General features: G+C 41.3%; 4 protein-coding genes across 16 annotated transcripts; 2 read left to right on the forward strand and 2 right to left on the reverse strand.

Annotated features, from left to right (window-relative positions):
- The first annotated feature begins 18557 nt into the window (after nucleotides 1-18557).
- PRDX4 (peroxiredoxin 4) lies at nucleotides 18558-28157 on the forward strand. Of its 3 annotated transcripts, XM_052673780.1 has the most exons (8): nucleotides 18558-18990; nucleotides 21004-21121; nucleotides 21886-22002; nucleotides 22572-22694; nucleotides 23686-23816; nucleotides 25298-25332; nucleotides 26377-26423; nucleotides 28033-28157. In XM_052673780.1, the coding sequence occupies exons 1-8, from the start codon at nucleotides 18768-18770 to the stop codon at nucleotides 28034-28036; spliced, it is 798 nt and encodes a 265-aa protein (XP_052529740.1). In that variant the 5' UTR covers nucleotides 18558-18767; the 3' UTR covers nucleotides 28037-28157. The 3 variants fall into 3 exon arrangements, with proteins under 3 accessions (XP_052529740.1, XP_052529739.1, XP_052529738.1); XM_052673779.1 differs by lacking the exon at nucleotides 26377-26423; XM_052673778.1 differs by lacking the exons at nucleotides 26377-26423; nucleotides 28033-28157 and having other exon boundaries at nucleotides 18741-18990; nucleotides 25298-26353.
- Nucleotides 28158-31899: 3742 nt separating this feature from the next.
- Nucleotides 31900-51539, reverse strand: ACOT9 (acyl-CoA thioesterase 9). 8 transcript variants are annotated; one of them, XM_052673768.1, is made up of 17 exons: nucleotides 51399-51539; nucleotides 49957-50048; nucleotides 48712-48738; nucleotides 47150-47215; nucleotides 45698-45743; nucleotides 42279-42449; nucleotides 42148-42185; nucleotides 40892-40975; nucleotides 40215-40318; nucleotides 39541-39614; nucleotides 37847-37914; nucleotides 36957-37068; nucleotides 35802-35892; nucleotides 35191-35276; nucleotides 34714-34801; nucleotides 34382-34532; nucleotides 31900-34142 (listed from the first exon to the last, which is right to left on the reverse strand). In XM_052673768.1, exons 1-17 carry the CDS (start codon nucleotides 51410-51412, stop codon nucleotides 34084-34086), a joined length of 1371 nt encoding a protein of 456 aa, XP_052529728.1. In that variant the 5' UTR covers nucleotides 51413-51539; the 3' UTR covers nucleotides 31900-34083. The 8 variants fall into 8 exon arrangements, with proteins under 8 accessions (XP_052529728.1, XP_052529729.1, XP_052529730.1 ...); XM_052673769.1 differs by lacking the exon at nucleotides 48712-48738; XM_052673770.1 differs by lacking the exon at nucleotides 47150-47215.
- Nucleotides 51540-55174: 3635 nt separating this feature from the next.
- On the forward strand, nucleotides 55175-58034 carry SAT1 (spermidine/spermine N1-acetyltransferase 1). Its single transcript, XM_052673781.1, has 6 exons — nucleotides 55175-55443; nucleotides 55602-55653; nucleotides 55737-55820; nucleotides 56968-57069; nucleotides 57180-57220; nucleotides 57541-58034. Exons 1-6 carry the CDS (start codon nucleotides 55378-55380, stop codon nucleotides 57709-57711), a joined length of 516 nt encoding a protein of 171 aa, XP_052529741.1. The 5' UTR covers nucleotides 55175-55377; the 3' UTR covers nucleotides 57712-58034.
- Nucleotides 58035-70299: 12265 nt separating this feature from the next.
- Nucleotides 70300-100180, reverse strand: APOO (apolipoprotein O). Of its 4 annotated transcripts, none has more exons than XM_052674104.1 (9): nucleotides 100057-100179; nucleotides 96053-96163; nucleotides 93658-93777; nucleotides 90257-90311; nucleotides 89200-89295; nucleotides 87347-87438; nucleotides 81194-81301; nucleotides 73382-73477; nucleotides 70300-70612 (listed from the first exon to the last, which is right to left on the reverse strand). In XM_052674104.1, exons 1-8 carry the CDS (start codon nucleotides 100063-100065, stop codon nucleotides 73409-73411), a joined length of 660 nt encoding a protein of 219 aa, XP_052530064.1. In that variant the 5' UTR covers nucleotides 100066-100179; the 3' UTR covers nucleotides 70300-70612; nucleotides 73382-73408. The 4 variants fall into 4 exon arrangements, with proteins under 4 accessions (XP_052530064.1, XP_052530063.1, XP_052530062.1 ...); XM_052674103.1 differs by having other exon boundaries at nucleotides 70300-70632; nucleotides 100057-100178; XM_052674102.1 differs by lacking the exons at nucleotides 70300-70612; nucleotides 73382-73477; nucleotides 100057-100179 and adding exons at nucleotides 74646-74902; nucleotides 97884-97906.
- Nucleotides 100181-108192: the final 8012 nt, after the last annotated feature.

Here is a 108192-nt window from a genome sequence, read left to right on the forward strand (position 1 = left end):
AAGTCAGCAGAGTAAGGATGAGTTTGACTGAAAAACACATCAATCAATAAAGCAACAATCATAATTTTAAATCACTCAGGGAAAAAAAGTATGTTTATCTGTGGCTGCTTTAAAGACTGGAAAACTAATTCAGCCAACTTTCAGAGGTATAGAAATGACCTTTTGCCAGAGCCACCATAACAAATGTTTAATTACTTTCTAACTTGTTGCAAGAGCATCCCACGTGGCAAGTAAGTGTAAAGTCGCATCAGACAGGCCAAAGGGGGTTCTTAATACCACCAGTTCCAGTCCCCTATTATAGCTACACTGATATGGATAAAAAAGAAAACAGAGAAGGATGCATAGGCTAACTCAAATCTGTGATAAGGTGTGCTGCTGTATTTTGGATCAATTGCAAGTGACAGGTCAGTTTTACCAAACAAGATTGGAGTTACAGCTGTTAAATCTCATAAAAGCATGGGTTATTATTGCCAGATCAATATATATGATAAATAACAGTGTATCCCACATAGACCATGTATCTTAAATCAACCCTGTCAAACTATGTCTGTTGAAGAAAAGTTAAAAATGTCATTGAAATTTTTCAAGCCATTTGTACTTCACAGTGAATCCGTTCAACCTGAATAGAAGTAAAGAAAAAGCAGATACTTTCAGAGAAATTATGCTTATCTAGCAAGAGCATTCCTGCTTCCCCAGCACTGAGGACATTTTTAAAGCATCTAACTAGCAGTGTCACTCAGGTATTCCTTCCCACGGAATTGGGTCCTTAATTGAAGAGTACATCGAGCATAAAACACAGCAGTGAATCACAACAGTCTTATACCTCATGTCTCCTTCTTATCTCCCTAGACACCTCCACTTTTGCTTTCAATAACTAGTTTCCAAACTTTTCTGACAAATGAGTTACCATCCATCCACCCATGGCAGAAAAGAAGCCACAAGCAATTTTTTGGTGCTGAGAAAGGCTCACCCATTGCTACTGAGTGACTGGGGGCAGGCACAACATATGGCCCGAGGTGTGGGAGAGCTGGCCTCAGCACCGTGACCATATCATAGAAGCATAGAATGGGTTGGATTGGAAGGCACTTTAAAGATCATCATGCTCCAACCCCCTGCTGTGGGCAGGGCTGCCACTTACTAGATCAGGCTGCCTAGGGTCCCATCCAACCTGGTCTCATGTCCCCCATTACAGCACAGATCCTCTCAAAAAATGGCTGATAGCTCCAGTTAACGTACTGTAACCATTAACAATTTGGTTATTCCTCAAAAAATGGTGATTTTTATTTAACTATTTGAAAGAAGCACTTCCTATTTACCACCTTCCCTCTGAATCTCCAAGTTTACCCAAACATTTCACTTCATGCCTATCTTACCCTGTGTGGCTGCTTTCTCCACCTTCATTTCCTTCTCCACTTGTTCTCTCTATTACCAGTAAGCTTCTGTTTAATATTGTTTCCAAATTACAGTTTTAGATTAGTTCATCTAAACATACTCTATAAAAAAAAAAAGTAAATGGCATTAAGCATATTAGAAATTTGTGCTAAGCATAAGCTGAAATGAAATACATATCTAAAAGCTTCTGCAGCTCTTTACCATGTTATACTGATATTAGCCCCATTAGCTAGCTAATTTCTTAAAGTATGAGCCCTCTTTTCTTTGTATTTTCTCAGACACAAAATTCTTTTTGTTTTATTAGCCATCTATTTTTAATTTTTTTTTCCTGGAGAATGTCTCTTCCCAATAGAATCACACAATCATCAAATGTTTAGGTTGGAAAGGGCCTTTAAGATCATCTATTTCCAACCCCCCTGCTATCGGCAGGGACACCTCCTTCTAGACCAGGTTGCTCAAAGCCCCATCCAGCCTGGCCTTGAATGCTTCCAGGGAGGGGGCAGTCATAACCTCATTGGGCAACCTGTTCCAGTGTCTCACCACCCTCACAGTAAAGAATTTCTTCCTAATATCTAGTCTAAATATACCCTCTTTCAGTTTAAAACCATTTCCCCTTGTCCTGTTGCTACGTGCGCTGATAGATATTCTGAAAACACCAGCAATCATTTCTGATCTATTATAGGTAAATCAGCAGTATTAAATTATCTCCAAAGCACTTCTGTGGATGGTGCAAAATGTATGTAAACTATTACAGCCAGTTACTGACAGAATTATCTACCTTCTGGTGCCATTACACTGAGCAGACTAATATACATAATTACAGTGATTATGCAGAGTACAGTAAAAACAAAACCAAAATGATACGCTGCTTCACGCTGGCACTCTTTCAATCAAATTCATTTTCACATTTAAAGTATTTCAAAGATGGACAACATTATTAAAACACTATTATGAGTACAACTGCACATTAAATTTGTGTTTTCTGTCTTCACTACATTGTAGGTTGCTGCTTTGATGTCTTCTCGATGGGACATTAAACCATGTGTATGTCCAAAAACCTGCAAGTCTCTCTCTGCTTTTCTATCAACCATGTCACTGAAAGTTAAACATTCCAGTATAGGTAATCATCTCCCTGCTTTACATGGCACAAAGAGTTGGTCGGAATTATCAGATAAAAAGTCTTAGCATCGTGTCCAAAACACTGGTCCAAAAATGACATCTACAGGTACGTGGTTATTTAAGAGAAGATGAGAAGCATGGGGAAGACCTTGACAACAGGTCTCAGTGGCTCCTTCAGCCATGGAGTTCCCCAGTCCCAAAGGACTGCTTGAGAAGAAAACCACAGATTGTCTCCAGACATTCCTTTAACCAGCTTCAGTTCTTATTTTAAGAATGAAAGCTAAAAAGCAAACATCTAAGGAAACAGGGCTATGCAACAATGCTCTCTTTTTGCCTTCTTGCCATTTAGTTCAGCCTATTGGCCAGTTTTTTTTTAATACAACAGACAGGAAATCTCAAAGACTACGTACTTCCAGAAAATATGGTGTGGGTAGAAGACCTCCTTGATGCTGTCTGTGAGGGAAAGATTAGCAGGCAAATTCCCACCTCTTTAGGAGCCAGACTGCAACCAAAAGAGAAAGCAAGAAGTAATGAATATCTCAAGTACGTGAAAAGCTTCACACAGCTGCAGATGATACAAACAAAAAACTCAAGTTATAGGAATCCAAACTCCCTTTTTAATCTGTTTTTGACACTTGGTCTCATCATTTGGGGTAATTCTACATTTTTAGTGTCATTGCCTAAAATTAGAAAGGGATCGGGTATGTCTGTGTGTGGGGGCAACTGTGCACATCTCTGAGCTCACAGAAGTTTGATATAGGAGAGAAACAAACCTCAAATAAAACAAACAAACAAACAAAAAAATTACTCATGCATATCAACTGCCCTGAGCCTGGGAAACTGCTGTCTGTAACTGCTGATAATTGATGGTCACTGATGGAGCTCTGGCTGATGGGTGAGTCACGTTGAAGATGGCATTATATGGGCAGGGCAACTGCTTACAGGAAAGGAGAGAAAATGTTTGATTTCCACAAAACAGCTTAAACCTAAGATGAAAGCTTTATAATCAGAACTGAGGCTGTGGTTCACATATTAGATAAATATTCTGCTTCTTTGTGGAGATGTTATCCAGCTGACCAGAGCAGCTTTGACTCTTTGATAATATTCTCTTTTTATGGTTTAGAGTCAAATAGCAGCCAGTTCCTCACAGTTCCTCCCCAAATTTGCTAGCCTCAGTACTTGCACTACTACCACGTTCTGGCAACAAAATGGTCTTCAGCGGTCTTCACCTCGAAGCAACAGCAACTGCTTACAGACAACAGCCTAAAAGAGTTTTTCAAATATCTTTTTTTAATCTTAAATTGATTTTAATCTCAATTTCTAGAGAAGAAGAAAAAAAAAGATTAAAAGGTTTTAAGTAGGGAGTGTGATGTTTTTATTTAACTTTTTTTTTTAACCATAGCACTTTCAAATATCTGTCCTTTTCAAAAGAAAAACTTCCCCTATAAGTACTTGGTAAAGAAAATGTATTACATAGAACATTTTCAGCTTCTGTCTTGTCATTATGATATTTAATTTCTGCATCCAGTTTATTTTATGGGAGCGTTATGTCCATTTTACTTCATTCCATGATGTTGCTAGTATGAATTAATGTTATGCTTCGATCAAACCACCTCCCTGATACGCTTGCTTATTCTTTTGGCCATGCTGCCAGAGTTCAGTGGAGCACAACACTGAAACTGCTGAGACAGCACATCCAAACCTGCACAATACCAATGAGAGATCAGTTCTACTTCAAAAAAAATCATACGGCCACAACAGTACTAGAGGTAAAAGCCTGGCTTCTAAGCAGGTATATCCAGGTTAGGTGAAATATGGTGCTCACACTACTGTGACTGCTCCCTGTCTGCAGCAGATGTGATGGATGATCACTACCAGCTCAGGTATTTCTGCACATTGAACAGGGTAAATATTGCCCATGAGAGGAAAAAAAAAAAGAAAAAAGGCAATGGGATTGGATGGAAATTACCTATATACTGACCCCTGTAGGTACTTCAGTCCAATATAGAAGCTCTCAGAGAATGAAGGTCTCTCTCACAACCTATGTAGGCACCTGCATTTTTAGCCATAGTGTTCCTCTGGTGCCCAAAATTCAGCCCTTGAGCATATCCAGGCAATGCTGGGCAGATCAGGACCTGTCTCAGTCACAGGATCCCACCAGGATACACAAACCCCAGCAGTCATCCAGCAGCAGTCCCAGAACCGCTTCAAAGTACAACAGACCACACAGGGTAGGGACGTAGGCAAAGAAGAGTATGCCCAGGGAAAAGGATATGGCTGCAGAAGTTTGGGATGAATGGTCCCAGCGCGTTTGGGGAACAGCCCTCTCATTCATGCGTGCCTCACGAGCACCAGCACTCCATAAGGGAAGCTGCCATTCTCCTCTAGGTCTAGCATACGTCTGCTTGAGCTACACCCCCCCCCCCCGCCCCGTGCCAAGGAAGCAGGTGACAGAGACACTATCAATGGACAATCACTGAATTTCACATTATCCAAGAAGGAATTTTCTTAATGAGTGCTAATTAAGAGTGCTAATCTTTTCTTGCCTTTTTTGGAACATCTTAAAAGATACAGAAAGCTAGCATCAGTATTTACAATTCTGTCACAAATTAAGATTACACTGAGTGCAGCCACTAATGGCCAAAAGGCAATCTTTCATAGTTTTCATGGGTGGCAGCAGGATAAATGTAGAATTACAGCCAGTCCCCAGGAGGATGGCTGTCTGCAAGCTTTTAGTTTTCAGAAAAAGAGGCAAAAAGCTAAGGATTTCAAGAAGCCCAGGTTGACTCAGTAGAGATTCTTTTTGGAGTCATCTTAAACTATCTCTACTGGACATAAGGGCTCTGTTCTTTGCTCCTTTCCTCATTAAAAGGTCCTAACCAAAATGTACAAATGTATTCATGATTCACAAAATTGCAGATTGGTTGAGGCTGGAAGCCATCTGGTCCAACCCCCTGCTCAGAGCAGTCAACAAGCAGGTTGCTCAGAGCTGCTACATCCAGTTGCGTTTTGAAAATCTTAACATTTCCAAGGAGGGAGATTCCACAATCTCTCTGGGCAACCTGTGCCAGTGCTTGGTCACTCTCACAAAGAAGAAGGGGAAAAAAAGCTTTCCAGACAGAGTACTGGTTCATGTGACTGTTCCTCCTCAGAGGCAGAGATCTGCATTTTCCTTTGCTAAATTTCTTGAGGCACCCATCAGAATACTTCCCCAACTGGTTGAGGTCCCTCTGAGCAGCAGCACAACTAGCCAGTACGTCAACCACTCCCCTCAATTTTGTACTATCAACAAATTTGTTACGCTCAGATGTGGCTACCCCCTTCCTGAAGTAACTCCAGTTTTATTAGCCAATCACCTGGAAGCACCAAGAACATCTCTCTCTGCATGGACTTTATTCATGTATTTAGTGATCTTCTGGCAGGAAGGCACGAGTTTTTTCCTATAGAGCTCAACATTAAATGACGCAATGCTTCTATAAAAACCTTTATCTGTAGTTAAATAAAAGATCTTTCTCCCTAAAACTTCACATCTCTTACTGACCAAAATGGTTGCTACCAGTGCTGCTGCTATTGCTACTATAAAATTTCAATTTTCTTATATGGCTTTAAGAGCAGCTTTTATGGATTCTTCACCAGTAGACTATTACTGACTCACTTCCGACTGTGTCATAGGTTTTTTTGTTAAATTGTTATTAATCACACCTATTACTTGAAGATTTAGGCCTTCACTTGAGAGGTCCATACACAGAGTAAGGAAGCACACAGTACTGGAGGGGTACATTGCTACCTACTTCTTCCAAGACACCAAAATCAACATCACCACTACAGCCACCCTACTTTGCATCAAGTAGTGCTTTCCCTTTAACATCTGAAAACTATTCCTTATTTAACAATGGCAGACAATTAAATAATCAGAGATGCATCTGTCTATGGAGACCACTCAGTCCCAGACACAAGTGAGAGAATGTTTTTTTCCTCTCTAATTAGCACGGAGGCTGATTTCCTCTTTAACTCTTCATCTTACCACCCATTTGAATTTCTCAGAGCGTTCAGTTCACTTTGACTCTAAGAAAAGCAGTGTTTAAAATGCTTCTACCTCTGCTGATGTCCGGATTAGCACTCCTCCTTTAGCAAAGCATTCCACAGAATGGCTCTGATTAGCAGGACTTGGCACCCTGTGTGCAAATCAATCCAGGCAATTTCAGGGTCACTTTTAGCAAAGGAAAGCCTGCCTGTTAAGACCAGATAAGAATGAGGTCATTGATTTATTTTTTCCTCATTATCTGGCAAGGTTTCAGTTGAAGCCTAAACCCATTATCTTGGAAATACAAACATGAGTTGGTCCCTTGAAGCAAGTTAATTTAGTTTGAAAACAGTTAGGGAGTTACCCTCTGAATTCAATTAGCTAATAACTCCTGGTGGGTATGGGTCATAGTAGCAGATCAAGGCATCGTGCTGGTTCAAGCTGAATGCAATTGCAGGTGATATCAAAGAGGTGTTTCCCTTTCCTGCTGAACCACAGCTGCAGCTTCCCGCCACTGTCTCCAAAATCTCCATCAATAAGAGAGAGAAATTCAAGTTAAGGGGGGAATGCCTTGGGGATAAGGACAGGGGCAGCACCTTGGAGTCACAGAAACTTCCCTTTGTGCAGGAAGGAAATCAGTGGGGGAAAGCTCGTTCCTTGCAGCCAGGCTAAACAGGGCCCCTCCACTCCCTCTTGGTGATCAGACTGCATGGATGTTAATACCCAAAGCCCTCCAAGCTCCAAGTCTGCAGCGCAGTGTGGGATCCATTTTCTATTCCCAGGCAGTGAGCAATGCCTGTTTTTCCTACGTTTCTAAAGAAGTGACACTTATGCATCATTCATGGACCAGCATCCCAGGGGCTGATTCAGGTTGGGCTGGGAAAATATCTCCGGATTAACAGCCAGATTAGAAAACAACAGCCTGAGAGAAGCACTGGGCAGTTCAGACTGGAGCACGCTTGCTGCTACTGCTGTAATGAAGGGGAAGCCAGCAGCACACGGTGATGTCTCCCTCGAGGGAATGTGGGACTACAGCAAGCTATGTGCAGCTGCCTCCTACAGACACTACAGACATTATTCCTCATGTTGCATGAAAGCCCTTTTCTTCCCAGTATTACCTCAGGATGTTAGTGGGATTATAATTCTTGTGTTTTTCCAAACTGCCTTCTACCTTAATTTGATTTTGAGCACCTGATTAAATTTAGCCTCACTAAAGAAACAGACGTTCAATTTAATTCCAGCTCGACATTATACTTGCACCAAAAATGCAGTGCTCACGGTTGCACTTTTAGTTAAAGAGCAATTTTGTCACTGCTTGGAAGTGGTACTCCCTAACCAGGGACGATATATTTGCTCCCTTCTGCATGCCTGCTGCTCTACACAAGCTCAGAAAGCAGCCACTGCAATGCAATGTGCAGTGCAGAAAGGGAAGCCAGGCCTCCAGAGAACTACCATGTGCCAGGTTACAGGACAAGGCCAGGCATCACGCGTGCTCAGTATATTGTGTGCGCCCTTCCCAAGTGACTCCTTCCATCCCACAAGATGCTCCATGGGACCATGCACAAGGTGCAGCATCAGTGTTCATCCTGTGTCATCCTGCAGGGAAGTGAGTTCAATACCCAAAGCACAGGGCTCTTTGGTTCATCATAACAGCCTTCAGAGCCCTCCCATTTTCACGTGGCTGGAATAGGACTTTCTCCTTTGAGATTCTGAGAGGATATTCAAACTACATCTAAATTATGTCAATGAAGAGAAAGCCTCAGGAGCTTGTGAGTTTCTGGTGTATTTCACATGCCTTTCTCCGAGGCTGACTCCTCATAAAAACATTATACAGAATAATTACATCAGATCAGATCAAAGTCCATTTGGTCCAGTATTCTGCTGCTGACAAGAACCAGTAGCAGATACTAATGGAAATAATTTTTAAAAGGAGCCATCGTGCAGACTTTTTTTCTCCTTTACACCCAACATCCAGCAGCCTGCCACCCTGGGGACTCCTGCAGTAGGGTCATCAACTCTGTGATCATTTTTCTCACTACTTTGTGTGATTAGTTTTGAGCCCATTAAAGCCCCTGACTCCCACAGGATGCTATGGGGCTGATTCTAGTGTAATCATAGAATCATCAAGGTTGGAAAAGACCTCCAAGATCAACCCAACCATCCACCAAGCATCAATATAGAGCACTAACCACATCCCTCAGTGCCACACCTCCACATTTCTTGAATACTTCTAGGTAACTCCACCACCTCCCCGGGGCAGCCTGTTCTAATCTCTCACCTCTGTTTCTGAAAAGAAGTATTTCCTAATATCCAACCTGAACCTCCCTGGCACAACTTGAGGCCATTCCCTCACATCTTATTGCTGTTACCTGGGAGAATAGGCCAACCCCCACCTCACCACAACCTCCTTTCAGGCAGTTTTAGAGAGAAGCAAGTTCTCTCCTGAGCCTCCTCTTCTCCGTACTGTACAATCCCAGTTCCTTCAGCCATTCCCCATAAGATTTGTGCTCCAAACCTTTCACTGTGAGGAAAAAGCTGTTTGCTGCTGTTTGCTTAAACTGCAACCTGTCAGTTCCACATGATGTCCTACATTCTTGTTTTCTGAGAAACACAGTCATTTGCTGTATATGTCCTCCATGCCTCTTGTGCCTTTCTACCTCCTCTTTTGCACTCTGAGGAGTCCATTTAATCAGTCTCAATTCAGAAGCCATTCCATTGCAAGCAAATACTTGTCAGGTTCCTCTGCTTCTTTCCAGCTCAACTACTTTTTCTCAGACAGGAAGATCAGAAGTGCTCATGGTAATCAAGAGGTAACTGCACAACAAAATAATTATTTTGTTTACTGTGTCTTCCCTAGTAATTTCTGACAATCTGTTTGCTGTTTTGAACATTGCTCTGCCAGAGCCAACATTTCTTAGAACTACTCACAGCCACTCTGAACTCCATTTCTGGAGAGGAAATGGGTAACTTAAAGCTCATCTTCAGCAATATACAGTTGGATTGATTTCATCCCATGTGTGCTATTTTGCACGTTGCACATTAGCTCTGAATGGAGGTTGCCATTTTACTGCACTGCCACTTGGTATGAGATTCTTCCACATTTTGAAAGGCAGATTTTTGTTTTTTCTACCCTGAATAATTTAGTTTAACAACCATCTAGCTCTTTGATGTTCAGCACACTTTCCAGGCCAGACATCACAGAAGCCAGCACAGACCCTTGAGGGATTCAGGATGTTACCTCATCCTCCCATAGCACTCCATTCACAGAACCATAGGGCTCTTGGATTTGGAGAGGACTTTAAAGACCATCAAGTTCCAACCCCATGCCGTGGGCAGGGCTGCTCCCCACCAGCTCAGGCTGCCCAGGGCCCCATCCAACCTGGCCTTGAGCGCCTCCAAGGATGGGGCACCACAGCTTCTCTGGGCAGCTGTGTCAGTGCCTCACCACCTCTGAGTAAACAGCAACCACCCACACTGCTTAGAACTGCAGCTTTTCTCTCACTCCCCACGACAACACTTTTCCAACCTCTCCAGAGAAGTGGCCTACAGATGCTGGTGGGTGTTTCCCACAGCTGCTGGGTTCTGGGCATTGTTTCCACCCTGCCCATGCCCTCCACACCACTTGCAGAACAGCAGATATTAAATAAGTGAATGCCCATGACAGAGTTCTTCTAACAGCATCCATTTGGCTGTAGATATGGTAGTCATTCCAAATTAGTCTGGTTACTCAAAATATGACTTAACTACATGAACATATTTAGGTTCTTTCTAATGTTGCTTATTTTTGTGTTAACAGACTTATTTTTGTCATCATGCTTTGTAGACTTTTCCCTCAATGCCTTGAAATACAAAAATGTAACAAGAAAACTCACCTTTTCAGGTTATGACACAATTCCTTAGAGCTTTGTAAATGTAATACATAAAAAATCCACCAAGATCGTAGGCACTGATTTGCATGTATGAAGCGCTACCTGTAAAAGAAATCAATCAGAAAATTCATTACCAAATGTGAGAAATGGCCCAGAACCTGCAGTGCTAGCTGCAGCTGCAGCGTTCTGTACACAGAATTTTATAACTGGTATAAAGAGGAAAATTGTTTCCAGAAGGTACCAGACAGATAAGACAGTAAAGATGAAGTCTTCCAGACAAGAAGTCAGCAAACAGACCACACAGTGATGCCCAAAAAGGCATCAGAATAATTCAGATTACAAACATCCCAGTTAACTCTGAGCAAGTAAATATGTATCCACTCACATGAAGTAAGACTGAGGATTAAAAGTATTTCTGTCTCTGAAAGCAGATATTATGAAGCATGTTAATATTAATGGGGCATCCTCTATTGAAGAGGCAAAAAAAAAAAAAACAAGTTCATTTGAGTTTTCTCACCAACACATCTGAGTGTGTGCATGCATATAAGGAGCTCACAGAACACTGTGGAAGTACATGCAGCAATCTTTGCACTGCCCAGCACACACATGCTTTTAAAACTGCAATAGGAAACAGGTGAGGTGGTACTACTTTTCCCTTGTAAAACATTCAGACATTTCATTTCAGAAGGAATGATCTTTGGATGGGCCAGATGGGGCCATTTGTGTCACTGTGCTACAGTAAGTACCATTAGTCAATAACCAATATCATCCACTGTAAAGTGTAGTATACAAAAACCTCCTTCCACAGCACTCAAGCAGACAGGATAACACGTATAAGGGATGTTTCAGTGCTTAGCTCTCATAAAGAAAGGAAAATCCAGCAGCATTAGATCCCAGACCCAACCATATTAGGACAATCACTGCACAGAAGCACAGTGTGAATGCTGGCTTCTGGCTAATTAAAACCTAACAGCCACAGCAATGTTTCCAGCTCAGTGTGTGTCACTATTTTTTTTCATTAATGTTCATTTCAAGTAATATATTAGCAGTGTTTGTGCCTCCTGAGTCTGCTGATTGTAAGTCCTGATACACGGAGCTGATCCAGCTTCCTTGCATCCTTCTAAGCTAAGCTCTGCACCACAGACCAAGCCTGACTTGTGGTAAAAAGAAGGGACTCTTCAGTCCATCACTGTCACTATCTCAAACCTCCTGACTTTTTAGCGTTTGGATTTGGCAATGCTGCATCAAAGCTGGAGGGATGTGACTCATCATGGCTTCTTCTAGGTAGCTTTTTGCAGCTGAGGAGGATTTTTATATAGGAAATTTGTCGTTGTGACAGGACAGAAATATACCTGCAAAATTCTAGGAAACTGATTGCCTGACAGGTCTGGGGCTTTTCTGTGACATTTCAGTCCAGCTATTTCCTCTGCTGTTGCACTGAGAAGTGCATTGCTGCTTCTCGGCAGCAAGAAAACCTCACATTGCTTTTCTTGTGAGAGTAACAACGACAGCAGGCTTCAAACCAGAGACTTTGGGGCTAAAAGCAGAAATCTTCATAGCTTTTGAAAAGCAGACATCCTCCGTGGCTGCAGACAGAGCAGATCTGCATTTTTTTGAGAGGTGCAGACGGATTTAGCACACTTACTGAGCGGACTATGCATCCCTTCTCCCAGAGCCTTCTGTTGGCTTCTTATTCACAACTTATCCAAAAATCACAGCATTAAAAAAGGACTGGCAACCCTGTTAGGTAAGGTGGGGAGAAGGCCATGCACTGTGCTGCTGGAGACAGTCCTTTCCCATCACCTCCTCCCTGTTCACTGCCTTGCATCTCTCCCAGTATTATCGGAAGTGCCAGGAGATGAGAAACGTGGATGCCCTGAAGCACAAAGCAAAGTGGGACTGCAATGAGCTACTGATCCTTAACAAATAACTTGGTAAGTCCAAACAGCTGTTACCTATGGTGACCTATTCCGATACACCCAGCTGATCTGCATGCCAGCAGGTAACTTGCATGGCACGCTGCTGCTGCCTGCAGAGGAAGGGAGAATAAAACCCATGGCATGGCAAAACTGTTCACCACTGTTGGCTCCAGTAAATAAACTGGCCTTGCAGTGGCACTAAAGTGGAACTGGAAATAAAGTGAAATCACCAGAGATAACCTGGGGCATTTTTCACAGAGCAATTCTGAGTTATGCCCTGCTAACCATCTATGTGTTCCATTCTTCTCATAATGCTGCTACAGACTCACCAGGACTAAAAGTGTTGAATCAGCCCTCTGTCAAATGGCAGAAAATGTTGCAAATGACCTTGAAGACTGCTTCCTTACAGGAAGATCAGGAGATATGGAACCTGACTTTTCAGAGGTCTGTTTTCTTTTTGTAAGTGTTGCTTGCTTCACTTCCATTAAAAATACCATCTGGCAGAAATCTTATCTCAGAAATCAACACTCAGCTTTAAGAGAGGAACTCTGCCCCAAAAACCATTCTGTGTTATCAACATTTTTAGCTGGGAATTTCAACTCACTCAGCCAACTTTTAAGGAGTATTTCAAAGCATACACCTGCAAAGCACTTCCATTTAACAGAGAGCTGTGTAGTATAGATCAACACATTATTTCATCTATCCCACCAATACCTACCATCTCAACCGCATGACCCAATCCACTTTTTGACTGCGTTAACACTCTAGATTCCACACTGAAGAAAGTTGTGGTAGTATTTTGAGTTTTACTCTTCTAATTTCAGCACTTAGATTGCGTACTATACTTTACCATAGGCTTTGAAAAAGAGAGTAGCAGATACAACAAAATCAGCTGCATACAACATAGCAAAGATTAGGCTTTTCTAAACATTTTCCTCTATTTTTTTATTCTGCAATGGTGAGATCATAGAATATGGCCATATAAATAGTCTGCACACAAGTTGTATACTTTAAATGTAGTGTCCTGAACACATGTAGTATCTTGAAATATCTGCACTTTCACTTAAGAGATCGCCAACAAAGTGTGAATAATCCTCTTCTGAAGAAGAAGTAAGAAAGAAATAATAAATAGAACTCTTAGATGGTCTTTTTTTTTTTTTTTTTTTTTTTTCTTTTCCATTAAACTATGGGAAAACAACAGCACTCTTCAAGGTTTAGATGTGGAGGTCAAATACTGGCTCTCACACAGAGGCATGGCTTCTCAAGGTCCCATGGAAGCTGATAGTCCAAAGCAGAGAAGGAGCTTTGACTCAACAAGGTATTATGTTAGGATGTGATGAAATTACTGTACAGTTCACCACTGATGCAGCTTATATACTACATTAAACTGTGCGAACACACGAGGAGATACAAGATCTTGAGATCCCTACAGTATATTATATCATTTCCAATAATAAAGAAATTTTCTTTAGCAAGAAAATATCTAACTTCTAACATTTGACAGGACAAGAGGTAATGGCCTTAAATTGCACCAGGGGAGGTTCAGGTTGGATACGAGGAAATACTTCTTCTCAAAGAGTGGTAAGGCAGTGGCACAGGTTGCCCTGGGAGGCGGTGGAGTCACCAGCCCTGGAGTGTTCAAGTAATAGGCAGATGTGGCACTGAGGGACATGAGTAGTGGGCATGGTGTGGATGGACTGATGGTGGGGCTAGATGATCTTAGTGGTCTTTTCCAACCTCAGCAATTCTATGATTTTGTGATTACACTAAGAATTTTCAGCTGGATCTCTGAAATGTACGCAAGATTGGAACTGGAACAGATGAGAATATTAACATTAGAATGGTAATAGAATACCATTAGAATTTACAGTAATTGTAAATGGAGTGAAAACACCTTAGACTCCCAGTTTTTTCCTCTCAGAGATGTTATAACATCTGTAGATTTCATATTCTAGAAAGAATAAAAAAAGATTTGAGGACTTACAAGCAATTGCAGAATGCCCAACTTCCTCTGTTTTCATTGGAAGAACAACATTTTACTGCCACCTAGTGAGCAATGTAAAACAGACCAACACATTAAGGGGTGTGTTTCTGGTCAAACACAGTTTTTCACTTTCATGTGTCCACATAAATCAGAAAGGCAAAATTAGATATTGAACAACTAGGAAGTTAACAACACAAAAAGGCTTTGTTTTTCAACCAGGAGAGAGGAGGAGCAGGCAGGCTCCCAGCAGGAGAGGAGCTGGAAATTATTTAAGACCAAATTACCACAGAATCACAGAACTGTAGGGGTTGGAAGGGACATCTAGAGATCATCAAGTCCAGCCCCCCTGCCAAAGCACTATCCCTGTCTCATGGAAATGTCACATCCTCTTCTCTGCATGCCTTGATGGGTTTCATGTCGTGGGCTTGATTGCCGGCCTGAGGAGGCAGAACCGAGGTCAGGACCCCAAAAGGGCAGATGAACCACTGCAAAGGACACCGACAGGGATCACTGAACTTGACATAGCTGTGCTTATCACTCTGTGGCGACGCGATAACCTCCCTTCTGCAGGCTCAGTGCAGGTAGTTGGGCCGGCCTTGCTCACAGGCTCCCAGCTGTGCTGGTCTTGGGTTAGGTCTTGATGTCTGCATTGCTATTGAGGTGAGGTGCAAATATAGTTCATGATGATGATAGTAGATGATGAACATCTAACAGCTACTGTTCAGTGCTGATATTCTCTGTCCTCACTGTCCAAACATGGCACTAATTCTCAGAGAAACGGGGGGCACTTTAATACTTGCTTTTTAACACAACGAGAATTGAAATACAGAGTGAACATATTTGTACACACCTGCAAGGTGACAGCCAAAGCAGAACTGACAGGGCCCTGCAAGGACAACATTATCTGTTAGGTCAAGGAGACAGTTTTGCAGGACTTGTTTGTATTCACCACTTTGTAGATCCTGTCAGCCCTTACACAGGTAAAAGAGAGCTTTGACCGGATGGCACTTTACCAACATGTATTCCCTTGACTAAAAATATCGAGTGCTCTTTTTTGTCATGCCCGGTCAAACACATTAATAACATGCTTAGTGCTGTATCTATCACACAAGCCCCTCAGGGTTCCTGACACTGATGCTGCAAGGAAATAGAGCTGGCTGCAGTACACTCACAAGGAGGAGAAAGGGAAATAAATTAAGCACAGCTTTCCTTGGCAGCTGTGTTTGCAGAGGAAAAACACCAGTTCATCCCCAAACACCAATGCATTCCCCAAAGGTAGGCTACAGGAATAAGTATAGCTTTTATGCCACTCCACCACCTAGCGACGGACTTTAGAAAGCTGCTGTTTGCATTTAACCAGCCCTATTGCTTCAGCAGTGCCACTCACAGCTGCAGTTAGGAGTCAGAATGACCTTGTCAGCAGACACACAGCTGGTCCCACCAGCCTTGCCTTATCAGGAGCCAACAAGGAAAACATTTCTCTAATTGGTGATTTTAACAGTGATCACTTACAAAACAGTTATTTTCCACCGTCCTTTCTCCAGCAAAGTTTTCTACACTATAAATTTTTGGCAAGCAAGACAAAGTATTTATTAAAATGTCCATGTAAGCTATGACAAGGACAAAACCAACTGCTAGTTTCACCTGCACGATGTTGAACATCTGGTGCATCTGTTCATGGAAGTGGTGATTGGCATCTCACTGCAGTATGCTCTGCTATATTTTCCATTATATATTTTCTTTCTTTTCTTTTCTAGCAAGATGAGGTGTTTTGTTTTTTTTTTTTTAAACAACAAATGAGCAGACAGAACGTGTACAACCATTTTTAGGCTACTTGTAGCAGTGACACCTTGACAGAAACAAGCAGTTGCCCAAAGAGGGCGGTGGAATGGGCTGCCCAGTGAAGCTGTGGATGCCCCATCCCTGGAAGCATTCAAAGCCAGGTTGAATGGGGCCTTGGGCAGCCTGAACTAGGCTAGGGGGTTGGAATTAGATGGGTTTTAAGGACCCTTCCATCCCCAGCCATTCTTTGATTCTATAACTCAAACTGAATCGTAACAGGGCTCAATTGCAGCACAGCTTGTAGTAACATAGCCTTTCACGCATCTGATAAAAGGAAGGATTTATAAGCAAGCTTTCACTTCACACATGGTAAACCCTACCTACTTCAGAAGAGCTGTACAAATGGATGATATTCAGTAGAGTGATCAATGTAACACAGTATTTCCACTGTTTTATATTAACAGTATAACTAATTTCAGCAATTCAAACACAAAAATCAATCTTTGGGCCCATCACTGGACAAAGAGAGAAGGGTGCCAGTGTTATCGTAGAATCACAGAATGGTTGAAAAGGACCACAATGATCATCCAGTTTCAACCCCCCTGCTATGTGCCAGGGTCACCAATCACCAGACCAGGCTGCCAGAGCCACATCCAGCCTGGCCTTGAATGCCTCCAGGGATGGGGCATCCACAGCCTCCTTGGGCAACCTGTTCCAGTGTGTCACCACTCTCAATTCAGTGTTCTCCATTTGAACACTGAATGATATATATTTGGATTTCATCATGGATTTAATCTACAAAATTTTTCCTGTTTTAATGACATCCAGAAATCATCATAGTACAAGAACCAGACAGTCTTTCTTTCTGATATTTTGAACTCTGGAAACATCTACAAATACATAATTACGCATGACTCTCAAATTAGTGTTAATATAATATCCTGCAGATCAAACCCGCTGTCCTTCATCATTTTCTTCATTCACAAGTCGTTCAATTCCTTTTTATTTTCGAGCATTATTTTTACTGGTTTTCTCTCTCATTCATTGGTATTTGGGAAGTTTTATTGACTGTGGGATGTTAACACTAAGCAAAGTGTATACCCTTCAACCTCTCCATTTTTTTCCACCTTACTTAATGACTATTCTTCCAATGACCACTCTTTCTTATGGTTCAGAATACCAGCAAAACGAGAAGAGTAGCACAATTAAAATAACTTTCTGAGCATGCGTGGAGGCCATAGCTGTCCTTCCTTACAAGCAGGGAGATTTAGGAAGACGTGGTGTTAAATTCAGTACTACTAGAGCTGGATCATATAAGACAGTACTCTATCAATCACCACATTTTAGCAACATTAACCATAAGGTGCACCTGAACTCAAGATGGATGGGAGTACAAAGACTCATTAAGTGCTTTTTATCACTGGGGCCAGAGTGCCTAACACTTTGCATGAGCAAATGGGTTTTGTCCATATTCCCTTTAATGACTCGTTCTTGATAGAGGAGGAAAGTGAAACTTAAATAGCAGCATTAAACTGAAGATCAGATTTTATCCTGCTTCCAACATTTTAGGAGATATCATCAGATGCTGACACCACCAACTCACTGCGAAAAAACAGTGTGAGGGAACATCAAACCTATCCACCAAACCTATGCACCATTCTGGAGGTGTGTCTATCATAGGTAGAGATGGGATGTGATGCAGATGTTCCCCTGCAAGATCCTGAACTACCAATTTCTCCAGGGGATGGCATCCATGGTGCTCCGAGAGCAAAAGGTTACTGATGTCCCCATTTTGGAGGAGGCATAGCTTCAGCTCTCTCACACCTTCATTTCCAAGGGCCCCAGTTACAATCTAACTGACCCACTTGACATAGCACACTGAAGGCTCAGCATAGCCCAGGGCAGCCAGACACTGTGCTGCTGTGACCTACTGCTTGTCATGGAGCCGTAGAACACCCCAAGTTGGAAGAGACCCACAAGGATCACTGAGTCCAGCTCCTGGTTCCACACAGTACCGCCCAAAATCCAAACCCTATGCCTGAGAGTGCTGTCCAAATGCTCCCTGGACTCCAGCAGCTTGGTGCTGTGCTCACTGCACTGGGCAGCCTGGAATTATAGACCTATAGGATCATAGGGGTTAGCAGGGACCTCTGAGGATCCCCAAGTCCACCCCCAGCTAAAGCAGGCTCCCTACAGTTGGTCACAGCGCTCATCCATTAATCTGCCATGAACTGCTGCACACGTGGTACCTACTCAGGAATCTGAACCAAAAACCAGCATGTTGTTCTAAACTGACTACATCTATTAGTGCAGAACACAAAAGCTCCAAGCCAGTACAGACTGGTAAAACCGCACACGATGAAATGCCCACATTGCCACAGATGAGAACCATCAGATGGGAAACGTGACACAGCGGTACAGCTCCCTTCAGCAATCACGCACCGCACGCACGCTCTCCTTCCACAAATACCACTCCTCTTTCCGTCCAGGGAAGCACAAGACGTCCCGCTCTCCCCGGGGCTCAAGCAGCCGCCACTTCGGGCCGGAGCCGCTCCCCCTGGCGGCGCGGCGCCGTGAGGCCATGCCGGAGCCCTGCCCGCGCCGCAGGGCGGCCAAGCTCCTCCCAGCCACCGCCCCTCCGCGCCGCGCGGCGGGGACGTGCACTCACTCGGCGGGCCATGGAGGCGGCTCGGCGGGGGCCGCGGGCGGGGGTCGGGAGCCGCGCGTTGCTTCTGGCCTTGCTGCTGCACGGGGCGATGGGGGCGGAGGCGGAGGAGCCTCGGCCGCCGCGACAGCGCGGGGACGAGCAGTGCCACTACTACGCGGGGGGACAGGTCTACCCCGGGGAGGCGGCCAGAGTGCCCGTCACCGACCACTCGCTGCACCTCAGCCAGGCCAAGAGTAGGTGCGGGGCGGACGGGCGGAGAGGAGATGCTCCGGGTGCGGGGTGCGGAGCTGGGGGCGGATGGGGACGGGGGTTGGGGCGGCGGCGGCGCGGCCACGTCAGGACGAGCGCTCGGCGCGGGGCGGGACGGGACGGGACTGGAGGGGGAATCTTTTGTGCTCTCGTTTGCGTTAGAAATACCGAAAAGCCGCCTCGCTCGCTCGCTTTGCCCGTGTCGCTCCACGTCAACCCTGCCGCAGCGAAGCGGGCGGTGATTGGAGTGCCCGCAGTCGGTGCGGGGTTTGGTTGGCCACCTGACTCCGTGCTTCTGCCCGTCATTCCGCGGCCGCGAGCTCTCGGAGCGGCACGTGGGCTGGGAGAGCCTCCTTTGGTGGAGCAGAGAGCGCAGAGATCCATTGGAAACGATCTTTGCTGGGAGAGCTCGCGCTGTGCGGTCGTTCCCCTGCGGCTTCCATTTTAAACGTTCCTCGGCAGATGCAATGAGAATGGACAGCCAGTCCAGATGCGCGAGGATTGTTTGTGCTTTTCTCCCTTTGTAATGCAACTCTGCAGAGTCTCAAGACAAGTATTTCGAAAGGAAAAATAAAAACGCCTGAGTTTAAAAGCAGGCCAAAATACAGCCTATTTATTTTATATTCCATCTCCCCTCCTAATCGGAAAGCTGGCTGGAGGCAGTGCTTTCCTACAAAGAGAGGTGAATAGGATTGCTGTTTTTGTGGAGAGTGGCATTTGGAAGGCTTTGGGACAGCTCTGAGTAACTCGGGCATTAATCTCAGCTTTCTCTTGAGAACAGTCCCATACCTACATTAAAAAAGCATTAGAAGTTCTGAGCTTAGATCTGATCAGAAATAATTCTACACAAGACGTAAGAGGAAGAGCATTTCTTAAAAGTAGACTGAAATCATCAGTTGTGGCTGCTGATTCTCTCTGCTTGCATTACTGAATCCCTGTAGCTTACACAAGGTGAAACTGACAGAGGCCATTCTCACTTACAGGCCCTGTGTCTGGGGCAATCCCTGCTACATCTCCTCACCAGTTGAATTCTGTAGCTGTGGGTCATTCTATGAAAACAAGCTTAACAGCACAGTCATCATCTGGATAGTAATTAAGATTCTATTTATTTTTCTCAACAGCATAATAATCTCCTGGGGCAGTGTGTCAACATCCTGGACATCACAGGTGTATTGACATCAGCTGGTTCTACCTTTTATATCTGACATGCTCTACCCTTTGTCTCAGAATTCACATTGTTACAAAAATGGTATCCGTCAGAATAATTTTTAATATGTTTAAATTCAAGGCTCATCCTTTTCAATAGGAATAGTAAATACATTTCATGTGTTCAAAAAAGCGTAACTGTCTTCAAGTTACAGTTTGCATAGGAGCTGTAATTGGGCTAATACATACCCCATTTTTAGGCATTTGCTTCTGAACATGCTGTAGTATGTATTTTCACATGAATTTGAATTGCAAATGGTTTTTCATGCTTCAAGGGTGAATTTGAACCATCTTAAGCTTCTTTTTCCTAACAATTATTCAAAATAGATAGTGTGATTTCCTGAAATCTAAAACAGTTTCTCCTTCAGTCTAACAGATGTTCTCTTATGAACTGATAGTAGGCTTGTAGTTTGTTAACTATGAAGAGATAATGCTTGTGCAGCCTTGATTACCAGTGATTTGAGAAGCTGATGCATAAGCACAAATTGATTGCATTAGGGGAGGTTGGACTCTATGACCTTTTGATGTCCCTTGCAAAGCCCTGCAGTTCTGTGATTCTGTCATCAGCTGCTTTCCATGCATACTAAAATGCAGATTCCTTCACTGTTCTGTTACCTCTGCTGCTTTGACCCTTGCAAACTAGTAAGAAAGGTTGATTTTGTGACTGTGTGCAGTAGGTTGTTTTTCAAGCAAAAGGACAGCAGTTGTCCTTGTACACGAGCTAATGAGCAGCTTGCTTTGAACACGTGCTTTGTACTCTGACTTTAATTTGAATGTCCTTCATATTTCAGTCTCGAAGCCAGCGCCTTACTGGGAAGGAACAGCAGTCATTAATGGAGAGTTTAAAGAGCTGAAACTAACAGATTATGAAGGAAAATATCTTGTCTTCTTCTTCTATCCTCTTGACTTGTAAGTATGACATGAGTAGACAAAGCAACATTGAGATCTCCTACACAAAACATCTAATTCCTTCATTTTTCTCTTTTATTTCTGTTTTGTTTTATTTGGGAAGGGTTTGAGGTAGAAAAAGAGAGCAGTAGGAGAAAATACTCTCTTTGCCATCATATTATATTATCATTGTGCACTGATAAAACTAAAGCACGATGCTTGTTGTACTAGGTGTGTCTGCTGATTTGTGTTTTAATTTAAAAGATTAATCGTCAGTCTCTTGTACCCAGTAGAGCAACCTCAGCATTCTGTATTATGCTGTACATCACTGCTGCAAACAGAGGGCAGCATCCCATTTGTATTTTCCAGAGTATATGTAGGACACTGAGGGATAGTGTTTTCCATTGAACAAGAAGTTACCAGTATGATCTTGTGAAAAACTTGGCATATTGTGCTTAAATGCAACCAGTTAATATTCAGAAAGTCTGTAAAAACAGTTCTATCTAGACTGCAAACTAACCGTGGGTTTATAACTATCAGTAATAAAGCATTTGGAACCAAGCTAGGATCAGACTGTGAAACTTGCAGGCAGCATTTTGCTAAATACTTAAAGAAGTAGGAAAAAATTATGTGGAAGCTGAAATAATTTCTGATATAGCCACTACTTTCCATTATTTGATGTAAAAATGTAAGTGCTTTGACGAGGCTGCTTATTGGTATGTTAAACAGAGAACTTACTGAACATATCATGAAAATATGACTTTATTTTGTTTAAAATTACCTAGCACATTTGTATGTCCAACCGAAATAATCGCCTTCAGTGACAGAATTGAGGAATTCAGAGCCATAAATACCGAAGTAGTAGCATGTTCCGTGGACTCCAAGTTCACTCACTTAGCATGGTACGTATCTTATCCTTGTCTTTTGCTTATAGTTATTTGTGGGTCCATCTGAGCTGAGGAACCATGTCCCCAGATTTATAGATTGTGTAGGTATATCATAATGTGTAACAGCATGATGTTATTGATACAAATGTTAGAATTGCTTTTCAGTGATAAAACGTGTTAACTCTCTTGTGTGAAGGTATCTTAATCTTTGAAGCTTGTTGATGTGCATTGTTTGAAATGTGCCCTATCCCAGTCCAAAATTCTTCAAATACTAAAAATGAGATACAGATGCTAAAATGAATAAAAATGAGGTACGCTCTCCCAGTTGTAGGTATGTTAGTATAAAACAAATATGACTGATAAGAAAGAGGTCACTGTTAATCGATGTGGCCAAACACTGCAGAAGAGCTACTGTACACGTCGCTGGAACCAGAGACAGCATTCACTTTCCTGGTGTGCAAAACGAAAAAATGTCACTTGCACTGAATTCTTCTGTCAGTACTATAATGGCTTTTGGCTTCTAGTTTTGTGTAAAGAACAGAAATCATTATGAATAATGCATTTGTATCTAATTACTTTCAAAGGATTAATACTCCTCGAAAACAAGGAGGACTCGGACCAATGAAGATTCCACTTCTTTCAGATTTAACACACCAGATTTCCAAGGACTATGGTGTATATCTGGAAGATCAAGGACACACACTTAGGTATTCCACTTGGTTACTGTTCATTTTGTCTTGATGAACTACTGCTTGCTAATTCATATCTAAAAGATACACTGACATTTCTCTTTTATGCTATCCATTGAGCTCTATAGATTAATATTGAAGTGGCTCATATTTTTTTGTACAAAATAGCACATCTCATCTAACACTACTAGCACTCTGAGCTCTTCTTTATGGCTTGTTAGCAATCCTGCAGTATGTGCATACAAAAGGTCTTACCTTCTCATGTAAACAGTTTAAATATTCTAACAACACATCTTGTTGCTTATTTATCCTTTAAAAAAGTAACATATGCTAAGGAACTTTTATATGAAGCCTTCCTTTACTGCTTGAAAGCATATGAGTACTTAGCAGTCTGAGCGAGGTCATAGTAATCCCCCATAGATGTTGGTGTACTCCTTTGACAAACTACTCAAAACCAAAATGTTTCACTGTTGCAGAGCAAGAGCATTTTTTGCCTAACAATTCATACCCAGGGCTGAAATAAGAACATACAAAAACAAGCTGTAATGAGTCAGAACAGAGAGCATGGTTGATAACCCTGCATTACAGCCAGCAGATGCGAGGGCAAGGCAAGCACATGGTGAGAATTCCTCTGAATTGTTATTACTCAGGGACTTCCAAGTTCAGCTGGAGTCAAGAATACTGCTAACTAACAGCCCCAAGAGGCAGGTCTTTTGTAAACCTCTGGGATCCACCTGACACCATAGCATCTGCATCATCTGCTGGTTGGGCTTGCCATCGTTTACTTGTATGTTTTGCATAGAAGTGTATTTTCCTTGTTTTTTAACTTGCCCTCATCCCATAGCCCAGGTAGACCAGTGGGTTAGTAGTATCCTAAGGAAATAGGTATCATGTAGTGCCTGCAGAGACAAAATTTCTCCCCATCCAGCAGACATAAGATAGGATGTGAACACAGTGAGGCAATTAGTTTTGTTTCATTTAAAAAAAAAAAAGAACTTGTTTGTTACAGAGGCCTTTTCATAATTGACGATAAGAGAATCCTTCGACAGATCACCATGAACGACCTTCCTGTGGGGAGATCAGTGGACGAAACGCTGCGTTTGGTACAAGCATTCCAGTACACAGACAAACATGGAGAAGGTGCTCTCTTAAATATTTTCATGTTGAAGATTGTTTTACTTAGACCAGAAGTTGTATTTATAGATTTTTTTTTTTTTAAGTACTCAGTAGCATTAGAGATTAGCCTTATCAAGTGAATGGAGTGGTTTGATGGTTCTGATACAATAATCTCTGGCTGGACACAGCTCTGAGCACCTCATGTAGCTGTAGGTGTCCCTGTTCATGGCAGGGGAGTTGGACTACGTGAGCTTCCAACTCAAAACGATTCTGATTCTAAGGCATTCCCCGGTCTGAATAGAGGCATTATCTACCTGTCAAAAGGACAAAGCAGTGTAAAATACAGTGTCCTGAAGAATCAGGGCAAGTATTTCAGTATGCTTTGATATCCTGAAAGAATGAAGATGCAGGTAGTCCTTGTCCTCTGTCATTTGTGGATGATGTGTGACAAATAACTGTCAAGAAACACAATTATGCTGTGAAAGTTATGCTGCCATTGCCGTATTCTTTATAAGCACTATGTGATAATTTTCCACTGACAAGTAATGTTTCACTGGCTTGTTATAACTTTGTCTCAAGTATGGCTATATTTCCTCGCTGCAATTCATGCATACGATGAACTTGTCATGTTGTTGTTTTTTAAATATTCAAGTTAATGTGTCTGTTTAAATATGTTTATTTAACTGCTAATGTATGTGTTCAGCACTTTAACTTCCATTTCAACTCAGGTGTGGGTTTGGTGTTTTTTAGTATTTAAATGTACCTTTATCCAAAGGTACAAATCATCATTATGTTTTGGTATACAGAATTCATAAAGCTAAATGCTGGCACTTAGGATATTTGTATCCGAGTGAGGAAGTTGTCTCCCTTTCTTAGTTACAAAGTCTCCCTAGTGCTTCTACTGAATCTGATGCACAGAATAGGAGGAAAAGTTCTTTGCAATTCCTGAATTGCATTGGATGTATTTAATCTGACAGAGCACTTAAAGCAGTGTAGTAAGGCATAATGACAGTGGCTGAAGCATGACAACAGATGAGTTTCAATTTGGAACATAAACTGTTCAGATGGCCACAGAGCTTTTAGTCACGTTGCATGTTAACTATGTGCTGTCATCCCATTGCTCCATTTTAAAGAAAGGTAGATAGGTATGTAGTCACCTGAACTTTATCATGAAACTTCTGTGTTTAAACAGAACGGGTGTTCATTTTCAGATGCTGTGCATTGCCTAAAACAGCACTAGAATTAAACCAAGCTGCAGGCATCCATCCAGAGAGGGACAGTTTTCAGTTAACAGAAGTGCTATGTGGTACCAATTATGAACTGTGTTACTGACAGCATCCCATTTATAAAGAAGACTGCATATCAGTTGTTTGTAGATCCTTGTTTCTGACACTTCAGTGGTGTTCTGCTTCAAGTTCGGGAAGAGAACATGAAGGAAATTCAGAAAAGGAAGCATGTGTGAAAATACTTGTACAAACTTTGTCTTTCTTTTCTTTTTCCTCCAGTTTGCCCTGCTGGTTGGAAACCTGGCAGTGAAACAGTAAGTCACTGTTCATATTTAAATGCATATCCTATTAGGAAACACCAAGATAATTTCCTCTAAAGTCAAATCCAGAATCTTTGCAACTCTGAAGAAGATGATAGGAATCAGTTCACATTATTGTAGTTAAAGCTTGAGTGGAAGTTGAAAGGTTAAGATTAAGTTGATTCTGTCCTGTCTTCTCAGTTATATGGCCATGTAAATTCTTGGTTCTGTGGATCCTAGGCACTGCCATGAAAAAGGATGCGAGTTCACAATCTGCTTTAGAATCTGGTAGAGCCAGTGTGCCACTATCACATCTCCAGCAGAGAGCACTGCTTTGTTACACAAAAGCTCTTGTGCATTTGTTGATACTCACCCACGTGTTAACATAAGCAGAAGAGCTGGGGTTCAGATGAACACCCATTGAACTTGTTTGTGTTCTCTGGGCTTGGATCAAGCTTCAGCAGGATAATGAAGCTTTTACTAGAGGACTGAGCTGCTTAGGTCACATGAGATCACTGTGGTTAATTTGAGAATGTGGCTTTCTTTTCAACCATTTGGTGATGACCGAGCACTGTTGCTTAAGAGCTGTCTCAACTGAAGGCGGGTCCCAGTAGCCTGTAAATACGGAGAGTAGTGAGCATTTTTAACTGATAATAAAAACAGAGGAATGTTTCTTTACTGCATGTGAAAATCTTCATTGATGACTGCAGTCTATGAGTCACCTCTTTGCAGCTAGCAGAGGACAGTCTCAGTGGGTGCAGCTGGATTTTAAAATTGTAAGGTGAAGGAGGGCTGGCTGGTCTAACAGAAAGACACGTTCTGGCACTGCAGAGTTCTGCCTGCCCTAGCCACAGGTTACCTAAATAATACAACATTAACATATTTTCTAAAGCCTATCAAAATGCTGAGAATAGGTCCAGTAGTACTATTTTAAAGCTGCCACATAAGCAGTTGTCTTTCTCCTCTCTGCAAAATATGCAGATAATTTAAATAGCAGGGTAGCTCAGATACTTTCTCGAAGATGTAGCCTTGCCTTGTAAATGTGTTTGATTTAATTAGATCAAACCAGAGGAAACCATGAGAGTGTGGTGGCCAAGGGAAGAACTGTAAGTAAATTCTAAGGCACTTGATTATAGAAACTAATTTATTAAAATATCTTGCTTCTGGGGTAAGGAGCATAAAGGTATCTGCTTTCAACTGCCAAAGTGCTTCCATTGGTAGGCTGCACTCTCTCTTCCCCAATTAATTAACTAGTTTTGCTACTCCCATTAAGTATATTTAGTGATGAACAGTAATCTATTATCAGGTCAAATGATAAATTACTCTCCAGCGGTTATTGTGGGTTGGCTTTGCATCCTGATGAGATGCATCTGCAGGTCCTAAAGGAACTGGATGATAAAGTTGCTAAGCCACTATGCATCATATTTGAGATGTTGGGGCAGTCCAGTGAAAGTACCTGCTGTCTGAAAAAGAGGAAACATATCTCCCATCTTTAAGAAGGGAAAAGGAAGACAGGGAAGTACAGAGCAGTCAGTCTCTCCCCTCTATGGCCAGCAAGATCATGAAGCAGATCTTCCTGGAAGCTGTGATAAGATGCATGGAAAACAAGGAGGTGATTAGTGACAGTCAGCATGGCTTCACTAAGAGCAAACAATGCCTGAAAAATTTGGCTTCCTGTGGTGAGATTACAGTATTGCTGGATAAGGGAAGAGAAGCTGATGTCATCTACCTGAGCTCATGCAGAGCATTTGATACTGTCTCACACAACGTCCTTGTCTCTGAAATTGAGATAAATGGGTTTGATGGATAAGGAACTGCCCGGATGGTCACACTTGTAGAGTTGCAGTCAGTGGCTCAATGGATATGGGACTGAGTGCACCCTCTGCAAGTTGCTGATGACACCAACCTGCATGGTGCAGTCATGATACTGGAGGGGAGGGCTGCCAGCCAGAGGGACCTTGATAGGTTTGAGAGCTGGGCACGTGTGAACCTCACGCAGTTCAGCAAGGCCACGTGCAAGGTTCTGCATGTGGGCCATTCCAAGCACAGATACAGTCTGGACAGAGAATGGATTAAGAGCAGCCCTGAGGAGAAGGATTTGGGGCTTATTGGTTGATGAAAAACATGAACTGGCACTGTGCATTTGTAGCCCAGAAAGGCAACATATCCTGGGCTGTATCAACAGCAAGTCCAGAGGAGGTCACAAGGATGATCAGAAGGCTGGAGCACGTCTCCTAGAGAGATTGGGTTGAGGGAGCTAGGCTTGTTCAGCCTGGAGAAGAGAAAGCTCCAGGGAAACCTCATTGTGGCCTTCCAGTACAAAAGAAGGCTTAGAGGAAAGCTGGAGAGGCTTCTTACAACAGGATGTAGTGACAGGACAAGGGGGAATGGTTTTAAACTCAAAGAGGGGAGATTTAGATTAGACATTAAGAAGAAATTTACTCAGAGGGTGGTGAGGCACTGGAAGAGGGTGCCCAGAAATGTCCCATCCCTTGGAGGCACTCATGACCAGGGTGCGTGGGGTTTTGGACAACCTGATCTAGTGGAAAATGTCCTTATCCAAACCACAGGTCTCTGATCTGAGTAATCTTTAAGGTCCCTTTCAATCAACCATTCTATGATATTTTGAAGTATTGTACTGTTCTGGATTCACAAGTTTTTGCATTTGCATAGTTTTGTTTTTAGACTAACATTTTCATTTTCTTTCTTGTGCAGATAATTCCAGATCCAGCTGGAAAACTGAAGTATTTTGATAAACTAAACTGAGGCTGACTTCCATTTAATTACTTAGGTCACGTTCAACTTGATTTTTGCCAATAAAATTTCGTTAATTTTCTTAACTTTCATGAGTGTGACTGATATATATCTGCAGCAGACAACTAAAGCTCTGGTAGCTGAAATACCTGTTAGAGGTATAAATACTATATTGTCAGAGCATGCTTGTGAAATACATGTTTACCCTGTAAGTTTTGTTTAGGTCCTTGGTTTTCCTAAAACACATTCTTCTTAGCACCTTGGGCGTAGATTCACAAGTTTTGCTACTGCTAGATAGCTTAATTTCTGCAAATACCATTTGCTCAGTCATGCTGTTAGTACTACAGAACAGGCATTTGGTTGTGGTATAACCATAGTCAGGTGGAAAGGGCAGCTAACCCTGAAGCCAGAAATACAGTTGATGAATTAAATTTCCAGTTTTCCAAATCTAGAAGATATTTTTCATTAAGCTCCTATGCACATAGCCTAAGCTTCATTACTCAGTGCAACTGCATGAAATAAAATAGCACTATTCTAGTTCATCAGTTTCAGGAGCTGAACCAGGATTTTTTCTTCCATGCTTGCATTTGTAGCTGATAGACTGATAAGATCAGTTCCATTACAGATGATTTGCATTTTCCCAGGTCTTACACTGGTACTGAGGTCCATACTGGTTAGTGTTGCGCTCTGCCCCTCTCATTAGCCATAGCTCCTAGCTGTAAGGGAGTGACCTCAAAGTGAGTGTTGATGTGCCCAGTGGCCTTCAGAAACTCCTGTGGGTCACGTACACGTTACTTCTTTCAAGGGGAAAAAAAAAACTAATGACTTTATAAGACACACTTAATCCTTTTGTGCATTGGAGACCCCTTCCATAAGCATGTCTTTTATTGCTTGTTCCTATCTCACCCTCATTTTAATGTAGCATTCTAGTGTTTGTGCAGCTGGATAAAGATCACCTGAGAGCAGAAGACAACCTACACCAAGATCATCCTTGCAGAGAAGGCTTCCCCCCAGCTCTAGTCCAGCAACGCTGCATTGCTAGCCTTGGGCCCATGCTCCTAAGACTTCAGTTCCTCTTCCCCTACCAGACTATGCAATACCTGTCCCTGTGCACACATGTCACTAACTAAGGTTCTGCAGAACTAGCTCAGCAGCTTTGTTTTCAGCATGAAGTTACCTGGCTTTGTAAACTTTGGTGAGTACTGCCCAGCTGTGTCACTGCAGACAGGGAGCACATGCAGCTGCTGGACCTTAGCTTCAGCTCTGACAGAAGTAATAGAAAAGTGCATGCTTCACTCAGGCAGAGGGACACTGAGCACCACGGCCGCATCCTCAGGGGGCCTGGGGAAAGGAGGAGCTTGTGGCAGAGGCACAGCTGTATGAAGAAAACTGCCAAGCTGCTGACATGTTGCTGCAGCCCCTGCCATCTCCAAGACTGGAGGGTGGCATTTAAAGAGCAGTTTTCTCATGTAACTGTGTTGTTAGTCAGCCATTTGATTTTACTCAGGTTTTTGCCTAAAGCCTTCAACAAGCCTGAGGCACCTAAAATATTAACGACTTCTTCCAGGCCATTGCATCATGACTAATGCGGGTGCAGTTATTCATGGCTGGTCATAAGCAGCCAAAGGCATAAAACAAGCTTCAGCTACATGCCTGCCTGTAGCAGCTGTGCCCTGCTCTCCAGCAACACCTGCCTGCCTCCAGCCAGGTTACTGTCACTTAGTGCTAGCAGCAAGAGCCTCTGTTACACTAAACCAGCTAATGAGATGTTACAAAACAGCAGTAAGCTATCACCCGTGTTTTGAATGCGTGCCCACCTACACCCTCCTTGCTGAGCCAGGTAAGTAGCAAGTCAGAGAACAAAACCACAGGCTCTATCGCTGTAGCAGATCAGTGACAGCATCAAACAAAAAGCAGACATGGAAAGCTGGACAAAGCCCAAGCTGAGAAAACAGGATCAAGAATGTTTACTGAAAAAAAATAAATAAAAACCAGCTCTGCCACAGGTTGTCCAGAGAGGTGGTGGATGCCCCATTCCTGGAGATACTCAAGGTCAGGATGGACAGGGATCTGAGCACCTTGATCAAGCTGTAGGTGTCCCTGTTCATTGCAGGGCAGAGTTGGACCAGATGGCATTCCAAGGGTCCCTTCCAACACAAATGATTCTATCAAATAGTCCTTAAGCAAAGGCCTGACTCTCCATATTACATTACAGGCTTGAAATGCTATTTCCATGGAAAGAGGATGGGGTTCTACAGAGAGATCTGGGTATGCTGGCAGGGAAGCTGAGGAAAGACAAGCCTGAGTGAAAAAACAGACATACTGGTATTTGAGGGGGAGAGGTGATAGCTGGCAGAAAGAAAGAGAGAAGTTCCAGGAACAAGAGGGACAAAAAGGAGGAAAGATAGTTCCATGAATGAAAGAATACTGGAAACTTGAGGAAGAAAAACACTGACGTCTCTCATTCTGGGATTGTTAGTAGGATTTGCAGAGATTTAAAATGAAAGGTAAGCTGAGAGTCTTGCTTATTGCTGCCTACTAAAGCCACTACTCTTCTAATGAATCTATTGAGAACTTTATTTCAGAGCACTCTGAGCCACCATATGCCATTTAATGGCATCACTTGATTTCTGTATCACCCTTCATCATACAATAGCATGAGAAACAACTCAGAGCACTCCAGGCAACGGTTCCCCTATCTCCAGGGTAACATCAAGGAAGCAGTGACGGAAAACAGAATATAAACTAACAGCATGTGGACAGAGTGATAAAGCTCTTGAAAGCGTACAGCTCTACTCTGCGCTGACATTTGCTGGAAGGATCATGTTCTTCATGTTACATACATGCCTGCTAAATGCAGTAAAATAGCAATGAATCAGTCGTGTAACTAAGGATGATGCCATGATAGCTGCTACTTGAGAGTCTGGGGTGACTGATTAACACTTAGCGTGATACAGCCAGCATGTGGAGGTTTGGAGATCTTCCAGCAGAACCACCAAGAAAAGTAACTAGAGTTTGCATACATCAGTGTCAATGTGGTCCACAGTTGGCAAAGGCAGAGCAGAGGCAGTTGCAATTAAACATCTGAAGTTCATTCTGACTCATTCATGCTAAGGAAGTGCTGAGGCAGTAGGGAAACCCACTTGCCTCTACTACGTGCAAGGCTGGTTCCTGCCCTTAGCTAGGGGTGCCCTTGGTCCTCTTAGCATACCTGGGAACATGTCATGCCCAGATGCAGGGCCAAGACCTCCATTCTCTTCTTTTCCTTTTAGCTGGTGAAGCAGTACTGTCATGCACACCAACTTTAAAATGCACTCGAGGAGGACCAGTAAGCCAATCTGTCACCAAAGGCTGAACATACAGCAAAAGCAATCAGACATGCAGTAATTTTAGAGGCAGTTTCTGAACTAAAGCCCTCACTTACTGGTCAGTGCTTTAAGAGCTGCAGCAGGTTTACATTGTGACTTAGCTGCCACAGTATCACAAATATTTGAAGAGCTGCTCCCAGAAGCTGTTAGGGGAAGGTTGTTTTTTAAACACAGAAAAATAGAGGCACTGAAAACAAAGTGCTTTTTGGGCACTCAGCCAATTGCAGAGTTCTCCTTTTACAGCAGCATTAACTGAGGAGGGTGTGGGGGAGGCCATCCAACTCTCACAGCCCCCTCCTTCTTGCTGTACCCCATGGCACAACAGCACTGAATCATCTACTTCCTGCTACAGAGCTCCAGCCAGATATGTTAGCTATTAATACAAAGATTTTCAATTAATAACTCTAGACAAGTCCAGTAAGGGGTTGCTCATTAGGCTCCAATACAAACTTAGCATTAATTACTATGGTAAAACGTTTTTATTCTCAATGCAAGATCTAAAAATAAATGATTTTCATCTCATATGCACAGGTACACAGAGACATGCACAAATAATGTTCCTTGAACCAAGATTCATTTACCTATTTTCAAAGAGGGTGACAGTGTGGAGTTACTGTCACAGACTAAAAACATGTGAGAACAAATTATATTTCTATATAGTAAAAGATGCATTCTACATGGTTTACATATGTATCTATAAACACACAAGTTCTGCATAGCTGTAAATACATCTTTATAACTACTATGATTGCAGTAAATGGTTAAGTTATCATGAACTATTACACCCACATCCTTTTAAGTATCTTCAGTCATGGATTCCTTTTCTTTCCTGTGCCCAGAGGTGCGATGTCATGCTTTGCTTCAGACTCTGCCATCTCCTTTTCTTCTCTCCCACTCCCCTCTCAGAAGCTGAATTTAGAAATGATGATAACTTCATGTTTAAATAAAACAGAAAGGACAGAGGAACAATTTGGTGCCCTCCAATGTAGGACCCCTGGGTCAATGATAAAAGCTTGCAGATAGTCAGAAGCATCTGGTTCTGAAACATCTCTCTCCATTTCCTGCATTCCTGCTTATTTCTGAATACCCAGCAGTGACATATGCAGTGTGGAAGAAAGAAGCTGGGATGGAATTTCAGTTCTCTACTTGTGTAGTCAGTCAAGTATATTCAGTTTCCAAAGAGTTTTAGAAACAAGGAAAACAGAAAATGTAATACATACCCACAGTGACATTAACCGTTAAAGAAAATAACTGATATATGAATCAGCAACCAAAGAGAGAAATTTAAGGAGCCAGGAACCAGGAGCTTGCTATCTCTGCAGTGCATTAATCCCATTCGGTCAGATGATAGCCCTGGTTCCACCAATGGAAAGCTGCCTAGCCTATAAATACAGGCAATAAATTCTTAGAAAGAAAAGGCAGATGTGTAACATCGTCTCATTGCAGAAAAAGCAATCAGCTTTAAGAGCCATTAACTTTACACTATCCTTCTGGGATCAAGGAAAGCTGCTCCTAAACACGCATCTTCAAATCTTTCTTACTCTGAAATAAAAATCACAACCCACTGATTTAGTTTGTCAACTTGTATCATCCACCTGTGTTGTCACATCACTTTCTCCCATCTGCTCAGCACAGATCCTCTGGACATATAATTCTTGCATCAATCAAACACACCCATTCCCATTTTTGAGGGGGAGAATACAGCCCAAATTGGGTGGCAAATTCCATCTAAGGTTAAATACCAGCACGAGACCAATAGCCAACAAGTAAATGCAAGTGGAAAAGAACCTTTAAAGAACTTCTCTACCTCCAAGCCCTAAGAATCCAAAACATTCTGCTCTACAACACCATTTCCCAGCCTTACCCAATCTCACCAATCAGAACTGTGCAGGCAGTAAGAAATCGTTCATCCAAGAACTTGCATGCAGTTACAGCAAAGGAAAAAAAAAAGTTTTTCAAAGAGGCTGACAGGACCAGCTGTATAAAACTAGAGTATCAGAACAGACCTTCCAGCCACCTCATCACAGAAGAACTCTTCCCATGAGGACAGGAAACCATCCAAACCAGAAGCTGCAACAGTCTTGTAAAATCCCAACTGATTGAAAACACCTGCTTGGACACTGTGCGCACACTTAGAACTTCTGAGCTTCTGCTGCTGCCCAGATGCCTGTGTCCTTCCTCAAAAAACAATACCTTAAACCTAATTTACTTGCAAATACAAGTCAAATGGCTTCAGCTGTGTGTATCTACTGATGGCAGATATTTTTCTGAAAGAACTTCCATCCCCTCTCAGAAAAACACAAAGGGGAGCTACCGAGGGAAAGAAGGCAGATGGGGACAAGACAACAGGGGGGGTAATGAGATCTTTCAAAGCAGACAAGAGAAGCCATCTATCTAAAGTTTTTCAGTCTTATTTCCTAACAGAACTGATGTGCCAAAGTAGATTGTAACAAATCCTAAGAGCAGAGAATAAAACAAAATCCAGTTATGTGCAAATATATAAATAGCACTGAAAAGGGAGCACTGAAAAGGGAGTTGCTTTGCTTGCTTTTGATACTGCAAGCACATGTCTCCAGAGATGGCTCACAAAGTTCCTTCCAAGCCATTATGCTGCTTACACAGCTGACACAGCATTCAGTGCCTCTCAGATTTCTTTCATGATTGCAGCAAAGTGTCGCTTCCCATCTAAGTACAACATGGACTCTGAAACAAGGTGAAGAAGAGAGAATGACATGAGAAACTTAGTATTGATATTGGGCAACTACGCAGAAAGACAAGCTTAAGAGGCAATTCTTATTGTCATCAAAGCATAAAATAACCGTCCTTTGTCAAAAAATTGTTATATTATTCAAATGCCAATCATTCATCTAGTAAGATGATCAGTGTTACAACAGAAAGTCTTTTCCACAGTTGTTGTGACAATGCATTATTTGGATACTTGCCTCCATATGTTTTGGGGACAACACGTGGGACCTCATTCTCTGACATAAATGTGAAATGGAAGATGTTGGTTGTGTGGTGCTCTCTGGTATTTGCATCATAAACCTCACTGTGGACTCGAACCTGGATGTAGTTTTTCTCTGTGTAGCAGACCTAAACATTTCAGACAGGAGTTACAGTTCATAGTATATCACTGACACCAAAAAACTGTAGCAGACTTCATTTTACTACAGAAAATCATACTCTCTTGTAACGTGCTGTTTGTTATCAGTGTCTAACAGTGCTAACAAGAGGCATAAGTTTTTCTGCTCTTCAAAGAGAAATCAGCTCCTACCTGTCCAGAAAGCAGTAACATGGATCCAACCTCAACTGGCCTCTGAAACATGATATCATCAACAGAGACAATAAAAGGTCTGGAACACCTGAGCAAGAAAAAGGGAAAATTTTCTCTTTAACAGCTGGTATGCTTGCAGAAATCAAAACTATTTCTTTGACAGCATTTTCATAAATGGACACTAGAAAATAAGGTTTTTATTTAACGTGTTAAAGAATTATGCTATCACCGAGGATAGAAGTAAGTGGACAAAAGCTCTTGAACGCATAAAAATACACGTCCTTTAAGGATATAACACTGCATTATTGTTGTATCTTATGACTTACACTTCCTAGACAATCTTCATACCAATCTTCATACCATTTGTCTCAGGTTATGCCCAGCCCACAGCAGAAGGTTTGAAATGAGTGGGTTTTAAGGTCCCTTCCAACCTAAGCCATTCTATGATCTTATAAATACTGCAAGTCTGTAAATCACCCATAGCTGCAAGCAGTTGCCCATCCCAGTTCAAATGCCTTTCTCATTAGGAAGCCCCCAAAGATCCTGTTGAAGATGTTCCGCTCCTGCACACAGGAAAAAAAAAAAAGAAGAAAAAAGAAAAATCAAACTGCTATATCACATCTGTTTTCCTCAAAGTGCTGCACTGAAGTCTGCATCTCAATTCTACTCTGAGTTTCTGAACCCATGAGGAGCACTACTGAAGTACATACACAGAACTCCAAATGTCCTAGGCAACTCTACTCATCTGATAACATAAGGCAAAAACCTCAAGACTGTCATCAGTTGGAAGTCCAACTCAAGTAATTTGCAAATGATTTTTCTTTAGACAAAATGAGCAGTTTGGTAGGAAAAAAAGGCAATGAAAAATCTTCTATTTTGCAGTGGTAATCCATATAGATATTTTCTATTGTATTCTAAATTATGGATTTTCTTTCCTATTAGTAGAAAAATGGCAGAAGAAACTAAAATCTAAATACACTGCAAGGACTACAGAACCTAAACAAAATAATGGATTGAGTAGTCTTAAAAGATCAATCATAATTCAGTAAGTAAATATTTTTGTAATTTATTCGCATTTTTCAAAATACCTGAGGATGGCAAATCTGTAGGCCCTTTAGCTTTGCATCTTCCATCCACACTGAATTGGGTGGCAATATACGACTCCGAAAACTTACTGTCCTATGGATGAGACAATAAACTTTATAACCTACATAACAGAATGCAGAAAGTCAGAAATGCACAACAAACAAATGCACACACACACACAAAAAAAAAACCTACAACCACCCAGAAATGTTGTCACTGAAAGCAGCTCCAACTGATCCTGAAGCCTTATCTAAAATGACATTCTTGATTTGTTACAGCATCATAAAGCCTATAGTTCTCATCTTGCAGAAATGCCTGCTCATGTCCAAGCCCATGTGAACCATCAATCTCAAGAAGAGAAAGGTACATGAAAGATATTAACAAAGCATACACTTATCCACAAAAGCTCTACGTTGCTCATTAAGTCACACCATGAATTAAAAGTACATAAGCCCAAAGAGAAATTCAACATCAAGCATGCAGAAAGTTGGAGCTGTTCAAATCCAGGCAGAATGTGTACAAGGCCCAGCTGTTCATTTTAACGGAAGGTATGTCTCACCTGGTAAACAGCTTTAAAAGTAACAATTACATAATGCTAGAAAGTTAAAGAAATTATCCACAAATACAACAGTGCACTGGTCTTATTGCACATTTTTCTACAACCACATGCACTGGAAAATTTCACAGAAATCTCACTCCAAAAATGTTGGCAGGCATTAAACCTTAAATGCATCATGAGGTTACCTGATTTAAATATGTTCAATTCCTGCCCTGAAAGAAGTTTTTCTATCAACACAGAAAACTCCTGCATTGTGCAAGCCACACAGCTGTAAAACCATCCAATTCCCTTATTTGGATAAACATCATTAACCTCTTTCCTTGAGATTATTCATAACAGCTTGCTCAAAATTTCTGTGTGCTAACACTTCCGTCAGCTTGGCACAGCTGACACTCCTGGATGATGAAGGACTCTTTCAAGAAGCGTACATTGGATATGAAAGTTTGTGCCTGCATTTCCAAGTAAAATGCCCGAGAGTTTAAATGGTGAAATGGGAAAGCAAAATGTATGACTTCATACCAGAATACCCATAAACAGACCACTCAAAACACTTTTCTTTCTCAAGACTTCCTTTCCCCTCCTCCCTTCCCTTCCTTACTTTGTGTCCAGTGTATTAAGGAATAGGTCATGAATGACATTCCTTTCTTCTGCAGTGGGAGCCATTTTCAGTAAGGAAGCAGTGCTGAAATCAATCCTCTTCAACTTGTTCACTAAGCAGAAAATACATCAGTATATTAGAATTCAAAGGAGAAAGAAAACAAAACACATTATTTGGCTCTGAAGATTTTAATCTGGAATCAAATGACTTCCCTCTTTTTTTATTCCTCCATTAAATTAAAAGCTAGAGGTTCACATTACTAGACTCAAAACAGAAATTTGGCTTTTAGAACTGACTGCAACTAAGAAAAAATAAAGACCTGTTGAATAATATCTGCTGCTCTTAGAGGGAATTTATGTACTCGTCCTGAAGAACAGAAAGACATATCAAGCAAGAAACACTACAGAAAAAAAAACAACCTTCTTCAGGTTTTGTCAATGGTACACAAATGCAAATTTGTGATAAAAAAAAGTGAAGATGCAGCTGCACTACTTCTACCCTCCATTTTCTCAGTGTCTTTCCTAAAGGTTCATGGGCACCCAGACAGGAAAGGAGCTGCTCCAGCACACCCACCATGGGGACAAACAACCAACCACAAAGGCCACATTCCTCTCAGTACTGACATCAAGGTAGCAGCCTGGAAATAGAAATATGGGGTGCAGAGCACAACAGGAGCATCCTTGTCCATCAGCTTAGCTAAAGAGCTTCCAAAAATGAGACAGCAGTCTTTGAAACTCCCCGCAATATTGACACAAGAGACACGACAAAAAAGATTAGTTTTAAACAAATTAGGACCATTTGTAAGAAGCAGAACTTCTGCAGCTTACTTCTTTCCAGCTACTAAATTGGACTTGAGGCAAATTTGCATTCTGGTAAGAAATATGACTTACATTCTCCTTGCTTGAAGATTTCTTCTTCCTCAGGGCTCTCAGGAACAAGTGGATTAACAAAGGCTGACCTGTGGACAGAGGCTTATTTGTAAGTTACAGACTATAAAAGAATTTGTCCCACAAAAACATTTTAAACGTTCCATTTATGTTTATAAACATGCTGTGAGATTAAAAGATGCACTGCAGATTATATCACAGAAATAAATTCTATTATTTCATAATGGCAGCTGCCCATGGAATATCACATTCACCTCAATCCTGAAGAGGCAGTGAAGTGAGCCAACCACAATCAAGCATAATTAAGAATGCAGTGATGTTTCTTAAGGAGCTAAAACCATACCACAGATTACATGGAAGATCATTAAAGTATTTGCTGAGTTTCTCAACAGTTTTCTGTAGAAGTTGATCTAGCAGAGTTTAAAACAAGTGCAAAAACTTCAACAGTAACATTCCTCTTGGAATAGAAACAACACAGTGTTGTAGGTAGCAAAATTTCTTATAATCTACACATTCCCATGACAGCCTTATCAACAGCCAAAAGCTGTTTACATGTGCACTGCTTATCAAAAAAGATGATGTGAGGCTGCCTTGAGTCCTAATTCCTATGTCTGTTTAACTGCACAAGTAAATGCATTCTAACGTAGTTGTAAAAAGCTTAATTATTCCTTTTCACAAGGCAAGGCAAAAGCTTATTTTCAAGATCCATTCATTCTTATAATTTCCACAGATTATTTTTTTATATTTTAAACATATATATATATATATGTGAACAAATGCTCAAAATAATATAATGTTTAGACACACAAACACTCATATAAACACATACATTTGTTGTAATGTTGGACCGTTGGGACACACCAGCTCCTGCTCTATGGCACAGCTCATTCTATCTCTTTCCAGCTCAGGACCCCTCTCCATTAGTTCTCTTGCCAAAGCCCCAAGAGGCTGAGATGCAAGTTTGCACTTTCTAAACACAGTTGGCTTGTGGCCAGCTGGCCTGAAAAACAGCCACTGAAGTCTGTATGAAGACTTAAGCTACGTGCATAAGTCCATGCACATTTCTCCTTAGTTATCCTCAACCCATTTCTAAAGCAGGTGCCCAGTGGGAGGACCAGAGGCATAAACAGGAGTACAGGAGGTTCCTGCTTAACACCAGGCAGCACTTCTGTGCTGTGCAGCTGATGGAGCACTGGCACAGGCTGCCCAGAGGCTGTGGGGTCTCCTCCCTGGAGATACTCAAAAGCTGCCTGGATGTGGGCCTGGCACCCTGCTGTGGGTGTCCCTGCTGGGGCACGGGTTGGGTCAGTTGGACCCAGAGGGCCTTGTCAGCCTCAGCCATTCTGTGAACCACTGAGACTCAATCTTTCAGTTTTTTAGGCAAGAAAGCAGTTAATTCTATTACTGTGTAACATGTGCGTTTCAGTTTTTGTGAGGACAGTCATTCAAACAGAGGAAAATCTGATACAAAAAAGGGACAGACCACATGGCTAACAGCTATTTCTAGTGTCACCTGACTCCTGAATTCAATGCTCTGAAGCTTGCCCTAGCAAAGCAGCACTTGCCAAAAGAATATATCAACCATACAATTCATTTGCATTTCACTCTGCACAGCTTCGCACATACACAACTGCCATGTTTCACACTTTCACCATAGTAGCAGTCTGTTAAGACTGTTTCCTTGTCCTATAAATTACCGTTTGTTTTCTGGATCCCTGGCCACCATGACAAAGGTTGCATCTAACACAGGGCTGTAATCACCATCGTGTAGCTGAGAGAGACAGCAAACAAGAATATCTTAAACTCTCAAAATACAAAAGGTTTTCAGCAAGTTATTCAGCTGACATCACCAATGCAATTGCACTTAACTTTCAGTTTGTCATCTAAAACCTCTCACAAAAAGCTAAGCAGAAAAGAACACAAAACTCCAGCTTCAGGAATTCTGCAACAAGAACATGAAGCAGAGAAATGCTAATTATCTACTATTTGCATCTAAAGTAAAAAATAAATAAAACAGAATAAAATCAACATGGGCACTGTAAAATGACTTGCCTTTTATTCCGAGAAATGCCAAAACAACAATTTGTTATCAGTGCCAAACTGGCAGCACTCTCAGCACCGGGATGCAGTGTGTAACATTATCTTCCACATTAGAGCCACCCATTTTGTCTCTATGAGTATACCATTCTCAAAGTTAATTACAAAATGCTGCTTAAGACAAATTAAAGTACTGAAGAGTACCTTGCCGCACCTAGACCAATGGAAATCATCTTGGTCATTTTAGAAAGCGTAACTTAGACTGCTAATGTAATCACCCAGAACTCACTCTGCAGCAACTTGTAACTGTCACAGCAGAGGCACAGGAACTAACCTGCAACATGTGCATCTTCACTTCCATTGAGGTCTTCCCAACCCAAGAAACATTGCCTGTAAATTTGATGTCACAGTCCGGATATATGACTTTCTTGCACAAATCTACAAGACAAACATTGGACAATGCTGGGGACAACTCACTCATAGCTCATATTAGAAAGTCTTTTCTAGGATGTGTGTTTCTGTGTCACGTGAGCAGCAATACACATGAAGTCAGAAAAGATAGGGCTGCAAAGGACAATACTGCAGTTTCTGTTTTACCTGTTTTTACTAAAACCAAAAGAGGAAACAGGCATGCATCTGTCAGACGGATGGCCGACCCACAGAGGGGTTCAGCAAAACGTGACAGGAGTGAGGCCCAGCTGCACCAGAACAAACACTGTTTAATAACAAAGCTAAGAAATGCACATGCTAATACGAAACCAAACACAGAAGCGCAGGAGATGTTAAAGTTGTGTTTATAAAGGTAGGGAAATATGACATTCTGAAAAGCATCCTCTTCTGTTCCTCCCTTCAAGAAAACCCTGAGCATTCCAGAATTCAAAGCCAAACCATTATAAGGTGAATTCAACAGGAGAGGGAGGAAGGTATCCTCAGTAACAACCATGGCAACACAGTAGCTGCTGAGCAAGATAAACAGATGGAAACATTTCTACTGATCAAATTGCCACTTACTGATTTTATCTACCAGGGCTGTAACTATGGATAAGGGAGATCTCGGCTGCATTTCCTGCTTGGTGTGAGTATAGCAAATAAGAACTGTGAAGAGACCAAAATGGAGTCAGATCTTAGTTTTCTTAGGTTTTTTTTTTGTTTTGTTTGTTTTTGTTTTCAAACAAGAACTTTAGCAAAAGAGATCAAAACCATCTTTGTGAAGCATAAGAGGCACCTACAAAACCCAAACTGAAGTATCATATTACAGGAGTGCGCAATGTCCACATTTTCATGTACATAATTCATGGGATTGCTATTTTAAAAAAAAAAAGCAGTAATTTAGCAGCTGTGTCAGTTATATGCATATTTAGTTACTATAAAGAGAAATTTAAATTAACCTATTACTCCAGTCCTTCCATTCCCACCTCATCTGTTCCCTTATCCCTGCAGCTGTCTGCCACAGATCTTTCATAACCTTCTCACTGCCTACTTTGATTTCATGCAGGTTGTTCAGGGATACTATCTGAGGACTTGTTTTCAAATACTGATTCTTCTGAAGAGGTGCCAGATTAGATAAGCTATGCCTCACAGGCATGAAGTCACGGTTGGAGGTATTTATCACACTGTAATACCTGCTACCAAATGACTATTTAACTCAATTAGCTTTGCTCAGAAGAGTATATGCAAGTAAACAGACTCAGAGTAACAATGTGGCAAAGGTATTTTTCTTAGTATTCAAGTGATTTTCATTCAGTACAGTTTTCAAAATTATCTCTCTGTATTTAATGAGATAAAAGATCTCTGTCCGGGAGGTTTTCAGGAAATGCAAGGTTTTCTTTCCCTAAAATTCCCTAATTCAAAAGAACTTTTATGCCTATCAGTCATGGCACCAATTCAGTTAATAAGAGTCTGAATGGGATTTATCAGAATCCCATTGCCAAAGACAAAATCTTATAAGTTGATCAGAATTAGCTGCCCAGAGAGGTGGCGGAGTCTCCTTCTCTGCAGATGGTCCAATGCCCTTATGCCTTCATGTGCTTAGGGAGCCTGCTTTAGCAGGGGGTTGGGCTGGGTGATCTCCAGAGGTCCCTTCCAAACCCTATGATTCTGGGATTTCCATCTCTTTCAGCATTGCTATCTTGTTCTCTTCGCCCTAGAGAAGGACGTCATATCGATGTGATCCTCCCTCTGTGGACACACCGTATTATAACAAGCAGTACTCAAACCTACTCTCTTTGCATTATTACCATATTCTTTTCACAGGCTCATATACACACCTCCTAAACTGTCAAGATCTTCAAGTATTCTTCCAAACCTGTAAGACACATTGTTGTATAATTACATAAACGAATCGATACTACATCAAAGTTAACACTTTATTGTAGGCGTAATATACTTGCTCTGTTACCTTACACTGTTGTGTACATTCAGATACTTCTCTCGTATTTCAGGTTGACTTCCTAGAGGCAGAAGAACTTCCAAGTAGCTATCTTTCATTCTTCTAGGAGGGAGATCTTCCTGTCGTTTTGCCAGTAAAGTATGAAGAGCTTTTCTTTCTTGCATTGCTTGCACATGATCCCTGGCAAGGAAAGATACACTCTTTGGATTATGACAACAGTATACTTGACAGCTGAAACCCCAGCTAACAGATCTCACATAACCAAAAGAAAAATAAAAAATAATTGAGCATTCTAAGGCAAAACAAGTGTGTCTTGAAAAGAAAGAGAAAGGCACATTAATTGATTTACAAAGCAAGACTACTGAAGGAAAGGATTAAGTAGTATTGTCTATCAGTGGCAAACGCACACTTTACAATACAGAGATGAACAAAACAAATCCAATTCTGAGCGCTACAAAATTGATTCTCCTTGAGAACAACTTAGTTTAAAAAAGAAAAACATAACTTACATACAATTGAACTGTAATGTTTTGTGCCTATTCATGTCTTCCATAGCTACTGTACTACAGCTCTTCCTACCCCGTCAGTTTTAAAGGACTGTCAACTTAGAATCTCACCCAAGAAGTAAAGCAGATGTACTGGTTAGTACTAAGAACTAAGAGAACTAATTTGCTAAGAATTGCTGTCATCTACAGATGATTTCTTCCCTCTCAGCATCAATTCATGCAGCATACACTTATCTAGCACACAAAAAAATAGAGAATTAATCCAGGTATTTCCCTTTCTATTCAGTTATCTTACAGCTAAACTGGAAAGTTGTGAAAAGAAATAATACAAGAAAGGGAGCAATAATTCAGTTACTTTTCCATCCCCACCATGTCCAGAGGAGCTGCAAGTCTCACAAAGCAGTGCAGCCAACTTGCTGTCATTTCCTTCCAATCTTCCAGGCTTGTTCCTTGCACAACCATCTGTGATGCAACAACCTTGCCCATCATATTCTCTTACCTGTTCATCCAAAACATCCTCACCTTAACAGTGCAGCCTAACTGAATAAAGCAAGTAGATCACAACGTCCTTTGAATCAACAATAAAGCACTAGAAAACTCAGGGTTAAGCACACGATATTTCAGGAGTAAAGCAAGATGTGTATGCACAACTATTAACTCATTTCACAGTGCAAGAGAAGGCATAAAACACTAACCAAACTCAATTGTAAATGTGTAGTGGATACGTGCCATTCATTCAGTAGTGCATGAGGCACTGCTGTGGTTTGAGTGCCATTCCGTTTCACAAAGTCAATTAAATATATATATATATATTTAAAAAATAAAATGGAAGAACCTTTTCGCCAAATAGAAAGTTTGTCTTAAGTTTTTGCTTTGGACTGATTTTGAATACTAGTCATACCGTGAGATAATGACTTCTTCGGCTTGGGTTTTTACGTTTGAGGAGAGGAAGAAAGCAGTAATACTGTGTAATCAAAAACAGTAGAAGTTTAGTAAAAAAATGTCTTTTTTCTTTTTAGCGTTTAAAAAAAATGAAATGTTTTACCTCATTTGAGCAACATGATTACCACAGACTTCAAAAAAAGAGAGAAGATAACAACCCACTCTAAAATACTATTTTCTAAGTTACGCCACTGTGCAGAAATGGAATATACCAGTTGACCAAGAAAAGGTGCAGTGTCCAAGATGATGCACCTTTACATTTGCTTTAAAGAAAAAAAAAATACTTGTATTCAAGGCCTTTTAGTGAAACCTTTAAGAGAAATTAATCAGAAGCAATCAAAAATTTGCCTGCAAGCACATGAAAAACAACAACATTTCAACTACATTCTGTTTTCACCAGTGCCTTCCAGGCTCCTTTGAGTCAGCAGCAGAACTCTTCTGGACTTCAGCTTCAGAATGTACTCTTCATTATACAGAAATATCGAGCTCAAGGCAATACTATTTTTCAACTGATAATACTTCTATATACAACAATAATATTTAATTTAAGTAGTAGCTAATAACTGCCTGAAACATTCTGCAAAATGACATTATTTGTTTCTGAAATGGCTACGATTTTACATTAGACCTCATTACAGTTCATGTAGTCATCCCATTAATCTGGCATTAGCCTGTATTGCAGACCAATTTTACAGGCCTTCTTACACACAAACCTTCCCACACAGTAAGCCTAAGTCATTCTCCAGCACTCCTAACTATGGGCTCCAATGCCTTGCTTCTGCATGACAATTGAAGTGTACAATGCCCTGCAAACCACTTATGTTGTATTTTATACAGCACAAGAAATATGCCTATATAAGAAAAACACTGCTTTGGTGATCCCGGCTTCAGCCAGCTCTCCTTCCAGACTGGGTGTCAGTAGGGGGAAAAGAAATGATAGAGAACTAGATTTTTCCAGAGCCTTGTAAGGCTTTGATCCTTAGGCAGTACTTCATATCGCACATTTCCTCCTTAGCTATTCTGGGCTGAGGGAAAGACTTCTATAAACTTCTCAACCCATTAACAGGTGACCTACCACAAATTTCAAGCCCCATCATGCTTGATTATCAGTCCTACCAACTAAAAACCAGCCTCACAGATTCAGGTATTTTCTTCAGTGTGCCTATAATACTGTTCAGATGAACCTAGTTAGAGAGCCAGGATATATCAGTTACTCCACCGAGGCAAGCCTCTCCACATTTCCTTATCAGTGCACTAAGTGTGAAATGAGCTTAGCAAATATAGTCATAAGAAAATCAATGATCAAGAAAATAAACATGGAACCAACCAATCAGCAACAAATTTTCTCCTGATTGCCACACTGATTTATTCAGAACTCTTCAGAGTTATGGGATTATAGTAAACTCTGGCTTATCCAAGAGAGTAGAGAGGGAGGCAGGTAGCCTGGATAAAGGCAAAATTTGAGATGACGCAAATTAAATGTTAAGTTACAGCAGAGTGAGAAAATGCCTGAGATACTCCCAAATGGAGAGCACAGGCCCCAGGGTTACACTCTTATGGCTGCATGGATGCAGCCAGGCCGTTCACGCGTGGCCTGCTTCAAGCAGAACCAACTCTGTTGCCTAGAAATCCCGTACAGCATAAATTCAACATGGGGATAATCCACCAAGAGATAAGAGAAAATTGCAACATAACGTTTCTAGTATAGCTTTGAAGCTTTTAAACTTCCACCAGATTCCAAGTTAACAGGAGAATCTTGTAAGCGTCAAGCTCATGTATTTTGTTCCCTTGATGCAGAAGATCTGCCAGAGAAATCCAAGAAGTTTGTGATTCACACAGTAACAATTTGAAACTTTGTTTGCATTACTTTTTAGTTTCAATCTTGTTTTCTTCCCATTACTTAGTGATTATTGTTGATTTCTAATACCACAACTTTGTGCTCCCTCAGGGTTTAAGAAATAAGTTTAATATACACTGTACCTCCAGTTGGTAGATGCTCCCACTATATCCCTCAATCTGCTTCTCACTGAAACAAAACAAACACAAAAAAATCAAAGCAAACCAAGCTTGGTTCTGCACGTAATAAATGTGAGGTTGCTTAGTGCTGAAAAGCACAATCCTCATCCCAGAATAAGAAAATTAAGTAAATTCATGCAAGTAATAGCCTGAAAAAAAGAAAGTTTGGCCAAATCCACCGATGCTGTTAGTAGGTGTATCACAGTAATGGGTTGAGTAACATGATTCTGTAGCTTATTTTGTACAGCCAACAAAGAATGCATCTTGAGTGTCTGTTAATGCAATCGAGTGCCTGCAGTGCTAATTAACAGCTGAATGAAAGAAAGAGCAGATCAAGACCAGATCACTGAATTCTGATGTGAAAATATTTTAGCCTAAACACAAACAGAAAACAAAGATAACACAGATCAGAAAGTCATTAAAGGACCATAAAAAGAATTGTGCAGCTGGGAGACACAGAGTGAAAAAAGATCATTTTTAGCTAGATCTAGCCATGAAGGGCAGGCAATGCCTGCACACCGGCTGTTACCAGGAAGACTCTATATTAAATTTCTAGCAGCCTTAAAGAACAGCACTGAAGAGAGCTCTGTAAAACTGCTTACCACATTGTCTACACTATCTGTGTTAATATTACCTCTGCCTAGGACTTTCCTAAATTTCAAGAATAACCCACTTAGAGAGTTATTCTACTCTTTCATTAGATAGGACTATGAAGTGAGCTAGGGTCTCATCACACCTATGACAATTCTCCATCACTGTTAGGCAGGTGAATGTATGCTTCTTGGAAACATCTAAAACAAGTAGCAAAAATTCCCAAATTCAGAAAAAAAAAAAAAAGAAAGAAAGAAAGAAAGAAAAATCTGAGAATTGGAAAGCACAGATGCTTACAGAAGAGGGTTTAAATACTATGACAAAATAGTTGCTGACACATCAGGGAGGGGCTACCAAAAAAAGAAAAAAAAACATTCCCAAGGAAACAGAAAGTAGGCTGCTAATGACTCATGAGCTGATTATTTTTATGAGACACCATCAGACCTTGCACACTACAAACTGAATGCCTGGGGGTTGGACTAGATGATCTCCAGAAGTTCCTTCCAATCCCTACACTTCTGTGAGTATTCACACAGATCAGCCAGCTGACCACCAAACTCTGGAGCAAAGCCTGATTCCCTACAAATTTAAATCACAGAGCCCTCCATTCGTTCCTTACCTGCAGCACCCTCAGCTCTCTCTGGACACCCCCCAGTCAAGCACCAGCATGAGCTGTGGTCAGCCCAGAGCTATGCCAGCCTGACAGCCAGCTGCCATACATACAGAGGCCAGGTACTTGCCAACTGCCATCAGGTCACTGGCCAACCTGCAACACTAGCTCTAGGACCCTTGTCATCCCTGATTCAACAGGCAATTTCCACAAACCTTCTGGACACACGGTTCGAGATTTGTGCTCATCTATTTTTTGCTGGCACCAAGCAACAAAGAGTTCTGGAAGGGAAGAAGAAGGGGACAAGAAGACAGACAAATAAAACAGATCACTTAGGCTTCATTTATTTGGGAAACCAAGCTAAACATGTTTTGAAATAAGCTCTACTACTAATTCCAACAACAAAATATCAATTAAAAAAAAAATGATTGGAAATTGATGAGTTGATTTTTTTTTTTCTTTTTTTTTTTTTAAGAGGCAGAAAGTTCTGACTCCTTTTTCTCAAGAAGCAGCAGGTTTGCTTACATAATAAGTACTACTTTCCTGTTACTCACGCCCCACCTGTGAAGCTGCCATAGCATGCACTGATTAATACAATGTTAGCAGAAACGCTGTTTTAGCTTCTAGAACACAAAACCTCCAATTTCCAATAGCGCGTGGGCTGTGCGGGGATGGAAAGGGAATAAACAGCACTTTCTCTGTCTTGGTTTAAACTAGGTTCATCTTCCTTGTCAGCTTTAGAGAGGTAAAAAGCTCTGAAATATCATGGGTCCAAACCTGCAAACATGTATATACACTGTTAGTATAATTTAATACTTCTGATTTCAATTCTAGGCATACATTTGCCAAGCTGAAACCACATAATTTTTGTTTTAACAATAAGAGAATATATTGTGAAAGTGTTTCTAAGATGTTGCCGATCTAAATCTAGTCCATTTTACAGGCTCATAAGCATGTATTTCCTCTCTTTTTTTTCCCTGGGAAAACTACATTGTTATAAAATAATCGACATCTAGAAAAGCAAAGAATTAAGTAATTAAGCATAAAAATTCATACACTTTTTTTTTTTAATTGGCAAATATCTCAGACACATGCAACAATTACAACAAATGGATTGTATCTCTTATCACATTGTGTATTTCACGCTAATTCCTCATCTGTGGTCAGTAGATCATTAAATCCAGAGCAGCGGGGCCTGAGTTTGTTTAAGCTGTGCAGCACAGTAACAAAGTACATGAGGGCTGCTGGACAAGCTCACTGCATCCACCTTTGCCATCCCCACTCCCTCATGCAGGGGCCTCCCCAGGTTGAGGCACATTACCAGGACACATTTTACCACCAGATCTGGCGTAGAGAGCTTGGTCTGGTCTTCTGGGAAGGATGAAGATATCCACTGCATCTGTATGACTGACAGCCTTCTTCACTCAAACACCTAACACGAAGCTAAGTATTGCAGGAGCTGCTACGTAAGAGATTTTGTATCCCATGAGGCAGTTAAAAATGTGTTATCCAGCATGCTATCAGAAACAAACACTAGTTTGTGTAGTAGGTCTAGTACAACAGTCTGGTCACAGAGATGACCAGAGCCACTCGCTTGTCATGATCAACAAGCCACATGTCAACAACCAACAAACCTTAAAGAAGGCAAAGGGGGTTTTAGGCAAGTCAACAGAAAAGGTTTTCACTTTTCAATAGTGCTGAAGTAAGGCAAAACAGTAGCTAAGGAAGTTTAGCATTTTAGCAAATATTAAAATATATACAGGTTACCACAACACACCATTATTCACATGAATGGGTAAGTGTCCTGTGGAGTGGAAAACACAGGTTAGATTAACAATTAAAAGAAACAATGGAAATTACATCCATTAAGGGCCTTTACTTGTTTATTTTACCTGCCTAAACTCCATTTAATTAGATAGGCCTGAAGCTTAGTAAACAACTGTAAGCAATTTGTCCTTGCACGTCACCAAAGATTTATAGCTGATACCTTTGTGGTTTCAACTGAGTTACCAAATTCAAGGAAACTAGTTAACTTATCAACAGAAGCTTGCATAACGTTCTGAAGTGCTACAGTTTTAGATCAGAACCTGAAATATTTACTGTTATTATAGTCCAAAAAATCTTAGTATTCCTTAGACACAATATGGAGGCAAGGTCAGGGTAGCTTTGCTACTTTTACAGGCCTCCTAGGTGACATAATCATAAAACATCCAAATAAAAGAGCAGGGCAATATTTGCAATTATGCAGTGTCCTGTATCCTTGCTTCTCTCCTTTAACCTCTTAAATTACTGTCTCTAAAAAATATTGAAGAAAAGCTATCTAATAACCGAAAGCCCTCATCTTCTCTTTAACTGGATAACCTGGGGTTTCTGTTTAGAGTAAAAGGGAAAAACAGTATCAGAAATAGGCAGAAGTCCACAAAGAAGTAGTTTGAGTGCTATTTTCAGTGCTCTTCCTCCTCCTTGTTTCTCAGTACATGGGATAAGAATGCAAGGGAACATTTTTAATGCTTCTGAAACAGCAACAGTGTGGTTTATTAGTAGCAGAGTGTTAAAAGAATCTTTCCACACAAAGCTCCATTGAGCTTTGAGCGCGTTTTCACAAGGCAATCACACTAATCAGATTAACAGGTTTCTCTAACTTTATAAAATTAGCAGTACTGACAACTTAAAAGTTCTGCACCACTCATTGTTTCCACTCAGTTCCTCTGTCTTTTGGCCATTCTACTCAGGCTCCTTGGCACCTTGTTATATTGCACTGACTTTCTATCTAGACTTGTTCCTCCAAATAGAATTGCTTGCTGTTCCAAGACTAAAGATTCAGGCATCTGTAACTTCAGTGACCTACGCGTACTTGTTGTCATGTATCTCCAAAAACATGCAGTAATTTTCTGACACTTTCTAAACATTTATAATATAAGAGTCAAGGGCATGCCCATTCACAGTGTACGTAAACCATATAAACAAAGTAAGCTGCTGAGAAACATTCATAAATCTTTCAAAGTACAGGCAATTACTTTACCTTCAGCCATGTCTGGAAGCAATGGTGAGCCATTGGTCCCAGACACCAACGTTCTAGCCAGAAGAGAAGGAAGTTTCCGCATGGTGTACAATCTATGTGGAGGAAGTCAGTGTGATTAGTTTTAAAGCTGTGAGAATAATGTAAGATTTACTTTGGAATGGCACTGATTACTTCAGAACCCCCACGTCTTGTTTTTAGTCTGATTTTTTAGAACCAGATGCAATCTATACAGCAATTCAAGCCAGCTGCTACCATCTGCAAACAGGAAGGATGAATGATTCACTGAGGTGAACATTGACTGTGACTGTTCAGAAGCAAGAGGGAAATCATTTTGTTTTTACATGGGTAGATAGAACAAGATGAGACAATTTTTAAATAAACAAGAGATTTAAAGTAGATGTCAGGGGGAAATTCTTCCCTGAAAGGGTGATGAGGCACTGACACAGCTGCCCAGAGAAGCTGTGGTGCCCCATCCCTGGAGGAGCTCCAAACCAGGTTGGATGGGGCCCTGGGCAGCCTGAGCTGATGGGGAGCAGCCCTGCCCTCGGCAGGGGTTGGGGCTGGGTGGCTTTAGTGCCTTTTCCAACCTAAGCCATTCCACAACTGTATGATTCTCTGATGCCCTAGGACAACCAGCTCAGACTAAACTCTAGCTTTTACACCACAGGCATCCTGACACAGACAGGATCTGTGCACATCTGGAAAATCAACCATGACCCCAAACATACGCTTTGCCTGCATGGGGCTGGAATGCACAGAAGTGTAAGGTGGAGTAACCTGAGGTGCCTGTCACACAGCCTCCAAGTCAGCGCCAATCAGCTAACCCTGGTGCTCCTGCTCACAGTTTGGTATGGGTGCAACACTGAACAAGCCCAAAGAGCAGGATTATCCCTTAGCTGCTCAGCAGAAAGGGACAACCATGAAACCTTTCACAGAACCGAACGCACCCTGCAATTCACCGAGTGCTTAACCAGGCACCACAGCAAGCAGAACGGTGACAATACAGCACAGGATAAAGGAATAAAACCCCGGATAGAACAGCGTCCCCTTGGCAAGACACGGGGGCTGCCAGTGCCTTAAGCCGGGGCTGGGGAGCAAACAGCTCCGCAGACTCCCATACACAGCGATCAGAGCGGTAGTGACGGTACAGCCCGCCGTAAGGACCCAGCTTTGGGGCTAAGCTCCCCTCTCACAGCCCAGCCAGCAGCCGACCTGTTGCCTCTCACTTCAGAGCCCGCTGCCCGCTCCCACGTTCCCCCCACTACAACCGCAGCCGAAGACCGCGCCCAGCCCTGCCGTTAGGAGCCACGGGACGCATCCCGCTCCGCCACAGCCCGTTCCCCTGGCCGGCGGACCGCACGGTAACGGGGGGGAAGTATGGCCCCCTTACCGTGCCCTGTCGTGCCCTGTCGTGCCCCACCCAGCCCGCGAGGCAGCCTTACCGTGCAGCCAGCATGGTGCTCCCCACGTCCCTACCGCCGCTAGGCACCGCCGCGGCGCCACGCCTGCCCCAGGCACGCGGTCCTCCAGCACCATAGAGGCGCGGCTGGACGGCGCGGCAGCGCTCTTGCGCGGCCCTTCCGCTGGGGTGCTCCCGCCCCCAGGCAGGGAGGTGCCGGGCGCTGAAGGCCAGGCTGGAGCGGGCCCTGAGCAGCCTGAGCTGCTAGAGCTGCCCTGCCAACGGCTGGGCTTGGGGCTGGGTGGGATTGAACTCCCTTCAACCCAAACCGTTCTGTGATTCTATGATTCTGCGATACGTCTTCCAAAGCAATACCGTAATGCTCTTTGTATTTCTAGTATATGGATATTCCATGTAGTTTGATTGCATGGACCTGTAAATTCTGCATTTACCCCACATTCTGAGCAGTACTATCGCAGTATTTCCTTGCCACTCTGCTATAAATTGATATTTTTGCCAGTGTTGATAAACTGTAAGTTGCTTGAACAAAAATATCTGAAAGCAACTGTGAACTTATAAATATCAATTCTAAGTATTAGCAGCAACAACAACAAATAGCCAAGTGAAATGCTAAGAGAACCCTGAATGCTGTCCTAACACTAGTCAGGAAAAATAACAGATCAACACTGAGTATTATCTGAATATGAATATTTTGCTCTGGAGATTTGACAAAGAGATATAATTTGGACTGAAGTACTTATAAACAATACTGTAATTAAAAAAAAAAAAAAAACCACAAACATTAACTTGCCACATTTTAATGCAGATAAGCTTTTCTTACCCTTCTTTATCTTTTATAAATAACAGGGCATAAGAGAGGCACTAATTTAGTAACTTGAGGAAACTTTCAGCAACCGAAAAAATCAAAAATTGAAGAGTTTGTTTAGTGGAAAGTAAGGAAAGAAAGCTGGTGCCCACTTTGAGCCTTTCCCTCCAGCCTTCAACAGAGGAGAAAATTCAGGCAATTAGATGCAAATTAAAAACATGTTATCAGTGCAAGTGTCGAGCTGAGCTTCCCAACTCTGAATCAAACATTTGATCACATCACCATTAAAGGATCCTGGGGAACCAGCATGACTGTTTCTTGTGGGCTAAGACCAGTCTGGGCTTCTGTCTCTGTGGAGGACATGGGGAAAACATGCCTTAGAAAGATACATGGCGCTTCATATGCTTGTATTAATACCAGTTAATACCAGGACACTTACACTCATTCCCACCAGAAGCGCAAATAAATAGGCTGACCAAGCCCTCAGGAAATCATCTGGAGTTTAAGTATCAATTTCTGCTACACCAGGAGTGACATCAGCAACACTGAGAAACGAAACTAGTGGAATGTGTCCCTGCCCACAGAGGGGGAGGGCAGAAATAGATGATCTTTAGGGTCCCTTCCAGCTCAAAGCACCTGGTGACTCATTCCGTGATTCTAAGATGACATGAAACATTCTGAAAGGCAAATGGACCTGAGGCAAGTGTTAGAAGCTGCTTCAAAAGTACAAAGCTCAGCAGCCAGATTTACTCACAAAACTGAGTTCTTTCAGAACATCTTTGTTAAATATGCTTGCTATTACACTGAAAAAAATACCAATGGTAACATATAAATAAAGAATTGCATCATAAGTCTGAGATCTCAATATCTTAATCATGAGGTTTTTTTATGGAGTGGAGTAGGGTTGTTGGGTTGATTTTTTCTGTATTTGCCATTGATTCATAAAACCATTTTTGAGGCTTGGTGTTCTTACAGTATTTTATTCTTGTGCCCTGTGAGTTTGAAATCTAACTCCAATGAACTGGATTAACACAATGTCAGCATATTTCCAAGCTACTTAGAGCAAGATTCAAAAATGCTCAGGTTGGAAAATGTGGGTTGGTTTGTTTGTTTGTTTTTTCTCCAAAATTTCTAAAATCATGACTCTTCTGACTTGAAAATGAAAGAAACCAGGCACTTTCTGCTCTTACACAACAGTAAGATAGTGTTACTTCCTCGTTGTGAAATAAAAAATAGTTGGGACAATTCATGTACTGTTTTTGACAGACACTATTCCCCATTTCTGATCCCAGACAGATTATTTCTAGGAGTTGAAAATACATCTGTTCATGAAATCCACTGTAGTTAGGCTGGATCTGTTTTTGGTAGCTCATTTTGGTTGTCTCTCTACCAGATTTTCAGGGTTTTCAGATCCATAGCTCCTCCTGAACAAATCTTATCTTCTACTGGCCACTGACTGAAAGGCTGAGAGTCCAGGAACTGTTCAGCGTGGAGAAGGCTGAGAGGGGATCTCATGTGAGGGTCAAGTTGATGGGGCGATCTCTTTTTGGTGGTGAGCAGCAATAGAACAAGGGGCAATGGGCAGAAACTGGAATGCAAAAAGTTCTGTACAAACACAAGCAAAATCTTCTTCATTGTGAGGGTGACAGAGCCCTGGGACAGGCTGCTCAGAGAGCCTGTGGAGCTTCCTGCTCTGGAGACATTCAAGAACCATTTGGACACTTTCCTGCGCAACCTGCTATAGGGAACCTGCCTCAGCAGGGTGTGGGACCCGATGACCTCTAGAGGTCCCTTTTAGTCCCTACAGTTCTGTGATTCTGTGATTTTGTGACTGCCACTTCCTGTTTCGGATATGTTTCTGGTTTTTGGACATGCTTGATCTAATAGAGGGCAAAATGAATTTAGGGTGAATTTAAGATGCTAGAGTCTCCCAGGACTCTAAGCATGTGCCAGATGATTTTCTTGACCGAGCCTGGCCACCAGAATACACTTTTCCATACAGTTCTTTTGCAGTATCATGTTCCATATTGGTCCTCATGTCTAAATGAATACAAACTTCTTACGTCATTGTGTGCACTGAAAAACAGGGTGTGAGTGTTATGAAAACGTTCTGAGATCTGTGTTTTAAGAACTGTTATTCTGCATGACTTAATGTCTTCACATACCCCAAATTACTCCTGAAACCAGTTAAACCAGATAAAGCAAAATGTGGAGAGGAGAGGAGAGGAGAGGAGAGGAGAGGAGAGGAGAGGAGAGGAGAGGAGAGGAGAGGAGAGGAGAGGAGAGGAGAGGAGAGGAGAGGAGAGGAGAGGAGAGGAGAGGCTCATTTACAGTATGCAGGAGTGGATGTGATAGTTGCAAGGTTTATAGAAAAAGGTGAAAATAAAACCACATATATTCCAAGTCATTCTCTACTTGTCATCTAAGTGGCCTACAGCCATGGTTGGCCTACAGCCATGCATGTCATTTAGGCTAGGATCCAGTGGACATTTACATTATCTATAGGTTACACACCATACTCCAAAGCCTTGAAGAGCTCTATTAAGACAGAATTTCTCCAACAAATGTCAGGCTTATGGCCCTGATCTGGTCAGGGAACAACAGCTTGGCTGGGCACTGTGCGAGCCCTCATCACAGGCATGGTGACAGCTTTGGCCAGGAGCGTACCTCAGTATGGGGCATTTTTGTTCTCCAAGGGATATGGTTGTGTCACAAACAAGTGACAAACAAGTGACAAAGCCCACTGCACACCGGACCCCCCCCACCGCCGAGAGAAGGGAGGAGCCTGTCCTGCTGCGCCACCCGCCTCCGCCAGGGGGCGCGCTGGGGGCAAGTCACGAGACATCCGCAGCAACTGTTGCTGGCAGGGCGAGGCAAGATTCCGGGGAGGGGCGCTGCCATTGGCTGGGGGCGAGCTCTGCGGGCGCTCCCATTGGCTCTCGTTCGGGGAGAGGCGGAGCGCGGTCGTCTATAAATTGAGGCGGTGGGGCTGGCGCAGGCACACTTGGAGTTCGAGCCGTCGCCGTATCCGCGGGAGAGTGGTCTGCCTGTCGAGCGCCGCCGGGACATGCTCGCAGCCTGACTGACCGCAGGTGGCCGCCGCGCCCGGGACACGAATGAAGAAGCAGCTGCTCCTCCTGTTCACGCACCGGGGACTCGTCAGCCGAGGGGGCCGCAGGGGGAAACGCCGTCGAAAATGGCTTCGTTCAGTATCCGCGCCGCGCGTCCCGAGGACTGTTCCGACCTGCTGCGACTGATCAAGGTGCGGGCGGGCGGGAGGATGGGGGGTGGGGAGGCGGCCGGTTCCGGGGCAGGCCACGGCTGAGCGCAAACAGGGCGTTGCGCAAGGCTGCGGGGGGGGGGGGGGGGGGAGGGGGAGAGCGGCCCCAGGGAGGCGGCTGATTTGTTGTGCTCTTCCAGGAACTAGCCAAGTACGAGGACATGGAGGATCAAGTGGTGCTAACCGAGAAAGGTAGGCAGGCGGCTGCCGCCCGCCCCGCTGCGGCTCGGTGCCAGCGCCCGCGGCTGAGCTGTCCGTTTGTTTTGCTTTCGTAGAGCTCCTTGAGGATGGTTTTGGCGAGCACCCTTTCTACCACTGTCTCGTTGCGGAAGTGCCGAAAGAACAGTGGTCGTCTGAAGGTGAGGTTTTGTTTTTACGCTCGTTTTTATGCAAGTGATGCCTTGTGCTTACTGTGACCTATCTGACGTTAGGTTCCGGCGAGGAGCTGGGGTAGGAGGAACAGGCTAAGCTTAAATGCCGTAACATAGAGTGATGCTGTTCTGAAGTAGTTGCTAACCTTGGAGATGTTGGATGATCAGGTGTAACAATGTACTTAATGCCAAGTAATTAAATGGCTTTTCTTGTTTGACCCTAACTTAACCTTATGTAATCCTGTTGAATCACATGTTTTCTTTAATTTGTCCCCAATCTTCAGGTTACAGTCTCTAGCTTCGCCATGTACATGGCCCTTCTGTGTACATGGATGGGCGGGGAGGTAACTAAAAGATCCGTTACACAATAAAGTAGATGATCATAATATGAGGTAAGGTCTACAGGGACAAGTGCTATTCCCAAACCTTTACCAAAGACACAGTAGATCAGAAGTTTATGCACGCTTCCTTTAGAGTATGTGCAGAGTATTATGGTAGCTGTTACCATTTTTAAGGCTTAGATTTGAGTATGCTACTGCTGGAAGAGTTGGTTTCTCTTTCCTGTTGAGCAGTGCGGTTGTACTTGAAGATGCAGCTTTATTTAGCTTGACTTGCTGGTGCTGAAGACAAAATAGTGCAATACCATCAGTGTGCACATAAGTTAAGGTATCAGAAATGCTGCTGAAACAGTTGTCTGTGAGAACACTTTCTCTCACAGTACTTACTGAGAGGAGCATTGGAAGATGAACTGTTCTGTAAAGTTTCACAGATGGTTGGGGTTGCCAAGAAGGCAGAGTTGGGGCGGTTACATAGGTTTTGAACTGCTCTGTAATGCTTTGTATTTCAGAAAGGAAATACTGATAAATCAGTAGGGTATGTATTTGTAGGAAAAAAAAAAAAGCCTTTGTTCACTGCTTACTATAACATTGCTCTTGAGCATTTCAGGGTGTGAAGAGGGCAGTCTTCTGTTAGGCTGATGCAAGTTTATACTTATGTTTTCAGTTGTGCTTAATTCTTATTCTAACCTTATAGCAAATGGCTGCATGTCACAATCTGTATATTTAAACATGCATGTAAGACTTAACTTGTAGTAGTAGTAGTTTCAGACCAGCTAAAGCTGCATGCTTTGTTTCAGGGCACAGCATTGTGGGCTTTGCTATGTATTACTTCACTTATGATCCATGGATTGGAAAGCTGTTGTATCTTGAAGATTTCTATGTAATGGCTGAGTACAGAGGTAAGTACTACAGGCTTAGATGACTTGCTTCCTATAGGGCTACTTTAAAATTCAAACTTTCTTACTGTTTTTTCTCAACTGTATTTTTTGTTGCTTTTTTTTTTCCTTAGGACTTGGCATTGGATCAGAAATTCTGAAGAATTTGAGTCAGGTATGCCTGAGTGATAAGTCTAAACAAAGAGCACTGAGGACACATAACAGCAGTCTTGCTGGTCTTGCTTTTCTGTTAGCTGCAATCAAGTTTCTCCTTGAGCAGTACACAGGATTAGCATATCTGAGTTACTAAGAGAGATGATAGAGCACCAGACAGCCTTAAACACTGTCTAAGGGCAGATAGTGACAAGTGCTGAACTGAGAGACAAAATGAACTTCATGACTTGTAGTGATATGCAGCTGGCTGCTGCTCAGTGTAAGGCCAGTAAGACCCACTGGCCTGTGGCTGCTACTTGAAATGTTGTTGCACTTCTGCAGGTTGCTGTCAAGTGCCGCTGCAGCAGTATGCACTTCCTAGTTGCAGAGTGGAATGAGCCCTCCATCAGGTTCTACAAGAGAAGGGGTGCCTCTGATCTGTCCACTGAAGAGGGCTGGAGGCTCTTCAAAATCGACAAAGAGTATCTCTTGAAGATGGCAACAGAAGAGTAGTGAGAGAAGATTCCAGCAACTAAACTCTTCCAATGAATATACGTGCTCTCTGAATAAACTCCTTGCTTTCTGTGTTTGTAGTGGAATAAAATAGTGTGGATGCTAATACTATGCAACTGTGGTCATAGAGTAATTGGTACTGTGAGCTGCAGCGGAGGCAGCTCAAGTTGAATATGTGCTTGTATCCATCCTTTACCAGTGTGGGCTTGTAATCTTTGTATATGGAAACTTCATTCTTGTAAGTGTCATTCAAATGTGTACAATGTACACACTGGTAGGGTTTGTTTTATTTCCTTTTATAAAAATAAATAGTTTTCACTCTATGGCAGTGGTCTGATTTAATTCTCATGTGTAGCCTTCATTTTGGATAACAGCACTTGTGTCACCCAGACATGGTTTCACATGTGAAGCACTGCTTACTGCTATTCCCAGAAGGGAGAGAAGACACTCCTGTTTTGTTTGCAGTACCTAGGGCTGAGGTACTGCAATGGCTGGACATCTCCATGTTCGCCACTGTGGGGAACATCCTAATGAGTGTTGGGTGTGCTTGAAGCTTGAATATACTTCCTAGGGAATGCACAAAGCTGTACTGCTCATCAACTTGTTAATCTTTTAAGTTAGAAAGTAAATGTATCAACTTTGCTTTGCAATACAGTATCTGCCTTCCTCCCAAAAGGCCAGTGGAAGTGGCTGCATGAGATCTTCATGTTTCTATCCTCTTGCTCCATAGGATGCCCACAATGAAAAGCCTCTTTTGACCAGAGCTGCTTTCATATCTAAGGAAGGAAGGAGATTTAATCTATCTTGTAAAGTGCAATGAGTTAAAGGAAATGAAGTTCTACACTGACTTTGGTTATTGTATAAATTGCATTTTCTGGAAGATGTCTCCTCATTCTAGAGCATTGGGCAGTAAGAGCATCTGGTAACCCTAACCTAAATTTGACAGTCGGACACATGTCAGCCCAGAGGGTGACTCCTAGTAGAGCAGTTTAAGAATGCTTTTATTTTCAAATTAACAGCTCATTAGATATCTAGGACAGAACTGCTTCAGTGTCAAGCCCCACTCCTGTAGCACAATCAAGCTATCAAAGCAGCACTACTGAATGCAACAAGCTTGCTAATTAGGCACTGTAATTAGAAAAGCAAACACCCTAGATGTGTTTTCAAGCAATTTAAAATTGTTTCTCATAATCGTGCTCATCTTCTTCTGCCCCTACAGTCTGGCATTGTTTTTTTCTAAATGAATTCCATTGAAGCAGACTCTAAAGGCATCACAAAAAAAAAAGCCAAAACACAGCAGGTGGTGGTAATGGAGAAGACAGCCAGCTGCCGTTGTGCTAAACTTTCACATGCAGAGGTAAAGGCAACCTTTCTGATGTGGTTTGTGGTATGGGTTCTAAAACCAGCCCCTAAGAGAGGGATGGCATAGCTCAAGAAAACAGCAGTGCTATGGTTTGTTTGACAGCAAACCAGTTATTTTCAGTGCAGGAAGCAGAAAACCAGCCCTGTACATGCGTGTGGGCTGAAGGTATCTCAGCCTCCTGCCTTATCTTACTTACATGGTATGGTTTTCCTGCCTCTGAGGAAGTTAGAAAAGGGGTGTACGGACAGATGGTGATGCTTGCAGGAAGGTGAAACCCTTGCCCTCCCAGAAACATTGGGAAAAAAGCTTTGTGCAAAGCAAGCCAGAGAAACCTTTGCAACTAAAACCTTCCCATCGGGTGGGGATGGAAAGGTGGCCTCAGGGTGAGGGAAAGGACGAAGGGACAGCTCCCCACCCCTCCTTCTGCATGCTTTCCTGTTCACAGGCTCCCTCACAACTGTAGCCATAGTGACAGCCTCGAGGGAGGATTTTTTTTTGCCCATTTCACTTAAATCATAAAACGTGCAAGAAAAACAGCCCAGCCCCCTCCCCTCTTCTTCTTGCTGTGGCTGTGAACCTCTCTCAGAGCAACCAGCAATGTCTGCATGACCCCACGTGCTGCCCTGGACACTGCAGCCTGGCACATTGCCTACTGACCCAGGCTGTGCTGGGAAAACCCCAGGGACGTGTGCAGCCAAGTGCAGAAAGCCATTGCAAAACATAATGCAAATGGGCTGGATGTAGCATAATACTGGTTCTCATCTCCCTCTGTTGATGAGAAAGGAAGGAAATGCACAAGACCCGAACACCCTAAAGGAGAAAATCTTACAGAGTGTCTGAAGGAGCCTGAAATGCTGCAACACCAAGCACCTGACTTCAGCTGAATGAAACCAGCTTCCCCTTGCTTTGTGCTACCCTGTGCCCCCATGCCCTGCACCACTGCAGTCCCCAGCCCATGGGGCACTCTGCAGCCTCCCCAGTGGTGCAGAAACCTTCTGCCAGCACTTTGGTGCTCCAACAGACCTTAGGAACTCCATTTCAGAGAAGAGGATGTAATTTCAATAAAAGCATCAGGTGCCCTAAAACAAAACAAAACACAGCTAGCACATTGGCAGCTGGTGTTTAATCTCTGCAATCTCAGAGCAGGCTGCAACTCTGCCACCCAGGCACAGCTCCCTCCCCAGGCCCTCCCTACCCCCAAGGCCCAGCTGATCCAAGCTCTTTGCTGGCAAACACAGCAGCCGTATCTGGTAGCTGAACTGAGCGCAGGTACACCTCTCCTCCAAAAACAGGGTGGGGAGATAACATTCATCTTCATGCCAGTCTCAGTTTCATTTTAAAGATTTAAGATAAAAAAGCCCCAGGGGGTGGTTAACTCATGAGAATGTAAAGCAAATACTGGCTGCAGAACTGCCTCTAAGTTACACAGATTGTTTATTTGCACTTGGACGTCTACTGTGAGCTGGCTGTGTTTGTTCAGAAGGAAACTACGTCTCCATTTCCCAAGGCTCTCTTCCTTCTGCCAGGCAGAGAGGCAAGGTCTGCTGCTCGTTCCTTGGCACAAGGCAGTGGTCATAGAATCATAGAAGGAACCCTTAAAGGCAATATAGTCCAACTCCCCTGCAATGAACAAGGACATCCACAGCTCCATCAGGGTGCTCAGAGCCCTGTCCAGCCTCACCAAGTGTCTCCAGGGACAGGGCACCCACCACCTCTGTAGGCAACCTGTGCCAGTGCCTCACCACTCTGAATGTAAAGCACTTCTTCCTTATATCCAATTTAAATTTCCCCTCTTTTAGTTCGAAACCATTTCTCCTTGTCCTATCACAACAGACCCTGCTTATGACTGCTTCATTCTTACCACTCCCCTTTAGATACAGAAAAGCCACTATCAGGTCATCTCACAGCCTTCTCCAGCTCTCTGCCTGTTCTTGTAGGAGAGCTGTTCCATCCCTTGGATCATTTCTCCTCTGGACACACTCCAATAGGTCTATGTCTATCCTGTACTGGCAACCCCACACCTGGACACAGTACTGCAGGTGAGGCCTCACCAGTGCCGAGCAGAGGGACAGGATGTCCCCAACCCACTGTGGGCAGAAGCAGGTGCCAGCAGCGTTCCCAAGGTACTGAGGTGTTTTCAAAACCAGCCAGTTCGCATGAAAGCGAGTGAGATCAAGGTTAGAGAGTCCCAGAGAAGAAAACCTTACCATAAGCAAATACGCAGGATTTATAGGCATCAGGTGATGACCTTCTCAGCACAGGGAAGCAGTAAAAAAATTTCAGTTAAAGCGCAGGGGGAGGATTTTCAAGGCTGGTTGCTGTCACTTGGCATCCCACTACCACTACAGAGGCACCTCTGAACCACCGTCCTCTAGCTTTGCTTATGATGGACTCCACCCTGGGTCTTTGTGATCTCCATGAACCTTTGCATTAGCCCTGTTCCAAATGACTGGCACAGCAACAACAACAACCGGACAGGAAGAAACAGAAAACCTTCTCAGTTTTGGTTTATAGACTCAATCTTGGCGCAATCAGTTTGGGCAGCTGAATTCCACTTTTTTTCCCCAGACCAAACTTCCTAACACGGGCCAACACAGATTTGCAAGAATATTAACCACCACACAGCCAGAATACATTTTGCTGCACTTACAGAAAAAACACCCCTTGTCCCTTAAAAAACAACACCACTACAAGAAGATTTACCCCAAATGAGAAGCTCCCTCCTTGTCTGGGATTCTAGAGGAGCAGCAGAAGATGCTGCAGGAGCCTCCCTGCACTCAAGATGCCCTCAGCAAAGGAAAGCCCAAACAAACTGGCAGTTTCCACGTGCATCAACCCAAAATATTTGGTAGGGTTGCTGTGTTTTTGGTTTTTTTTTGTTTGTTTGTTTTTATTACTGCTACTTTTTATTGCTTACTAGATTGATCTTAATCAGCACAGGCCAAACTGCAAAAAAACAGAGGAAATGGCCCATACAGACACCCAGCCAATGTGGGAATGGCCAAGGGGTGGCAGGGTGAGCCCACAGTGTTTCCCCTGGGGGGTCCCTGAGATGTGAGGTCTGCCAATGCAGTAGGAAGGAAGGGCAGAAAGAGTGTCTGCAGCAGTGCAGGGCATCACGTGCAGGGCTGGCTGTGCAAATGGCCCATAAACAGAGGGCTCTTACTTTGCAAAATGAGACATCTCATAGATAAATTCTTGGAATATATCAAGTACCTCCCCCCCCCTGCATTACTGTTACCTTCCATTGATCTCTTCAGTCACACATTGATGGATTTGCAAGCAGGGGTTACTTGTGACTGAGCAGCACCAGGCAGGCCTGGCAGAGAGGCAGAAACAAGTGTTAGGAGTAAGACTGGATTAATTCACTTTTAGACAAAAGTGGCTGAAGGGTGGCTGAAGGTTCCAGGGGTAATGGCAGCACACACTGCTCCTCAGCCTTGCAGGGAAACACACCCATCGTAGGTAACGACATATCTCCAAGAGCTGACAGGCCAAGGGAATGAAGTCCACTGCGTGACACAGTGCAGCCAGTTCAAATGAAAGTGAATGAGATCAAGGTTAGAGAGTCCCAGTGAAGAAAACCTTACCATAAGCAAATATGCAGGATTTATAGGCATCAGGTGATGACCTTCTCAGCACAGGGAAGTAGTAAAATGATTCTGCATTTCCATGTCAAGCTTGCCATCATCAAACTGTGAAATCTGACCAGAAGACCTGCAGGAAGCTATGACCAAGGAAAGCCCTTTATGCGCAAGGAAGCTGTGCAACAACCACATTCCCAGAACTGCTTTCCTTGCCATTTGGACTTGGCTGTTGCTTCAGGTTGTGCAAAGCCAAAGAACTTTTCACCCTGCAGTTGGACGCCCTCATGATCCCTGCTGCATGCCCCAGCAGGACCATCTTTAACTCCACACACCTTGGCCATGTTCCCCTGCACAGAGCAGGCAATCAGAGGCACAGAGCCTTTACCACAACCTGTTGCTGAGTTCTGAGTGCTGCACATAGTGCACTCTTCCCTGCAGATGCATGCTGTGCTCAGGGGGGCTGAATCACAGAATGACAGGATTGATGAGGCTGTTGGGTCCTCCAGGTCCATCAGGTCTCGTCCAACACCCAGAGCAGGATGCCCATGCCCACGGCCAGACAGCTTTTGGAGATCTCCAAGGAGGAGACCCCACAGCCTCTGGGTGGCTCCAGCTGGTGCTTTGTCACCTGCACAGCACAGAAGTGCTGCCTGGTGCTCAGAGGGAATCTCCTGTGCCACAGTTTGTACCCATTGCCTCTGGCACTGGGCACCACATAAAAGAGAATTAAGTCCTGCACTGCAGAAACGCCTTCCTCCAGCTGCTCCACAGTGAGGCATGACGGGTCAGCACCAGCAATTCCTGCAGTGCCAGGTGCCTTTAAAGAAGCCATAAGAATACCGGTCAGGAATCTGAAACTCAACGGTTTCTTTTCAACCAGAGGCTTCACAGCATGAGGTTTATCTGCTCTTTCCTGCCCAGCACGACCCATCGCCAAGCTGGCTCACCTTGAAGTAAACAACATCCTGACAGCCTGGCACTCAGCAGGAAATCCTTGCCTTTGCTACATCTGCTACGAAGTTATGAGATGCAGCTGTGACCTTCAAGTGTGCACCATAAGAAACATCTGGTGCTCTTTTCAGCAAAGCATTCCACAACATTTACAAAACCAGAACAAGCACCAAGTTGGAATTATCATACAGTAAATTACTTCAGGGTGTTGAGTTTTGCTTTCAGGAAACTAACCAATGGCTGAAGCTTGTTAAACAATTAGGGCAGCATAACTAACAGGAGAGGACCAGTTAGTTTCTTCTTTACCATAAGCACCATTTTTCTAGTCTGTTTTTTGTTGTTGTTGTTTGTTTGTTTCTGTTCTTAACTTTTCCTCAAAACAAGAGATTTGATGATTAAACCTATAGGTAAATCTCTATTCTAAGAGAGGGGAGCCGCTCTTCTGTCCACCTTACCACATACGAGTCAGCTGTCCTCCAGGAACGTCTATAACATCTCATGTTAGTTTCCCTTTCCTGAAGTTAAAAACATTTGAATGTCAAAATGCTTACAGAATATGTTATCTGGAACAATCAAAACTGGGCACAAGTTATGCATTTGAGTATTGCCTTTCCACAGTTCAGACTTGATCTGATTCTCACATTTAATACCAATGTAGATTGAAAAAACTGATGCTTCCAGTAAAGAACTTCCCCCCTAAGGAAGGGGAAAGCTCTGTTAATGCACAAGTGGGCAGGCCTCCTCCAAACAAGCCATGCCCTAGCACATAGCAAGCTACAGGGGCATGTGAGGACAAAGCAGTGACAGCAAGGCATGGGGGCTGGAGAAGCCTCAGCCTCAGACTCCCTGCAGAAGGCACACAGCCCTCACCTGGCTGTAAGTCACTCATGAAAATGCCCCCAAGGCTTTAGCTTTAGGAGGAAAATGACCTTGCCCCTGCTACAGAGCTGAAGTCTCCTCCTTGGAGATCTCCAAAAGCTGCCTGAAAGTGGCCTCAGCTCCCTGTTCTGGATGCCCTTGCTTGGGCAGGGGTTGGAACAGTTGACCTCAGAGGTTCCTGCCAACCTCAGCCATCCTGTGACACTGTGACTAAGGGAGGAGAAGAGATGGAGCCAGCAACCCACCCTTACTGCTGGGGAAAGACCTTAAATGACAGTAGGGACAAACACGCACACACAAAAGGAAGCCAGCAGCTTCTTTGCATGCTTTCACTGCCTCCCATCCTTGGCAGAGGAGCGGCTGCTGCGCAGCAGGGGACAGCCTCAGGCAGCTGCCTTGGCACAGGGCAATGCAGCCAGAGCTCTGGGGAGCCCAGCCATACAGCTGGAGGTACGGAGCTGGCACAGAGCCCAGCCCCTTGATAGGTCAGTGATGCCACAGGGCCGCCACAGTGACAAATTAACCCGGCTGAAAAGCTCCATGCTCCAAATAAATGGACATAAAAGAGTGAACTTACTGTTCTCTGGCTCTGAAGGTAATAATTGCCTGCATTTTAAGGAAATGTAGTTATGTGATCGCTGATAAAAGCCATAGCAGTAACTGCACATGAGGAGCCTGAAGGACCTGTGGTAGAGGAACCTAGAAAGCAGGGGAGGCCAAGGTGTGCCAGCTCTCCCAGTTACTCTGGAAAGGGCCAGAGGTCAGAGCAGCACTGGGAAAGCAGCCAGAAAGGGGCCATGGGCCAGAATGAGGTTGTCACCAAAAACCAAGAGCCCAGCCTGGATATGTCACTGGCTGTCCCACAAGGGAGCCCCAGGGGAAGAGTTGGGCATGCTCAGGGTAGGCTTCTGAGCTGGGCCCTGGGCAGGGCCATGCCGTGGGCTCACAAGGAAAACCAAGGTGGTGTTGCAGGCCTGCTGGCCCACAGCCTGCTGAGACAACTCTGTGCTCTAAGCATGGCCTGCTCCACACCGAGGAGCTGCAACCTACTGCAGGCACCAGAGACCAACAGACATGGGGGCTTTGTTCCTCCCACAGGTCTGCAGGGCTTCTGGGGAAGCAGGGGCTGGCAGAGGACGCCCCTGCATTAGCCATCCTCTAGCACACCTCAGAACATAAGGACAGGTCCTGCAGGGGCTAATGCCACTCTAAAAATGCGTCATGCATGATACATGACAGCAAACATACTGCTCCTGGACTGCTCCCTGCCTTCAGCAGCCACCATTTGTCCAGGCAGTTGGAAACTACTCTTTTAAGATAGATCCAAAAACCCTACGGGAACAGCTCCAAGGGTAGGCGCACAGCTGATGTCAGCAGGCTGTGTTCAACAACAAAACCCGTTTTTTGTAGGAAGCCAAAGCATGGCACAGCGCTTTGAACGGAGGTTACCTTTATGATTCATGGCATGAATGAGCACTTGCTCGAGCGCCCTACGAGTCAGGAAATGGCTCCCTCAGGAAGTGAGTCTGAGGCCGGCTGTATTTACAGAGACGTTTGTGGACTTAATCTAGGGCAGATGGTGGGGGAAGGGAAGAATCCCTTTCACTATGGATGGATGCACAGCTCCGTGCATTTCTATACACAAATACTAACAAAAGAAGAAAGGATCCAGAAAAACAAAGCCGTAGAATCATTAAGGTTGGAAAAGACCACTACGATCATCCAGTCCAGCCACCAGCCCAACCCCACCATGCCCACTAACCATGCCTCTCAGTGCCACATCTCTACAGTTCTCGAACACCATCAGGGACGGTGACTCCATCTCCCTGGGCAGCCTCTATAGCTTTCTGCTTACAAGCTTTACTTGGTGCATGCATGCAGCCACTTAGTCTTGCCCAGCTTAATGCTTAATTCTTCTCCCTACCCCCACGAAGATGAAAGTGCTCACCTGCACCCTCCAGGAAGCCATCATAAGGCAGTAACTCTGTGCATCTCTGTTCCAGGCCTGCTTTGCCCCCTGGCAGGCTCCATCTGGGTCCAGGTGGGGATTGAGGTCAGCTCCATGCTGCAGGTGACTCCTCCATAGCATGGGTGCTGTGCCCTGGAGCTGAGTGCATCACGTTGACTACACAGACATTGGGTTTATTACTACAATGGGACAGAGACCATAGGATTTCAAAGAATTCCAGTTTGGGAAGTGGTGTGGTTGTGTAGCCATCATGCAGTAACACTGAAAAAAGATTTCTTGTTCTTCCTTCTAAGTTAATTCACTTACCTGGTCACTCATTTCTGTATTAAAAGGCATGCTGAGCAAGTCCTGGTCCAACACACGGACCAGCTCCCCAGTGTTAAGCTGAGAGCTGCCTTCCCCGGGCAGAAGGACAGAAGAAGGGCAGTAGCTAAAGGACCACAGCAAGCGTCTTCTGGAGCAACTGCCCTCTGCCACACAGTGCACCACAGCAAACAACCCACCTTGCCCACTTGCTACTTTCTGTGTCTCTGTTACTCACCTCAGCATTCAGACTACAAGTAAAGCACATCCTTTAGTGTTAGTCCCTATCACATTAAACTCCTGAGGTTTATGCAGTTCCTATATTCATAGTATAAACAAGTATAAACACAGTTTCCAGACCTTCACTGTCTTTACAGTGGGCAGAGACCTGAACATTGGGATACTGTTTGTGTGTAGCTCAGTCTGCTGCATGGCTGCTCCTGGGAAGATACTAACAAGTTGCCCAGGGGCAGCCTCCCTCTTTATAGACCCAAAAAAATGAAACACCCACCAAAATTTTGTCAGCCTGTGCCCCCAGGACACCTCACCATCTATCCAGATCATCCCTCGGTATCTGGGTCTCACGATGGGGCATCACACCCAGCTCACCTGCTGCAGCTGGATACGCTTCAGACACCCACCTTGCTTTGGGTGTTGGCAGAAAAAAGGTCTGCAGAAATCAAAAGAGCCTGATAGCTTGGCCTGGAGCAGGCACTATAAAAAAATCCATTTTTAGGGGAAGAAGACTGATAACCACCTGCGAGACCTCCCGACCCCACCTTTGATTTCTCCAGCTTTCAAGCCCAATGCAACAGCTACCAGTAACACCGGGTGAAAACGTGGTAGTAAAGGCGGCATTCTGGTGGAATCCATAACATCAAGAGAGCAAGATGAAAGTCCAGATTAGGCACTGGTCTTTAACAAAATGACCAACAATACACTTCACCAACATGGAATGGGAGAAAACAATGCAACTGCATCAATACACCAACACAGCTTTCAGAGAGGCCTTGAGAGAGCAGTCAGCTCCTGACACATCAATACACAGTCAAGAAACACTAGAATCAGCTGATTGCACAGATGCACAAGGACAGGATGTTGTTACACAAGACTTTTTTTTTTCTGCTAAGAGATATCTCCTCTTCTGCTTTGTAGTTATGATATTGCTATCAAAGGTTTTCCTTGTAAACAAGCAGCTTTTGTACCTGTCAAAAACACTACGCAGAGCTGTTGACCCAGGCAGCTGCCAGGCCATCCAGGTGCAAAAGTTGATCCTGCTCTGAGATGCTACATTCAGAAAGATTCAGAAAGGCCCAGTGGGAAAGTACGTAGGCTCCTCTGGCAAACCTGAAGAACTGAAATGCTCTCTGCTAACAGCAGATTATTATATTAAAACTGGCTTTACCAGGAGCTTGTACTTTATAGGAAGGTATGGAAATAACAGTAATGAATTAGAAAAGGAAAAAAAAAAAGTACTTGTACAATTTTTTGTGCCACGGCTAATAAACAGAGCTGTAGCAAGCCATTTCTCCAGCTCTAAAGCACCACTCCTGCTGTCTCAATCTTGCTTTCTCACACTGAAGAATTATAACTCTCTTCAGTAGCGACAGCTACAAGGAAGGTTTCAAAATACTGATGATAAGTTCATACTGGGGGCCTTCTGCAGTCAGAGCATTAAGCCAACTTCTTTTCTTTCAGTAAACACTTGTGTCAAAATAGTGTGATATTATTCAAGGCTGCAAGGTTTTCCACTTGCATGGGCTAGCAGGATTAGTCAGCTAACAACATATTTCTGGCAAAATGAGAGGCTGCATTATCCACATTTACTCAGAGAAAAAAAGAAACTACATATAGGAATTTCCATCCCAGACCAAGGGCTGAATTGGATAACCAGATCATCTCCACAAGCTGCAGACCTTAAAGATCATGTTTTTAACAGGCAGCATTGCAACCCGTCCCTAGTAAATTTGCTGACAGTGTGACTGAGGGTGCTAAGATAAGGACAGTTTCCTCATTTACACAGGCTCCAGTTACCAAGTTGAAAGGCTTAGGGTGGAAGGTTGATCAAATTGCTGATGTGAAACTTGGGAGGGGAATGTACTGCTTTCATCTTATGTTGTAATACTCACAAGTGAAGTCTGGCAAAAGATAACGCATGCAAAAAAGAGGCTGCAGCATCTGTATATGTATACATATATCAAACAGCAGCCAACTGCTCTCCTGTTCCTCACGAGGAGTGTACCAAGTGTTGAAAGCCTATGACCTCCTGCACTCTCAAAACATTACATGCAACATTACTTTTCTGTACTTGTGAAAAATCATTGCTAGAAGAGGTAAGGAGTCCAGTTAGGGACATCTTGTTCCAATTTTGGAACCATCTCCTCATTTGAGTATGCAGGTGGCTGAAGGCAGCCTTTTCCTGCCAGATAAAAGCATTTGCAGCCTATTGTTTGGGGACATTTCTAAGAAGTGTAAACAGGCAAAATGAAGATGCACCCAAACAAAAAGCATTTCAGTCACTATACTTAGTTAACCTGGGATTTTTTTAAACAACACATACAATTATTTACCAGCCTAAAACATTCATAAAAACATGTGCTGAACATTTTGTGAGATACTATTTTCTGCCTGAGGCAACTACATGCCTTACGCCCTATATCAAAGAATTTGCCTGTTTTATAATGCCCAGACAGACTGGCATTAGCATTGCCAAGGTTCATCTCTTTTTTTCCTCTGTGGAAGTCTGTGGAATGCTGGAACACCGCATCAAGTAATTACAAAGATGTTTAAAAACATTTTAAATCCTTTAAATGCCTTTTTCTTCCAGAATTCATCTTACAGCACTTGTTTAGTTTCATCCTTTCCTCATATTCACCGATGATTCATTCAGGAACATTTAAGATTCACCCACAGAACTTTAAACGTTATGAGCTGCTTGGATTATAAGCTCCACAACTGACTGTGTATCAGTATCTCCTCAAGCATCACCAAGGGAGACATTCCTGAAAATGGCAACAACAAATGATGATTTTATTGTGAAAAATGGTTTTATAGTGAAAGGATTTCAAGATGTTTGAAATCTTCTTGTACTTCCCTTTGCTACGCTTTTTCTCCCCTTCCCAGAATGAGGAAACAGACAAGTTATTCTATAGCTGGTTCTCACCACCACAATATTCTCATTCCCATTGAGATGTGCATTCAAGCAAAAACGAGAACAAACATTAGCAGCTCCATTCCCACCCGTCTACTAGACAGGAATTCACAGATGCTTCATTATATACCTCCCACTGGCACTGGTGAGGCAGAAGATTTGCACAGAAAGGAGAGGGAGACTCGAGAAAACACAAGATTCATTGTAGTTGCTGTAATGCATAATTCCATTACCTAATGTCAACCAAAACATCCTGCTACTTCAAGCTTCTTTACCTCACTGTTAGATGTACTGGCATTGTCAACAGCATCTTAAGAACCTTTCCCACATTGTACCAAGGTCAGATATACAAGCTTAAAGAACATAGGAAAAGAAATCATAACTATTTTATGTAATAGGAATTTTATTTTATACATAAATAATAACAAGACTGAGGAATTTTGGGACTTGCTACTTGCAGTGCTGATCCTGCAACAGGACAAGTGTGGCAGACTTAACTCCCACTGCAGAACAGAGGACAAGGTCTCAAGATTGACCCAAAATACAGCGTCCTTTCACAAATACCATTGCAGAAGCCCAAGCAGCACATTGGCAGTCTTTCCTGAGGCAGAAGGCAGATTAGTCACATTCAAAATGGATTCCAATGGCTGTCCTCTTTTTCCTAGGAACTCGTTGCTTCTATCTATATTTTTATTCGCCTGAAGTCAAAAGGGCACAACTGATATTGAGACAAGGGTGAAGAAAAGAAAAAAAACAGAATTATGGTATCGTAGGCCTTTTCTTTTAATCGTCAAAATGCATTTATATTTTTTTCTTTGATGTTGAAAGTTGACCAAAATCCATTTGATGAACACCCTCACTATTAACATCTTGTGTAGGGATTTAAGTAATCATATTTCTGACATGACAGCACTAATCCTAGAACGGCTTAGGTTGGAAGGAACTCCAAGGACCATCGAGTTCCTTGGTTCCTATAGCTATGCTGTATGGAAATATAAAAGAGAAAGAATATTTCACAGTAACAAAGCATCAACTGGCATCCTTTGTAATAAATCAGCATTCTCAAATGGAATTCTATTTCATTCCCATCAGGTATACTTTCTCTAATCTGATTTACTCTGGTATAAATCTAGGGTAATTCAATTGGAACAAATAGAATTAGATAAAAATGAACCTGAACAGGTTAAAAACACAAAAAAACACAAACTCTTGTCACCTCCATAAAGTTCACGAGCACAACTGGATAAAATTAAAGCTTGTTTCTCCCATGATGGGATGGATGTGGTTTGGGCTGTAGTTCGCATATAACTGCTAACCACAAACATGCACTGAAGTGCAATGCTGCTGGTTTTTTTGGAACGGAGAAACATGTTACTGCTTCCAAGCCAAAGCAATTTTGTCCCTGATCAGTCAAAAGTCAAAGACCCATGCTGTGACAAATCCTTGTAAGGAAAATGAGACCACATTTACTTTATAACCAGATTCAACTAGGATTATTGCCAACAGTTTAATACACAGTGAGACTCTCAGGACTGATCTCATTCAGAATAAACAAACTCATCTTTTCAAAGATCACAGCAGCGTTCTCCAACATTTGGGATCACCCAAATCCAACAAAACAGCTGGACTTGAGTATGGAGTTAAATAATCAGATTTGATTTCAAGCAGAAGTAACAAATTGCCACCCCCACAGAACAGCTGAAAATTGAGACTGAATTGAACTTCCATCATTTGGTTGCTCTAGGTCAAAACTCTAGTAGGTGTATTTATGCAGAAACAACATGTGGCAAAGCAAGCAGATTTCAAAACCAGCAGCACCCAAATACTTTAAACACATGAGCAATCTTTACTCTAGCAAGAAAGACAGTAGAACATCTGAGGCAGCAGCTATTAAAAAAAGCATGCCTCTACTTATACAGCATACTCTACGTGTATACTAATGATTGAAATCCTGAGGATAAAGGTTTTGGATAGCTTTAGTATAAATCTTCCTGACAGCTTTTCCTCCTACTTTTTTTTTTTTTATTCTTCTTCTAAAGAAAAGTTGCCATAAGCACAAGTACTGAAGTCTCAGACAGCGAGGAAAGATCTGGCAGAAATTATGCTCATATACTAAAGAAAATAAGATTTATTTATGGGCTTTGTTTGTATTGAGCACTGGGACAGTATCCCAAAAATATTCAAAACTTCAGCTTTCCTGGCTTTTTATCACTTATTAACACTGTCCTAGCTAAAAAGCAGCACAATGTGTTAGTGAATTTCAGAGCAGCTTTCCTTGCTTTTCTTGATATCTTACCAAAAAAAAAATCTCGTTTTGTATATTTTTATGTGGCTGTCTTAAAAGATACTAGAAAACACATGTAGAGACTTCATATTCTGACAGAAAACTAGTTCTTGTGTCTGAAGGAAAACTTCAGTAAATCAGCCACTCAAAGTATCTTTGCCCTTTTGCGAACTAGCTATAGCAATTAAATATTAATGGAAGCACAACATTAAAAACTAGTTTAGCTGGTAAAGCTGTAAAAGCAGAACACTTGTTCAGCAGACGTGCACTCTGCATAGTGTTTGTGAGTGGTGATGATGCATGGAATAAAAACTGGTGGAGTTTTCTAAATCTGAGCTCTATTTAGACAGTTGGCAGCTAGGAAAAAAATAAAATTACTTTACTAGTAAAATGAACACTGAATTAAAAAAAAATCTTAAGAGAAATCCCAACAATGCTAGAATCCTGATGAAAAATAACTCTTTAACATAATGTGGAAGTAATATAAGCAAAGACAGGCAACTAAAAAACATGTTAAAAAAAAAGACATCCTTACTATCTTCTGTGTGAGAAAATAATCTGATATGTCGTCCTAAATGATGTCCAATTACATAAGCATTAGTGATAACAGGCCTTAGACACACAGCTATTTCTCTTCTATGAACTAGAACTACCTTCAAAAGTTAGGAGTTTCTGCCTTTTGTTTTGTTTTCTTTCTTTCTAGAGAACCGTAACAATCACAGGACTTGCTGTGAAAGCAGCCTAAACCAGAACTGGAGTCTCAACTTTAGCTTTTGGCTCAGAACATTGAGACATTGCCTCCATTTCCTGCACTATGGTTTCCAACTGAAGAAGCAAGTTTCATTAGTGAAGTGCACCAACATGAAAGGTCAGGCACACCACAGACTGTTACAGGCTGTAAGATGAGGCTGTACCTTGAAACTGGCAAAACTTTATAGAGAAAACCTAAGAGCAGAGAATAGGTTCCTCTCCCCTTCTCTATACCTGCACAGGCAAGCAGTTTTTTGGTACTGGAGGCAGAAATGGGATGGGGAGAAGAAAACAAACAAACAGTATTGAAATTACTACCTCTCTTCCCCTCTACATCAACATGAAGAAGATAATTACATACAAGTCCAATCTGCAAGTGTTTGTGTTACTTCGCAGCTGTGGTCATTTACTATTACTGCTTTTTATCCTCTACCTGTTTGACATCAAGTGATCCGGTGTTCTACTTCAGGGCTCGCTCCTCATTTGAAGCAGCATGGACTTCCAGGGGCTTGTCACCCTCCACTTCACTCTTAAGGAGAGAAAAACAGGCACAACATTTCAATTGAGGCAAGCCATTATTAATATTTTTGCTAGAACAGGAGCCCTTGTCAAAAGCTGGAACAAAAACTTCTTGCAGAAATCAAGTGATTGATGAGATTAGTTCATTGTGATACCCTCCCCAAACTGTTTTGAGATTTTAGTCTTCCTGTAGTTAGCTCAGCAATTAATGGATTTGAAAGAACAAGTAGCTCGACAGAAGATGCTTTAATTGACTCATTTTTGCCTGCACTAATAATAGAGGATGAATTCCCACAGAGTAGTTGCTATTTTGCATTCTTTGAATTCTGTGTGAACTTATACAATAGGCCTCTTTTATACATATCCTTTGAAAGAGTGTTCTCACACTTTCTCTGAAATAAACGATGGAAATCAAAGAATGAAGAGATGCTTGTTACAGCATCTGGTTTATCTATTTGCCAAGTATGCTATAACAAACAGCCACTTGATTACTGTTTTAAATAGATGTCAATAAAAAAGAAAAAAACTTAAAGGGACATCCACACAGACAGAGGAACGAAGAACACAACATTGGAGAACAGGCTGAGAGACCTAGGCCTCTTCAGACTCGAGACCAGCCAAAGGAGAAGTCCAATTTCTATACACAGTCATTTAATGGCCATCTACATATTTGGAAGAGCCAGGCTCTTCCTGAGGTTCCCACCAAAACGACACGGGAGCAGTACAGCAAGTTTCTAGTAGTAGATATAAAGAAAGAGGGAAATAAATCACACCACAGGTTGCCCAGAGAAGCTGCTGAATCCCTATCCTTGGAGATATTCACCACGTGACTGGACAAGGTCCATGCCACCAAATCCATCTTCAAATCGGGTTCTCCTTCGAACGTGGGGAAGGATGAAATGACGGGAGGCCACACCCAACCTCAAACATCAAAGTTACTTTTACATTTTCAGCACTAAAATTAAGTTGTCCTTTCTTTGTATTCAGAAAAGAGATTTTTACCAACACGCCTTAAATAAATGTGATGGAAAAACATGGATTGAATTATGAATAGAACTCTTACAGTTCCTACTCAAAATATCACTAGCAAGACTTTTAGAAGGTAAGTCTTTCTTTAGAAAGAAAAAACACTGATTTGATCACTATCCTGGATATTTCACAGTAAATGAAGTCACATCCACTGAACACACCCATTTCAAAGCAGTGACATAGTTTATAATTCTCATGTACAGGAACTTGTACGTTCTGACAGTGAACAAAGTGACTCATGATGCCTCATCTCAGGGATTACTCAATCCTGAACAAATGAACTAAAAATAAGTTGTTCACAGAGGGTTCTGTGTTCTTCCACTTGCTTGTTTTGACTTGTAAAAATAAAAATGATACCCAGGTAGAGTGCTTTTTCTTTTTTTGTGTGTTTGGGGCTTTTTTGGCTCTGGAAGGAAAACAAAAAAAAAGCCAATATAACAAACAATAACAAGTGTAGGGAAACAGGGATTCTGCTCAGTTCATCTGTGCTGATGAGATCAGCAGGTCTCATCACAGGACTTGTCTTCACCAGACCCATCAGGAGTTGTTTAATTCAAGTCAAACCACTGCTAAACTGTCACTCCTCACATACAGACACGTTTGTTCAATTAGCAATTAACACATTCTTTTAACTCCATTCGCTGCCCGTGCTTACTACATCAGTAATGAGTGAGCCTGATAAAGCATTAAAGCAGGTAGACAAAAAAAAAAAAGTCCTTCGAGCTGGCACAGGATATAAACACAATTTTACCAAGTTCCAAGGTCCTCAAGTCTCACCCAAAACAAATTAGAAGCAAACTAACATGGTTAGGTCAATGACCCAGAAGACAGCCTCCTCCATGGCACAATGCCTTCTTGTTATTAGAAGCAGGCACATAGTCAAAAATCTTCCTATTTTCTGGCTCAACACAACCACTCCATAACACATCTGGGTGAACAGAGGAGTTCATGCATCAGATTTCTATCCCACAGCAGGAGCGGAAATATTTTGTACTCTTATGCAACTGCCATTTTCAAACGCGCGGTGACTGTAACAAATCTCCCCAATGCGCTCCTGTACTCAATACACAAGGATTCCACATGATCTAAAGAAGAAATTCATTATTTGAAAATCAAAATAATGAAAGTAAGATGACCGTACACAATGTTTTTTATAAAGTTTCAGACAGTGACTGATTGAAAAAAAAAAAGTCAAGTTGACTTTACTGAGCCCTAGGCTCTAGACTTGAAGCCATCAGACAGGGGTTGCTATAACATTTTTACTAATGTATTTAGAAGAAGTTCAAAAGCAAGCTGATCTAGTTAAAAAAAAAAAAAAAAAAAAAAAAGGGGGGGTGAGTGGTGGGACTTGCAAAAGAGAGTCTGGACCCAGAAAAGAACAATTACAAAAGAAAAACAAAGCATTTAGGCTCACAGAGTATTAATTTGCCCTTTCTTCTGTCTCTTTTGTTTGCCAAATGTTGCTTAGAATAAAGACATCACCCTCTCCCAGTCAGTCAATAGCAACACATTCTCAGTTGCTTACTTCTAGTTGAGCTTGAAATTTGCTCTCAGAAATATGGAGCACTATAAAAATGTTATTGTATTTTCAGTCACTCTAGAAAGCACAACCTTTCGTAGGGTAGATTCTTCCATTTTCGCCTCTCAAACACTTACATTCATCACGACCCAAACTAAGGATTCAGCCCCTAAAAAATTGCAGCCTTTTCAAGTTCCTTTCTGTTTTTGTTCTTACTACCAAAACAGTAAAAAGTGAATGTATGACAGCAGACAGTATTTTCTGTCAGAAGTAGATGTTTATCGTTTAGTTCAGGTTGCTGTCTCTTAAGAAGCCACCAACAACAAATCTTCGGTATTTACAGGAAATCTGTCAGCTGCTCATGCTTTGTTTTAAAATATACTTAAACCACAAGTGACTCAAACCTCCCAAAACACGATTTAGGTTTGCTATGATGACCATTAATGATGCCCATGGTTAAGTTACCCAGTCAAGACACTGACACCACAACTTCCACTTTCACCAATCCCTTGATCCCAGTGCAAGAAATGAGCAACCCAAAGCTGAACAGTCTTTGGGTTTCAGAGCACTTTGTTACCAGCTGATGCTTAATAAGATACTCAAACAGCTGTGCTTAACTAAGCACGTGTAGGTATGTATGTATACACATATGTACTTCTGTATATGCAGAAAGTATTGGTAAATTTCAGATAATTGCAATCACAGGACCAGGAATGAAACTCAACCAATAAGCTGTATGAGTTTCTCTGCATTTCTGAAGCTCCTTTAAAAAATATAAACAACAGACAGCATGGGAAAAAAATAAAAATCAGTTTTCTGTACGATCTTATTACTGATTGGAACAAGGTGAAAGAAGCACACAAAGAAAGGAACACAAACTGAAAAGGGGGATGTTATTAGAGCTCTATTGCTGTTCTGTTTCACTACATTTCAGCCATTTCAGTAAAAACAGTGGGTGCCTGGTTCACTATAACAAGGAAGAGGGAGAATCCAAAACATCTGAGAACACAGCAAGCTAACTCTTTGATTGGTATGAAGAGAAGACAAAGAAAGAACTAACTGACAGAATTTTTCTGTGTTTCAGTATGTTTCAGCTCACTGGCTGGAACAAAACCCGTGCCTAAGTGACTTGGTGCCAGGACACAGGCCTTCATCACTTGAAGTTGAAACCACTGCAGCACAAGAGCTAATAACCCCACAGAACAGTACGGATGATAAAAATAGCAAAACCAGAGACAAAAGAGGAAAGACAAAAAAGGCCACATTTCATGACAGCTATCACCAGATGAGCTGAGTGACAAACAAGAAACTGACAGGTCAGCTGTATTAAACTGTAGCTCTGAAATACAGATGTTTAAGCAGTTCTCTGTAAAGAAGTTATTATTATCTTTTGCATATAAGGCTACAGTCCTTAAAGCTGTTGCACAAAAATCGTCCAGCCATTACAGTTATTTTAGCCCTCTGATTTAAGAGCAGGTATTACAGCTGATCTCATTGAGAATTAAACAAAGATCCTGTAGTGGGAAAAAAAGAAGCTGCAATTCACAGGCTTAACAGTTCAGCTAGACTTGAATGGTAAAGCAAGAAGAAAAGCGTAGAGGGAGGAGATCTTGCATGGATTTTATTGGGCAAAGAGACCAGTTACTTAACAAAGACTAACCAGAGCCAGTGCAGAATATGAGCCTTCATAATTGCAAAATTCCAGTAATGAAAGTTTGGTGTTGCCTAAGGCTACTCTAAAGAGCTCCAAACAGCATTCATCATTCCTAAAAACCATATAAAATCATAGATGCGATTCTCTATCAACTGCAAACCAAGATAAACAAGGTTTGAATTCACTGTCACCTTTCCTGAAGGCTTACTACTTGGTAATATAAATGTTGACAGTAATTTCACTGATACTTGCGAAATCACTTCTTGTGAGTGAGTAATCAAATAGGCAAAAAAATATTCAGAAGACAGAACGCTTCACATACTGCTGGGCTACCAATTAGCTGGTTACATTTCTTGTTCTGTCTTCTCTATTTGGGGGAAGATAAAGCAAAGTTGTCCACTTGATATCAAGGTAACATACAGAGAAGCTAATTAACTACTCCTCATGTCCGTTTTGAAGAAAATGTTTCACCCTTCTTCAAATAAAAAATGTGAACACAGATTGTCACTTATGGTATCTGCATAGTTTGAGTCGAGCGCTTCTAATCCGACAACCTCTTCCTTCAGTAAACCAGCATCAGGATACCAGAATGCTATACTGCAAATCACATATTCAAAACTAGAGACTAACTTGGTATACAGAGGGGCTCCAGACAGCATTTCAAACACTGGAGCAAAAGGTCCTGGAATTCATCTTTCTTGGCAGAACCTAGTTGATATGACCTCAATTTGGCATAGCTTACTGCCTCATAAAACCTTTAGAAAATCCACATACCACATCAACAAACATGAAGTTATGCACAGCTGTGGTACCTATGACTATCAAACAAATTATGAGCTGTGTAACAAATTAACACAAGCCAAGAAGAGCCACCCGTACACAGTTTGATTATTTGCAAGGATCCTTTATGTAGCAACAAAGAAACACAAGAGCAAATGTCACAAAAACAAGCAAGTAACATCATTTGCTCTGGCGTGGTTTCAGGAACAACTGCCATGGTAAGAATTCAAGAATAACATTTGCATTTGCCTAGTTAGGAAGCCTAGCTGCCTGCTATATCAATTAGGGAAAGAATATATAAAAACAACATGATTATTTCACCATGTTGTCAAATTAGGGTAGGAAAAAAACCAACCCTGTTGTCCTACAACCTACCCCAGAATGCTTTGTCAACTTTGGTACATGATAGTTAGAAGTATTTACAGAATCATAGAATTGCTCAGGTTGGAAAAGACCTTAAGATCACCAAGTCCTACCACACCCTAACCACACCACCTTAATAACAACCCTCTGCTAAATCATGTCCCTGAGCAACACATCCAAACTGTTTTCAAACACATCCAGGGATGGGGAATTTCTTGACATTTCCGTAGAAGTCCTGTGGATGTAATAGTTTGTACCGATTTTCTGGATCTCATCAACTGTAAAAACAGAAAGTACCCTTTTACATTAGTATAACCACAGAGCATTACAGATGGACAGAAGAAGTTTTTCTTTGGAAAGCTTCCCCTTTCATTTTAGTGGTGCTCTGATGGTCTGTACGTACAAAAAAAAAGTGGAGGTTTTCATTAATAGGCATGGCTGACCACATCATCACTACACTGTCATTAATAAGCAAACAAAACAAACAAAATCCTATCTTTTCAACTATGTATTTGGTACCGTTTCACCAACTTAGACCTAAGGAAATTGCCCAGCAGGTTTTTCTCATCACCAACTTAACTGACAACAGCTAACACCAACAATACCTGACCAGTTACATTAACTCTAGAAGGGAACTGTTCAATCTTTTGTGCAAATAACATTTTGGAAACTGAGGAGCACGATATGAAGACTCGGCAAGGAGGAAGAGAGAAGCATATTTACTCAATGGTCTCTAACTTTGCATGTTCTTTGTTTTTCTGCTGAGGTAGTGAGTGCTTGAATAAACCTTATAGTACGATGAAGGCTTCAAAAGTTTTTGCCTTCCAACAACAACCACGTTTTCCTTTAGACATCTTAGGACACAATGAAAGAAAAAGCTCGGCTAATTTTTACTGATGCAATCAGTTTGCCTTTCTGACATATTTTTATGTTGCCTACTTTTTTGAAACATTTTTTGACAGACAAGGTTTTAGGAAAGGTACAATATGATTAACTAACCTTTGCTTATTCAAAGAGTAACACAAGTGCATTAATTGAACAGCCTAGGGGCCAAAAGAGGGCGAGTATCCACAAGAAAAGTCAGCTGATAACGGCTCCCCTAAGACTCAGCAGCTGATAGGTGAGCATTTCTCCAACTCATTTTGTTTGGAACCAGCCCCACACCTAGCCCTGCGCAGAAAACTCACTTCAATATCCAAAATCCACTCAAGTGTAGTTGCTTGTGCAACCTGTTTCTCTTGGTGGCCATCCCACTTACTTCTTAGACCTCTGGGTTGCAAATATCTTGCTGTGGTCTTGAGGTTTCTGTTCCCAGAACACCACCATTAAAGCCATGCATCATTGTCAACCTAGCATGAACTGTTAACATACTTAGCAGGTCACAGTGAACCACCAAGGCTTTCTGCTGGTTCAAAATTGTTTTCAAATCACATTTCAGTTCTGCCATAACTAAAATAAGAGAAAGGAAGCAATCTGCTGCTAAGGCAGCAGTTTGCATCAGCAGAAATAGCACAGTTGCTTAGAAATTAGGAATAAAAAACGCACTGAGTCTAGCAGTGGATTTTAAACCTCAAATGCTTTATGTTACATAGTTGAATTTTTAACTAGAAGTTTAAAAAAATTCCCTGAAAAATCTTACAGGTTGTCCCTCATGCACATTTTATATAACAGCACAATCGTTCAGTCTCTTACACTGCAATTCACTGAGCCATCCACATATATCTAGTTTCTTTATCTATATCAGAGGTACAACTACAAGGACAGCCTGCCCCTGAGGCCTAATGGAAACGTGCAGTAGATAAAAAACAAACATCATTATGATAATTAACTCCAGAAGCTTTAGGCAGCCTATAAATTATGACCTAGACATTACATAATGTAACGAATCAACAAAACAAGTTCCCCTTTCTTCACAAGTCAATTCTAATTGTCAACTAATATCACTTACTGCACTAATTAGTGCACACTGCACTACTTTTGAATCTTGCGTTTTGTAGAATGCAAAGTGCATTTGAAGTAAAATAGCATCTTCCTTCAAATTTTGTGGATTTTCTTTTTCGTGGAGTATTTATGAATAGTTGCTTGAGCATAATGATGCCACTGCATGCTGCTCTATCAGACATTATTATCCAGTCACAACACATAGACCTAATAAAAATAAGCAATGATAGAAATATAAAACAACTACAAAAATAAAACTTCCAACCACTTTCTGAAACTGAAATAAGCCTCGTATTTTTCCACAACTTGGAAATATAACATGAAATCTTTGTCTTTAGAAATGTAAGCTAAATCAGAGTAGGTAAAATTATTTCTTTGTCTGAAAACAAGTTGGTAGATTTTTCTCCTAATCCAGAAATCAAGTTTTTCAGTCTTCTTACCTTATCACCTTTTTTCCCAGGCTTCTTCTTTTTAGCATTATCCTTCCAAAGAGATTCTACAGCAATATATCCCTGAAGACTCCAGTCATACAGATGGGTACCAGCAACCTTTGAAACAAAAGCATGAGTTTAATCTGAGAAATATTGATTTGTTTCTTGTTCATGTGGAAAAAAAATCCCAGAACCCAAGACCTTTAACATCTTCCTGTTCAAGCTCAGAGAATAAAGTCTTAATTAACACCTTGGGGAAAAATAATACATGGGAAATTAGAAAAGCCAGCTCGCTAGAAAGTGCTGTTAGAAGACTACATGAAATACATCTGTATAAAAAGGAGTGGAATGATGATGTGCGGAAGCAATTCTGAGTTTCATAATGTTATAATACATTCAATATATTTAATATATATGAATTATTTCTTCAATAGCCCATGCTCACTTTAAAGAGAAAAAAAATCATTCTCACTTTGATACTATTTTGCAATTTTACATTTTCACTGTTTTGATAGACTAGTAGGAGTGCTCCCTTGTTTCTTCTTATTTGCAATTCAGAACAAAAACTTTATGTGCTGACAGATGGCTATAACAAACTAGCTATTAAGCCTCAAAACAGAAGACAGCTAAGGAAAGAAAGTGCTTGCTATATTACACCAACTATTACACCAACAGTTAATTCTGTAACAGGACAAATTCGTAAGTCTAACGTGAGAATTCTCACCCCTTACGTGATATGGAACTATAATAATCATAGCATCCATAGATCCATAGCATCCTAACATCTAAGAGTTTTAGGTTCTTACAGCTCCAGGCTCACGTCAGTAGTAATTTTCAGATTAACACATTTTTCTTATAAAAATGGACGTAAAAACAGACAATTTGATTAACTAGACAGATTAAACTAAAAGCTAAATGAAATTGAGAAATGAGAAGGTATAATTCTCTCTCCAAGAGAGAAACTGGAAAACTACCACTATCGGATCAGAGCAAGTGCAAGTGATTCTTCTGAAGTTTCTTCCAGCTTCCAACAATGTGCTGCTCAGAGTTTCCCTGAACCAGAGGCCATTCCTGTGTCTAACAATGCCCAATGAATGTACCTCCTTATGAACTTATCCTGTCTCCTCTTGAGTCACATGCAACTTCTAGCATCCAGAACATCATGTGCTGAGGAGGACTACTGCTACACGTATCACACAAAGAACTACTTCCTTTGGTCTGAACAAAATTAACTATGCCAATTGTGCACCATCACCATGACAGATGTGGGCAGAGATCACGGTGCCACCTTTGTATTGCAGCTTACGATTACAAACTCAAACAGTACTGAGACCTCCAGCCTTATAATTTTTTCAGTGCTGCATTAGATTTTAGGAAGTGCAAATAAAAACCTGCAAGCTGCTTACAAGGATAAATACTTGATAGTAAGGATCATAGAGTTCTCTTTCAGGTGGCAATTAAAATTCCACTCAAATCAGTAACATGAGGATTTGAAATACATCAGTAGACCAGCTTATGTCCACAAACACACAAGGTTCTAAAAAAACACTGCATTGAAAACCCAGAGGCTTTATGCAGCATCAATGATCTTCTGCTGATATATTAAGATCACATTCACCACACAAGGAATTTGGCATCAAGATCTCAGTAACAAATCCCTCATTCCTAAATCCAGACTTATTAATATACAGAGAAAACCAGATGATCTCAACAGCCAAATCTGCATAAGCCTTACTAAAGAAGCTACTTAATAATGAACATACCAGGAATTAAAACCAAACAAACTAGAAATCCAAATGCAAACCAACAGCAGCATTTCTAAGCCACAACTAAATTTGAGATGTGGGATGTTTCAAATACCAACAGCTAGGATCTTCGTCATCATCTTTGATGATTACAGCTGTGATTTGATTTTAAACAAATTGATGCAACGCACAGAGTTTTCCCCTATATTTTAAGTCTATAAAAGTCACCAGGAAAAAAAAAAAAGCAAAAAAAACCAAAAAAAAAAAACTCAGATAGTTCTGGGGATGAAGGTGTTAAATCTCCAGAATCCTTCGATGCAAGCAACACAGGTATCTTTGTTGAATCTAACCATTCATCTTCTCATACAGTACTCAGGAGTGCCCACTTTCGAGTACTCCAACAAACAAGTCCTGAAAACCTCTGCCTGATCTGATAGGATGGTGCAAGGAGCACAAACTTTCCAGGACTGGAAGATAACTGCTACAAAACACAAATGCAGCGTTGGGCTTTGGTGGTTATTTGGGGTGTTTTGTGTGTGTGTTGTTTTTTTTTGCTGCAGTGTTATTGAGGACACGCAGCAATCAACACAAAATGAGAAACAAGAAGTGTCCATAAAATCTCTCTCGGTCCTGCTTAAAAACTGAACAGCACCATTTAAAAATATTCTAATGATGGAAGTCATATGATTAATTATGAATTATACTGAATGACAAACTGGTCCTTCATGTTGTTGGAATAAAGTAGCTATATCATAGGTACAGCAACCCACATAGGTTATTCTACCAGAGTCAACCACTATTCCAACATTTGCACACACCTCTCAAGAGGCAGGACCCACACAGAGGCTCACAGTTCACATGCATTGTGAAACACAGTTCTAGAAAACTGTAAGCTGCAAGTTACAAGGTCAACAGGATTATTTCCAAGAAATTCTTGATAATCATCTGATACACCCTCTTATTAGCAGAAAGCTGGAGGTTGTTTTGTATCGTGCACTTTATACCTCTCCCTTTCTGATAGAGCAGTTTCAGAGGAAACAGGCAGGTACTGCAGTCACCACCACTATTCTAGGGAGTGGCACTTCCAATCCAGAAAAGTAAAAGGAACAGAAACAGTACAAGAAGTTCATTCAACTGTTCTAAGTGTTCATTTGAATACTGATACAGAGTTCCCTTCAGACAAGGACACGTTTTTTTTTCCCCAACAACCATCCACAATTCTTAATTTCTGAAAGATAATTTCCAGTTTGTTTGCTTTGAATTATTACATGTTAAAATACTTCTGTTCACTGCAACGCTGCAAGAAAGTTCGCGTGCTAAAATGTGAACAAATGTTCAAAAGTCAGATTGACTGATTTTGCACAGGGCCTCTGAAATAGTTTTAAAAGTGACCCTGTGCTATGAGTAGCCGTATTTGGCCCTGCTGGAGCACCACCTGCATATCCTAAGGTCAAATGCACATGTGAACACTCTTCCATCTTTTAATTCCACACAAGACTGTAAGCAGATAATACTGAATATTCTGTATGTTGGATGTCAAGATTATCAAGGAGAATTAGTTAGCAATTCTTTAGCAAAACCACATGCTGAAAAACTAAATTGAGGATCTGTTGCCTTTTCTGCTGCACGCTGCTAATGACGTAGTCAGTACAACTTTACATGCGTCTTCTATTCTGCAGTGAACATGGATCAATTGATCCCAACTCCTCCTTTTCAATCTATAGTCTCTGTAATTGTGTCATGCACTCAGTTGCGTCTGCACAGCTGTTTATGCCTCACAGAATAAACTGGACAAGGGAAGAGACACACAGTCAGAAGAGAAACAAATAATTTTGTTTGTTTACAAGTAAATAAACGAGGAAGTTCTCATTTCAAGAAGCGAGCAAACATAAAGCACATACTGCTACATGGAACGTGACAAGTTCTAATACCAGGGAAAAAATAATAATTCTAATGACAAAGAGAATGATTTCAGTAATTTAATAATGGAAAGTTTTCCAGTTGGAAGATAAATCATAGTTAATACAAAACATTTTGAAATGCTTTACGGCTAGTTGAAAAGCAATGCAGCTCTTACACACTAGTTAAAGGTTCCACTACAACAAAAGAAACATTAATATTAAATTTGGTTCCCTTACCACATATACAGCCTGACTGGTTGTTCTAAGGTATACAAATGAAAATAGTGCCAACAGTGAGGAAATAAATCCCTTACAAATTTGTCATTTGTTAGAATGATTACTGAAGGATAGAAAAAAAGAACAAACCCCAACACCAAGTCCATGCATTTTAGTGTCTGAAAACCACATATGACTAACACTGTGCTCTGCTGCTATGACTTCAGTTTTCAACTCACACATTTCAGCTAAAGTAAAAAGATTTCTTCCAGATGTATCAAACACTGCACCTCAACTGCAGGTGTACTTGGCTTATTTCCAGTTCTCCGATGAAGAGTGATTAAAAAAGGAGGAAGTATTTTTTACTTTAAAAAAAAAAAAAAAGCCAAATCCATTAGTTTACCAGATGAAAGCAACTGTACCTCTGCAAATGAAAATTGCTGATGAAAGACTCAAAAGAAGAAAAAAATACATAAAGAACAGATAAAAAACCTTAAAATTTATGTTCCAGCTTATTTCCTATAGTCCTCTATTAACCTGGCACATAAGCTTAGTGCTGCAGCCATCTATTTTAGTCTTACAGAATTTTTTTTCACATGCCTTGAAAACTTTTCCAAACACTAGGGGAGCGTTTCCAATTTCAGATTCAAGCATTCGAATGATAAGATAGGAAAATATGATATACTTAAAGCTTTTCTTCTTTAAGAAAAACACGTGTGAGGTTAGAGGAACCAAAAGAGTGTACCTAGGATATCACTCTCTCCACAGAAGTTTTCAAACTCTTACATCTAGTACCCTGACCAAGTCAACAAAGCTAAATCCACTTCAATCAAGTTCCAGGCTCAGAGTCCCTCACTAGATTTTTTGTTATTCAGATTGCACTAAGACCCGTGAACTGATCAAAGCAACACCGTGTACTTCAAAGTTATGGCAAAATAAACAAGGTATTGTGAAGCTGTTAGTAGCAAATCCACAGTTAAGACTGAACAGAGCTTTTTTCAATACAGTAACATCAGTTTGATCACCTTTTAATCATTTCTCACTTCACTGTTCAGATGACAAACAGAATTTCAAATTTCACAACAGAAATATCTAAGCTTCTTGAATTTTAGAGTCTTTTTCCTGCCACTTGTGTAATTTTCACTCTCTGTGGATAAGTCAACAGACTTATCTGTATTTAGAGCATCTGAATCCTGGAAGCATTAAAAAAAAAATTCCTTTCAAGATCAGCATATCACCATGGTGACAAAGGAAAAAATGCTGTATTTGAATTCCCCTTAAATCAGTGACCTGTCAATTCTCAAGCTGTACGTTCTTGAGAACATCGTACTTTCATCCTGATATATCAGCATCATACACAAGCCAATTTATCAAAGCCTAAAATAAAAAATATTTTGGATACACTCAAATAAAGGCACTTTGTGGATTTGAAAAAAAAAAAAAAAAAAGAATTTGATGTAGAACTGGGGAATCTGACAGTAAAGAGCGTGTAGACAGCAAGGCATGTAAGATGAACAGGGAATGTCAGTAATTGTCAGTAATTCTTCCGTCCTCCCCAGCCCAAGAAATGCACCATACATTTAAGTTAGAATGATGTGCAAGTGCATGAAACAACAAAGGCATCAACAGAGAAGGCATTCAATAAGCAGCAGAACCCTTACGTCATTCCAGAACGTGCACAGTATCTTTCTTCAAACTCTATTCAGCAAAACCTAATTAATGATCCTTATCTCAAAATGTTATTCATATGATTTCTCTACAGAATTTCCTTTTTCTTTTTTTTTTTTTCTTTTTTCTTTTAAATCCTATTCTCATTTGTTCTCAAGACATTTCAGGCTTCCTTGTAACTAAACATGCAAACTGTATGTACTTATTTATATTAATTTATAATTACTTGAGGTTCAGGATTCAGAAAGGAGGTTATGTACCTCAAACCGAAGACTGTATCAGATTTTAAAAAACAAAACAAAGTCATTGAATGAAATGGAGTCACTCAGAGGCTTAAGTTGGAAAGGACTTTAAAGTCCATCCAGTTCCAAGCCCTCACAAGGGCAGGGCTGCCACCCACTTCATCAGGTTGCCCAGGGCCCCAGTCAGCCTGGCTCCAAACGCCTCCAAGGACGCGGCACCCACAAAACGCCTGTCCTTCATTCAACACATATCACATGTCCTTTGATGAAGCTATTATTTTTTTAAGCACCAAGCATGCTGACAGGATTTCTATGAAAACAGATCAATTTGAAAGGAAGCAATAATTTGAAGTAAAAGGCACTTCTTCAAAGAAAGATACAGTCACTGACCTTTGCAATAGCAACTGCTTGTTGAGGATAATACATGGAAGCACCAATACTCATGAAACCTGCAGGATACACCAACTTCTTTATTTTTGATCCTGTTTCACAATGAAAAATACATTGTTAGAATATATGTTAGCAGACAACTGAATGGCCCTACTCAACTATTACTTATAAATAACATAATGCTGTTATATAGAGTTTAGCACATCTTCTGTTCAGTCTGAATGATTTTTAAAAAAGTATTACTGGAACACAGACATCTTTCCATGGTGAAAATTACCTTAATTAACTTACTAATACCAGAGAAATTTGGGAACTAACTAATGAAGCACAAACCACAGTTAAGAGAATTTTATCAGCTGATATTCTTTTCTAAACAAAGAAGAAAAGCTCAGGCAAAGAAAGTTTAGGTCAGCATTCTCACAACATATCGCACAGAACAAGTAAAGCTCTACTATGAAGTTTGTAAGTTACCTTGATTCACAAGTACTTATATGTCCATAGCTGTTCTTACGACTAAATTGTCTTTCTAAATTGCTTCATTACAGCAGTTCACAAAAAAATTGAAGTATTTTTTAAAACAAAAACTAACAAGTAAGCTGTATGCCTACAGCTCAATCACCAGGCAAATTCTGAACATTTTAATCAGGGCACAATGTGGTTTAACAAGGAATGTAGATGGGAGCAGCTCTGGGTACAAAGCAAGTAGTAAAGCAGAAAAAAGAGGAATTGGGGGTCACAAATGAGACACGCTGGTGTCAGGATTCAGTAATTCTGTTCCTCACAGAACAGTTTTTTCTATGTGCAAAGTCATATATACATCTAGCAACAGTTAGTGTTTTTAGTTATAACTGTCATAGAATGGCTTGGGTTGGAAGGGACCTCAAGGATCATCAAGCTCCAACTAGATACCTGTACTACATGGGATTTTTAGCTTTTATTAAAACTTAGGACCTTATATTTCAGATTCAGTCTCAATACTTTTTCTCCTCCCCCCCTCCCCCCCCCCCAATCTTCATGTTTTTCATAATTCTGCTAGAGACAACTGGAAACTGATATCATTCATAATTGTGTAACTCAAGAAGCAGGAGTTTGAAGAGAAATGTCAAATGGATTAAGACAGAGATCTTGATTGTCATGAAAATGCCCACACCAGAAAAGAAAGCATTATTACATCTTATGAGGAGTACAAATGTGAATGTATATATTGATAGAATGATTTCCATTTCTGAATAGCCAAGCATATGCTTTATTTCTTCAACAGTTATGTTTTATGTGTACTTTTATCCAAAGGGAGTCCTCCCTAGTGTTTCAGTTCTGCAACTTCGTAGTTCCAGTACCAAAAAGTATTCATCTTGTTTTACTTCATTCCACTACAGTACAATATTCCACTACAAATACAAAATATTTGTTCATGATTAACAGTTCTTAACATTTGTAACATTTATGTTTATTTCTGTGAAAGTATAATAGATTAGTTTCTTCAACTAGTGCAATGAAACTAACTCTGTAGTTCTCTACAATAATTTACGTATGTGATCAAGAACTAAAAAAGATTTTTTGGCTAAGAAAAAAAAATAAATTCCTTTCCTACTTTTGTTATATTAAACCAGAATTGAAGTGGATCAAAGGCCAGAGTCCAATAACAGATACAATACTCATAAACATTAATTAATGGTTATATACACTTTTTACAAGAAGGTTCTGTATAATTTGAAGAATACTGTAGAAACATGCTTGTACGATTAAGTCAGATCTCACGTGTCACAGTTACAAATCAGTAACAAGAAAGAATCCCACAGATAAACGTGCTATTCAAAATTTTATCATATGCAGTTCAAAAGGTTCCCACTAACCTCTGGCAAGAAACAATCCAAGAATTCCAGCAAAACCTATCACACCGAGCCTAGGATAAAATCCAGCAGGGGGGTTTTGCAGAAATTCAAAGCCCTCTGAAAAGAAGTCAGAGCACAGTGCATTAATGTAATGTGAAAGTGTTTTTGTGATAAGAAATCATCAATATACGCTGGCGATTGTTACAAAACAGAGTTATCAAAACACATTTAACTATCACGCACATTTTAGATCTGCTGGCATTAAATTCAAAAGCCTTTGAGATCTTCTCTAGTGACACATGAATGGAACTGAATATTGTATTGTATTTACCAATTTTTGTAGAAGACTTTGCCTTTGCTACCAGGCCGCCTGCTTTGCTCTGCTCTTTTGCATGTTGATTATAACCTTTTCAAATTAATGTTTAAAATCCTTTACAAAATAGATTAGTGCATTTACATGACGACAAGTATTGGTTTCAGTGAAACACTGTACATAAAACAAATCACAGATCAAAGGAAGAACACAGCAAAAACAAAGCTCACTCCAGGGTGGGAGTCTGATGAAGATGAAACACCTGCCATAAAAGAGATCACGAGACTGTTGAATTCAGGAAGGAAGAGGTGCAGTATCTGAAAGGAGTCCCAGATAGCATCCATGCTCAGTCTCAACGAGACTAGATATGATGCTTCCAAAACATTCAGAAATGAATAAGTTACTTTGAATTAATTCAAAATTCTTAGGAGATTCAAGGAAATAAAGCAGTACGAGGTAAATTTCAGTTACTGGGCTGAGTCAAGCAAATATTAATATATTACGCTTGGTTTAGGCTGGGAATACTTTGTCAGTCTTTTCTTCCTTATGTGTCATTCTTAATAATATTGGTTATGAGAGATGCAGGTATCAGACTTCAGCTGTTTAGAAAAGGAAATTTAAATTGATACACTGTGCACAGAAAAGTAGTCTCAAATGGATTAAGAAAACCATATACAGTGACTCCTAGTGAAATTCCTTTCTGATAACAGATACACTACAGTCCTACATTTTAAAGTGCTAGTCAAGAAAACTAAACTGATTTACCTCTACCATGCTCAACAGCTTTCTCTAATTTGGGCATAGCTTTGGCATAAAGATCCTAGAAAAAGAAAAGAAAAGAAAACAATGGTAAACAGATACCGATCAGATAAAACACTAACCATAGATTTTCACTGGAAAAAAAAAAAAAAAAACCAAAAAAAACTGTTGGGTCCCTAATGGAGCCTCCTGATTAAACTAACTATAATGCCTGTGTAGTTTTGGACCTGTAAAACCTACCTGTAGATCTTTTCATTTAATAACAAATAGAAATAGAGGAAAAAAAACAAAAACATGCATTGCTTTGTACTAATATACAAAACCAGCAAAGAAACAGAGGAAAAACAGAACAATTTCACAGTTTCAATTTTACCCATCTTAAGAAAGCTACTTGTTTTTATTCCCACTTCCCCATTCACTTATTGCAGGGTTATGCTAGCATACGTATTTTTTTCTCCAAGTGGTCTTTGGATGGAGATTAAACACAGTATCTCAAAACACAGGAGTCTTCTTCAATATTTCACTGATTTCCTGACCACATATCCAAATTATTTGCAGAGAGAATTTCAGGTTTCTCAGTGTACTCAGTCATTGTGAAAGTACTTGAGTAAATGCAAAGGAGGCAAGTACAGCACTGCAACAAACTCTTTCCCAGTGCTTTGAGGGGAGACATAGCTTATTTTGCAAGGTGATACATTACTCTTTTCAAGAAACTGTATCCAACAAAAACGAATTTTCGAGGTGACTTGGAGAAACAAGATGTTGGTACACTGTCCTAAGTAGATTGAAGGGCACCTTATCAAAGCAAGGTTTTACGTGGACTGAAAATATACAAGACATAACAGACATGCAGATAGATACATATATATATATGCAGAGTTCACATCATGTTTTATCACATTAAGAAAAAGACTGAGTAAGAATAACCTTGCTCATTGCTATTAAGAGAAAAACCTTTAACAAGTCAGACAGTATAAGACTATTCATTAATTAAGGAACAGGTTCATTAACATGTATGCCCAAAGCTAAAGAAAAGAACGGTCTTGCAACACCACTTGAGCTCTATCTGTGGAACAGCATTTGTTTGGGATACTGCACATAGATATCATCTTCAGAACTTCCATTTCCTCACTGTCAACAGTGACCTAACAAAAACTTGTGGCAAAAAAAAAAAGTATAAGCATGTGACACACAACAAACTTAAATGGGTGTTGTTATTACAAGCCAGTGAAGGAAACAACAAACAAATAAACAGTGTTCTAAGGACCACGTAGGCTAAGTGGCTGTGATCTATCACAGCTCACACAAACCAGTATTGAATTGTTTCCCATAGGGTTAAGTAATTTTAGAAAAGTAAAATTCTGAATATAGTCAATTTCCTCAATCCTGTGGGTTGTGTTTTTAAAGACAATTGTGAGACAACTAAAAGATGATTTTCTTTTTTCTTTAGCATGTCTGGGGTAAGAATCCAAATTATCTCTGACTACGGTTAAGCAAGCAAGATGATCCCAGGCCCATACAGGCTACACGTTCTCTTCATAGAATGAGTCAGTAAACCACTGCCAGGAAATGGCTTGTTGGGTGTAAACAGAACAGCACGTTTCATGTACATGACCACCATCCAGCCAAAAAAAAAAAAAAAAAAGGCAAATGAGAAGACAGCAGGCCAGCGAGACACAAAGCAGTGTTTACAGCTTATGAGTAATCACTCCAATCAGCCAACACAATTTATCTCAAATTTCACCTCAGAATTACCATAGGTTAAAGAGGGAATCAGAGGCCAGAACTCTAACTAAATTAGAGAACTCTAAACAGAAAGTCCCCCATTGTCTTCAAAACTGAAGCTAGCACGTCTGCTTGATGATGGCACTTCAGAAACACATCACTAGTCTGAAAAACCCTGAATATTTCTGCAAAATGTTTTGGTACCATTAATGGTCAGTACCACAACAGAGAACGTGCAGACAGGAAGGACACCCTGATCTGAACATTTTGGCTGTTTGTGCAGAACAAGAGAAACAGTTTGCAGCTTAACAAGAGGGTTCACAGCTGTCAGTTTGTAAAGCAAAGAAACATGTACAGCTGCCAAGAGGCAACCAGATGACAAGGATGCCCTTGCTTCAAAAGTCAGCTTCAACACTCCCTGGGCCATCATACAGCTCAGTACTCTAATATCAATAACTTAAACCTTCATTACAAAGACCTTTGCTATCGTCTTTGCTCCAATGACTATTCTTGTACTGCATGACTGTTTATTATAAACATGATGCCTAAGCAAAATATAAACGCAAGTTTCAGAGTAAGGCCCAGAGGTCAGGTTTGCTGCTGAGTAGCAGCTAGGGGATTTTTGCTCTTCAGGAGAGCCAAGTTCCTGCTCTCAACATTCCCAGTCAGTAAATACTGATTTTTAAAACTTTTTTTTTTGTTGTTTTTTGGTTTTTTGTTTTGTTTTGTTTTGACAGAGTTGTAGTGTGTCATATTTGCAAGGAGGGCAATTCAGTACAGCTGCCTGCAAAACACACTGCTTGAGCATGCAAAATGCCAATTTATCATTCTGCTGTCCTCTTGAATCACAGGACAGGACCAAATCCAGATATACCACAACTTGCGATACCTCAAACTTTCAAACTTCTGTATAGGAGAATGGGCATCTAATTAATTGTACTAAGCAAAATGTTCAGGCTTTATTAGCAAGTCTAAAGGCGTGCTATAAAAGAGCAAACATGACTTTACGTTATTAATGTACTTGAACAGATTTTTAGTCACAAAGATTAGTTTCCAGCATCTAGTGCTATCACTAAAGTGAGGGAACCTCAAAAGCCTTTTCTAATGCTTTCTGCACAGCAAGTTTCCTTTAGAGGTAATGCTACCCTGAAATAAATAAATAGATAAATCATTTTACAAATATTAGAAAGCAAACTTCAAACAAACAAACAAAAAACTCCAAAACAGCAAGTTTTCCTGCTGTAAATAAAACTTAGGAGGTTTGTTCATGCAGACATCAGCACTTTCAACAATAACAATTGATTCTCAGTTTATGAAGTTGATCATCAACCTCCCAAGTAACTTTGTTCCCTGATAACTACTTCATGAAAATTAACTGCGCAAAGAATTTACAGACAGTAATTCTAAGCTTCAGTTAGTAACTTTTTTTTAAACACAAATTGTGGAAATAGAAGGGAATTAATTAACAGAAAGAAAAAATAGCTTGAGTGATAAGGGGTAAACACAGCTAGCTTGTGGAAAATATTAGGAGATGCAGCATTTTGAAAAAAAATACTTGCATAGCTGTTATTTTCTTCCTAAAAATCCTTTGCTGCTATCTATTAATTCTGTGCCTAAAACCAGAACCCAGCCTCCACCCTTACCACCAAAGCACTACCAGACACAACACAAGACCATGATACCTGGCACCAGGCTGTGTATGGCTCCATAGCATGCCGTAGCTGTGAAACCCCCTCCTCCAATTGGGTTTGTGGATTCTCCACATATTTAGTCTCACGAGCTGGAGAGGAGTAGAGTGACAGCTGTGAATATTAGCAAACAAGAGGTTAAAAACAAAGGTGTAACTGTAAGTAAGTTCTCAGGGTACAGTCTAACCAGAGGACATCTAACGTGGTGGTTACTATATGAACAATGCACAATAAAAATTCAGGTACAGCTTTGAGACAACCATTATGAACTAAGTTTAATTATACACTGTGATGAAGATGACTGCTAATTGCTGTGCATTCATCTGTAATTCATCCATAGTTGCTATATGATTCCAGTCACAGGTTATAGATTAATATTAAACTAGTTAATAAGAATACAAAACATAATAGTGAAAAATGTTTCTAGTCTTAATCAGCTCTGCTGGTTCCCAGTTAATACACTCTGAAATCACAGTTGATCATTTTCTATATTTGCACAAGCCATCATTAAAGAGTTTTAGTTGTTTCTAACGCAGGTAACATCCAACACAAATTTGGCTATTACTGAGCAGGAAAATGGTGCTACATCCCAGTGTTGCTGTCATTAATCACATCAGCAACTGTCAGAATTAATAGCACCACGCGCCTGAGCAAATAGAAATCTGAAGAGCAGTGAGCATCCTCACATGGTAGATAGAAAAACACAGTGTTCAGTGTTTTGCATCACAGTGTATTTATTACAGTCACCTAAACACATTTGAGACTGTAGCACTCAGTTCAAAGATTGAAGCCTATTCTGCCCAGCAGTAAAGTTCAGATCAAAATAAAAACTGTTCCTAGTGGTTTCTACACTACACAAATGTTTATAGTGAGATATTTTTATTTTATAACACATTTGCTTTGGTAGTTTATTCTCAGCTAACATTAAGAAGCATAGCTAGCACCATTTCAAGTTGGAAAACAATGCTATCTCTTACATAAAAAAAAAAATCTGCTAATGGTAGTTAAGATACAATCTGACAACTTGTGGATTTCCCATAATATTTTAAAAGACAAACATCTCAAGTTTCACTTCCTCAGGAAATGCTGTCATCTCTTGCTATACTCAAAACCATTGTAACTTTGACCCCAACAGAAACCCCAGTGGACGTGCCTGACAACAGAACAGAAGTCTCAGGGAGGAGAATGAAATTCCCACGCATTTTATGAAACCGGACGGCTGCCTGGTTTGAAATGAACATAGGCTGTGAATGCTCAGGACAGCAGCCAGAAACCCAGTGCTGCACATTCTGCTCTGCTGCTGGTTGGCAAGCCAATGACTCAGCACACACGTCATGTCAGCCTGCTGCCTCATTACTGAGTCACACCAGTGGTGGCACGGGGCACGCCAGAGGTCCAGGTTACCATCACCAAGGTGAAGTCAGGAGGCCGCTTCAACCGCTCCTCTCAGACTGACTGCCCACGGGAGCTGCTGTTGCAGACACACACAGATGACCCACGTACACACAGATAGGTTACGTTTTGTTTTCCTGCTCGCAGAACACTTGAGCTTGAGCTGAAGTACTTCATATTTTAAGGCAGCCATAAAGCTGTATTTAGTTACGAAATACAAAAATACACCTTTCCACTGTTGGAGGCAGTTCCAAACCTATGCAACGATGCCAATGAGTAACTACACAACTGCTTAACAGTGTGTTCTAGATCTCTCCTTACGAAACAGCCAAAACCACCACCTCTACCACCTTAGAGAAGAAATAAAGCAGCAGGTAGTTATTATCATTACTTCTCATATTAGTTGTTAGTTACGCCTGAATGCTGCGAGGCAGGGAAAACTGGTATAATTCTGGGCAGAGGCAATCTAGCCTGTAGGCTACAATGTTCAGGACTGAACTTCACCAAGAAAAAATTTTGCCTGAAAAAAAGAAAATAAATTACTGTGTTTTTAAAAATAAAACCTTTTGATTTTGCCGCTTTATTGGAAAACACAAATGAAATTTTATTACGGTTTTCCAACACTATTCATAATTAAAAATATATGGTGTTACTTAGATTAAAAACAGTCCTGTGGATTTTAAACATGACCACAGTAGGTCTACAAATGGGAAAAATAATTTTTCAATGAAGAAGAAAAGGCTTCAACACAAAAAAGACTTGCATACAGACAAGTCTATGCTGTCAAGCAGAGAGCAGCAGATGCAGCCCTGGGTAAGAGAAGCACAGTCACATCAATGCCTCTAATGCTGAAAACTGAGAAGCAAGTTTAAAGGTAGGAATACAAAGTGTAAAGAGCAGTACCTAAATGAGTTTTATACATCAAAGCATAGCATCTTTCAGAATACTGCAGGTATTCTTGCATAGATGTAATGCTAGCTGCTCTAACCATACTTACCTCATCAATTTTCAGCAACTCTTTTTTGGACGTTCCCTTCTCTGAAGAGGAAGCATAAACCTGGATAGAAAGCAAGCTCAGGCTTACTGGGGTGGCCCCCAGCCGAATCACCTATAAACATTAGGGGAAGACAAACATATCTGTAAGTTCAAACAGAATGCAAACATGTTTGAACACCCACCCATGTAGGTTATATACATGGCCCAGTAGATGATAAACAACAAATTAACATGGAAGTCAGGGGAGAGGGGGAAGTCAGCAGTGCAGCACCTAATGCTGTCAGGCACCTATATGAGAACATCTTGAATATTAGGATGGTATTTAGAAAAGCCTAACACTGGAGGAGACAGTAGCTATAAAAGCTTTCATCTCACAAAAGGCCTTCCATTTTCTCCCACATTTGTCAACCTTGCCAGTATAAATTCTAAGAATATGATATTCATATTTTAGCTTTATGAGTGTCCATAGCACCATTATTTTTTATTATGCAGTCAGTACTAAAGAATTCAGCCTTTTCTTTCTAGTTGTTGAAGGCATCAGATCAATCACCAATTTCTAACAATTTTAGGAATGATAGAATGCCTCGGTCTGGAAGGAATCTCAAAGCCCACCCAGCCCCAACCCCTGCCATGAGCAGGGCTGCCCCGGTCCTCATCCAACCTGGCCTTGAGCGCCTCCCTCCAGGGATGGGGCACCACAGCTTCTCTGGTGAAGCACAGGTTGCCCACAGAAGTGGTGAATGCCCCATATCCCTGGAGACACTCAAGGTCAGGCTGGATTGGGCTCTGAGCACTTTGATCTAGCTTTTGGTGTCCCTGTTCATTGCAGTGGAGTTGGACTAGATGACCTTTAAGGGTCCCTTCCAACTCAAACGATTCTTTGATTCCCAGAGAAAATTTCCCCCAACATTTAACCTAAATCTCCCCTCGTTTAGCTTAAAACCATACCTCCTTGTCCTATCACTATCTAGGCCACAGTGAGGTCTCCCTCGAGCCTTCTCTCCAGCTCTCTCAGCCTGCCTTTGTAGGAGAGATGTGACTGAGTTTGAATACCTCAGATTCAAGCCTCACAACACAACCATCTCAATGAAGGTGAATGTAATTCTTCTTATATTCTTGACCTACACCATTTCTTTACAGAAGAGAGCACTTTAACCAAAAAAAAAAAAAAAAAAGTATTGGCTGTGTAATGAAGCAAGCATGTGCATTTTCCAGCAAACACATCTCCTTATTAACAACAATGCTTTACTCAATAAATGCAGTTCAACAGGAAACCTTTCAGTGCCTCATGCTCTCATTCCTGCTCGATAGGCCTGTGCTCTGGTTGTGCAGCAGTTACAGCTAGGCCTAGCTCTGCCCACAGCACCCATTCCCAGCAGTCTTGCTTTGATGGCAGACACCTCCTATCATGAGGCAACCAACCCGGCCCATTTAGCCACAGGTCAGTCCTGCACGGGTGGAAAGCTTCATGCGGGGTCACCAAGCTGAGGCTACTCATGAACATATTTGTGCTGACGAGCACCAGAGGGCCGTGCAGTCTGAGAAGGGAGGGTGAAGAAGGAGAGGGCAGCACAAGAACCAGGTCATAGGATCGCTTTTCAGAAAAAAACATGAGGGATCTGATGGATCAAAAGGTATGGAAAAACTTACTTAAAAGTGAAGTTTTTCTGTATTTGTATTTACAGACACGTTATTACAGCACTATAATGGAACACCACAAAGACTGGGTCAGCTCTGTTCAGAGCCAAGGAAAGATGGGAGCAATCTGCAGCATTGATGCTTAGAGACTTTTCATGTACTCCCATTAGCCAAGATGCACAAACACCACTAACCATTCATAATTGCAGAATATATTTCCTCATTCTCGCCTTTTTTCACTGCAAAGCTGTTCTCTCACTGAAAAGGCAAAGATTTAAGATGCATTTTCATTCAGAGAAATACGCTTTCAGTAAAATATTGCTTCCTGTGATTTTGCAAATGCTTAAGAATAAAACACATGGCTAGAAAAGATATCAAGACACCCATCCACTCTTACCAGAGTAATTTCAAACTAAAAGACAACTTCAAGGAAAGGCATAGAGACAAGTATCTAAAGTTTAATTCCCAAATATGGCAAAAGTTTGTTATATGAAATAAACACGTGCACATTTTTCACGTAATGTTTCCACAAGTGTTTACTGTATAAAGTAACAACGAAACCGAGCAACATCACAGAATAATACCAAAATTAATAGCATAATTTGTTTCATTATGATAAACAAATCCAGACTGCTGCATTACACAGTAGGCAAGGTTCTCCTGCTTCAAATACTACTTATGTTCTAGACGTCACCAGCAGAAGTAACAAGTCCAAAATGCTTCAGTGCACTTCAGTTTTCCATACGAGTCTGCATGCAAGCCGTGGAGCATAAGGATGGAACAATCCTGGTTTCCTCAAAGAGACCAAACCGACCACACAGCTACTCAAACAGAAAACAACTGCTGCTCATAATCATAAGATAGAAGTGCAGGAAGTCTTTGACGGTTTCATATTTACATGTTAACCATTAGAAGTCTGAGATCAAGCTCTCCTTAATGCACTGTCTAAGCTACACAGCAATGGCCCTCCATACTGACTATGTTCCCAGGATAGACATAACCAGTAATCAAGTACCATATATACATACAAGCACAATAAATCTCGTATTCACCATTGTGAGAGATGAGTAGTTCTGCCTCAAGCTTCCAAAGCCTACATTTGGACTTCACATCTTAGCTCCATATTAACCATGTATTATCAAACCAACTGGTTTAGTATCACATTTTTGGAGAGCTGCGCCCTCAGTTTGCCTGTCTTACAGCTGTTCAGTTGATACCAAAAAAGTACAGTAGGCTCTGTCTGGGTGCTCTGCAGGGCTCTGCATTTACTTTAATGAAAAAAAAAACATGTTTCTGACTGAAGAAATAAACATTATCTGAAGACACCAGAACACGCCTAAGTAAATTATATCTAAAAATCCAAGTGGAAAATGCAATCGCATTTCAAAGAAACAGGATATCTCAAGGTGGAAGGGACCCACAGTGATCATAGAAACACAGAACGGCTTAGGTTGGAAGGGACCCCAAGGATCATGCATCTCCAACCCTCTGCCATATGCAGGGCCCCCAACCTCCACATTCAGTGCTAAACCAGGGTGCCCAGGGCCCCGTCCAATCTGGCCTTGAACACCTCCAGGGACAGGGCAGCCTCCTGGCTCCATACTGCCCTCCTCCGAGTTCTTAACCACAAAACGCCAATAGGAGGAATAAATTGCATATTAGTTCTCAAAACAAGTGATGGAAGATGAGCTAAAAGATTAAAGAGAAGTCGTGCCATATTTTTCCTCACATCTATAGCTTTGCATTTTACTTGTTATCATTATCATCAACTTGTCAAAGCCGGGGAAGAATATAACAGAACGATTCCTCCACTGTACCTTCTGGGAAGGCTGATATTTGCCCTAGCATATGAAGTTACTATACAGAATCGCGGAATCTCAGAATCGACAGAAACGACAAACGCATCCAGTCCAACCTGCCCGCACCATGCCCACTAACTACATCCCTTACTGCCACATCTACACGGTTCTCGGCCACTACCACCACCACAGACAGCGACATCGCCGCTCCGGGCAGCCTGCCCCAAAGCAGCAGAGCAGTAGCAGGGACAGCAGTCATAAATGTGCACACCCGTTATCAGCCCGCAGCGCCGAGCTCCGCACCCGCCCCGGTGCTCGGCACCGCTCCAAGGGCGCCCCCTGCCGGTCTCACCGCGCTGCGCCGCCCGCCTTGAGGATTCCCACGCCTCCCGCCCGCCCACAGCCACGCCAGCTCCTCGCCACTACGAGGTTCACTTGGGACTGGGGAGGCCGCAGGGAGGGCTGGCAGGAAATGCGGGGCCGAGCCGAGGAGAGAGGCTGAGGAGTGGGGATGGGCAGCCGCGGGCGGACCGCGCTAAGCAGTGACGGCCACCAACAGCTCCCTCACCTTGAGCATGGTGCCACCCGGCTACTGCAGCCCCCACCAGTCGCAGTTATGACGTAAAACAGCGCGTCGTCGCGTTGTGATGACGTCGATCAGCGCGCCGCTACAACCACCAGTGAGCGACAGTTGGGGGCTTACGTCACGGCCTGCGCACGACTCTGTCCCAAGGCGCATGCGCAGATCCGCAGCCACTACGTCATGGGCAGGGCAGCTGGTAGCGCCTGCGCAGCGGCTGGGAGGAGGAAGGCGGGAGCGGCTGAGAAATGGCGTCTGGAATGGTTGTTGTCTCTGCGTGCCTCAAAGACAGTCATCCAGACTTATTCAGCCCATTACGCCTACACTGCTTGGTTTGTCATTCAGCTGTAACTAGAATAATAAATACTAAATTCCTTTCAACTAAGATAAACCAAAACAATGCTACGGTCTGATTTAAATAATGGGAAATCTCTTCCCATGTTATCAGTTAATTAGCTGTGTTCTTTGCTTCTAAAGATTTGCTGGTCAGGAGTTCCCACTTTCTACTGCTTTTAAGATTTCTCACACCGCTCAAGGCCAAGGCAGCAATAGTGGACAAAGAAAAATGAGTCAATCAAATGAGATGATTTAGTTCATGTGTCACCATTTTCTGATCAGTTACTAGGATCTCAGTACTCGTTATTTTTAACACTTTGGTAGACACTTATTCTCCTGCTTAATCATGCTCACGTAGTAACACAATTCAAATGCAAACAAGCTTCATGTTTTCACAGAATACTGCTAATTTTTAGCTAGCAATGGAAAACCCTCTTTAATAAGAAAGATGTTTTAGAGCATTTGTCTGTATTCTTTGTCATGTACAGAATAATTGTCATGTACAGAAAATGCAAGTGCAAACAGCTGTGCCATACATTTACTATTGCAGTTCTGTTGTGAAGCCGTGCTGCCATGGCTTGGTATGAAGGGGAGACTGGCTGCTTAACTTCTAAGATCAGAGAGGAACCTTTGCTGCCCAGGCATGGTGTGAATGAAGCACCACCAGAGGGTGTTGTGAGAACCTGTGTTCTGCTTTGAAATGAGCTCTATGATCAATCCAGTCCTTTTTCCTGGGACTGGGGAGAAGCCAACGTGAGGTGGGGATTGGCCTCTTCTCCAGGTAACTACTGATAGAATTAGAGGTAACGGGTTTAAGTTATGCCAGGAGAGTTGCAGCTTGGATATTAGGAAACAGTTAGAAAGAGTGGTGAAGCACTGGATTAGGCTGCCCAGTGAGGTGGTGGAGTCCCTGGAGGTGTTCAAAAAACGTGTAGATGTGGCACTGAGGGACAGGTTTAATAGGCACGGTGGGGATGTGTCGAGAACTGGACTAGGTGATCTTAGAGGTCTTTTCCAACCGTATTGATTCTATGATTCTACACTTCTAATTTAGACACACTAATAAGAAATTGGAGAAGATAATACTGATAAATAATATTCATTATTTTTTTCAAGTCCAAAAATTACAGTAATTTAAAATATTTAGTATTGCTTTTAGAACATGAAGATAGTCAGTCCTGCAGAAAATATAAAAAAGAATTAATACCTAGAAGATAAAGCACCCAAAGAACACAGTAGTAAATATTAATCAGGAAGCATTTTATGGAAAGACAGATGAGCCATGTACCTCTCACAGTCGTAAATATTCTTTGTGATTACGGTTTTCTTTGTTCCCTCCTAGAGAAGGTTCCTATATTTGTTTATTGCAGTCTATTTATAGACTTAATGGAACCAGGTGAAGCAAGAATAAATATTTTCCTGATGAATGGGGATGTTTAAACCTCATATAATACAACCGGACAAGGCTTCTCAATGTGCTGATTGTAAAAATAGCACAATCCTTATTTGCTGATAGATTCAGCTGTTGTCAGGAACCATTGTCAGAGGTGAAGGAAGAAGACTGCAGGTTGTATCTGCCTTTTTTTTTTAAAGCTTTATCAGATTTTTCTGTTGTATTTTACAGTCAGTGGGGGATGGTTACAAGTTAATGAGATATTGGAAGTATTTCAAACAAGTGGTACGAGTTTCAGTATCAAAGCTAATAACAGGTATTGATTACAGATAACAGGTATTGCTGCAGTGAAAGATGACATGCATGTAAGAAATGTTTTGACATCTACATTACAGGTTTGGTTATAAACATTCCCTCTTTAACAAGACTTGTATCTAAAATGCTAGTTGATGTTTAGTTGCATCTAAATGACCTCTGATTAAAGAATACTAATGGGCCTCTTTCACCATTGAATTGTACTTGTGCAGTCAGCTATACATGTGGGAAACAAGCCATCAGAGTATGGCAAACATTTCTGGAAAAGTGGTGTCCAGTATTCTTTGGCAGGTTTGTGAGCGTGTAGAGAGAATGGGCAGTTTGCAAAGCAGGCACATTTTTTTTAATGTATTTTATTCATCAGCTGTATATATGTTACAAATACATATTTTTGTGATTGACTTATATGCAGTGACTACACAGCAATTATTGATAGATACATAAATACATAAAGAACAAAGAGTTGTTTTACAAAAACTTATGATGCACATGATTTTATCAGCTCTGGTATTGAATGCACTTTTTGTTTCACATGGAAGTTTATCTATTAAGTGACTGATATGACTGACTGACAAGAATGGGAAAACGTTTATAGAGAAGACCAATAAAAATGCATTCGTTTTCGTGTATGTATACTGTTCTTTGCATTATATCAGTAATCTGGATGAACCCCTGTATATTTTCATGGCAGAAATAACTGCCAGAGAAGGGTGTCTGCAAAATTTCTCCAGGACAGTGATAACATGTGACATAATGGATTGTGCACAGTCCAAACCACTGTCAGACAGGCTTCCAAAGAAACTGAAGTTTCTGCAGCACAGGCTACAGAATAAAGGTCTTTGACTCGATCAGCTCACGGCTGTTTCTAGTGTTAGGTAAGAACCTATACCAAGCTGGGGTTTAATTTCACATTTCACATTGCACCTTTCCCTGTCCTTGGTAAATAGCTTTTCTAAATACTTGTGAAATAAATGTTTTGTTTAGAAAGCTACAGCTCAGAGAATATTGGAGATGTTGATACAGCTCATAAACTGTGCCAGTCCAGGCAGAAATATAATCTAAGAAACTCATCTTTTGCCTTCCAGTCTGATCCTTTTTAATGCCATATTAGATTGTTATTTACAGCTGGTTTTTTTTTCAGTAAGATAGGAGCAATTCTTTACCAGCAGCAAAACAGGTATTTATTTGGCACGCATTAAGAGGTACGGTAGAAAAAAATGGATTTGTTGCACGTTCTTGTTAAAATCTGAGCTTGTAACATCTACTTATTAAATATCAGTGCAATTAGCTAGTGACACTGATCAATGGGAAACATTACGAACTGAAAAGCTAGCTTATTTTGGTGTTCTCCTACATGATAAATCTTTTAAAAATTTTTATAACAAATTTTTCCATGCACCTTTTCTTCTCTAAAATGAAATTTGTAATGCCATGGCTTGTCACTACTGTTTTGCCAGCCTGTTTAAAACTAACTCCTAAAATCTTTGTAAAGCACTCTGCTTTTCTGCCTCCTACCGCACTTTTATATGTTTTAACTTAAAGGAATACTGTTCAACACATCTCTTTTAAGTTACTTTCAAAGTACGTTGTTAAATATACAACTGTAAGGGCTCCTGAACTGAAAGTGGCTGTATGTTTTGGTGGGCTTTCTAAACATTCTGCACAAAACACAGATGTGACACATCAAGTATACAGCTTTGCCACACAGGTCTCCAAAACATACAGTCGGTTTTTGACGTTCATGTGAATTTTAGCACAGTTGTTCCAAACAGCCAATTCAACTCTCTTTCACAGAGTGCAGTGAAAGTAGTGCAGTTTGGATACTCATAAGCATCCTATTTAATTCTGTATTTCTCATTCCCCAGTTTGAAAAACAAAACAAAAAATGTTTATTATTTCTGTGTTTAATAATATTTTTTTCTTTAATCTGGAGTTAAGCTTACCTTGAGCTTTTGCTTCTCATTCTTAAACGTATTTTTTAAAGCATTCTGAATGTAATGCTTCTCAGAGTTGCTGTTTTGGAATCTACAAGGTTTGTAGCAATATGTTGAATAACTAAACTGAAAACTAAGGACAGATGCCATTGCAGATTTCTTCATGCTTTCCCACTGACCTACCTTTAGCTGCATCGGAGGCACTTCTGCATTTTAGCACATGCTGTCATCAACTTTGTCATGTTTTAAGAGCTTCCAAAACACACTTGGTGCTGTCTAAATCCTGAGAGGTGACAGGTAAAACAGACAAATGTATCCTGCAAAAAAAGTGTAGTTCAATTGAGTTGAGTTTCACTGTTGATAGCATCACGGTTAAACACTGCAGTGTTCCTTCCATAATCCAGATCCAGATTTCTTACTGCAGCTCAAGTTCTACATTTTGAATTACACCATCCCAGCAATGATGAACAATTCTTCTGCTAACAAGTTGCTGAAACTACCAGCAGAGATGTCAGCTAAAAGGTGCACAGTTGTAGCACTATTAGTAGCAGCGAGAACATAAACTAACAGACATTTTTTGATGCTTCTTAGCACTCATCACAACAAAATCCAACTCTTCAAAATTTAATTGCATCTCAAATTTCTATTGAGCTGATTACATTTAGGATATTAACTGCAGCTAGAATGTAAAATGTCATGCAGCAGTTACGAATCTCTAAGATTTTAACTGCAATCTTTTCATCTTCATAAAAAAGTTATTTTCACAGTACTGATGAATTTCTTAGCAGGAAAATGTATTTATTTATCTTCGTATTTATTGGCAAATGAGGTATTACCTTCAGTATCTATGTATATAAACACAAAAAGTAGCACTTTATTTACCCAAATACCAATTGTATTGTAATGCTTCCAACAGTAGCCACACACACTTCTAACAGTGAGAATCCATGGGACTTACCCATTCACACCTACAAAGGAAACTGCTGGAGAAGGGAACCACTACATGCTGTGCTGCATCTTGCATGGTACAGGTTAGCTGCAAATATGAAAATATGGCTTCTCACACCTGTTTAACAAGTTTAGCAGAACAGACAGATTAATTGTAACTACAAAAAATAAAACAAAATCCAACTGTACTGCCAAGCTGGCATAAAACTGGAATGTATGCAATTATCACACTTGCTTAGGAGCTGAACTTGGAAGTACAGTTGGTTACTTGGGTGTCACAAAACTTGTATGGAGATTTCTCTGGCTGGAGGATTTAGTTATTGAACTTAGCAGAGTTAAGCCTTACTCCTCTTGGTTTCAGAAAACAGTACTTAGTCAAAATCCAGTTGTCTCAGAAATCAGCTAAAATTTTCTGATATTCTTAGTAATAACTGGATCAGCTCCCAGCATTAAGAACATGAATATTCATTAAAATAGAAGCTGTAGTTCAGTTAATGATAATAATCTGTTTTTTTCCTGACTGCACAGTTCTTTTCAGTGCTTTGGATAATCGAGGAGAAACAGCAAAGGGAAACTATTACTTAACAGTAAGACTTTCAGGTTGCAATAATGTACTAAAAATCAAGGGGCAATGTTTTGCACTGTAAAATGTCTTAATTTTTAATGCTTTTGGTTTGTTGTATTAAAAATTACCACTGGAAGTTACAGTAATTTCTTGATATTAAGTTGCCATCCTTGTGAGGTTAGAAATCCAAGGGGAACAACCTGTAAGGGCCAGAGCCAGAAGAGATGTTACAAGGCAGATCTCACAGAACATCCCCAGCTGGTCAAGAACAAACCATTGATTATGACTCCATCTTGGGAATAAATCAGCCAGCAGGGCTTTCTGAGAGGTGCAGAAAGTTAGCAATCCCTTGCTTTCCAGGAGTGAAAATGAAGGCTATTACTACAGCAGTATGGAAGAAAGTGCTTAAGCCATCCATTGTATTGACTCCAGTGTCACCACCACAAATGCAAGTGCATTTTGATGACTTGAGCAATCTGAGAAGGTAAACAGGAGAGGAATATACTGACCACCCCGCAATTCCTCCCTTCAGATTTAACCACACAGAAGCACATGGGTGAAATATTTGGTTTCAGCTCACGTCATACAGTTCTTTTGAGAAAAAAGGGATGGTAAACTTAGAAAGTCTGAAATAGCTAGGAACACACCCATCACATGCACATTTGACTTCAGGAGATAAAAGATTGTCACACAGAATAAAGAATGATACGATCGGTTTAACTCAAACTTGTGAGATGAGCTACATGACAAAAAGCAGTAAATGAAGCAATACTTAGACCATGCCCAAAGATGCAGAAAGAGGGTGTGGGAAAGAAAGCTGGCAGTTTATGTCAAAGATGTATCTATCTCATGAAATTAAATAGTGCAATAAAAAGGTTCACAATTGAAGCCGTTTATCTCATTAGAAAAATAGTATTTTTTATTCAGAGGTATTTTCTGAACATTTATCCTTACGAGAACTGTTACCATGGGTGACATCAGCCTGAGACACAATGCTGACATTCCTGTGGATGGAAGACTAAAGAGTCACTGGGTACTTAAACAGATCAGGATGAGGTTTATTTTTACAAAGCACCTGTCAGTGCAACTGAATGGACAAATGTAGAAGTGAAAAACATTAATGAGAACAAGAAATTACTCATATTCCTCTTACGCTTCTTGAACAAGCAAAAGCTTTTCATGTGCCAAGAAAATAACACTGGACAAGAAGGTACTCTGGTGAAAAGATGACACAATAAATAAGATTTGATGGGTTAATGGCTGAGGGCAGGGAGGGGATACCTCAACAAGTATGTTATGAACCCAAAACCAAATACAGAATCAGAATTACAAAATGGTCCGGGTTGGAAGGGACATCAAGGATCATGAATCTTCAACCCCTCTCACCACATGCAGGGCCACCAACCTCTGCATTCAATACTAAACCAGGCTGCCCAGGGCCCCCATCCAATCTGGCCTTGAACACTTCAGGGATGGGGCATCCACAACTTCTGTGGGCAGCCTGTTCAGAATCTGTGTAACCCAAAGCAATCAACAGTTTTCAAAATTATTAAGCTTACAGAATTAAAAAACAACAACAACAACAAAAAACCCAACAATTTGCAGCAAATGGGGAACATCTGTCAAAAGGAAGAATTTCACGTCAACAAGGGTGTATAATTAACAACAACAACAAAAATTAACTGAAAATTACCTTTGCCAAACTAGTTACATGTCATACAATCAGCTGAATGCAAGAGTGAAATATTGCCAAAAAATAAGGCAACATAATCCAAAACAGTGAATAATTTGATGAGGAACTTCGAGCCAGTTAATCGGAGAGCTCCCTTTAGAGAAACAATGGATGCATTATATGATCAACAAAGGAGGTGCTAACAAGGAAAAGTTGGCCAGCATCGTGGCAAAAAGGTATTGTCAAAAACATGACCTGGCTCACAAAGGAAGGAAGCAAAAAAGACAAACAAAATTAAACAAATAAATGTACAACATGGAATGATTGCCATCTTCTTCTCTTCCACTGTATCAGCCCACAACATTTGGTCTCCTTTCCAATGAAAAATAGGGAACGTCGCAAATAAGAGAAGCCCCTTCTCTTGTGATGCATTCCACTGCTGCACCGTTCCCTCATTAAACAGCACTAAGTGTAGCATCAAGTTCAGTCAGCAAAGCAGGAGGGAAAAATGATTTCATGCAAATAAAGTCTTAAATCATCCTATGCACTGAAACAATATTAAAACACTGTTTTAGAACTCAAAAAATTAAAGAGAGAGAGAGAGAAAAAAAAAAAAAAAAGAGACGACCAGAGTTCCTTTCAAACATTTTTCATGGCAGATTTTTAAACCAGGGTCTTTGACAGGTAGAGCTGTTGAAGAACAGACAGTGGCAGAAAAAAAATCGTGGCAGAGGACTGAAAGGGAAGATTTTTCAAGCAGTCTCATGAAGGCAACAACATGAGACCACAGTCTCTCTCTCCTATTTTACCTCACCCCTTCCCTTCTTGGTAATGGATGTTGTCCTGATCTGAGGCATTAATCCTGACATGAATGCTTCATTATGGAAAACTTAAAGGATTATGATTTAGGCTTCTGGCACTTTGAGGCCCAAGTGTGTAAATGCATGTTATTTCAGAGCCT

This window comes from Tympanuchus pallidicinctus, unplaced genomic scaffold (assembly GCF_026119805.1).
Source record: "Tympanuchus pallidicinctus isolate F22 unplaced genomic scaffold, pur_lepc_1.0 scaffold14, whole genome shotgun sequence".
NCBI lineage: Eukaryota > Metazoa > Chordata > Aves > Galliformes > Phasianidae > Tympanuchus > Tympanuchus pallidicinctus.

Excerpts from the sequence above, each read along its gene's own strand:
- PRDX4 (XM_052673778.1), top strand. The coding sequence starts at position 18,768 with ATGGAGGCGGCTCGGCGGGGGCCGCGGGCGGGGGTCGGGAGCCGCGCG. Across the intron at positions 22,003-22,571 it reads AAGTTCACTCACTTAGCATG|GATTAATACTCCTCGAAAAC; the intron begins GTACGTATCTTA and ends TTACTTTCAAAG. Across the intron at positions 23,817-25,297 it reads CACAGACAAACATGGAGAAG|TTTGCCCTGCTGGTTGGAAA; the intron begins GTGCTCTCTTAA and ends TTTTTCCTCCAG.
- ACOT9 (XM_052673768.1), bottom strand. Across the intron at positions 40,976-42,147 it reads AGATCTTGACAGTTTAGGAG|TTCTTATTTGCTATACTCAC; the intron begins GTGTGTATATGA and ends GTCTCTTCACAG. Across the intron at positions 35,893-36,956 it reads CTTAATACACTGGACACAAA|GACAGTAAGTTTTCGGAGTC; the intron begins GTAAGGAAGGGA and ends TCTCATCCATAG.
- SAT1 (XM_052673781.1), top strand. The coding sequence starts at position 55,378 with ATGGCTTCGTTCAGTATCCGCGCCGCGCGTCCCGAGGACTGTTCCGAC. Across the intron at positions 57,070-57,179 it reads TGTAATGGCTGAGTACAGAG|GACTTGGCATTGGATCAGAA; the intron begins GTAAGTACTACA and ends TTTTTTCCTTAG. Across the intron at positions 57,221-57,540 it reads TTCTGAAGAATTTGAGTCAG|GTTGCTGTCAAGTGCCGCTG; the intron begins GTATGCCTGAGT and ends GCACTTCTGCAG.
- APOO (XM_052674101.1), bottom strand. Across the intron at positions 90,312-93,657 it reads CATACACAGCCTGGTGCCAG|GATCTTTATGCCAAAGCTAT; the intron begins GTATCATGGTCT and ends TTCTTTTTCTAG. Across the intron at positions 74,903-81,193 it reads CTGGGAAAAAAGGTGATAAG|AGCCAAAAAAGCCCCAAACA; the intron begins GTAAGAAGACTG and ends TTTTCCTTCCAG.